The sequence below is a fragment of the Megalops cyprinoides genome, chromosome 16 (assembly GCF_013368585.1).
Source record: "Megalops cyprinoides isolate fMegCyp1 chromosome 16, fMegCyp1.pri, whole genome shotgun sequence".
Classification (NCBI taxonomy): Eukaryota; Metazoa; Chordata; class Actinopteri; order Elopiformes; family Megalopidae; genus Megalops; species Megalops cyprinoides.
In genome coordinates this window covers 20,563,472-20,691,590 of record NC_050598.1, presented here as the reverse complement: position 1 = coordinate 20,691,590, position 128,119 = coordinate 20,563,472, and the positions used below count along the sequence as shown (strand labels likewise).

At 43.3% G+C, this 128,119-nt stretch overlaps 3 protein-coding genes across 4 annotated transcripts; 2 read left to right on the top strand and 1 right to left on the bottom strand.

The window, feature by feature from the left end:
• Window positions 1-14,644: 14,644 nt before the first annotated feature.
• Window positions 14,645-60,244, top strand: ppargc1b (peroxisome proliferator-activated receptor gamma, coactivator 1 beta). The gene is made up of 12 exons (XM_036548022.1): window positions 14,645-14,731; window positions 50,390-50,575; window positions 51,675-51,863; window positions 54,192-54,314; window positions 55,184-56,135; window positions 56,378-56,423; window positions 56,746-56,810; window positions 57,589-58,150; window positions 58,458-58,509; window positions 58,736-58,854; window positions 58,964-59,094; window positions 59,747-60,244. The coding sequence occupies exons 1-12, from the start codon at window positions 14,651-14,653 to the stop codon at window positions 59,836-59,838; spliced, it is 2,598 nt and encodes an 865-aa protein (XP_036403915.1). The 5' UTR covers window positions 14,645-14,650; the 3' UTR covers window positions 59,839-60,244.
• A 6,079-nt stretch (window positions 60,245-66,323) lies between these two features.
• pde6a (phosphodiesterase 6A, cGMP-specific, rod, alpha) lies at window positions 66,324-80,139 on the bottom strand. Of its 2 annotated transcripts, none has more exons than XM_036548769.1 (22): window positions 79,666-80,139; window positions 76,937-77,089; window positions 76,149-76,238; window positions 75,849-75,989; window positions 74,534-74,608; window positions 74,347-74,411; window positions 74,103-74,169; window positions 73,798-73,845; window positions 73,133-73,282; window positions 72,577-72,720; window positions 72,316-72,381; window positions 72,085-72,231; window positions 71,203-71,310; window positions 70,590-70,699; window positions 70,288-70,375; window positions 69,929-70,029; window positions 69,542-69,649; window positions 69,223-69,286; window positions 68,288-68,362; window positions 67,812-67,895; window positions 67,142-67,310; window positions 66,324-66,373 (listed from the first exon to the last, which is right to left on the bottom strand). In XM_036548769.1, the coding sequence occupies exons 1-22, from the start codon at window positions 80,137-80,139 to the stop codon at window positions 66,324-66,326; spliced, it is 2,577 nt and encodes an 858-aa protein (XP_036404662.1). The 2 variants fall into 2 exon arrangements, with proteins under 2 accessions (XP_036404662.1, XP_036404663.1); XM_036548770.1 differs by having other exon boundaries at window positions 66,324-66,364.
• Window positions 80,140-82,370: 2,231 nt separating this feature from the next.
• Window positions 82,371-92,460, top strand: slc26a2 (solute carrier family 26 member 2). Its single transcript, XM_036548072.1, has 4 exons — window positions 82,371-82,455; window positions 90,020-90,620; window positions 90,838-91,577; window positions 91,668-92,460. Exons 2-4 carry the CDS (start codon window positions 90,042-90,044, stop codon window positions 92,458-92,460), a joined length of 2,112 nt encoding a protein of 703 aa, XP_036403965.1. The 5' UTR covers window positions 82,371-82,455; window positions 90,020-90,041.
• Window positions 92,461-128,119: the final 35,659 nt, after the last annotated feature.

Below are 128,119 nucleotides of genomic sequence, written 5' to 3'. Positions count from 1 at the left end.
TCAGTGTGTTTATACTTTCGAGAGATACCGCATCCACGGGCTAGGTACACTCTTTACATTCCATTAAGGGATCACTTAGCCCTTTCTATTTCTGCTGGGGAAAGTATACTGTGGCCTTTTCTTTTTTTACATTTTATATAACCACATTCCCTCAATTTGAGATTCAGCATCAGCGGGATGCGTGCATTGTGCACATGTGAAGACCTTCTCATGTTATCCAATGGCATGCGGAGTTATGCCCCAGCCTATTTGGAGAGTATTTTTTGGAAACACCTGCCATGAGAGAGTGGTTCACATGGGGCCGCCGGGTTTGTTGGTTCGCTCCCCAGGCGAGCGTTCAACAGATGAGGGCTCCTTGCGGAGGGATGTCAAACTAAGGGGCCTTTGCTCGAGGTGGGCGTGCTGAACTGTGCATGTGAGGTGAATATCAACAAGCCTGGGTCGCGGAGAGGGCCCAGGGCGCTGCAGCCGTCCCAAACGGTGGGAGGAAAGCCAACCTGCTGAGACGGGACACGCGGAGAGGGCCAGCGTCGTGACCCAAAACAAGCACAGCTGGCAGGCCTTCCCACGTTCGGCCAGGCGCCACACCTGTAAAGGGTTAAAGATCCAGGGGGAGTTTGTTTTTCTCCTCATCATCCTTGTGTGTACGTTAAACAAACAGCCGGACTTAACCTTTTCACACGGTTGTGAAAACAAGCGGCCGTGGCGCGGAGAGCTTGTGTGTGTGTGTGTGTGTGTGTGTGGATGGGTGTGGGATGGGGGGAGTGGCAGAGGAGGAGGGGGGTGTGGTGAATCAGACACAGAGAACGCCGCGATCTGTTTGGAATTCCCCAGATCCATCCGTCAGAACACGTGGGAATTAAGGATCTGAAATGCAGTTTACGGGAAAAACTGCAGCGGTGTTTTTGGGAAGGGACTTGCAGGGGAAAGGTCAGATGGCATTGGGATCATTTGCTGGAGACTTTATCAACTTCACCTTGAAAGGAAAGCATAACAAAGTCAATCTAACCAGGCCTGGTTCTCGAATGCCCCCTGCTCAGCCTTTTACGACAGAGATAGATTTCATCACCACAGTGAGCCTCCACTGAGTCCACCTCTCGTCAGGTGTCAGTATGGGTCTGTGGAATAACCGATTGCCATGTGCACACAGTCCTGTGGAGACAGGTGAATGGTCCTGCCCTGCAATTACAGGAACGTTTTATTACTTTTGCTATGACCCCTTCCTTGAGTCATTTATTGTGGTCTTCATTTGAGTGAAGAACTGCAGCTGGGGGCTGGGTCAGAGTGTCCATGGAGTGGAGACTCTGGGTGGTGTTGTCACTCGGGGGGGAGTACCCCATGTAGGGTGGCCGAAATCTGAACTCTAGAAGGAGTGCCCCCCGCAGGAGTGGAGGTGTGAGGCAGAGGGGGAGGTATGAGAGAGCATAGGTCCTGCCTCCTTCAGGCACTGTTGAGCTCCTTGTTAAGCATTGAAGGGAGCTGAATTTAAATGCAAAATGTAATGAAAGGTCACCCTGCAAGCAGCTGACTGTTAGATACGGAGCGACAACCCTGGAACGCTGGGTTGGTCGTGTGGAACTAACCTTGGACTGTGGGCACTTGTCCTTCAGACATGAAAGAGGTGCACGCCTGGATAACAGCAGATGCTTTTCCGCGCTGTACTGTAAAAACCTGCTGGCTGACCTTTGACCTGGAACAGCCCCCGGAGGATTACTTAATGGATAAAGCGTAAAAAACCCTCGGTCCTTTGTCAAGCCTGGATTAAATTGTTTCATGCCGAAGACTGGCTGACGGAGGTGGCACAGTTAAAGCTGCTCTAACTGTAGTTACAAAACAACAAAGCAAATCTTTGGAGGAAGTTTAGCTGAGTGCTTGTGAATGCTGCAAATAAACATTGATTTTCAATGCAAATTTCTTACAGGACCTCGCTGCAATCTCCAGTCATGCTCACTGATGCAGCATGTATGCTGTCTACTGATTGGATCTTAATGATGCTTCATTTTCTGTGCTGAAATCTTGAATTTTTTCATTAGCTACCATTTGTTCAGGCTCAGAAAGTGGTAAAGCAAATATGAATTATGATTCTGGCAGAAAAGGAAATTGGATCACTATGGCTACTATTTCAACCATAAAATACCGTGCGGGAGAACTTAAAACTCTTTGATGTACTCTGCTTATGACCGTTCTAAATGAATAATGGCGGGTTTTTATTCATATACAATCCTAAGAGGAGCAAGATGCAGCATACCGCAGCCTCTCAAGACCTTTGTTTCAAAGACTTATCGCTGAATTGATTTAGTGGTCCTCAGATAAGATAATTAATGCAAACAATCCAAGTCACCCTCGTTTGACCACTGAAAGGGCAGGAGTGTTAGGTACAGAGCTATCACATTTCATGGTATCCGGCCAAACTCTTTCTTGGCCCCACTTTCCCCAGCAACACGGGCAATTAATAACCCAGCCCCGGGGGGACAAGCTTACCCACCATGGGACCTGGTCACTCTGGTAACCTATGGGGACTGAAATGTCAGCACATCCGCATTTGAGCAAACCCTTTATTCCCATCATGGGGTTAAGAATAACAATGCATGTGACAGCACCTGTTACTTTATAGTGTCCGAGAGTGGGATTCCACCACTCTGAATGAAACAACAGAAAGAAACAGAGAGACAGATTCACATATATTATATTCTATATATATTGTAGTAGCGTTGTGTTTTAAGTATGTTTATTTCTCACGATGAGATGTATTTTGGAACTTTTCAAAAGCTGGTTTCAAGATAGCTTCACTGTCTCTTTCCTAGACAGATGTCACCAAAAACTTTCATGTCATGAAGTCAGTGTGATTTCACATCGTGTATTTTAGCCAAATCATTCTTTGGCTCCTTTGTGAAATGACCAGCGTGTATTGGACCACTCCAGCTGGATGCATTGCTGGTAATATGACTCAGAATGATGATAAAAATCCAGCCTGTGGTGTTCCAGAAGGAAGTAGAATAAAATAATGAGAGGCTCAATATTGTGCAATAAGTATTATGTGTTGTTGTCCTGCCCCCTCCCACTGGTGGCTATTTGATACAGACGGGTGGAGGTGCCTACCTGCGCTCTGCTAATGTCTGTGACCCAGACAAACATACATTCCGTACATTTAATCCCTGTGGGGGGCCTTCCCAGTTCACTGTCCCTGACTAAAGCCAACAATTCCCTTTCAAAGTGTTATGTCAGCACTGCAAAAAGGACAGGGGGATTATTTCCCAAACATTTTCTTATTCTTCCACATTCTCAGTTTTTACTAACACCTGCTGGGTAGCAGCACAGAACCATCTTGGTTTTATTGATTTTCACCAGTTTTTATCAGACTGCTATTGTTCTCAGATAATTTGTTCCGAGCTGAATATAGGCTACAAAACTGTAAAACAAGAGGTGGAAAGAGGGAAATTCAGAGTTGAATGGCAGCAATATAATGCAATACAGATGGTGACATACGCTGGGGGAGATGGAGGTCAGCTGATTCCAGTCTTTCAGTGTTAATACAGTCAGAAGAGAAGAGGAAAGAATGAGGAACTTGTTTTCACAAGTTTGATATGACATGGCACTGTGTCTGCTGGGGAATTGTGAAGTCAACTAGGCCATGATCACAGCTCCCGTCTCACCCAACTCTTTAACTATGTGTTATGGACAAATATTTTAGAGACAAGTCTACTTGAATGCTGCACAATCTGGAAGGATATAAATTGTCAATAATGAAAAGAAAGGTCCACATACTGATGGACTGTGGAGTAGAGATCGTTTTACATTTCGCGCTTTTTTGTCACGTGACCAGGATTTAGTGAAAGAGTGCTTGAACGGTTTCTTGGATTTGAATAGGATATTTGGGAGGATTTTGCTGTGGTCTTGTACTGTAATCTTAGGGTAATTATGGAAGATTTTAGTTCTACCACACCAGGCAACTGGGGAACAAACTCTGGACAGATGTTTCTCTCTCTATGGGGTGTACAGCCACAACAGCAGCAATGGTCAGTAGCCGCACACCCTGCCAACCCCAACCCTAACCTACTAACCCTAACCCTACCCCCCTCCTCCCTCCCCCCACCATCCCTTTCTCTGCCCCTGTCTTCCCCCAAGAGTGAAAAACAGGAGCTTTCTTAACCTTGGGTAACATGGATATATAAACGACCTTCTGACAGGAGGACTGGTATCTGTCATGGTGTATAAACTGGCAGTTATGCTGTTGCACTGTGAGTACATTAAGGAAGCTAGTGTCCTGATATGACTTGCAACAACAGCTGCCATAGCCTTGAGCAGACATGGTTTACAAGCACTACACAACATGTGTCAGCCCAGCTAACATGCAAGGTCCACGTTACCAGTCTATTACAATGTACGGAAGCCGTTTCAGCATCTTTCCACAACTCCACAGTAACATTGAGTCAAGGTTACACGCTGGCTGGGCGGACTTTCATTAAACCACTTATGACTCTCCCGTGGCTTGCAAATTAACTATCAGGACACAAGTAATTTGTTTTGATCACTAGCCCAGGAGCCACAGTTGGCCTATAAAGACCCCAGCCACTGAAAGTGTGCATAACATCAATACCCTGATTGAGAGAGTGGAGCTCAACAAGCACACAAGCCTGTGTGAGCAGCTACATGCTAGCACGATACCCTGCAGCCGGGCCAGTGCTGGCTGGATTGGGAAGTATTGGGTGGACAGCTTTGTTTGGTCTGACACGGATTATCTGGGCTTGGTCACGTGGGCTGACAATTTTGAAATTAATTGGCTGGTTTAAAAGAGGTCTCAGGTCGAGTGGAATCACATCAGACCATCTGCATTGCCCAGTCATTTGGAAGTCCTCTCCCCAGCAAATAAAGTGCTGACATAAAACAATATTACGCATTTAACAAACAACAAGACCTTCAGATGTTGGTGTGTACAAAAAAAATTCGCAATGGAATATTCTGTTTTTAAAGAACGCTTATATAAGGCACTTATGTAAAAAATAATTTTCCCCATGTTTTGCATTAACCTTATCCTTTCAACTAATCATGCAGCATCTCTTTCTGAAAATTCATACTGTCTGAAGTGCGAGATTAGCTGGCCCTCTCCTCCAGGATCACAGCAAAGAGATCCTGGTGCAAGGAGATATATTTAGCTCCTTTTTCCCCCCTATGTGAGCGCAAGGTGGAATACTGCAGGATACAATTGTTGTATAATCTCCATATGACTAACAACTGCAAAGCAGCACAGAGCCCAACATCTAAGCCAGAGGCAGAGGCACAGCCAGAGGACGGCCTGTTTAACTGTGTGATTCTTTTTAATGCTGCCCTAACCACCAACGAGGGCTTGAGCACATTTCAATTATCGATGGGTTTGCCGGTAAAGAGGGAATGCAGCGCGGCGATAAGAGGCCTCTGTTTTTTCGGAGCCCAGCCGCTCGTGTCAGTGTGCTCGTTTTCAAAGGAGGGGGTGGGAGAGAGGTGAGGAGAGGATGACTCAGTGTCTTTTCCTTTGCCTGGCTGAGTCTCACAAAAAACAAGCTGACAGCCTCGCACGGACCTCGTTGCGGCTCTTCGGAACGATGCGAGGAGAAACGCTCTGCCCGGTAAACTACCGCAACGTCGTTTATTCACCCTCTGAAGACAGGCTTTAGCGCATGTCCTCCCTGCCGCGTGAATGTTAAAGACATCCTGAAGGTGCTTCTGGGGTGGTATTGGAGTCTGCTCGGTTGTAGGGCCAGTGGAAGACGTTGATGTCCCCTTGATCTGATTCAGTCGAGACCCTCCTCGAGCTGCGCTCTTCTCAGTGCTCCTGCAGATATCTCCAAAATACATATGTGCTTTCTGGATGCACTCCATAGCTGCCCCTTGGTCTCCGTGGAGTATTTGAGCATATCACAAAGCCCCTATGCTTGGATCCTCCCCCACCTCTCCCCTGTGCAACAACAGCAAGACCCCCCCAGGTGCTCCTGGTTTTTACTCGGCTATATTTACCCAGGTATGCCCAACCACCATCCTCCAACGCTGACAGCAGATTGCTAGCCCTTAGATTTAGTGTGTTTGTTTTGCTTGTGGTAGCATGTAAAGAATTTGCAGTCTAAAATACAGCTAAATGGGATCAATGCTTTTTGACACCTCGTCTATTGATAAATTGTTAGTGATGGAGAAACCTTGGAAAAGGAATGTCGAGCCCGGAGTCATGTGTCCCCTCTGGCGCTCCGGCCCGCAGATTGAGTGTGACGTACGGAAAGAGAAAGAGAGAGAGACAATGTGACACTGGGCCGTGTGAGGAGAAGGAGAACGGTATAGCTCTGCTTGCAGTTCTTGTCTGGCCTAGTTTAGCAGGGCAGCATCTGGCCGTCCACTCAGCAGTTCAGCAGGTGGACTGTGATCGCTGACTCCAACACAGCCCCTCCCAACTGAGGTAGTGATGCTGGGTTTCCAGAGACAGGAGCAGACTTACAGTACCAGTCAAAAGTTTGGACACATCTGATTAAGATAACTGGAAACATGCAAAGACATTTTAATCTAAAGACTTATGCTTTAATGCTTGAAATTTGTTTCTTAGACAAATATAAAAAGTGAAATTGATGCCTATGTATGAATTTCTCTTTCTTTCCAAAAAAGTTAAATAAATAATAAAACAATGTTTTTTGGCTACTTTGAAGAATCTAAAATATAGTTTTGATTTGTGTAACACTTTTTTGGTCACTGCATATGTCAGAACTCAGGCAGGGACTCAAGCGCAGACAGAGGAGATGGATGCCAAAAACAGGTTTAATAATCCAAACGGGTAATCCACAAAACGAAGTCAGGGCAGGCAGAGTCAAAAACCGGGCAGACACGGCGACCAAAACCACAGGGCAAAAATGAGGAACGAAGTCAGGAAAAACAGGTTAAGTCCAAAACCAGAAAAACACAGCAAACATACCACAAATCAGGTCCAGAAATTGTAGTCAAGAATAAACAGGCAAAGCAAACGGAACCAACAGGCAAACCAGAACAGATGGCGAGTAGCGAAACAGCAAACTGAGACGAACTGGCAAACAAGACAGAGACAAGCAGGGTAGATATAGGGCTAGGCTGATGAGGTGATGGGAAGCAGGTATGCTGGCAGGCAGGTAGAGACAATCAGGTGGGTGGAGACCGGGCGGGGAGCGGGGCAGGGCTAGAACACAAGGAAAACAGAAGCACATGGACAGGGAAAAGAAAACAACCGGCTAAGACGCCGCAGTCATGACAGAATACTTCCATTTGTGTTATTTCATAGTTTTGATATCTTTAGTATTATTCTAAAATGTGGAAAATAGCAATAATAAAGAAAACCCTTCTATGAGTAGGCGTGTGCAAACTTTTGACTGGTATTGTATGCAGCCAAACCCTAATCAGCATGTTCCTGCGCCACCCAAGTCTCCTTTTCATGCCACGCTAAAAGCAGGTGACAGGTAAACAGTGAGGTGATGCTTAGATTAACACTTTGACATGTCTTTAGACATGCAGGGTCTTTAAAATTCTTCTGCTGTGTGTTGGAAAGTGACATTGTGTCCTGAGTTACCCACTATATTCTGCAGCCCTTATTGTGATAAATAGTTTTCCAGGGGACACCCTTGCCCGGGCAGACTTGTGTGCTGATTGGGTGTTAATTTCCAATAGCTGTGATGGCAGCCAATCACAGAGCTACTTAAATGCAGATACTAGATGAATAGACTCCCATTTGATCACAGCTCAAAAAACGGAACTGCCAGGACCCGAGACAGTGTCCGATGGCCCTGTCTGGGCTAGAGACTTCCCTGATTTGCCAGCTGCCCAACACAGAGACCACACACCCAAACGAATACCCAGCTCACCACAAGGGTCACAAACATCCAAATATATTGATCTGCCACCCACTCCCACATCAAACTCCCTCACCCTGCCGGAAATCCTGGGCATCTGTCCGCTAACAGGGCGTGAATGCTTTTATTCCCATTCTAGTACATGTTGATCCAAGGCAGGGCAAAGGAAGGGTTTAGCCAGGCAGGTTCTATTGATGAACTCAAACCACAGTAAAGGGAACCACAGCGACCAAGATCAGGTGACTGCTATGATGGAAGGAAAAGGATGAGGGCAGGGCCTGCATGAGAGGGGGTGGTAAGCTCCACATTTCACTGATCTCGCGCTCACGTTTGAGCACCCATGAACACAGCAAACTCACCGAAGCATTGTTCTTTTCACAGCAGAATTCTTTTTTTTGTTGTTGCCAAGGTGGGGGCATAGTGTGTTTAAAGTCCCTTTGCAGCCTCAGCGAGCTACGAGTCGGTATTGCTGGGAAAAAGACACGCGTCGGTTCACAAAACAATGGCAGGAATGTTGCACATCCCACAATGTACACACACGCTGAGTCGGCTAAGACTCAACCACTCACACGCCATTACACTGCTCTCGCGGGTCAGGTCGTGGATAATGGGGAAGAAAAGGTCAGCCCTGCTGTGTGTATGTCACCTTTTTGGATATATTTCACCCATTAGCAAGAATCTACCAGTTGTCTGAGACTGCCCTCTGCGCACCTGTTTCAAAATGCGAGCGAGTTCAGAGCTGTTGACCTCTGAGAGAGGAGGGAAACATCACCGTGGACTTTACTCAGTTCTTGGAAGTAAAGTGTCAAAGGTGCAATAAAGTGCACAGTTTTGCAGTTCACCGCCTGAGCCAGTTAATCTTTGTTTTTGAGGAAATGTATTGGCGTTTGCTTGAATTATACTGAGGCTAGAGTCAACACAGCCCCTTTGTACAGCTGAGAGTTAGATGAAGGCTCTACGCGGGGTACCTATTTGTTTTGGACCAATAAACCGACAGGGAAACTATGTGGTGCAACCATTATTGCCATAGAGCCCATTTCTGGCACCAAGTCCAAAGGATGGTGAGCACAAACCAGCAGTGGTCCCCTGTTTTGTTGCAGCTTTGTGTGCCGCTGAGAAAAGCGCAGGCTCTCTCCCAAAGCTCAGTGCGTGTTTATCTAACTTTGCTTTCCAGATGCCTGCTTAATATAGCAATGCAGAGGTACTGTTATTAGGCCAAAGAAAGAAGCAGCGCTTGTGGTATTTACAACAGAGACGAGTGGGACAGAAGAAGAGGAGCGCCCTGGAGCTGGTGCTCTTGGGTTGAGAGCAGCTGCTGCCTCCTGCAGGCCCCCCCAGCCCCAGGTCTCCGGGTCTCACTCTGGAGGGGGAAAGAGTGGAGAAATGTCCGGCATGCGGCCCGCGAGAGTAAACTTTGCTCTGCGCACCCTCAACGTGTTTGTGTAAGGTCTGACGACTTTAAACCCTTTATCACCTGAGCGACTGGCTATGCTGGTTTGTTTAACTAGCGCGACAATAAAAGGAGTTGTGTATAACCCGAGCGGCCCGTGCACAGCGAGCGGGTCATGTGATGGGGGAGGCACATGTTTGCTCGGGGTATTAGGGCTCCAGCGCTGCTCAGTGCGGGCCGACTGACTCATTCCCCCAGTCCCCCCCTGGCTCAGAGGCAGCGTCTGGCAGCCAATCACAGAGCTCCGGCTTTGCATGTCATTTGTGTCCCCAGCCTTCCCTCATGCTGAGCATCGTTTGGCGGAACAGCGCGCAGCAGTTCTGCGGGGGTAAACGCTTTGATTTGGACCATGTAATTTTTTTTTTTCTTTTCCACAGCAATCAGCTCACGTCCAGACTGAAATGAAAAAGCCATCTTAGGTATAACACTCTGCAACGTCAGCAAATTTCTCAATTAACTGTTGAATATTAATTGCATCTTTCATACAGAAGCGTAAGACTGAATATATGGCAGGAAATGAGTGATGATCATATCAAACAGCTAACAGTGTTAAACAGATAGCTAGAAATCACAAAGAAGGAAGCTCAAACATGGAGAGTGTGATGTGACTGAGGCCGCCTGTCTGAGGGAGTGATGCCTTTGGTGGTGTTCGTCACTCTCACTGGTGACACTCAGACACCCACACAGCTGAATTAAGCTCTCAGCCTCCTCTCCTATCACTCTGCTGGAGTTCTCTGTATTGACAGAGCAATTCCAAAACGCACAGATCAGATCTGCTCCTGTTCATTCCCTCTTTCCTGGTGAACAAGTGACAGTTTCTATTCCTTCAAAACAATCTTTCGCTAAGTTTCAGCCATGGTTATTTACTTTGTGGTTATGCATGAGTGGATAACTATTAAGTTGACCAGAGATTATCTTTCCCGCTGCTATGATTTTATGCATGTGTTATAAGTGGTTTTACTAAAATTTGGTGTACACCCAACCAAATTTAAAATGGAAATGTCATGCCCTGCATTGCGCCAGAGGCTAAAATATGTGCAATTGCCTGGCATCCAAAAGAGTGGTCTGACCACCTGAAATACTGCAATCAAATTGATTTCAGACTGCTCCACATAAATTGTCATGCAACTTTATTTCTACATTCAGCATGTGCATTTTAATCACATATTTTGCTTAAGAGTGGATCTGCTAGGCTTTTCTCTCATCATAAATATTGACTGATATCGATGCTAAACTGTTTAATTATGCACAGTATTCAGTACACAGTGTTCACTAAAGTATTTACAACAGGCCTTTCAGAAGATGTAATCCAGTCCTCTTATCTCAGTGGCAGTTATCAAGATGGTTTATAATAATTCAACACTTAGTCAATATGTAATGTGCCAATCCAGTATTATTAGTCTGAAAAGTGAATCATACGGCCAGATTCAGACCTCACACTCAAGTCCCCAAATATAAGAAGAATTATGAAGAATTATATATGGAGCACAATTAACATGTCATATTGATTTAAAAGCATAATAATTTCAACTTCCTAGCAGATGTCTCTGTTGTCTCTGAAACCAGAATGACAACATCTGTCCTCTCCACATCCATCTAATAGGGAACATCACATGTTACAATGTAGCAATATTGACCAGCGTTAACCAAGATTGATTTAATTTCAGTTCATGCTAGAATGAGGACGTCTCGTTTCCTTCTTTGGGGCAATGTGTGTATTCTGAAAGTAAAGAAATGTAGCCTGACTTAAGCGTCCTTCCCACAAGATATTTCCAAAATGATGAAACTAGTATTGTGGTTTAACTTCAACAGCAAAATTCTTCTGAATCATGTGAAAGCAGGAGATTTTACTGTTACTCAATTAGTCACTACTTGAATGCCCTCTGCTATATTTGCATGGTCTTTCAAAAAAGCAGGCTCTGCATCTGTTAAACAGGCTTTACAACCCAGAACAAGACGAGTACACAAGTGTAACACTGTGAGCGCCACTTCCACACTGATTTATTGCAACCCTTCATGTTATATTTGAATTTACACCCATTCCTCTATTAAATCATCCCTTTGGATTTACAAGCACAATGGAGGATGTGTCTCTGCTGTGTGTGCGCACAGGAAGTCTAATCTAAAGAGGTGCAGCTTGGGGAGAAGAACATATTGCGCTGATCACAGTCGCATTGATCACACTGAAGTAAAAAGCTCGCTCCCCTGATCAAAACGGCGGCGTGCCGAACCTCTCTCAAAAATGAAGCGTGAATTGCATTGATTGTTGTCCTTGAACAACGGGGGCCGAATGTGGCAGCACTAATGACCCCACCCCCGTCCCCTCCCAGACCAATCGATGTGATGTTATGACTGATAGATCAGGGCACCCCTCCGACTAATGGTAAATGACAGCCTCTGGATTCCCCTCCTCTTGAGGGCACTCACTACGGTGACCTTTATCACAGATCCAGCAGGTGGGTACACGAGCTTCAGATGTTTGATCAGCAGTGAAACACGTGACCAAAGACCTTGTTGTTCATCGATTCTCATTAGTTTTTTTTTAACAAAATGTGTAAATATTATCATTTTATTATTCATTATTGCATGGAAAATTAATGATGGAACTTAGCCTGTTGCGAGTTAAATACCTGGTTGCAGTAATTTGCCCTCATGGAATTATAAACTGCTGGAATTTACCCTTATGGAAGTGCAAGTGATCACATACTCTTATCAGAAATGGACCATTTCTACCTGAGAAGTGTGAAACATGCTTTCCTTATATTTGATGAAATATGAAATTAAGGAATGGATTATTTCGGTAATTAGACTGCATATATCATTCAATCTGTCTACCAATCAATTCCATGCTTCTTTCTTAGAAAGACATGTTCTCATGTTGTTTGCATGTCTCATTGAGGTAATTATTGACAGAATGCCAATAAGGACATTCATCTCTTTGGCAAGGAGAGTCTCTTCCAGTGAATATTGCCATGCTTCAGAACATTTATTGTGTCTTGCACAACCATCAGTTTAGTGGAGAGAGGATTTGCTTTAATAATATGCAATATGCCAATTTAGTTTTTTGTTTTTGATTCACCATTTAAAAAGCTAAAGATTGAATACAGAAAGAACTGTTGTCAATATATGCCCACATGAATGTGACAACCTGCTGCCACTTTGTCGGCCACTGGACACTGCTAACGCACTGAATTTTAACAGTCTCAGTCAACATTGTGCCTCCATCTTGGCTGCCTCTCTTACGTAACTGCACAGCATCTTGATTCTGGTCTGCTTTGATGACTTAATGAAGCACTTTATGCATTTGACGCTAATGAACCCAACATGTACAAAACGCTTGCATGAGTGATCATCACCTCATTCTCGTTACACAATATGGAGCGTGCCTTGGTCAGGCTCATCCGTCTTGCCTAGAGACTTGGCTAAGATTATAGGACACTAATGCCAGCCTATGTGGGTTATATTTGGAACATCCTACTTACTGTAGATGGAGAAGCATTTCTCTAAAGGTGACGACCAACCTTGCTTGGTGTGGAAGGAGGCAAAATACTGGTAATGTTGGTAATGATGGCCCCTTATTTATTGCTGGCAGTTTGCGTTCAAGATCCCCAACCTTCCATAAAAGGCAGTTATCACTGAACACAATTTTGACTACCAAACATGAATTAGACATGAATCTGTTAACCATCCCGATTGTGGCTACCTTCAGGCATGTGATCAGCTGCTTAAAAATGAGCATAGCAGAGGCAGGCTGTGGTTTCACATATCTTTCAGGCCCAGCTAGCGGGACCTTCTTCGTTTAACTGCATTGCATAACCTTAAGAAAGTAAACCCTTAACAGGACCAGAAATAAAGGTCAGCCTGACTGCCAAAACCTACCGGCGGGTGATCCCTTTCACCCTCTCCGGAGTAAAGTTGCAAATGGTTGCACAGTGTTTGCGTTTTACACAGCAGAGTGCTGGAACGTACAATTAAGCAAGCTCCCGCAATCAGGAGACTGCTGAATGAAAAGCTGATATGCACTCACTGCCTGCCTGAAACAATGCTGAGGGAGACCCATCACTGTCCAGTGACCAGCCGGCCACAGCAACCAGCCTCAGCTGACTGACAGAATCTGAAGATGTGTGCGTGTGTATTACATTCTCTATCAGGCATCAGTAGCATGACTCTGATTCCCATATTTTCAAGGAGGTGCCCTCACGTTTGTATTATTCGCAGTCAACTGTCAATTACAACTCAACCTGCTGCAGAAGATGACTTTAACATAAGGAACAGAACCGTTTGCCAAAACAGAACTGTCATCTGTGAACCCAGCACACTATAAAAAAAAAAAACAACAAATGCATATATTCATACGAAAAGAGATGTGCAATGCAACATCATTCATTGCTCAGCCACAATGCTATAAACCACGATACTGTTGTTACTAATAATAAAGACGGCTGCCGGCAGAAATATGCAGGGGTCAAACAGCAAGGCTAGGCATGGTTGTCAGGGTACCAGTGGCATTCATACAGAAATGGAACAGGAAGGAAAAAAAACAGTCATGAAATAAAGAATGAATTCCTGTGTACCACAATATTTACATTGTGAAATCATTTATATTCCTTTTATTTGAGAACCATCTTAACACTTACATCCCTTTGAAGCTCACGTCCAAAGTTAGTTTTCCAGACAGACCCTACAAGAAAACGAAGTAAGCATTGAAGGACATCATAGAAGCTAAATTAATTATAAGTTAACTTATGCTTATTTGAATAGAAGGCACGTTAGCACAGTTTCATCAGGGTCGACATAGAAGGCCTTTACTCAAACATATGTTTACAGCATGGAATGCTGACCTGTTTACACACTGTCACAACACCACCACCACTAATAATAATAATAATAATAATAATAATAATAATAATAATAGGGTGTCCCCATCAATTGATATGATTTACTTAAAGGATTCATCAATAGTGTACTACTAACTCCACATGAAAGGTCTGATCTACAAAAAACAGGAGCTGTGTGTACTTGCCGTATAAATGAGTCATCAAGAGTATCATAAGCTATGAATTCTGCCTTCTGATAGCAGCCAGAAGAACCTCATTTATGTTTCGTTCATTTAACGTATGCGAACATTTGCAAGCTGTTGCCATATAAAAGCTTTATTTCCAACAGCCAAATCAACGCACAGCAAGATTTACCTTCCCTGCGTGTGCAAATGATCGAGCTTAATTCATCAGTTAACAGCATAATATTTGTATGCTGCACGAGTCGAGGCACTCCAGTACGCCGCCCTCTCCCGGCGCAAAGTTGGGATTGCAAGAAAACAGACCTGTATACTCCGCTCTCTGACTTCTCAGCTCTCATTCTCTAGAAGATGGCGGACTGTGCTTCATTGCTAGATGAGGAACTCTCTTCCTTTGTCTTCAGTTATCTGACAGAAAACTCCGGGAGCCAGGTAAGTGATGCACGGGTACTGCAGGTGCAGGGTCGGTGCCGCTCGGTTCGGTCGTCGTCTTTGCATGTTATTGGCAGGTGCGTAATTTAGTGATTACATACATGACAGTCGGTGTCTCAGTCAGCGCTGTTTTGCCGGTGTCTCAGACCTTGACATCTGTTCTTCACGTGGAGATATAGGAAATGTTAGTTGTTTGAATAGCGTATACTCATAACTTGGTCATATCAAGTCAGGAATGAGTGAAAAATATGACAGGATTGGTATTTCTGCGCCTGTGTTATATTTATCATTCGGAGTCCCAAAATTTACCTAGTTAGCAACATAAAAAAAAAAACTTGAGCAAGTAAGCTAGTCTATCTAGCATGCATTCTTGTAGATTTCGGAGGATTCAGACACGTGGGTGCTATCTAGCTTTCATCTCTTAGAAACTTGTATAATATGTAACACGCTATTTAGTTAATGTGAAGTATTTTGTATATGTTACACGCAACGTGATGCTGAGATGTATATAAATAATAAAATAGTTCGATTATGAGTCAGTTATAATTAACGCATGCAATGGCCCTTGCCAAAGGAAGTTGTATGCAATCGATGTTCCGTTTGCCAAATTCATATTTTACTGTATCACTTGCACACTGTACATAGCACTGTGTCAGAGAAATTGAACGAAGAATAAAAAAATGCATTACCATAACTAGCTATACAGCTATAGTGGTCTTCATGAGCAGTATGGTTTCAGCTTCTGTTGTGAACAGTTTTGAAGTTAAATATGTGCTTTTTTCAGTGGGGTAAGTGGGTAATTCATATGCCCCTTCAGAGATTCTGTGGCGAGAGAGTGGTGATGCAATGTTTAGTACTTCTGGCTAGATTTTCGCTGTGAAGAACACTGAATTGTGTTTTCGTAACAGTTTGCGTAACCGGCCGCTGTTACAAAACCTCGAGTGAGTTTATTATGTGACTAGCTTCAGCGTATACTCTATTGGGTGGCAATTGGCAATACCCCGCCCGTCAGTTGTAAGCGAAGTCGCATTACTTTTGACTTTCCTAATGTAATACTGGGTTACACAGAAGAAGTCAGATTACCCTATGTCTAATTGATAGTATTACTCGCTATTCGAGCTATCTAGCTAATATATAAGGAACACATTCCAGTAAAGAGATGGAAAAAGTATAGCTTGCTAGCTTGCTACATCACTGTAAAGCCTATGATGCTATTAGTCTCTTATATTCAGCCGTGTAAGACCGTCACGGTTTAGCCACTTTCAGTACGAATAAATGGATGTTTGAGGGTGTTGAGGAAGTTAATTGATGTACAGGAATACCATTAAGATAAGATGTATTTGGCTACTAAATGCTATTCTCGATTCAAGTCACATGTAGCCTTCCCACGATAGACGTCGGCATGGTGTGCATCGCATGTCTAATATCGGGAATTTTTTCGCTAAAATATTAATATTTTAATAGTCACTATGAGAACTTACAAAGTCATGGCCATGAAAGAACCAATGCATACTTCATATTTTTCACGTTCATTTTCATTTTTAGTGTAAAAGTTATCTAACAGGAACTTTGTAATTTTATCATATTTTGAAATTTTAATTTTAGTTTGTTTTCCAAAAAGGGCGCCTCGCGATGACCGATGAAAGTCGGTCGTATCGATGTGTGAGCGCAACGTCGTTGATGTAGGAGCGAAGAAGTTGCATTTTGTACATACAGGGCTGTAAAGTTAAGCTCCGCCGTCTGCTCGGTGTAATAGTACTCTATCCTCGTGACCAGTGTATTACAGCAGACGGAGATACTGCAGTCATGTGCTCTCTGCTGTAGTAGTACGAAGGAGGCGTCTCTGATGACGTGCGTGGGACGACAGCAGCGCTCGCTCCTCTGGAGCGCATGTGACCGCTGCCGCTGCACGGTCCCGCCAGCTCGAATCACGATTGAACATTTCACGGTCCTCTGCTCCAGCCTAGTCCGGTCAGAAAGGGATCTAAGAATCAATCGTGACCACCTTATATTGGCCACCCCTCCCGCCAATGGGGAGTTCGCTTGACCTAGAATTCTTGGCGCAGCTGCAGCATAGGCTGCCGACGGTTTCTGAGGATGCGTGGCAGTGCTGGGAGTTTGCCCCAGTTCATCATTGTATAGCAGTATCCGACGTTTATTTGCTTAACTTTTTTTTTTTTTTTTTTTTACAATTTATTATTGTGGTTCACAACTGTATTATTCAGTTGGATGCTGCAGTGAAGATTAGCCATTTTTAGCATTTTTATTTTTAAATAAATTTAAAATTTTGCTGCGTGACCCTATTATCAGGACAAAACGTGTAGGCACTGTCATTTCTGGTAACCACAGCTGTAATGCAATATTGTTATTGTGCATTCAGCTTTTGCTGGCTTGCTTTTTTTCACCCCAGTGTTTTACATAAGCTGCAGTTAGACCTGTGATTGAATAGATGTAGATTGTGATCCCTTACTGTTGGCTGATCCTATCAGTTTGCAGACGGAAGTCTTTGGTTTCCAAATTTAGAGGTGGACCCAGAAACGATATACCTTGTTGAATAGCCAAACAGCTCCTGTAAAGTCCTGTGTTGCAGCAGACAGAAGGCTACTGTGATACAGAGCACTGCAGTGCTATGTGTTCGGCTTTCGTGATAGAGGCTGAGTCACCTGCCTTGTAAGTGTATTACACAGGCGAAAGCACCGCGTCCACGAGATGATCATCGCCTCCATGTCTGCCTGCTGATGGAATATCATTATCATTAGTGAGGGCTATCTGCTTTATTGAGACTCCGATGCACTATTTTTGGTCTGAGATCTGCTGCCATTTTCATTGTGATGTGGATGATATGACACGCTGCATAAAGGGCCAACGCAGGCGGTCAGCGTGGATGTGATAACATTTGAGGCTATTTTAGCCTCTATATCAGAATAATGCTTTACTCAAGAATGAGTAACAATTGGCAGATTTCTATAGGGCTTTGCTTTGATAGTGACATGTTTTTTGATAAGAGGGAAAAATGTAATTTCTTACATTCATAAACAGACTGGATAGGGACATCATTGCTCTGAGCATTGATGGCGATTTGTATGAGTGACCAGGAATGGATCGAAACCCGACAACGTGAGATAAAGAAATTGGCTGGTCCCACCCCCAGTCTGGGAACTCAGTGTAAAATCAAACAATAAAAAAACAGAAGATAGTAGTTAGGCCTACATATTAAACAGTTACATACTGAGGCCTGATTATCATGGTGGCATCACCAAACCCGCTGCCTCACTGCGTTTGTCCAGCTCAGGCTGGAGATTAGCGGCGTGGCTTTCCCGAGGCCTTCACTTCCTTAATGAGGGAGTGTCTTTGATTATTAAAATGTTTGCTTCCTTTTCCCAAAGCACTCGTGATCTTTCATCTGGCTCCAAGACTTCTCTCTGGGGACCTGGGGAGGCATGTGGATGCACTGTCATGGCTCAGCATACACTTCCGACTCCACAGGAACAGAAAACCAAGCAAGGAGTTAGATATCAATAATTAACGCAAAGTAATCCATCATAAGGTTTTGCAGGTTGTGTGGCTGACATCAAAGGTTAGCCATCTTTCTGTTCTGAATCCGGAGCTACAGTAAACCGCGCGAAAGGGCTGTAAATATTGAGCTAAGCGTTGCTCGTTGAGGGTGCCGAGGTCTCCTCCAGCAGTAGTAAGTAGATTGCTTCTGTCCACCGCTGGCCTCAGCAGAGAGATTTGTATCTTCAGCAGCACCTTCATTGTTTCTGAAAATATGAGCCAAGTACCTTTTGTACGCCGCTGGGAGGACGTTGTCGAGGAAGGCATTCCACCGCCATTCAAGTACACAGACCTGAATTAGCTGAGTGGATGGTGCAGATAGGAGGCTACCCAACTTCCCAGTCCATTCTTTTGCCCATGCGTTTTCTTCACTGAACTGCATGTTGTCGGTGTCCAAACATAAACACCTCATTCTCCTCGAAGGCTCTTGATGCAGAAATGAATGGACAAGCTCAGGGTCTCTGCTGCTTAGTCTTATTGTGTGGTATGTGTGATATGCTGTTGCCCATTACAGCAGCGTGATAACAAACAGGACCAAGGCTGTATGGAGGAATGTCTCACTAACAGAAATCCTGGACCCTCTTGACAGCTTCAGATCATAGAGGCATGTTATGAACATAGTATGGATAGAGCTTAGCTTGCCTCGCGCTGCAGTAGCTCACTTTGATCTGAAGAACTGCAGAAGTAACCAACTGGTTACAGTGTTGAAATTAAAATGCCTGGTTTTTGGCAGCAGCCGATATCAGCATGCTGGCTGCAGCCAGCGTCTGCTTAGGTCTCCCGTGGTTGCTGGGGATACGAGTGCTTCAACGGGTCATTATTTGCAAGACCAAGCAGTGTGGCGAAGTCTAGTATGCAAGGCAAATGAGATTGCAGGTGCAAAAGACAGATGACACTACCCCTCTCACTCAACAATCACCTGCTTTTTTAAATGCGCATGGGAGGCACACTGTCCCAAGCTTTATCTCCTCTATCAAAAGATTTTATGATGAATGTAGTGCCTATTCGTGCACATTTACAACATTAATATTAAATCAAAAGAGTTCATTTTACATTTATGTTCTAGGGGGATACCTTACTATTCTAAAATGATGGAGATTTAAATCATTTAAGTGTATTCATATGGTTTAAAAAGGTTCATGTACAGTGTCAAGAGAGGCTAGTTCCTGGAACTTAAAAACAGTAATGTGTCCTGCATGCCAAACTAACCTTTGTATTTGTTTTTATTGCAATTTTTTTACTTATGTTGATGAAGAAGTTTCCGATCAATGGGTAGTTTTAACGGTGCGATTGAAAGAGGTGAGTCCAGCAGAAAATCGCAATCTCTTCCCTAAATGAAGGCCCGGTCAGGGCGGGCAGCAGTCCAGCTCTGCATCAGCTGCTCGGATGGAAACGTTTTCAAGCAAATCACACAGCAGGGCCCAAAGACTCTTGCATAATCAAATCCGAGCTGCACTCCGAGCCAGTTGCTATCAAAGCCCGGGGAGTGTGTCTCATCAAAGCCCGGGGAGCGCGTGTGTCAGGGGGATATGAGATTAATTTTTTTCCAGTTCAAACAGCAGGCCAGAGCTGCAGTTGCTCCCAACGCCATGCAACCCCCCAACCCCCCCCCACCTCACGTGCGGGACTTAGCCGGTATCAGCACAGCTGGGTGGGGGAGATGTGTGTGTGGCTCCTATGGAAAGATGAACAGATAAAGTTGGGAATGGCACCAAATGGCCTTGGGTTTACATTGTGGCCAGTGAATGCGAAGATGGACAGGTGGCATCTGCAGGGATAGGTCACCAGCAGAAGGGCGGGCTTGCGGGATAGCAAGCTGCAGCAGCTCGTGTCGTGGGTGATCCTGACCCACATGGATGTGACAGACGAGAGCCCCAACAGTCTGCCACGCGTAAGGAGTATTGTCCATATGATTTGCTCAGTCTCCCTAAGTGTTCCTGTTAGTTGAACTGGTTCACAGACAGTGCAGCCTGGTGTCTCAGTACGGCTCATTTATCTCACTGCAGGAAACTCACATTACACGTAAGCATTTGGGGTATGCAGCAGTATAACAGTTGACCACCGTTTTTTGCGGTTGGAAAGTGATTTGATGAGTCGGTCTCTCTGGTCTTAAACTGTGAGTATTCCATCATGGAAAAGACTCCAAAATACTAAGACATGCAGTTTGAAGTATTTCTGTATATTTACACAGCGTTGTGTATCTGTACATTGTGTTGAACATTTGCTTTCTGTAAAGATACTCTTCCACAGAACAAATTTTATTGGGACCTGTCTGAGCAGTGAAATATTTTCCAAGCGAAAGTCTTACACAGTTTTACAACCTACTTCAGGTGAACAGTCCGCCAGGTTGCTGTTTGTCAGGCCTGCTTTTGCTAGGTGGGCCGCCCCAGGTGCCTGATTTTTTTTTTTTTGAGGTGAAGTGTGCCTCGCCCTCATGGCTACGGAGAAAACCCGGGAGAGGAAAATTCCAGCGGCAGAGGGTTGAGCAGAGCAAAGAGCCACCCCCTATGGAGGGGGTGCACCGGCCCATCCTTGGCAACACGTCGCCAGGGGAGGGCATGCACGGGCTGGTCGGGGCAAACGTGGGGGCGGTCGGAGCTGGGGAGGGCAGAGAGACCTCTCTATCTACACGTCCCTTCATAAGCGGTGGCGTTCTCTAGGACTGCTGGCAGGGCGGCGTGGGCTGACTCCTTTTCTCTGACTCCTCTTATCTTACTGTAACTCTCTTAAACGGCCGCATCGTTTGTGGTTTTCGTACATCGTCTCCACTCAAGTGTGGTGCTACGCCGCTGTGCGCCTCCGGCAGCAGCCGTTTATTTATTGCTGGTTAGACACTGGTTGTGAATCCAGCATTCCCCAGTCAGACCTTATACCAGCCGGCGTTAGCTGGTGGCTAATCATTGTACGTGTCTCTTGTGCGCTATACTTTTGTAGACAGTTGTGAAAATAGCTGAAGGCTGTTGCCAAAGAAGCGCTTCCCTGAAACTGATCAGTCATGACACATGGATACAAAGCTTTGGCTGTCATTGGGTGAACCCAACACAAATTCAGCACTTTATTTTTAGCGCGTTAACTTTTATTTCTATCATAAAAAAATATGTGTGTAATTTAAAAATAGACCTGAGGTGTATTTGCATAAAACGTTGTTGCAGTTAATTCTGTACAACCTCAATGCCTGATATCTGTGTTCTCTCCTGGCATTTTGTAACCTGGTGAATTGATAGTGTAATTTCAGAAGGCAAGTATAGTTTTTGATGGATATGTTATGTTATATGGATATGCTATGACATATGATATCACAGATGCAGTTGGACTGTATGCAAATCTGCTGTTATGATTCTTTTAAATGGGTCGTCCAAGAAAATTTTTGTTAAGCATATTTAGTAATGCTTCTTGTGTTTTTCGTAAACAGTCTCTTTCTCTGAAATACTGAATACCAGGTGGTGTGATTTCCATATCCAGTCTATACTATTCTGACCTACAGTTACACACAGAAAACAAACAATGAGTAAAACTGGTTGAGCACTAAGACTGAAACAGTGTTGAAGATGAATGGGTGGAAAGCTGCTGGGGATTGCACTGCTATAGACTACATTGTAAACAGTGGCTGAAGGACTTGTGAGAACTGCAAGCCACTACCTGTATTCCTGTGTGAAAGTTTTCCATTCACACCCCAGACAGATGGGTTGGCAGGGATGGGAAAAGTAAAGGGAATAGCCTCCAGGTGCTGCAGTATAACTTTAGTCCTCTCACCCTACTGTGCCATGTACTGGTCAGGGGAAATGGAGAAACCGGGGAGGGCTGTCTCTCTCCTGTGACTTCCCGGGCCTCCTGCCAGCTCCAACAAAACCTGTAAATTTCCATTATCTTTCATGGAGGCAGCCCGGGTGAGGCAACAGGCGTTCTCCAGAGCAGCACCACAACAGGTGAACAGGCTCACTCCACAGCCCCTCCTCCCCCTACCCTAAGCCACTCCCCCCCAACTGCCTGTGACCTACTTCAGCCGTGAACTTTTGGCTTGGCAGGCTTAGCCACTGATAGCGTGACTACAGCCCCAGAGCTGGTCATTGTCTCAGCCAGCCTCGACTGGCCTCACTCGGGTGTCAGTGCCACCCCCAGCGCAGAGTCCGCCTCACCTCTGCACAGCCTGCCTTTCACCCCTGCCTCGGTTTGGCCCTGTCCCAGCTCGTATATGACCCCCCTCTGTGCCAAGCAGATCTGACTGGGGGCTATCGCTGTTCATTGTTTTGCGCAACGTTGTTGCACTTAAGTGCTCTTGAACTTAGATTAGGAAATAGAGGGATGCCTGACACCGGTAGAGACTTGCCTGTTGCACACGATTTCATCCCAGACCCACACCCCCCAGCAGCCAGCTCTCTCCCCCCCTGATGAAAGTTGGTAAAGTATGTTGGAATGGGGTGTGCCGTGATGTAAAACGAGGAAACAAAAATATCCTCCGGCCTTTGCACGGAAAGCCTTTTGTAGGATGTTGAATGTTTTAATCCTAGAGAAATTAGCCCGTATTGGTGACAGTGCCCTCTCGATGTAGCTGTTGGATTCAGAAACCCAGCTTTGATCAGTGGGGATCTCCCTGCTTCACCTGGCATGCTCCTGCAAGATTGCCGTTGGAATTTTGTCTTTGTCATGGTGATGTGAGAATTTAGGACCCATGACTTCCGTAACATTGCCTGTATAAAAACACATTTCCTTGTCACAAAGAGCTTGCCTTAAATAGGGCTCCATAACCTTCACTTTATATCTTAACTTTAAACCTGCCGCACCACTGCAGGCTTCGGTGTGCCTCCTTACAGCAGTGGAACATTTTGTTCCCTCGTTCGCCTGCTTCCTAAATGCAGGGAAAGTGAGCTGAACTCTTCGGACACGGAATAAGCTACTGTTGCTACTGCGTGCCCGGTGGGCAAAATTTTTAGCAATCACAGGAGAAAGTTCCAGAGTCAGTTCAATTCCCTGTCAGAGCCTTGAATTGTGCACACTACACAGGATGTTTTATTTTCTCCTCCATTAGCCCTCTCATGTACTCCCTCAGCACTCTGTGTGCCTCTCGCTCGCTGCTGATGCAGTGCTGCCGTCTGACCTTATTCTCAGGCTCTGCGAGGAAACTCGTGATTTCGGAACAAAAAAGAAAAGAACGGTCTCACTGGCTGGCTACACCTTCATTTGCATGCTTCGTGCAGCTCCATCATTTAATAAATTAGCCGAATGTCCATCCCGACATGGGTACATCGGCACGTCGGTCTGTAACTGGCGACAGCCTGGAGCAGACAGCTCAGATTTAACGCCGGGGCCAGACTGTATTATCCCCGTAGGAGGAGCGCTGCTCCTGCTTTTTGAAATGGACTCCCTCCGTTTAGTTTTCCTTGATCAATTTATTGCCACAAACAAAGAGGGAGGAACTCTAAAGCTTGAATGCGGGATGCACAGTCTTTCACGCACATTTGAACCCATGCATACGGACACACACACACGCACACACACACACACACACACACACAGACATTCACACACATATGCACATACACATGGACACACACACATATACACATGCGCGCACACACACAAACACACACACACACACACAGACATTCACACACATATGCACATACACATGGACACACACACATTTACACATACACACACACACACACACACACAAACAACTATTAGCTTGAGTTGTCTGATGGATTATCCCAGTTTGTTCGTCATATGTCTAGTAAAAGTGTCAGGGTACAATCACCTCCGGCAGACCCTCAGATGAGGCGCACAAACATTTGTTTTGGGGAGGGGGGGGGAGTTATAAGGGAGATCTGCTCTGCTCCTGATGGCTTATTGATTTCTGTGAAGTTATTTTTCTTGTGGTGCTTTTAGGGGAGGGAAACCATCTCACCCTGAGGTGCTCTGTCCTGGCAGTTTGGGGAGAAGGAGCATGATGAAGATGCTGATGGTCGTGATGGTGGTGATGACAGGGGTTTCTGCGCGGTTGTCACAGTGCAGCTCCGGGGTTCTGAGCATGTGAACACGTGTTAAGGAGCAGGGGCGCACAGCCATGTTCCAGGCTCACATTCGTGCCACGTCTGACGTTTCCTGTGTCAGCGTGATCGCCGGGATTCGGGGGAGATAAGAGGGAAAAAGCTCGCACATCTGTAGGGTGGTCCTTCTGGGATCTCTGCTCCTTTTTCCAGCCTCGTCACAGCTGTGGGAACCGTAGGAGCTGATCCGAGTTCGTGTCCGCCCGAGGGTGCAGAGCCCCTCCCTACACGCGAAAAACCACGGCCAGTTTGTGGTGGGGAATATGAATTTGGCAACCCTCCAAACTGGTGGGATTCAAAAGGTCAGGCACAATTTGTGGCCGCTTGTTCGCCAAACCGCTGGCCTCCTTTGTAACGCCGCCTGTTTAGAAGGCAGGTCATGACGAGGCCACTTTGCGGCTCTTTCATGTGGAGAATACGGCTCGGCTGTGGGTGGTGTCACAACACGATTGTCTCCCGATGTGCCGGTGGCCCCGCAATGTGTGCTGAATGTTTTTTCGGGGGGGCTCTCTTTCTGGAGGGTCATTAGGATGGGAGAGGCGCACCGAGGCGCCGGTTCCTTGCCAGGAGCTGAAGGTTCTGCAGGGGCTAGAACAGAGCAGGGATTGTTGGGGACCTGCAGAAAAGCCTTTTGCAGAACATTCTCGCAGGTCCCGCCTCGCAGGGCGGCAGAGCTGCGCAGACAAAGGGCCTCCACAGATGGCACTCCTGTTAAAACAGACCCTTGCCCTAAAAGAGCGACCGTTTCCACATCTGCAGACCGGAAACAAAAAAAAAAAAAACTTTTGCAATGGCCATTTGCGCAAACGTTTCCATCAAAAGAGTCCGGCCGAGGCTGGAGATGTGGCGCGGTTAGAAAGTGCTTGTGCGAGAGAATCAGGATGGCGAAATGAGTAAGTCATCCTGTTCCCTGTCAGCGACTTACATAAGCTCATCCCACACCTCCGTTCTAACGCCCACAGAGGCGCGCTGTGACACAAACCCTCGAGCTGCACCCTGGCGGACACCCACGCTCTCTCTCCCCAAAATACTTTTTAAGCAGCTCTACGGTGAAGATCCAGCGGAACATCCACAGGTATTTATACGACTCCAGAGGGTTATTTTTTTATCCCCCTCATATGGAACTCTCATTAATATATAACCAGTCTCCGCAATGGACTGGTAATGGCTGGTATGAACGTGCTCCTGCGGCAGTGTCCTGAAATGCTCACAGTGCAGGCACATGGAATACGTTTTCATTGCTGCTTCCGAGCATAGGATGGCCATTACCCAGAGTGCCCAAGCCAGAGTGCCCAAGCCAGGCCCACCATGGAGTGGTGCCGTGGCCAGCATCCACAGTTCACTGTCCATCATACTCGGCAGTGACTCGGCAGTGACGCACGGGTCCTCGGGTCTCCTGACCAGCAGAGCCGGCCAGAGGGCTGCCGTTTCGCAAACCCCCCCCCTCTGGTGTGGCACAAAGTCCCCCAGGACTTTCACAATCCCAAACTCCTTCCATCCTCTCTTATCTCCTGCCGTGTGATGAAAAAGAGGACACAATGTATTAAGCGAAGTGCAGGCGTCGCTGGCTGCAGCAGATGCAGCGCTGTTTGCCCTCAGACGGAAGGGATTTGTGTTTGTTTGAGACAGTTGTGTTTGTACAGGCACATGATTGTAAGTGTTTTCCTCTGCCGAGCGGGGTATCTGCTTCTGAATGCGAGCACGCGAAAGAAAAAAGGCGTTATTTCTGCAGAAACTGTAAAGTCGGAGAGGAGTATTTTACATCACTCACTTTGTGTACGGGTCACTCATCGTTTATTGTGAGCAGGAGTTTTCTGGCCTGGTGCCTGGCAGTAAAAAGGCGCAGCGAACATGTTTGGGATTGTAAACAGTGTTTTTCCCCAAACCTCCATTTTAGGCCAGCGTTTTCTCAGAGATTCTATTGTTGTCCTGAATATTGATTTCTAGCCTCTCCCGAGCCTCGCTGTTGATATTTGTTGCGCTAATTTAGAAGGAACATTCTGTTCTATTGACATTGCAGGCTTAAAAGTTCCTTGAAGTGAAAAGGTTGTGAGGCGCTGTTGGAAATGGCATTGTGTCGTGGATCACTGTGCGTAATGACTCGCGGGTTCCATTAAACGCTGTTAACTGTTGTTTTAATTGAAATCGTTACTTTTTTTGTAACCGCTGGTTGATTGTCTGCAGGGTTTTCTTGAATGCCGGTGTACGATGTCTTCAGTGAAATAAAGTGAATTCAGCAGCGGAATCCACACTTTACCACAGTTTTATGATGCCAGATGCTCATAATGGCAGGAATGAATGAAGTAGTGAATGAATGAACGAATGAATGAATGGATGAAGGAGTCTGTGTAAACAGCAGTTAGTGCTTAACGCTCTCTCTTTCTTGTTTTCCGTTAGCATTATGTGCTCACACCTCTCATTCACGGGTGTGGGGTTTTGCCTTGCTTCAGGGCATTCAGTGATCGACCAGCCTGGTGTGGGGAGAGCTGGAGTAGGCTGAAGGATCCATTGACCAGCCCAGGGGGAGCCGGCCTATGTTACGCCCTCCCCCCACACGCATGAGAGCGGCAACATGGAATCACTCAGCAGCATGCGTGTGGAAAGACAAGGCCGCTCACGAGCCGGACCACAGCTGGCTTTTACAGCCAAGCATTATTTACTGTGCCTCAGCAAACTGGCTTTCAGAGGAACGAGGGCTCTGATTGGTGGCCCGGGGAAGGGGGGGAGAGTGATCCGGTTCTAACCTGACTGTTTGAGATGTACCGCAGAGTTGACGTAAAGGAGGAAATTTGATGCAGTTCCCTGGGTTTTGGGCAAAGGAGAGAAATGGGAAGAAATGATTGGAAACTGAGGCCATTTTGTCCGACAGCATGAGCGCTAGAATCCTCCAGGCTTTTCAGCTCGCCCCGGTGTCAGTTGATTTGAAGGGCCCAGTAATTGCTTTCTGTCTGGCGGCACTTCTGTATGGAAAGCAGGACCCGGCTTCCTCTTTTGTGACCAGTAAATTAACATTGGACGAAAGAGTGTCTCTCTTCATCTACCTCTGAGCCCTACAGTGTCAGTGGTTTTATTTTCAGGCTAATTTTGTAGATATGAAAGGTGTTTTCCATGCATATGGGCGGCTGGTGCTTGGATGTATGTGTGTTTGTTTGCCGATGGAAGGGGGGCAGCATTGATTTGAGTGGGGGGGGGCGGGTCAGGTTGTCACGGGCGAACTCAAAGGAGGGCTCCCTTTGATCGGACACCTGTGAGGTTCAAAGCGCCGTCCTCCCCCCCTCTGATGAACGTATTTGCTTTTTTAAAAACAAACCCGAACAGAACATCCTTTCTGAGTGGAAGCCCCGGGCGCACACTGCGTAGTATTTTTACTTTTGCCCTGAGAAGGTCCTGCAGTGTGCAGAAGGAACTATGCAAATAACAGCAGACTCTGTGACATCTGCTTACGTCTGGCTGACTGGAAACTTTCTGTCTATCTGTGAGAGCAGACGTGATGAAGAGACTGCCGGTCGGTCACATATAGAGGAACTGAGCCCAACAGCGCTCAGTGCGGCTCCACCACTGTCTGCCTGAGTTTAGCTTTTTAGACCAAATATGGCCATAGTGCTGTGTAAAGTGGGGAGTCACGTGCAAGTCAGCCCCGGGGCACGATCCCACTGACTGTCTTAACGGGGTAATTCCACTGTGTGAACCGTGTGCAGCCCTGAGGCGACAGCGCTGGGTACTGTTATGCGTTGGCTAGTTGACTGCTAGTTGCTCACCGACTTTTTCTTGCAAACTCTAGATGACTTTGCAACTTGCAGCAGAAGTGACAACAAGCCCCACCTCTGTGGGAGGCTGGGCTGTTGCAGCGTCTTGAACGGCTGAGCTTTTTTTAGCCATACGCCGAGACTCTCAACAGCCCCCCCCCCCCCCCCCCCCCCTCTCATTAACAATTTAAGACGGGACGGCTTGCATTAACGGAAAGGGTTAGTGCGTAGTATACCTCCGGACGCTTATATTGGCTGTGGAGCGCTATGGCTTAAAGAACACTACAAATGACATGCCATGCTTCCTGTGCATGTAAACAGCAGCAACATCTCACAGCCCTGCCTGCAGCGGGAGCTCGGCCTCTGAGCCAACTTGTCTACTCGTGGTCTATTAATGTCCACCCTCTGCACTTGCTGTTGTGACCTGCTGCCCCTGCCCTTTATTCCAGTTTACGAAGATGCCTAAAATGGTTAAGGAAGGAATTGCTGGAAAAAGCCTCAGTGTCTGAGAGGCTGACGCTGGAAGCTGAGGAAAGGGCAGCGCGCCATTCCTGCGGTGTGGTGTTGTACCGGAGCCTCAGACCTCCAGAGGTACCTGTGCCGGGTCCCTCCACTCTCATTCACGTATGGAGCAGGGCTTCCCTCCTTTCAACAGGCTGCTAACGATGAAAATAAGGCCTAATTATAGGACATGTGAGGGTGTGCAGCCTGAAGTCTCACGCAGACTCATCATTTTCTACACGTCTCTTGTTGGTTTGTCGGGTTTGGCGTACAGTACTGCACCAGGGCTGAGTACGCTGGGTAGCTGCAGGCCGCTGGCTTGCCTGTGAAACCGCTCTGATCAGAGCAGCCTCACACGGCCCTGCTTCACTCCCAGTGTCACATCAAATGAACAGCAGGAAGAGGCTCCCCTCTTCGGCCCTCGAGGGATCTGCAGCGTCTCTCTGCGGAGAAAAGCGTCCAATTGACAGTTTCTCTCGGGGGGGGGGGATAAAGAGGGACGTTGCAGAGGGGAGCCGCGTCATTTCAGGCGTGGGGAAGGAGGTTGGGCGAGGCACGCTAGCAGACGGAAGAACCGTCGCCGGGCGCCCCGTAACTCTTGCCCTGGCGGTGTAAATCTTCCACCTATTTATTTACACGTCGCCCGTGTCCCCCCCCTCCCCGCTGATGTGAGATTGAAGAAGTCTGACGCCCTGATGCATTCTGGACCGCTCGGAGGGGCGAGAGGGGTGAGTAATGGGGCGGGAGCCGGGCGATGATGTGTCACATAGGCGTCCCTCAGTCCAGATTTGGCTCTCAAGGACAGCGCCGCTGATTGGATTGGCAGAGGCCCAGGCCGGGGAGGAGTAAGCCGGGGAGGGTCGCACATCCAGATTCAGCCAGAGCCAGGTGAGTGTTGCACCAGATGTGCTCGTGTTGGGCTGGCATTTAAATCATGGCTCTATAGGAAGCGCTGGAATCGACATGGCCGCGTGTTGCTGCACAGCCGTTACAGATTCGGCACACGCGGCTGCACTAGCTTACGTCACCGTCACTGACGTGAGCTGTGAGTGTAAACATATGACACGCTTCACGGCAGCTGCGCATACAGCATGTTGGCTGCGGAGTTAGTCAGGCCGTGTACATCGTGTTCGTCTTCTGTGGAGTTACTGTGTCATGGTGAAGGTCTGTAAACACTGTGGTTGGAACCCCTGAATCGGAACCAGGATTGGAAAGTGCACAATAATAATAATAATTATTATTATTATTGTTGTGTGGTTTCCAATAATAATGATAATAGTTATTATTATGCACTTTGCAATTCTGCTTCTGATTCAGGAGTTGCAACCAAATCAGAACCAAGGTTAGAAAGTGCATAATAGTAGTAATAATAATAATATATTCAGGCAGTTAAGGGAGAAAACAGCGCCTCACCTCACAGGGGGATGGAATGGCTTAATCATTTCAAAGATCAGCATGCAGCACGTTAATTGCAATCATATTAATAACAATCACAGCAGACACCAAAACAACAATTCCATGCGGGCTTCCTTTCGGCGGTGAGGGTGTTGGGGATGGACGGGGGCGTAGCTATGGTAACAGTAATACCGAGAATGACACATTTCGGTGAGCTCAGTAACGGGGCGGAGCGAGGGCGGGGCGGACCCCGCGCTGGCTCCAGCTGTCTGTCAGTCCGGCGGAACTTCGCCGTGATAAATAGGACGCGCTGGAGAGGAGAGGGGACATGCCTCTCGGCTTTGACCTCGCTGAACTCATAAGCATGGCTACTGTGGGATTTATTACACCTAGGGCACATGTGCACACGCAGAGCTATAACCTTTCAGAGCTGAAAGGGGAGAAGACAGCAGAAGCTCTGGCAGAGCATCTGTGAGCATGTGTGTGTGTGTGTGGGTGTGTTTGTGTGTGAGGAGAGGCAGCCAATCACATACACTCCCTCCCCCTTGCAATACAGTTATTATTTGCATATTATATTAGTACCGGAGTGGACCTTGTATTTGGCTGAAGGAAATAGCTGACACGGTCGCCGCAGAAATCGATTTTTACTGTGGCGGTTTCCTTGTGTGGGTCGAAGTCCTCCTCAGATAACCCGGACAAAGGTAAGAAAGCGAAAGCGAGCCGCGGCACGGCGCAGGGGAGGCGGAGCAGGAGGGACATGTTCCCCGTACCACGCGAGTGCACATCGTGTTCCACACGCACTGCATTCCCCCCCCGACTGTACACATCGCGGTCTCCTGAACGCAAACATCATGGCCGCCCAAACCTGACAGAAGGTGGAAAAATAGGTGGAAAAATACGCCGTTTGCGCATGCCGGCACAACCCGCCGAGCAGCGGACTGTGACACTTGGCCTGATGCAGAGATGTGGCTTATCAGTGGCCTTTAGTGCCTTTCAGCGTGGTTCCTGAAAAGCATGCTGGGAAGCAGCACTGTAACAGATTGAGAGGTAGCTCTAGTTTACTTACTCAGTCAGTAACTTAGGGACAGCTGCGTCTGGGCAGGAGCACTGGACAGTAATGGGAGAGCAGTATCAAAGAGTGGAGGTAGTAAGAACTATTACTGCAGGAAATGACAGGCTAAAAACAACGATATTGCGTCACCACAGGGTTTATGAATGGATTAGTAGAATGTCACATACTATTTCTGCACTGCAAAGTTTCTAAACACATCCTTCATTGGCGTAGCCCCACATAATTTGTCTGTAATGGGCTAAATAATATATAATGTAATATTGCACAGGTTCTTTAGCTTCTCCCAGTGGCGGCTTTAATTCTGTTATACAACCGCTTATGTCACAGGCAGTCACTGTTTTCACAGTTGTGAATGTGTAAAGACTGCAGACGCATTTTAAACGGCGCAAATTATCACACCCGGATCACTCTCTCCCAAATAATAATTAAAAAAATGAGAAGTGACATTTGTGTCACAGGATCTGGACCCTGCACATTCATTAAGTGTTGCTGCTAAAGCCAATGAAAGAAGGTGTGTGTGTGTGTGTGCGCGCGGAGGCGAATCTGGGCCATGCGAGTGTAATAGGCCTTGGGGATGAGGAACACTTTCATAGCATTTCAATTATGTCCCCCAGGATGGCCAGTGTCTTTGGCAATGCTGCTCAGGCTGCCTCCTGGCAACCGCGTGTCCTTGCGCTTGGGGGGATGACCTTGGAGGATACTGTGTGTCAGCAGTTTTGGGCAGGACGAAAGGTGTGTTTTTTCCGAGCCCGTGCCGATCCTGTCTTCGTGGCCGTCACAGACCCCCCTGCCCCCCCCCCCCCCGTCCTTCACTGCTACAGTTGACTACCGTGATGCCGATGCCAAAATGGGAATGGCAACCTTGTACCAGGGCAGCCATGGAGAAAGAGGGGGAAGCGAGGGGGGGGAGACAGCGACAGACAGATAGCGAGAGAGAGACACAGAGAGAGAGATAGAGAGAAAAAGAGAGAGAGAGAGAGAGAGAGACTGTGAAGGAACAAATGTGACGCATGTTACAGTGGTGCCGAGCCGGAGGGAGAGGGACTGCTTTCTGCCGGGGGGGGGGGGTGGAAGGGTGAAAAATACGCCGAGGGAGCTCATGTCTCAGCAGCCGAAATGGAGGATTAGGATGGGTCCTCTTCCTTGCCTCCTCTCTCTCTCTCCCTCTGTCACTGCCTGTCCCTCCATCTTCCTCTCCTCCGTGCATCTCTCTCCTCCTGCTGCCGTTCGCGTTCGCTCCCTCCTCCGTCTTGCCATTTTGCCTCGCCCCCCCACCCCCCCCCATCTCTGTGTTCCTCTGTGCCTCCCCCTCCCCACACGTTTGCGCTCAGCACTCAGCCTCTATCACATGAACAGGGTCGGCTCAGGACAGCGCTGTCTGGAAGGACGTTTTTTTTTCCCCTCCCTCTCCTGTTGAAAGTGAAACAGATGAATAGACGAAACCACAGAGATGCCGGGAGGAGGGGGGGGTTTTCTCCAGAGCAGGTCCTCTCTGGCTGTACGGCCTGTGACATTGTGCATTTGTCTTATTGGAGGGAAGGTGGCGGAGGAGGTGAGGGCCAGCTTGCGGTGGGCGAAGGAAGTGGGGCTGAAGCTCAGCTATTGTCTTTTCACTAATTAAACCACCAGGCTCTTAATTAACACCACCTGACTCACAAGCCATGCATCTGAGCCAGAGTGCAGGGTAGTGTCACCAGAGGTCTGTGTATTTAATCCCTTTACATTATTGCATGTTCTAACATGTTTAACAAACAAATGATGTTTTTACTCTTCTAAAAAAAATTCAAAATGTCCAACCCAAGTCTGTCAAGGAAGAATTATTCCTGGCTTAATTTTCCTCCTTTCAGCATTGTTCCCATTGTTCGCAGAGCCATGCTGACATTGACATAATTTTCCTGCAGTTGAAATTTTTATGTTTGGTTGACAGTATTGTTGCGTTTCCTAGCAGTGCTTCTGTTGATGAGTCCTTGGAGCCGAATGCATACAATTATAAGGAAGCGCTATCTCCCGGAAAGAATGGGTTCAGGAAGGTTTCTGTTATTTTGGTTAGACATGAAAGGCAGGAATTGCAGCAGGCCTGACCGGTCTGAGAGTGCCTTGTGTAGTCAAACCCCACAATCATAACCGCTTACCACTCGTCGGTGGAGCACTCTCCCTGGCGTTCCCTCTCAGTGGCAGCTCTGGAGGCCTGAAGTGGCTCGGACGCACAACTTCCTCTTGCGTTTTCACTTTACTCGTCAAACGGGGCTTTAATAAAAGTTTTATGGAAAAAGCTGCAGGAGTCTCAGAGGCTAATGGTTCACTCTGCACCTAATTAAATCCCCCCCCCCCCCCCGATAAATTAAAGAGCTTTGTTGTGTTCTTTCCGCTATTCAGCCTGGTCTGAAATCAATCAAAGATTAGGTGGTCTGAAAGGTGCGCTCATTGTGTGGCCTGGACAAGACAGACTTATACATTACCTGAAGCACTCAGTTGCTAATGGATTGTTCACTGGTTCAATAGTTTGTGAACCTCTTTATGTTCCGTGTGGTGTCTCTGAAGGGATCAGTCAATGCAGACACGCATAGAAGGCTATTCCCCTTTCCTAAACACAGACAGGTAATTTGGAGGGGGGGGCTGTTGGTTGACTGAAGTGTGGAGTCCAGTCACTGAGGTGATACTATGCATCTAATGTCCAGGGTCTGCTTTCAAATTACGGGGCAAATACATGCAGCAGGTAAAACGCTTTGACTCGTTAAGTGCTTTACTTGCAGTGTTTATTTAACATCCGCGGTTCAATTTGGGCTTTCTGGCCGTGGTTGCAATAGAAATTCTCCACATCCCCCCCCCCCCCCCCAGAGATATCCTCTTTTAGCAGCTCTAAATCATTCATGCTCCTGGTGAGAAGAAGAGACCGTGTTAATGTGACACTGCCACGGTGGGATGGCCACTGGAGGGGACGCCCATTGGGGGGGGGGGGTGCTGTTCCGGGGGGTAAGGGAGCTCCTCTTTTTGGGACGCAGGTCCCCTGTGCAGGTTTGATATTTACTCTGTGTTTGAAAACAAAAAGGCCTGACCTTTCAGAGAGGCTGGGTGCTGAGAGACACATGACAGGGAACCTTTGCGAATGCCGGGAGAGTTCTCGCCACAGCCCCACGCTCTGGTTAATGTGTGTGTGTGTATGTGTGTCTGTGTGTGTGTGTGGATGCATGCATAATATTCAAAAATATGTTGTTTCTTGTTACAGTACCTTATGTTTCAGTGAAACCGAATGGTGGAATTGAATTAACTAGATCATACAGCATCTCTGAAATACTGTGATATATTCTTAAATTACACTATGACTATGCACTCTGGAGTGGGAACAGAGCATTCCAACCCAGATTGGCCTTGAAATGGTGTGCTTCTGTTGTGTAGAAGGTAGGCCTTGCAGTGCTTTTTCTGTATGATATGAAATATGCAGCAGTTAGTGAGTGCAGTTGAATGTCAGTTCAGCTTTGAATAAAATGTGCTGAGGCATTGTAACATTCATGATCAAATGCGCCTTGTGGGGAGTTAAAGATGAACACCCATCAACAGCAAAGAAGAATGTATTTTATATCAGAAGTGAGGAGTCAGATTTGAGTTTCTGCTCCCTGAGGAGCTCGCTACCTGTGGGAGGTAATGTCAGATGAGGTCAAACGGATTGCGTTTCTCCGTTGCCATAAGCTTCGCAATGAGGCGGTAGTCTCTAAATCCCGTCCGTAAAAACACTGCACTTCTTCGGCGCAAAGGGTTTCGCTTGGTGGCCTGCCAAGGGAGGAATAAAACACACTTAGACAGAAAACAGAATTAATTTTGTTTGAATTAGTGGGGATTTGAACTGCCGGTGGCTAGCGTTAAGCCTGGAGAGCCGTGGAGCTGCGGTGATGCTGCAGGACAGCTGCAGTGGAGCCCCCATTCCCCTCCCCAAGCGGATGCCACTTCACAGGGGGCAGGTCTGCGGGTGTTTGGGACTGGGACACAACCGCATACCACACAATGTCCACGTCTGCTGCGCTAAAAAAAAAGTTCTTTCCTCTTTACTGAATTCCAGTTCTCTGTGGTGGGTACTGCTCAGGAGTCTGGAGATTGCTAGCTGGAATTAGTCAATAAGGATGTTTGAAACAAACATCAGTGCCTCAATCGCCCAAATTTCTCACCGTTAAGTAAAGCAATTGGGAGACAAGTGCACAGCTGGAATTTGATTAGTAGACCATTTATGGTGTGCTGTTAAGCAAACAGCAATCGAGGGGATTTGCTTTGCAGCTGGTCTGCTCTAGAAGTACTCGAATGTGCAGTGGAGACATGAGCTACCTGTGAAACAGCAGTGGAGCCCAGCGGCCGCTCTGTGTGAGCGGCTCTCACTGTACCTCCCCTGTCCTGCTGCCAGGCCCAGTGAAAGGCCTGGATTTGAGGCGGCTTAAAGAGGCCGATTAACGCTCCACCGCCGAGGGGAGCCAGCGGTGGAGGCTTTGGCCTTTGACCTTGAAGGGGGAAATCAAATGTCCAGCGGGGTGCCTTTCTGACCCTCATTCCACTGGTGTACAGTCACGGCTTAGCCGTCGGCGGCCCGCAGTTGACAGGCTTGTTAAAATGGTGCGATGTCCTTGACACGACAGTTCCCTCACCTAGATGAGGAAGGGAAAGCTGAAGTGGAAAAAATGTACGCTGCTTTAATTACCCTTAATGACCTTAACCAATGGCTTATCCTAACAGATTCGTTAGGGGCTGAAAACAGGTTGGCACATGTAAATCTTACTTAGCTCAACCTTACAGCCTCGCGGCCACAGCATGGTCACCAGGTTCAGTTATCCTCTTCCCTTAAGAAACAAAACAGTAGAAAACCCTAAATGCTTAGCTCCACTGTATCTACTGAGTTCCAGCTGGACTGCAATATCGCTCGTACATCCATTAGAATAAGGCACAGGGCAACGGGCTGGTGGGAGGATTGAATTAGGGGTGAATTAGCGGGTGAAACGAGCCTGATTCTTAGGCCCGGACTTGTGCTGTTAAGCTATCCTCTGCACCTTTGCAGTAATGGCCTACGCGGGGGCCTGGCAGATGGCTCTGCCTTCTGTTTCGGCATTAGGAATTCAGTCATGAGTCATCCATAACTTCAAACGCTCACCCGGAACCCCTATGCAGAGAAGGCCTGTGGAACAGTCACGACATCCTCCAAAGGCCTCCCTGTGAAGTGCTGATTCCAGTGAAATGTATCAGTTGTGGATTAAGTATGTTGCATGCTGGGAGTATTAGGAAAGGGGGCTTACTGTATAGAGATTAGTGCAGAACTTTTTTACCCGGAGATTCAGACTGGAAATCAAAAAATGCAGTATTTCCTGATGCACTGACTTGTTCAGAGAGGCAACCAAAGACTGCAAAAAGTCTCGTCAGGGCTGGGCTGATTATAGAATTTTATCTTTGATTAAATAGCAGGTTAATGCACCTATAACTTATTTATTGCAGTGCTTGTGGCTGCTAATAATGCCATTTGCCTCGGCGGTTTTCCCGTTTGTCCGCTCCGGGGAACCAGCTGCCCTCAGAAATGACAGAACCTCACAGCTGAGTGGGAATTCATTAGGCTGGTGTCGGGATTTGCTCTCTGCGGTTCGAAAAAAACCCTCCTGGAAACGGCTTCATCCTCCGTGGCCTCCCAGGCGCTGGCACGGACCCCAGGCAGCTGTTAAAACTCGGGAAAGAGCGGTAGAGGAAGAGGGCCCTGAAGAGGGCAGAGATCAGCGCCGGGGCCTCGGTGCGTTCCAGCGCGCTTCCAGACGCCCGGGTCTGTAGCTCTCACTTTGGTCACATGTCTGGCAGCCTCTACGAGCTGTTTTTATTTCAAATGTCAGACCGCAGTAATGTGGGTCACGGGACTCTTGATCAAATGGCAGCGGCGTTAATCAAACGGTACTCACGCTGGGAGGTCGATCAATGTCTCGCCTCTATTTTTGGGTTTGAAATGTTTGGCTCATGTATATCTTTTATATGTCAGTGTGTCCTTTTTCAAGATGTAGTAGGATTGCTTTAACTTCTCTTGAAAATCACAATTTTGGGAGCAGAACAATCACTGTGTGCTGTTGAGTCATCTACTCGTGAGTCATGCTTAATATGCATGTTGTTTTGAGGCCTTAGTGGACTGACAACCTGACTGCAGCATTCACTCAGATGTGTTGAGATGTAGAATAGATAACTGAGTGGGGTGGAGTCTTGCTTAGTGAAGTGAGAAGCCAGCCACAAGCGAGCTAGTTGGGGCACTGCTGCTGTATTCCTGAGCAAAGCACTTAATTTGAATGACAGGTATCTAGCTGCATGATTTGAATGCACATAAACGAAATGCCATAATTGCAGGATTAGCCTGGAAAGGGCATCTTCACAGCTTTGAGAATAATGCAGTGTTAGGAAATGCAGTTTTGCAGGCCTGTTTCAGTTGTAGAGATGACACAAACTGTAGCAGAGGAGGAGGGCCGCTTGCTTGAGAGCGAGACTCGAATCTGAGCCACGGCACTGTCCTTTCGACCTTTGAATTCCTACACAAAGGTCAGCTCCACACTTCAGCCAGGTCTAGGGTTTCAAAACAAACCCCGTTCTTGCAGGGTACCCCAAAATAGACCTGGGGAGTGTTTTTTTTTACCTCAATTTCTTGGCTGCCACCGGGAATGGCAGTAACCCGAGATGAAGATTTATGACTGCTGCCATGACACTTGGCGTTACTGTGACTTTCGTCTACTCCTCATTGCCCCCTCTTGCCTCGACACTCAACCCATAACGTACTTTGGAAAGCAGTCTGTAACAGTTAAAATGCACCATTGGCTGGTATCCAATTGTGTTTGAAGCTTGCAGTATTAAGTGGGACTCATTTAATATCATGAACATTCATTGTATTCCTCTGTGATATTAGAAGAACTAGCCGGCTAATTCAAGCATGTCAGCCTCAACACATCTGTCTTTGCAGCGTTCTTTGAAATTGGATCAGCAGTCCAAACGCAAAAGAAGTGATGGGGAAAAATGTGGAGTTATTATAGTGCATGATCAGCCATTTTCCATTGTAGATGAGAATGAGATAGGTCCTGCTTGTTTCTTTGATGCTTCAGAATAGAAAGATGACACCTCTGTGCACATACATTCTCTCACTGCTAACATTTCAGCCGTGAGCTCTAGAAAAGGCTCAACTCAACTGAGAACTGTTGTATGTCCATGTAGAGTCAAAACACTCTGGATTGACACAGATTGTAGATAGGCATATAAAGTAAAAGTGTCTTTTGCCTTTTCATGCAGCTTGCCTGTAGATGGGGCCTTCTGCAGCATGTTAGAATCAGCTTAAAATGTGAGCTTTTTAAGGAGAAACACATGAAAGTATTGAACTGCTAAGTACTGAAGTACCGAACTGTCACAAAATTAATTAATTGGATTCTATAAAATGGAGTGAGTGAATTTAGTTAGCATTATTCATTTATTTTGTAGTCAGTATAAAAAAATGTTTATATGTGATATCTACTTGCTTGTACTGTATTAGTGGATCCCTTTTATTGAACTAGTTATGATATTAGAAGGGAGCTGAGAATATAGATTATAAAAATGTGTTCAGTTGAGACTTAATTCATTTTCATGCTCCATAATATCTTTCTTCTGTTGATTCTGTTTACTTTCCTCACTGTGACTTTATGGTGCTAAGAACATGAGGCACAGCTTAAGAATGCAGCCTTTCCACGTTCTTGTATTTCAAATAACATTGTTATGGTCATTAGGATTGGTCAAATGGACGAATGTTGGAGATGTGTATCGGCCTACAGGCCCTCTGTTGCTCCACCCCTGACTCTTTCCTATTTTTGTGTCAGTGCAGAGGAACGTTTTCCTCAGGGAGAGCTGGAGAGCAAGCACAAGATGTGTGCTGCAGAGCCTGTGACCATATTTAGACTGAGAGAAGCGCACAGCAGCACAATGGGATGGTCCACTGGACGGCTCTAGTTGAGGAGGAGCTGGAGGAGGAAGCAGGAGCTGTGTTTGTCTGTTTTGTAAACTGTGCTTAGCCAATGCTTTCTGCCCCGCCTTTGCATACAGGTGTAAGCCCTCTCTCAATGAATGCTGCACCATCAGTTGGATGAAGAGAAACTCCTTGAAAACACCTTAGTGCATTGCACACTCAAGAGAGTAAGTGCAAGATTGGGAATCCACACTGCCTCCTAGTTGCAGCGCAAGAGCAGTGACCCGGTGATCTACCAGTATGGAATCAGGCCTTGTGGCCGGGCAAGCAAACGCAAACAGCGGGGTCCTTAATAATATTGCCGCAATGTGATGCATAAGGCTGTTTCCAGTCTGAGGTTTATCTCATGTTAGCTGCGGTCAGTTGGCCCCTTTGGGCCCCTGATAATGGTACACTCTCTGGTAGCGTGTGTAAAATACCCCTTGTGCTTAGCTCCGCCTTCCCTGGCCCTTTGCAGCACTGGGTCTTTGAAGTAATGTTTTGACATTTTATGAGAGACACCTGTCAGCTTCCCTCTGCAGTCCGAGGTCTGCGGCCAGACACGGTGGCTCAAGGAGACCAGGGCAAGGATAAAGAGGGCCGGCGGGGTCTGTTCTCCCTGCCGGATGTAGAACAGGCACCCGGCAGCCTGTAATATCCCTAACTGTGTCAGCTGCCCTCATGCGCCAGGAGAGCAGGCAGGAAAAAAGCATTTTTATTTAATTACACTGCTACCGCCTTCTAAGAGTGGCCCTCAGACAGGCACTGGCTCCTGCATGCGAATGAGGGGTCTAGTGTGGTGCCGTCTCATCTCTGATCCGTGATCTGGCTTGAGTCACTGGTTCGGAGGTGGTGTAATGCTCCCCTCTCCCGCCTGTCTCAGTTGCACAGTGTCTGGCTTTGTTCAGGAAATTCTGCTAAAGCTGCGAAGGATAGGAGAGACCAGCAGACAGACAGACAGAAGAAAAAAAGAGAAAGGGCAGTAGAGCTAATATTCTAATGTACGGCCCACTGTCTGTCTATAGTGGTAAAGCCAAATGAAACTCAGCTCAGAGAGGCACATTGGAATGGTCACATTCCCCATTTTTGTCACCCCCATTTGATTCATGGCCATTGAGGGAGTTGGAATGCATGGGGCTTACCAGCCGCCACAGGTTATCCCTTTGTTCCTGCAGCTAGATACCTGCCCTGGGCCTTCTTCAGTACCCGCCCCCCCCCCCCCCTTCCCCCTCCCTGCTTCGCCACCACGCGTAATCGTGATGCCCGCTGGGAGGGAGGTGAAGGTCATGGCTCCAGCTGTTGACCGGGCTATTGTGGACACTGGTGTCAGGGGCATCGTGCCACTGCAGTGGTCATGTGAGCAGTTAAAAAAGAACATCTGACATGGGAGCTTTTGCCAGAAAGTGTACTCAGGTAGTGCAATTGGAGAAGGGCACCTTTTTGTTCCGCTGAAATGGACACGGCTGGCAGAACTCAGAACTGCTGACTACCCTGTGGGTCTCCTGCTGATTCTGTATCTCTCACCCCGTTGAATAACATATAGCTGTTACATATTTTCACACGTTTTTTGTTCTTCTGCCGCGACAATCTTGTCGCTCATCTCTGGAGAAGAGTGTCTACCAGATGGAAAGAAAAGCGCTTCTTGCTTGACTGGCAGACTCACCGAACAGACAGCAAAGTCCTCAAGGCCTGCTTTTGCCTGGTGCGGCATGTGCACGTGTGGTTTTCACAATCTGCAAATTCAGTGGAATTCTCTGCGACCTTGAGAAGCCGGGCTTCTGTATGACAGAACGTTGCTCAGTTCCGGGAATAGATAAGGTTCCACAGTATAGAACAGTTTAGGGAAGCGGAAACTTGCTGTAGGCTTTGTGGGTTTGCACTGAAGCTGAGGCCCAGTGGTCGGTGAAGGGGACAGTGAGTGGAATGCAGCGGGCCTCACAGAAGCCGGAGGAGGTGGGAGCGGCACAGCATCTCCAGATAATTGAACGTGGTTGTCGTGGATATCCAGGCTGAGCTGCAAAAGAATCAGAAGTGACCCATTCTCTGAGGACGCAGGCCGATAGAACCTCATTAATCACGAGTGTACAAGTGTAAACAAGAACTTTTTAAGGAGCCTCTCCGTAATTAGTTTTTAAAAGTAATCTTCAAAAACACGATTTGTTTCCGTGTGACGCCAGGCTTCCGTCTCTGTATTATTACCCCCACCTACCCCGGCACAGCGGAAGAGCGCTTCAGCTAACTGTAAGGACTGCCGGCACTGACCGAGCATTAAAGGGTGAGGATGGAACTCCCTGCAGCTATTCTGAGAGAGATAGAGAAAAAAGAGAGAGAGAGAGAGAGAAATCCTTGTTGCGCAGGCTGAGATGTGTACAAAATGTGAACAAGGATAGGTGCTGCTTTAAACAGAAATGAGCTTATTTAGGCAAAGTGAGGGCCTTTTTTCACATGAGGGAGCTGTAATTCATTGGACCTTGAAATGGGTATTCAGGGTATTTTTACAAGGGACAAGATGAATGTCTTGCATACATAATGGTGTCTTGGTTTGTTAGCATAGCAGCATCAAACTGTATCAGGAAACAGCATGCTGTACCGGGAGAACAGCTACTGCATTCTGCTTGTCTTTTCTTGGCAGTATAGCTGCAGTGCCGACTTTACCTGTTACTAATTAATCGTCAGAGCCTCTGTATTGCTTATGTCCAAGGCTGTGGCACCTGCTAGCACCTCCTCCCTTTTCCAAGAATCACTTCCTACCCTTGGCCTCACAGGTGGCCCCAGGCATTCATTTTCTCTGGGTTTTTCACTTCACACGTTGCATTTCATTGTTGAACCTGTTTGAACGTCTGCAACGGTAGCCCGGGACTCGCCATGCTGTGCCTTTGTTGTGTCTGTGGCAGGGCAATTAATCAGGATCAATCAAGCTCAGACAAGGGAACGGATGCATTCGGGGCCAGCGCACAGAGGTGTGCTAGAGCTGGAATGGACGTAGGCTGAGATGCTGAGGGGAAGGATCCGGGGCCAACACAGGGATTTGTGTTACGCTGAAATGGACGTAGGTGAAGACAAAGCGAGTTAAGGATTCTGGGACTGCGCAAGGATGTGCTAAGAGGCGTAACAGAAAAAGGCTTAGACGGGAAAAGGGAGGGCTTCATGGCACTCAAACAGGAGCGCTTTAGAGCCAAACATAGGAAAAAGGCTGTAGGCTAGGGTAAGAAGAGAGAGGGTTGCTACTCTTACATACGGACGGACTCTCCAAAAAATGAAAACTACAATTAAACCAGACCGTTTACATGGAAAATTATGATCTTTTGGTTCTTGCATACTTAGTACCAGTTTTACTTCAATTAGTTTTTTAAATACTCTCCCATAATACTCTCCAGAAGAGCTCTAGGAAGGACTCTTGAAGCTATCTGTATTTGCTTCAATGCAGTCAAAAACACCAATGTTAAAAAAGTATCTCATTATACTGCACATCCTTGTTTACACAGTCATAACTTTAGAGTCTATGGACAATCAAATGATGCCAGTATGAGCCAATTAAGTGCCTGAGACAGCACATGTGATCAAGAAGTCATGGCCCAGTGGTGATTCAGGGGACAAAAGTAGACTGAGACATTTGATCCACCAATTAAATTTTATTCTGCCGCTAGGCTTGAGGTAGGAGTTCCTCTTCCACCATCTGGAGTGGACATGTCAGCCCCAGACAGAGATCTGATGTAGCTAACGAATGAAAGTCTTAATGTCTGGCTATAAGTAGCAGTTCATTTGTTATGCAGTAATTGGCCGGAACTTAAAAGGTTCTCACACTCCCAGGCATGTTCAGTATTGGTTGATTCGTGACTTTTGGCGCCATGACAAAATGGCAGCTTGACAGGGAAGCCACAGATATTTTGGACTAGGAAAGAGAGGAGCGAGATGGCACGGTGCCGCCCCAATCTCTTTACATGTAACCTATTTTCTGTTGCTGCCCTAATGCAAAGATCTCCCTCGGATGAACAGGTGGACTGTCAAAGGCCCATTTTCCAAGTGTTGAATCCTCTTCCTAATCAGATCCCATTACTGTGCTGGCTTTTTGATTGTATTCCAGAGGCTAGCCAGCACTTTCTTGTATTGTCACATCCCTGGATGGTTGTCATAGTCCTTCACTTACACTTGATATGCCACTCATCCTGGGAGATTTAGTACGGCCGATAATCTGCGGGTAATAGAAAGAGATTAAAATCTGCCTCATGTCCAGTCACCACCCAGGGCATCTATAGCATGGTAGATAGTACATCACTCCATTCTGGTACCAGTACTGGAGCAATGCCTGTCACAGCTCTTAACTGTGATAGGTGGCTGAAGGAAGTCACTTTTGCAGGCCAGTGTCGCATACCCAAAGTGGTTAAGATAACTTGGTGAAGGCAGCCAACTGAGGACACCGGAGAGGCCCAGCCCAAACACAAGAACCCTCTCAATCTGGGTTTAACCTTGAAACTCAGAAATCCTTAGAATAACGGAGGATTACAGGGAATGTATGAGGTAATGTGCTGGTGGCAGATAGTTGTGCGCGTTGAAATTCACTGGCACACTCTGAGTCACAGTGGAATACTCACTATGAAGGAGTATTAAAAAGAACTGAAGACACTGTCGTTAACTATAATTTATCGTTCCTATTGTTGTGTTTGTTATTTGTTTAGTTAATTACCCATATGCAGCTTTATTCTTTTAATCGGCCAATTCATTTGTAAGGATATCTTGTGCAGTGCTGTCTTAGAGCATGGAGAAAAATTATGTTCTTTGAAAAAACAACAACAAAAACACAACCAGGCTCAGCTCTCCTCTCTCTTCTTGTTAAAGCAGTAAACAGGGTATTATCTGTGCTGTTTCTGCTTTGCTGATCTGTCTTAACACCCAGCCGTGTACTAAGAAAAAGATACTACAGCCAGGTCTCCTGAAGGCGTGTGTCTTCAGTGTGCTAGCGCCCCCCCCCCCCCCCCCCCACACACACACACACACACACACACACACTTCCCCCCACTTTGTAGTATTCACTCTTATTCTGTTCAAAGTGCTGTGCCATGTTTTAGAACCTGCTGCTTGCAAGTGCTACTGTTCCTTCATCAAGGGCTACTTATTATTAGTGTGTGTGTGTTCGTGTGTGTGTGTGTGTGTGTATGTGTATGTGTGTGTGCGCATGCGTGCAGTGTCAGTGTACCAGTGCATATCAGTGTGTAACTTTTTGTTTTTAATCTTAGATTTTCAGACCATTATAATAACCATAGGGAAGTGCGGACCCGCTATCGAGGAAGACGAGAGCACAGTAACTCTTATCGTTTGAGGTACGATTGTACTGAAAGGTCGATAGTACACACATCATGAAAATATACTGCACTGTTTAGGAAGTGTAGATAACAGCGTTGGACTTGTTAACGTGGGAAATGGTAATCAGGTACTGATAATTCTAGGTGTCACAGTCCCCCTTGAGCGCATTTCCCCAACTCCGCATTCTCAAATAGATTTAAATGAGAAAAAAAGCCGTAATTAGCGATTTCAAGAACCACTTCGTTGATGCAAGACTGCCGGCTACAAAGCCAGCGCCGGGGCTTTTTTCTCCCCTCGTTTCCTCATCTTTTCTCAAGAACTCTTAACTTATTTATTCAGAGATTCAAAGAGATGTGAGTCTAATACATGCATGCATGCATCGGGGAAGATAAGAGGTGTGCTTCTAAAGCCGGTGCCATGCGCATCGTTTCAGGACGGTGCTGTGTGTGGTGAAAGCACCGTGCCGTGCTGTAAAATGGGCAGCTGGATCTACTTCCAGCCGCCTTTATCAATCCATTTGAACGGTGTAACTGTCAATGCTTGAAATGTTCTTGCACATGCTATTTGCAAGGCTACCAGCAGCCAAATGTCCCAGTTCTTCCCTCATCTGCCCTACTTCTACCAGTCTGCGATTCATTTAGATTTCCTGTTGGGGGGGGGGGGGAGGGGGCTCTAGTCTAGATCAAATTTAATAAAACCTCCTCACAAGTGAAACAGTTAGTGACAAGTGCAGCCAATGTTGAATTTCATTCAGAAAAGAGAAATCAGATTACCACCCTGTGTGTCTGAGATGCAGCATGTTTATTCCATTAGCCAACAGAAGCGGTGCTTCACGTGACCATGGTGACCTGGGAAATTGGAAGCGCAAGGGCAGGAATTTTACAGGATGCAAACTACCATGTGGTGTGGGACTGCTTGGAAAAACCCCTCTGCGAGGGAGGACCCCATTGTACAAATCTCGTCAAATAACCATCTGCATGCAGTTAGGGTTGGAACATGGATGTTCTCCACCACAGCTAATGCACCCTGGCCCAACACACAGACAGAGGAGCTATGGGGAAACACCATGCACAGTGAGCTTATGAACAGGCCTCCTGTGCTTGTGTTGAGTATGAGTGTGTGTGTGTGTGTGTGTGTGTGTGTGTGTGTGTGTGTGTCAGTGTGTTTAGAGGGAGGACTAGAGACTGAAAAAAGGGCCCATCTGTGTCTGGCATCCCCAGCATTTAAACCCTGGCCCGTCACAAGCAGCTTGTGTAAGAGGCAGTCATAAGACCGAGGATAACGGCTATATATAACATACCTTAGATAGCAGCGAGCTCAAAGAGAACAGGGCACCCAGATAAGAGCCTATTAGCTGGCAAGTGCTGGAGATAAATGAACAGACTTCAAGCTTATTAAATCTGAGATACAGGATGCAGAACACAAAAAGTGTTTTTTGTCCCCCTACCAGAAGAGAATCCCAGTCCTGAGATCCAACAGGATTCCAAGATTCACACTCGATTTGTATCTGAGCTTGCTGGATAAACAGGATGGGCCTCCCCAGAGGTGGTTTTGTGTTATGGGATCAAATTGTTCTCAGGGATAAATCCAAGGGTCCTCCTAGTTTTACCCCCAGTATATTCCTCTTGTAAAGCTGTAGATATTTTTCCAGTGCTTTGGTGGATATTAGTTCCTTTTTTCATGAGCAGGACCACTGTAGTGGCCCGTCTGAGGCATTGCCAGGGCTGGACAGTGGGACACTCTCAGTGTCCTCCATCAGCTTAAAGGTTAACCTTGTATGGCGATGTGGTGGAAGAGAGGAGCATGACCCTCAGACTGCAGCTTTACACAGGGACTCTGCAGCACATGACTGGACCTCTGACAGCCTTTTATGTAACATACGGTATAGTGATCTCCGAACGCGGGCTGCAGTGAGATATTTTTAGCTGACATCTTGGCGCTCAGAGCTTTTGACCGGGGAGACAGAAAAAAGTGGCTTGGATGAATACCCGTGGAAGTGCACTAAGTCATACTCTTCATCCCCTTTTTGGCTGCACCTGGGGGAGGGAACCTTAGACACGGTTTGCTCCCTCCCTCCCTCACTGACTGACTGAATGGCTCCTACAGTAACAATGCTTCACCACTAGAGGGTGAAAAGGTAGCAAAGCAGGTCAGTTTTTGTTTTTTTGTCCTGCAGCTTTTGAGAAAATAGCTCTGGCATATGTTAAATTTAAACATATTTTTACATGCAGTTGGAGGATAGTTCGTGAATGAAAGGCATCATCAGTGAAATTCCTGTTTATTGGCTTCCCTTGTTCTGTTTGATGTGACGTGTGTCGTTCCAGACACTCTCTACTCACATCACTTATTTATAGTACAGTGCATATTTCTTCTGGGTCAGCTGACAAAAGGAAAGAGGCAAATTATAAGATCTTAAAAACCTTTAACACAGTGCTTTAAGTTTGACAGAAAATTGAAATTCACCATTGGCTCTGAGTGGCGGCTTAGCCTTTTTGCTGGAGCAAAATGAACCATCTGTAATATGTGCATGGATTAGCAATTATCTGCACTCAAATCTGTCTTCACCATATTAGGCAAGCCACATTTCTCACATGTTTCACCCATCTCCTGTTGTGGAGTTTGAAACGATCACTGTAAAAACGTATTAGACAACCCCCCACCACAACACATTTTACGGAAGGACTTGATTTCCCTCACCGTGTGGTATCATCAGGCAATGTTGTTTTTTTTTTTTTGTTTTAACACGGGCCAAGTCTACTCACTGAACTTGACATTGGTCTTGTGGCCTGTTGTGTTATCTCTCTCTGTTTATCACTTGTTTTTAAGCAAGGATACAAAAACTTCCATTCAAAGTCTACGCTGGCTTTTGAGATAATGCCAGATTAGCGACCGCAATAAACCCATTTTATGGTTGCTGCAGTAGTAGTCCCTGCCGGCCTGAAGGAGCATGCAGGTCTCTCCCCCCTCAGTTCAGCAGAGAGCTAGGGGGAGAACAGATCAAGATACTGCACTCCTGAGCATGTCAATCACGTGCCACTGGTTGCCAGTGTCACATGGCTTCTCAGCAGTGTGTCAGGGTCAAGGAGGTCAGATTCTCTCTAGATAAGGCCCAGTATAGTGTGTGGCTAGCAATGCACAGTTCCATTTGGAGGGTGTCTGTTTCACGAGGGGGGTTGGAGTCGGGAGCTTGATTAAGCGGGAGCTGAGAGACACGGGTTATTCTGTTTGGGTGGCCGTTGTGTCCGGGTGTGGGTAACACTCAACACTATGGAAATGTCAATGCACTTCACAGGGGATTTGAGTGCCGTTTTGGTGATGATACCAGAGAGTCCTCTGTCACAGAGCACAGAGTCACATGCTCTGCTCACGGCATAACATTTTTTTTACTAAGCCACACAGTATCGAATGCTACACTATCATCATGCATTAGGCAGTTTTTACATTTCTAAATTTCCATCGTCTACAGTATAATGTTGTCGTTAGCGTGCTCTGATGTACTATCATTCCAGTTCTGGTGCTGCACTTGATGGCTTTTCCACATTGACAACCAGGAGATAAATGTCTTTTATCAGTGTCTTTGTTCAAAGTCAAGGGCCTGAGAGGTTCAAAAGGTCATTGTGCCGATTGGTATTTTATTCCTAATGCTTGCTGCGAAGCCCTGTTTAAGTCTCAAAGACTCAAGGCTGTTTGTGCGCACACGCTGTCTATGAGAGCCTTTCCCCGGGAGGGGTCTGTGACCTCAAACCTTCAGAAGCCAAGGATGTCCTTATTGATTGTTATGGAGGAGGTCCATGACGCAAGGCAAACGAGGGTGAAAAAGAGAGAGAGAGAGAGAGAGAGAGCCGGTCCTGGAATAAAAGCTGGGCGGAACGTGCTGGAATTGATTTAGCAGGGGCTCCGTTCTCCCTAGAGAGGAGGTGGAGAAGGAGCCCGGGGGGGGGGGGGGGGGGGGGCGGGGGGGAGCTGGCTGAGCGTGAGGCATGTGAGGGAGATGTGAGGGGAAGGCTAACAGGGGGAGTCCAGCCACAAGCGCAGTGCCACCTAGGCCAGGGGAGCTGTACATTTACACTGGGTTTTATGCTACATCTTTTCTCACGGGAGCACCGTACCGCCTAAACATGGACGGGGAGAGCCGTGCACAAGAATGCATATGCGTGCATGCACGTGTGCAGAGGTGTGTGCACACTCCCTGGCTTCTGCATGTGTGCGTAGGCGGCATTCTGACTTTCACTTTCACATGATCGTTACTGGCATGGAAACTGCTCAGTGAATGGGGGATCAAAAGCCCTAAAACACATTGTGATTTGCCTTGTATGATAAGTGTTCTGATTCTATCAGCAGTTTAAAATTTAGGTCATAATGCACTGTACCGCCTCTCAAATGACATCTGTGATTACCGTCTTAGATTATTTTTATTTTTCCAGTATTCTTAGAACTGCATTATGGGTTAGTGGATGAAAAAAGCATGTCTGGACGTAGAGTCCTCTGGAGACTTGCTGCTCTACTGAGAAAGGAAGTTCTAACATACTTTTAAATGCATGGTTAATCTAATGCTTAAGCCTAATTCATCAATTTGTGAAGTATTCATCTTTCTCATCATTCATTTCTCACCTTCGACTGACAAGCGTGTTTGCAACACAATGAATACATTTCCTCTTTAGATGAAATGCATGGGGCAGTTTTGAGCCTATGTTAATTGCAGATGACCAGTGGAAACAAGTGCTTCAGTTTCAATGCGAATGTTTGTGTCTGTAACCAGCTGACCTGTGGTAATGTGGTAATGAAATGAATGGAACTGGATCGGTTAGAAGGTGGGTAGTGTGTAACAGAGATGGAAATTGTCTGTTGAGTGTGAGTCCTCATTAAAGATGCATAGAGGAGGCCCCTGTGAAACATTTGTGTGGCCTCTTCCTGGGAGCTGCAGTCTCACTATGTCCTGTGCTCCGCTCAGCGTATCTCCAACAGGGTGCTTTGGCATCTTTCTGCCCCTCTGGGGCTCTTAGGGTAGCAGTATGGAATGGTAGTAAGTTTGGAAGCTGGCCAGACAACCAGACAAGTGCGGGACTGACTCCTGAGTGAGGCACCTTTAGGCAGATACTTTACCTGAATTTACCTCCGTAAATATGCAGTGATTGGTAGAATGTAAGCTTTGTAAGTTGGCCCTGGGTAGTAACAATCTCTCCAAAGTTCTTCCCAGTTGAGGAGCAGAGACAGATTTCCATTGAAGATTTTTTTTTTCCTTTAATATGAGGTTTCCTCTTCGCCTGGAAGTCAGACACACTTCCCCCCTCACTCGGCTTGCAGACTGTCTTCCACGAACTAAAATAAACTCAAACCCAAAAAGAGATGTCTTACTCACTAAAAGTCCCCCAGCTTGTGGTCTTTGAATCGGTTTGTCATCCTGGGTTATTCAGAATGACATGTGGAATGTCTGAGCAAGCAGCCCAGAAGACCTTAGTGTACTGAAATGGTGGCGAAAGGCCAGGGTTGCTCGGATGCCGTGTCGAGGGTCAAGGGTCCCGTGTGGCATCGATGATGACACTTATTGCCTCAACCTGGGCGGCCGGCACAGCCACTTGCCTGCCAACTGGCTTGCCAGGCGATATCCCTGACACAGCACCGAGATGCTTTTGTTGCGACGGATTAACCTTAACGTCCGCCAGACGCTGGCAAAGTGTTCTTCAGCTCGCTGCACGTACAGTACTCCACAGTGCACATCATTCAACTGACTGCCATGATCATCCTCAGTGAGATAAATAAAATGGCCTCACATGGCCTTTTGTTCAGTTGGCTCGCCTCCTATAGAGTACCGAAGACATACTGTATGATGCAATATCCATGTATGATGCAATATGTAGTTACTTAAGTATTTCTTTGAAGTGCTGTCAGAGGAATGTGTTGCTGTATTTTTTCAGGATGGCTGCTCACGTAAACCACAGTGCACATTGTTAGCAGAGTCAAACTCTGTAATGATGGGCAGCTTTGCTGATCGACTTTGTCCTCATCCCCCTGCCCCTGGGCTTTGATCTCACCTTTCTGTTGTTCTCTCTCTCTCTCCCTCTCCCTCTTTCTCTCTTGCAGTATGGGGAGGAGGAGGTCAGTTCTGACCGCCTGGACGCAGACTTCCCCGACATTGACCTCTCTCAGCTGGACGCCAGCGATTTTGATTCCGTCAATTGTCTCAGCGAGCTCCACTGGTGCAACGACCAATCAGACACCTCCTCTGCCTCCATCCAATACAGCACAGGAGACCCAGAGCTCTTTGAGGTGAGACTGTGGTTTCAGCAAAAACGCTCACCCTTCAGGTCACTTTCCAACACAAACCTATTTTCATCAACAGAAATCCAGTGTCTGCTGATTGTCATAGTTTTGCCATAGTCTGACCCCAGTGAGTGGCAGTTTTTTTGATCCCTCTTAAATTGAGGCACAGAAAGGAGTCATCTTGTCCTTGTGTTCAGTCAAGTCTGTTTGTGTTTAACAAGTGTCAGTATTTGTTCATGGTCATCCATTGAGAGAAAGTGCTTAACAGATCCGCTGATCATCCTCTCATCCTCATCTGTTTGGACTAATAATGGACACAGATGATTTAATTAACATGCTCATATACTTTAAAAATGAGTAGATCTGTACAGCATTCTTTGTAACCCAGTACTTGAGAATAAGTAGTTCAGTCTCCTCTAATGTAAGGTAGAGACTAAACAAAAGTAATTTAGCTTATTGCATGTCAGCGAACATGATCCACAAACCCTGAAAGTTTAGCCTGACATTGCCTGGCTACAGGGCTTGCCAGAGACCGTACAAGTTACAGTCATAGACTCAAGTGAGGAAAAACACTTGGATCCATTTGAGGTAGACCTCAAGGTAGAGTGGGGTTTGGTATTACAGGGGTATTACTGTGAGTATCGATCAGCTGCTTGTGAAAGCCTCAGTTATATTTTATTGCACCTTCTAAGGGTTTCTGCCTTTAGATGTCCCTTTACTTCCTGGTGTTATATCTCTGCCTCTTCAACATAATCTGCTGTTTTGATTGATTCCATGGAAGGAACTGAATAAGAAATATACCCAAAGGGCCTCATTTTGGGATGACCAGGGAAGCCATTGATCTCAGAGCCAAGTTCAATTAACCTTCAGAGGGAATGAAAGTGTGTAAGATAAGCCACACCTTTCCCTCTGACACACCAAATCATATTAAATGTGCCCTCGATCGGCCAAAGAGGGAAAGCACCCTTCCCTGGTCCGCCATCAAATTTTAATTCCATTACGGCCTCCAGGATCGTTGCATCATCTACACAATTGCCTTTTTACGACAGCAGGAGACACAGAATTCCTCAGAGCTGACACTGTTGCTCTCTCCTGCCCCCTGCAGATAGAAGAGGAAAATGCGGCGCTGCTGGCTGCTCTCACAGACAGCCTGGACGGGATGGTGGAGGACGAAGTGGGGGGGCTGTCTGTGTTCCCCTCACTGGGGGAGGGTCCTGAGGAGGAGGAGGACCTCCCCCTGGAAAATGAGCCCTTCCCAGGCTCCCTCAGTGCAGAGACAGAAGACCCGTCTCTAGTAAGAACCCTTCCTTCCTGTTTAAGGTGGATTTGGATGGGCCTCTGACTACCCCACAGCATGGGTATGATAGGCAACAAAGGTCTGAATTTTTCTCATTTTGGGCTTTTTGATTCTTTTAGCAAACGCTCTAATAAGACCCCTTTTTTCAGGCAGGTAACCGGACTGTCCCAGTGACCCACCCAACTGCCTTTTGCCCCTTCTTTCACTCCTTCTGCTTGCCCCTTGTAATCAAGGGACCCGTCTCTCTTTTTCCCATGAGTCTCTCTCTCCCTCTCTCTCTCTTTGAGGGTGTACTACTCTTCCCATCTGCCCTTCTGCCTCCTAGGTCCCTGTTTCCTCAGGCTCCATCGGTGACGATGCAGTCCCCTGCCAGTACAGCGTGGCCTCTTCCCCATTTCTCGCCCCCTGCCTCCCGCCGGCCCCCTCCCACGTTCCCCCACCCCTTCGGCGGTTTTCACACTGTTCCCCCATCCCTCTCTCCTGAATCCCCTCTCAGAACCTCACTTCCAGGAAATCTTTTTTTTTCTCCAATCTGCTGTCCCTCCTTCTACATGCCTGCTACATTGCTCTGTTAACAGCTGACAAGCATACTTAAAATCTGTAATATTTATGCACCCTGTACATGCATATTATGTTTACACAGTGTACCGTACGTAAAGTGTATTAGCACCAAAATGCATTACTGAACAATGTTTTTGGTTGTGTTAGTCTGATGTCATGTCATCCATAATCCTCTGTGCAACTACTCATTGTCTCATGCTTCCTGTGGGAGTGTGGCCAACAGCAGTGCACATTTTCTTAACGATACTTTATTTTAAAAAGTGGGCTTCTGCTGGGGCTGGGGTTTAATGGGTAGGCCTACAGAAAACCCACATTGTTCAAAGGTGACAATGCTCCCTTTGTGTCCCTGACATGAATTCAGTGGCTGCATACCTACATGTCCAGGGCTTCCATTTACCCTCTTACCAAGAAAAAAAAATGACCAAAGAACATTAAGCGATGAAACAGTGGATGTTACAGTGGACATGCTCGGGGAAACGTGAAATAAGTGAATTTGTGAAAATGACCCATTGATATGCTAAAACAGGAGCTGGATCTTCTAATACGTGAGAGAGACAGAATAAGTCAGGCGAATAAACTTGCTTCCAGTAGTGAGAATTGGTCAAGGAAAGTATTGTAGGAAGATAACAGTGGTAAAACAGTAAGACAGTATCCAGTGTGGCCTGATACAGTACAAAAATGAACTAAGATCTCACATTTGAGGTGTAGGTTCAGCTTAGTCATTGCCTTAAGGGCACGTTTTCGAAGGTAATAAACTGACACGTAGAGAGTGGTGAGAACCCCCCCCCCCACCTCCCTCCCACTTGAGCCTCCTCCTCCTCACGGCTGGACCAGGGGTCTCAGTACTTTTACTAATGCCGCATAGCGCCGCCTGCTGCTGTTAGCTGTAATTACACAGCAGTCCACAGTTGAGGTCAGTGGTCGTGCAGAACAAGGAGGGCATTGAGAGGGGGGAGGAGCAGGAGACGGCGGCGAAACACAGGCTTTTCGTTGGACAGATGCCCTGGACTGCCAAACCATTTTGTACACGGGGCTAGAAGCCCTCAGCGCCCCTTCAGATTTCTCAATGGACACTGAGAGACCCCATTGACCGGCTTGCCAAGTTGGCACATGCGCGGCAATTCAATGTGCGTTATTCTCTTTTCTCTGTCCCCCATCCCCCCCCCGCCCCCCTCCATTTGTACAGAACATCTTAGAGCTGGTCATTAAGTTATTAGGCAGCCTACCTGCTTGTAGTGGCCGGATGAAATCCCACACACAATCGTCTTTTTTATTTAGCGCCAGATATCGAAAGAGACAGGCCCTTGAAAACTGACAAGTAGACTTTATTCAGTGACGGCCTGGCAAACAGGTCATATGTGCTCTGCTGAGCGTGTGGAAAACAGTGCACCTCCACTCAACGCTTTTTTGATACATGTATTGTAAGCACTGCTCACTGATCCACATGCAATTGGGCTTTTCCCAGTCATTAAACAGGCACTGCATTCAAAGGGAATCATGGGAGCTGTGTCATTCGAAAAAAAGGTGTTTTGCAATTACATGAACTGCACAGTAAATTGCCTGGAGGGGTCTAGATAGCATCTTGTTGCAATCTCTTAATTTGCAGCTGCAGCATGCGCCTTGTGGCTGTGGCGCTCTATGAGTGCGGGTCGGGGGTTGTTCAGTACACGGGAGTTGCCTTGTGAGGATTTGTTGTTGATGTAGTGCAGTGGCGGGCCTGCGAATTACAGTTGTCCCCAACCTTCTCTCCACCCCACAACGCAGCTGAAGAAGCTCTTGTTGTCCCCTCCAAACGTGCCTGTGGGCATTGAAACGCATAAAGAGGGCGGCGTGCAGCGCCATAGCAACAGGAGCCAGCACCTTAAGCCTCTGAGACCTCTGGTTAAGGTGAGTGGAAACTCGCACCTCTACCTCCTCTACAGTCAGGGTTGGGCTCCCAATCAGAACAGGCAGTAATGTAGGAAGTCGTGATTGGTTGATGGGTCTTATCGGAAGCATTGTTTCCTGTAGCCATGGAAACCCGTGAGAGGCCCAGGTTGGCCAGCAGGTCCCTGAGCGGAAGAGCTGTGAAAGACACAGACAGACCCAGCAGGGGACAGCTACTCCCTTCCCAGCCTCAGCCATTTTGCTGCTCATTCACAGAGGCTGCAGGACTGGCTGCATTCACCGTGGCAAGGCTGCAGCGGCGTTTTAAATGGAGAGATTACACACAGCTGAGACAAACTGTCCGGGGAGGGCCGGTTTGAAGGTGTCTGTGTGTTCTGTCTCGTACATCAGTGCTCTTCAGGCCATTCCCCTGGCCAGAGTCATGGGACATCTGTGATATTAAAGCTGTCAGTGGTTTCCCTACAGCAGATGTCTCCTGCCTCTGTCACGGCTCCAGTTCAAAGGGGACCAACAACCACAGCCTGCAGTTCGAGTATGATCCCATTCAGGAATGTATTATGCCCTCCTCACTGTTAGTGCTGGCCATATTGAGGTGAAACGGAGATCTCTCACTCACTGTACCCTCTGAATCACCAAACGATGCACGAAAAATATGTTGAAATATTTTTGTGTGTGACTTTTGGATTTCATGGCACTGATTTCTGAGTGTAGTTAGTACTCAGTACAGCCATACCACAAAGTCAGAGCTGTAAGGAAAATGGAGTAACAACAGTAAAGTCATATGACCGATTAATTTCTATTCCAGTACACCTGTAACCAAAGTAATCAGGTGATCACAGTGTGCTGATGTTTTGGCTATCTGTCCCCAGAGTGACAGCACACAAGAACGGAAGCCCCGGGCGGTGCGGCCGGCAGGACGCCTGTGCACAGAGCTCCACCGTCACCTGACCACCACACAGGAAGCGGAGGACACGCCCTCCGCCGACACCGAGGACGAGAGCGAGTCGGAGGAGGAGGACGAGGAGGAGGAGGACGAGTCCGGCAGCGAGGATGAGAGCTCCGTGGCCACCGAGCTGTCGGAGCCCATCGAGCCCCAGTTCTCGTCCGAGAAGGAGCTGCGCTCGGTCGTGGAGCTCATCAAGTACATGCACACCTACTGCCTGCCCACCCGCAAGCAGTCCAGCTTGGACCGCAAGGAGCGCGAGTGCCCAGGCTTTGCTCGCCGGGCTAGGCCCGACGTCCAGGCTCCCCGGCCAGCCCCCATCTGCCACAAGGCGAGCCCCCTGGTGAACAGTGCGGCTCGCCTGCGCCCGGCCTTCGTGCGCAGGCGTGAGGTCAAAGGGCACTCTCTCCTTCGGGAGTTGCTGGAAACAGTCAGCTCCTTCGATGTGAGCAAGCCTTACAGGCTCCACAGCCCCCCTTATTCCCACAGTCGGGGAGCGCCGGCCAAGCCGGTGCAGGACAGGAAAGCGGAGTTTCTGGGCAAAACGGAGCTGAAAGACTCCGTCTGCAAAAGCCCACGGGAGGAAAGAGCCCCCGGCTCCGCCTCCGAAACCGATGGACCCAAACTGGCCAAGGAACCCGAGCTGGGGGAAACCTCCTTCTCTGTCAGGCGCTCCCGCAGGCTGGCGTCCTTCCCGGGCCGCTTCGCTAAGAAGGCCCGTCTGGGAAGGTTGAGGTCGGAGCCCGTCTCCAGGCGGGACAGTGAGGAGGCGGAGGCTGTAAAACAGTGCCCCGCAGAGGAGGCAAGCCACAGCAGCACTTCCTGTAAGACGGACGCCCAGAAGACCCCGGTGACCGACTCACCCTGCATTCAGAACGGTAAAGAAGCAGTCCTTCTGTCCATACAGCAGGCCAGTCAGTCTAAACCAGACTTCCAATACATAGCTCCATTTATTATTTAGCCTCAACCTGAGACATCAGTAAGCCACTGTTTTGTACGCTGTACAGAGCAGTGGCGAAAGGGTGTTTTTTTTGCACCTGCTGATTCTGCTGTGGTGATCTCTGACCATGCATTTAATTAGACAGTGGTACCAATGACTCTTCTGTTGTTCTGATTGCAGAGAAACGCGCCTGCCTCTGTCTGCCGCTGACTCCCAAATCCACAGGGTTTGTGTCCATACTCCCAAAATATTTTACAGACCATTCTCTGTGGCTTTCTTAGACATACCCAGCATTCCTCAACCCTTTTCATGTTGACACAGTTCCAAAAAACTGTAAGAGCTGAATAAAAGTAGATTTCACTGCTAGTCACAGTGCGATTTACTGGAGGGTTCACCTCTGGAAGCACTGTGATGTAGTGCAAAAGCCAGTAGCCTTAATGCCTGAAATTGACACACCGTACACAGTAGTTGCCATATGCCTTCTTTTGCCCTTCCTCGAAGCCCTTGATGATGACTCTGCAATCTCTCTCTCTTTCCCCCATGATCAGAGACACACAGTTTGCCAACAAGGCCTTTGAGCAGACGCTCAGCGTGGAGCTGTGTGGCACAGCAGGTAATGTTGTGCTCTGAGTCGGTGTTGATTACTGTGCCCGCCATCCCTCCCTCTGTGAAATGAGCTGTGCCACGAGCTGGGTTTAAACCTGTGTCTTCCGTACCGTGTCAGCAGTGACTTTACTGCTGTGTGCTGCATGTAGACATGCTTAGTTGCAGGGCTGTTTGTAGATGAACAAAACCCTGATGAAACCCTGTGATACTATGTGATGAATTTTTGATGCACGTGAAACGGAGATGATTTAGAGCTCTGGTCAAGAGACAGTTTTATCAGTCCCATTGCCATAAGAAAGAGAATGAAGCAAGGAATACTAGATCGTTTTGGAATATAACAACTGGAAAAAGGGACATTACAGGAGCTATAGTACAGGATGTGAGGAAGTAGTCTTTATTTGCATGTTTCCAAAGTTCATCAAAGTTTGGTATACTTAGCTATATAGCTGCATTTATGTTTGTCTAAATTTCTTCCCATTAATTTCTAAAAAAGCTGTATAATTAATACAAGAATTTGATTGATATCACCCTTTCCAGTGTGATAACTCCTTATCATGTCCTAGTGTGGTGTTGTAAGAATTTTCCTTTTAAATAATTTGAACGGCAACAAGTGTGCATTTTTTATTTAAGTGTTTTTCTTGGGCCGGGTTTGGATAGACAGTTTTCAATACCTACCACAAAAAATCATAGAGCAGATGAGTACGTGTGGTACTTTTGACTGTAAAGGAAGTTGATGTGGCTTGCTGAAGGCACTGGAGCCTAATGTGTTGGGATTGTGTTTTCAGGGCTCACTCCCCCGACCACCCCCCCACACAAGCCTGCCGAGGACGAGCTCTTCAAGCCGGAGGGGAAGGGGGAGTCCCCCCCCAAGGGCTCCTGGTTGTCCCGGGCGCATGTCCGGAAACTGCCAGAGCAGACTGAACTGTATGCCCAGCTGCGCAGAATGGGCCAGGTGGGCGAGGGTGAGCCCGAGCCCAAGGGGGCCGTCCACCGGGCGTTTGGGGACCACGATTACTGCCTGCAGGGCCTGGGCGAGAGCCGCAAGAGGCCTGCCCCCGGCGGCGGGGACGGGGATGACAGGGAAAAGGCGGAGGGCGAGGGGGAGGAGAGTGGGGTGCAAAGCCAGCCAGGGGAAGAGAAGCTCTTCTCAAAAGTTCCGGAGTACCTGTGCAAGCCAGAGAGCAAGGTGGAGGAGCACCGAACGGCATCGCCCCGGTCGGGGTCGCCGCAAGCCTTATCGCCCCGCAACACAGAAGAGGGCACAGACCGGTCCCCCACCCCGAACCATCACACCCCCTGCACCTCCTGCTGCCAGCCACGGTCCCCCAGCAACAAGCTGAATTTTAGGTAAGAGGCCCCTGTCGCTATTCACTCGTGTGTGCACCTCTGTGAAGCAGCACAGGGCCTGTGGGGCTCTCTCTGCCTAAGCTCTTAATGTATCTGCTGAATTGGACTCACCTGGTGCTCAGGCTGGAAGCCAGTCGCTAATTGAAAAGTAACACTAAACCCTTGCGGGAGTCTGACCCTGGAGGACTGGAGTTGCCCATTCGTGCTTTAGGGCTACGGTCAGTTAATCGGGACAATTATTTATCTTCTCACAGTTGCGACTGGCAGTAACCCTTTCTCTCTGTCCCCCCCCCCCCCCTCCCCCCAGCTGTGAGAACTCGGGGAATTGCCACGGAGACAAGCAAAGAAACAAAGCTAACGTAAGTCTGGCCGACACAAAAGTGCACCTGAGGCTTGGGCTGATGATCGCGCATCTGGCAATTTTCCACATATTCCAGCAGTGCTCACCCAAGGCAGTGAGGCAGAATGCATAAAGACAAGTCGCAGTCTTAGGGTTGTGTCTCAGGAGGTGTAGAGAAGCTGACTAACACGGCATGCACCACAGCTCGTGTCCTGAATTGCCGTTTCCATGATGTCGTTGCCTAGGAGGACTGCCGAGTGTTCTACATCCACAACCTGCCGTGCGGCGTCACGCAGGCCATGCTGCGCAGACGCTTCGAGTCCTACGGCGAGCCGGAGGACTGCAAAATCATCACGAAAGACAAGTACGTCCCCCTCCGCTGTCCGCGTCAACACCTCGCACCGTCTGCACCTCCGCGGTGGAGTGGGGAGTAACTGCAGGCTGCATTAAAGCCTCTCTCTGTACCCTTGTAGTGAGCGCTGTGGCGTCATTACCTTTCTGCGGCCCCCCGGTGGCCAGGGTCAGCGGCGCAGGCGGGACGCCCCCGTGCAGAACGGAGGGAGCAATCTGCGGAGATTCTGCAGGAAGCGCTACATAGATCTGGGTAAGGGCTTCAAGGTCTCAGGGCCTGGAGGGCTGTCAGATAGCTCTTTTCAGAGGGGGTGGCAGTGTAGCATAGCGGTTAAGGAGCAGGGCTTGTAACCGAAAGGTTGCCGGTTCAATCCCTGCTGGGACACTGTTGCTGTACCCTTGGGTACTACCTAAGGTACTTAACCCACAGTTGCCTCAGTAAATATCCAGCTGTATAAATGGATAACATTGCAAAACAACTGTAACCTATGTAAGTCTCTTTGGGTAAAAGTGTCTGCCAAATGAATAAATGTAAATGTCTTCAGGACCATGTTACTGCTTTACATGTCAGTGCCGCTAATCAATATAACCCCTTAGTTCTGGGTTAGTTATCATAAAAATCACAAGTTCTGTGGTAAAGCAGAGCTGCCATATTAAACTTTGCTTACAGCAGAATTCATTCTATGGATACACTTATGCTCTATTGTGCTGGAAGTCGCCCTGGAAAGCAGTGTCTGCTAAATGAATGTAATGCAATGTAATGTCTATGCTAGTTTCCATGTACTGCCCCCTCACAGTGGGGACCACTTAGAATGAGGGTTTTTGACAGGAGTGATGTGACAGGAGTGATCAGTTAATGAGTGACAGGGGTGACGACGGTGACGATATGTGTGCGTTTTTCCCAGATGAGGCGGGGCCAGGGCCAGTGAAAAGCAAGTATGACGCCATGGACTTCGACACCCTGCTGAAAGAGGCCCAGAAGAGCCTGCATCGCTGACGCGCCTTACAATCCCACCCCTGGGACTCGCCTCAGTACCTCAACCAAGGCACCTCTCTTAATGTTTACATTTTTAACATTGGAATAAGAAACAGACCTTGTCTCTGTCAACTGAGGATTTGAGGAGGGGGGGGGGGGGGGTGTGTTCCAGAAAAAAAAGAGAAACAAAAAATGAAAACGCACTCAGAACACAGAAGCTGCTTCCCTGTGTGTGTTCATGACATCATCGCCCTGCTAAGGGAGGGGAGGGCTCCGTAGCAAACCTTGCTCCTCCTGCTGGTCGTTGTGATGTGTGTGTGTGTGCGTGTGCGTGTCTTTTTTTGTACCCCTTGGTAACTACTGGTGGAGCTGCAAGCCGCATTCGCCATTTAGTCGTATAGTACGTGACAAAAAAAATTAAAAACAAAACGGCTTTATCATAGCAAATTGTGGATGTAAATCTGTGTGTGCTGAAAATGAGAAAAGATAAAATCTAAAAAAAAATCTAATGACAACTTAGTTTACAAGTTCAAAAGGAAAAAAAAACTCTTCTTGTAATTTTAGTGCTTCCTTGATTTCATCTATGCACTTGTAACGAGGTAATGGATTTTCTCTCTCGTTTCCACCTGTGGCTGGCCTGGAGTCGGCTCTGCTGCTGGCCGCTGAGGGTTGTTTGTGAGGCCATGTGAGACCCAAGACCAAAGTTCTCCCATGTATTTTTGATAAGCAATACTGGATTCTGGGGAGAACTTGTTCTGCATCTGGATTGAGCTTGTACACACTGCTGCTCAAGCAGTATAATCCTTGAAAATACTCACAATTACAGCAACATTTGTTTAAATAGGGCTGCATAAAACTTCAGTCCAGTTGTTACAGTAAAATTCCCAACATGCGTGACATAGGTTGGTTGATGGGAATGTTATGTCTATCTGAATGTAGTGTCCCCACTCTTTGCAATTACCCAGAATTCTTTCACCTGGTATGTTTGCCCTGCAGTGGAGCCTCTCTGTGACCCATACTTTTCCTCTGATGCATCCAGCAGCACAGCCCGTTGAGGGCCTCACAGCCCTTTCAGAGTGTTACTGTACTGCTCTCTCTTCTGATTGGCTGACGTAGAAGACACACTGTACCGTAGAGATGATGACTAGGTGATGGGAAACCTGGAATGTTAGAGTGTTTCTAGAACTTTTGAGTCTAGATTGCCCTCTCCTAGAGGAGTCAGAGTGGTATCTCTACCTCGTTTTCAGCCTCGCTCTATCTCTGTCTCTCTCTCTCTTTGTGTTTCTATGCTCCCTCTATTCTTCTGGGTAAAACTCAGCTGTCTTTTTTCGCTGTGCCCGGAAGCACTTGCCTCGTGGCTAAACTCTTAACTGTGTCCGTGTCCGTTTTTGAGTGTTGACCTTATAACCAGGTGTATCCGAGTGTGTTGTCCGTGTCTTGTGGTGTGTCTGGGCACTGCCGTTGCTGGGGATCCAGGGGGCATTGGGGCCCTTTAGCGTGCTGGGATAGGAAGCCTTTTCCCTCCCTCTTGTTTTTTCCACAGGCCCCTCCCTGTGGCCTCTGGCCCCTCAGCAGTGCGCAGTCCAGCCCTGTGTTTGGGGCCACTTTAAACGCCCTCCTTCTTAATCCTTTTTCTGACTGACTCTGGCTCTGTCTCTCCCCCGTTTCCAGTCTCCTCTTCAGAAACACACATGAATTTGAATGTTTACATCAATGAATTCTCCTTCTACTTTACTAGAACGCACACTAAGTACAAAGGCGCCTTATTCAGTGTTAGGAGTACCCTATCAGGACGTGCCTTCCTGGCTTACCCTAGTAGGTTACTAAACTAAACTCAAAACAAAACACAAATATTTAGTGTTATACATACTGTAAACAGAGAGCTGTGTCATCTAAATCAATATGGATCACATACAGTGCTGAATGAGTATTTGTGCTTAGTATGTATACTACTAAATAGTGAGAGAATGTGCTGGTTTACATGACTTAATCTTGTTGAAATGGCATATATATATATATATATATATGGTGTGTATATAGAACTATGCCAAGTGTAAACATGACGTGTATCGTGCGCTGCAGCGATTTGTAGATGTCAGTTTTGGAAAGGTGGTGGATCATGTTGTAATAATCATAGTCAGATTAATCATGTTGGAAATGCAAGGGGTTATGTTCTATACAGAGTAACTGAAGGGAAATAGTTTGAATGGACTTCACAAGTCAAACACTGGTGTAAAAAAATATCCCTTTAGAAATATTAGGAAATTTTTCTCTTTTTATGAGTTTGTTTATATTTTTAGAAAGAGATTTGTTTTTTAAAAAGCAATCGAGATGCAATACATAATATATCTAAAGAGGGCCTTTCTCGCAGGCGGAAAGTTTTATTTGAGAATTTAAAAACCTGTACTGTAAATTGTAGACTGCTTTAGATACAGACAAAAATGGAAATAAAAAGTGGTCATGCCATAATAATTCACACCTCAAAAACTAAAAAACATCTACAGAACAAATAGTCTTCAAAGCCTCTCTGAAGAGTGGATTTTTTAATGTAAATTATTGCGACACTTGACGGTATACAGATTTAAGTTGATTCATTTGTATTTAATTTCAGTAGACACTGGCATATAGAGTCATCTCTTTTGAACTTGAACAATTTGTTTTAGATAAAGCTGAAGACAACAGTCACGCTTTAACCTTGTTGAGGTTTGGAATGGTTTGATGCTACAGGCGTTGTGAAGTTCCACCAACAGAATTCAGAATAAAAGACGAGAATCTCACAAGGAGAGCCTTAAAATAATAGGGAAAAAAACAAAGCTATCACTGGCTTTTATTAATAAAGTTTAATCTTTAAATCTGTATGTTTTATTAATTACTGAAGTAATTACTTTTTCAATACAGCCATATTATAAACAGTATATACATATATATATATAAATATATATATTTGTGTGTGTGTAGATAGATATAGATGAATATATAATTTCTTATAGAAAATGTTGATGTTGACCATTTTCTCCAGTGTTTTAGAGCACTTCAATTCATTCTAACAACTATCATCGATCTACAGTGTGTAGGTCAAAAAAAGAATCCAAATCTAAATACTTCCAAAGGGAACCCTCCTCAAATGCGAAACATCTCTCCACATTTCACTTCAGAAATTGCAAGAAACAAGCTTGAGACAAGTCGACCAAAAACATCCTTTGATGTTGGCACCAAAACCACGTGCCACATCCAATGTCTGTGATCATTGTAATTCTACTGATTGGCCCTCATATTTCATTGTTGTTGTAATTATAAAAAATGGAAGAATCATGCCTCCTGAAACACACAATGTCGGAACAGATTCCCTGTGGATGTGCGAAAGTTGTTAAGATATTGGAATGGTAGTTTTCTCCTGTTCACTGCTAATTACTGTTTTACAAATGTGAATTTCTTCAGAATATCTACGCTACACTGAACAGTGTAGTAGAACTTGTCTCATCCAAGGGGGTGCATTTTCTGGTAATGCAATACAAGCATTTTGTCTGTTCGTGTGATATCATTGAACCCCCATATTGCTAGAGACTGCCATGGTCTTCAAGACCATGTCTGTTTGAACAAAATCTACAATGAAGGGCATGTATTGTTTGTTTGTTTTTCCACTTTTATGGTTTTTTGTCTATTTGCATCTAATGACTATCAAATTCACGACCTGATTTTCCTTTTTTAACTTTGTTTTGGTATACTGTATTTAGTTAGTAAAAATTTTATATTTTTTACATAAGTTGGTTTTATTTTGGTTTTATTTTTTTTATTTATATGCCACTTAGCTTGGGTGTCTTTTAATGGTGTTTCTTCTCTGTATCGTGTGATTTCATATGTCTTGAGATTGTGGAGACAAAATGCATTTCAGTATTTTTGAATTGTTAAAATCTAGTTTCATAGATAATTTTACCAAAATAGCTGAAATTATCTGATGTTATAAATTATATTTTAATTCATGTAAATAGTTTTAAAAAAGAAAACTATGGCTTCCTTTTAAACTGAATACATTTCTCTTGAGAGATTGTTTACATTATTAAACTGTAGAAATGTTCCTCATATACTGTAAAAAGTACATATATTCATTGATTTGCCTCCAAAAAATAAAAATCCTAATGAACAATACTTTCTTGGGCTGATTTGTGATCATAGTCCATCACAGATGGTGGAATTTATGCTTGTGCTCAAGAAAAGTCATTGTTTTCACTGTCATTGTTCTGTTGTGCTGTCACTGATGTTTGAAAACTGCAGTATAATAGGCTTTATCTGAAAATCGTTGCAACTTGCAAGTGCACACATGAACTTCTTTCTTAGAAATACCTTGTAGACGCAATGTACAAGTGTTCAACATCTCCTGAGAAAAGAGGGGAATAGGTTGACTTGGTAGCTCAAGACAACACGGTCACTGGAACCACAGAAATAAGTTATCTTTGTTGAACCAGCTAGTATCCATACATTTCTCTTTATTTCCCAAGACACATAAACATACTTCTTAAACAAATGATGCATGCAAGCTGCTTTATGCCCCTGAGATACAGTACCAGTCAAAAGTTTGGACACACCTGATTAAGATAAGAAACATGCATTCAAGACATTCTGATCTAAAGACTTATGCATAAATGCTTGAAATTTGTCTTAGACAATTATAAATAGTGAAGTTGATGCATATGTATGAATTTCTTTCCAAAATTGTTTAATTTAAAAGAATATGTTTTGGCTACCTTGAAGAATCTAAATCATAAGATAGTTTTGATTTGATTATTTTTAACTGCACAGTTCCTTTTCCGCTATTTCATAGTTTAATATTATTCTAAAATGTGGAAAATAGTAAAATAATAATAATAATAATAATAATAATAAAGAAAAGCTCCTTCTATGTGTAAGTCTGTCCAAACTTTTGACCGGCACCGTAGGTAGTCAGTATTTAATTACATGGACATCTATATTTCATTACATGGAAGATACGCACATTTAATATGTAGTTCTCCAAGTTACTGTGATACAATGTGAGGTGGATTACACCGGACTAAAATTCAGTAATCCTACCATGACATAAACACACAGCAAATGCTGTTGGCTAGTTAAACGGAAAAAAAATCCTTGCGGATATGTATAGACTTCCTTCGTAACGCGTTGGGCTACATCGTGTCGCTCTTACAAACGCGCTAACATTGATTTACTACAATAGCATAGTAAAAGACAGTATGCAAGCAGACACAATGTACATGTGGTCGTATTAACGGATGTCAGCTGATGTAGGACTCGAGCTCTTAAATCAAACCAGAGTAAGCTGCTCGCTTTATCGAACTCAGCGTTTTCCCCAGCTAGGTGGCTAGCAGACACGCTGATTACGGTTCACTCTGGTTAATGGTGTCTCTTTAGAGAGCCACCGGCAATTTTATGCTCCAGTGGTTTGTGATTCAGCTGTCAGAGGGAGCGCTCGGAACCGGAAAGCTCCCGAAGTCTCTGCAGACGCGCCGGGCTTTTAATCTTAAAATTCACTTGTATAACCCCCCGGCATGAGAACACGCTGTCCTATACGAAACACTCACTGCAGCTCTCGCCGCCGGGAAGTGAAGCGCTACTCGTGACGCCATGATGCTGACGCCTCAAAATGCGTATGTATTGCGACACAGCCCCGCCGTTCAGTCCCAGTTCTCTACGCTTAGTTAGCTACCGCCCGAAGGCCAGCCGTTTCTATTCTGTCAGACTGTTACGTATTGCCCCTGTGGGACAGTTTACATACATGAAGTCATGCACAGTACATCTTTGAAGCTTATGACATCTGTTCTACTGTGGCAATGGATGTAAAGCATTTTATATCATATGATACACCAACTAAGAGTGAAACGATGTGTAATTTGGATAGTAGATATATGGTGTATCTACTATTTTAGGAAGTTAATGTGGGTAGTAAGTACTTCTGTATAACAAGTGAAAAGGGTCATACGTTTTTTTGTTGTCACTCAATTGTCACTCAATATTTTTGAGAATTATTATGAATATTATGCTAAATGATAACCAAAAGGTGAAAAACCCCATTGATATTACTTCCCTGTCATGTAAAATTTGACATTATTTGTTTTATGGAATAGAACTGGGCATATAAGCAGAAGGATGATTTGGGAATTTACAGGCTACAACAAAACATGAAATAGTTTCAATTACAAGTTTACAGGATTTGTGTATAGTCATAACACCTGCCCTTGAACATATTGGACATCAAGGAACCCTGCAAATCTTACAATCATTCTGCTGGTACTTCAAATTATGCCCATTGTATATGTCATTTTTCCTTGTGCACCATCTGCTTTGTAGCAAATCAAAGCAAATTCATTGCTGATGTAACCTTGGCTTGAGAGATTGGGAGGGCAGGGCGAGTGAGAGGGCTAATAAAATGTCTGGGGATCAGCAGGTAGTGACATAAGTGTGCTTTTCTTTCTTAGGCAGACGAATGAAGCTCTCTGTACAGTTCCTCCTTCCATCTAATTGATTACACAGGTCTTGGACTGAGCCTGGCTCGGGGCTGCAGCAGCTGTACGACACAGAAAATGAGAAATATGAGTTGGAATACATGACCAAAGTGATGTGTCACATTTCTGATTCCTGACAATCAATGGAACACTCTCAGGTTACTTGCTCCACATATTGCTGTATATAAAGCAACAATAATGTACAGCAATATTGTTGTTCTGTGTATTGCATATATATATATATATATATATATATATATATATATATATGCTGAATTTGGAAATATTAGAAAAATGTGATGTGGAGGGTAGGCCTTACTACATCATATTGGTATTGTTCGAGCAACTCACAGGCACCTGATAACTCACAGGGTACCTGCAAGCAGTGAGATGACATACCCTCCCCTAGCCATAGCTTAAAAAAACCAGTATGTTGCACACTGGTCATTGTTGGCTGATGACATAGCTGGGAGTAGCCTGTACAAGAAGAGAGGTTTGCCAATTCAGCCACCCAGGAGCTCCTCACAGTCCATTTTAATACTGATTTTATCTATTCAAACTGTGCCATTATTCTGATTCAGCTTCACCTTCTACGCCCTATGTTCCATATTTCCCCTAGGTTTTTAAAAGAAATTCTCATCGCTGGCAATTATAGTCAGAGCGTTCTGTACCAGCACCTTCTATTACGAACAGGACGCGGTTGAGCTGAATTGCTTTAATTCAGAGCTCATAAAGACACCTCAGAGGGACAGCCTTTTCCTGTCTGTGGTCCACTGTGAGGTTTCATTGACCATGATTTGCAGCTGTTTCGAGCTGTCTATATTTCATACCCGGTTTGGCCGCGGCGGTTGTCGCAGCTTTCTCCTCCTGCTGCTTCTTGGCTTCCTCCATTTGTGCCAGCTTGGCCTCGTACTCCTCCTTCAGGGCGTTCCACTCTTTCCTGTTGTTCAACAGGCGATCCAGCATGGGTGTGATCTCCACATGGAACCGCGAGAACTCCTGGAAGGGGAAGGAATTGAGGAGGGTGGAGTGAGAGGTGCACCCTCCTACGCGCCACTGACTGCTCAAATTTACATACATCCTACTGTGACCACTACAGTGCTTGTTTGTTTGTAGGGTCTTATCTGTCGTTTATAATGAGGGGAAATATTTAGGCGGGCAAAGCAGGCAGACAGATTCCTGTCTATGCACAGACATAAAATGTATCCAGGGTGACAGTGTAGCATAGTAGTAAGGAACAGGACTTGTAACTGAAAGGTTGCCAGTTTGATTCCCTGCTGGGGCACCGTTGGTGTACCCTTGGGTAATGTACTTAACCTAGAATTGCCTCAGTAAATATCCGGCAGTGTAAAAAGGTAACATGAAAAAATTGTAACCTGCGTAAGTCGCTTTGGATAAGAGCATCTGCCAAATGTCAATAATGTAATTTAATGCATCTATGACAAGCACTTTTCATTTAAAATCACACTTGATCTCTTACTGAATGACACAGGAGCTTACCTTGTACACAAATGCGCAGACAAAATCAATAAAACCACACTGCAGCTTGGGCAGTTCAGCTGCCTTGTTCCGGTCCATCATGGGCTGGGGGACAAATCGGATGCTGCCATTAGTGACGTGTCCTAGAAATGGACAAAGCTGCAACACTGATGCCAGCGGCCAGAGCAGCGTGGCGGGACTAAAGCATTATTCTAACGGGAACATGTAATACACACTGGTTTGAAAGTCAGTAGTCTGACATTAATGCGTCTGAAATCACAGATGCAGTAGCTTGCAGTGGGTATGTCATAAAGTGCTTTGCAGACACACAATAGCTTTGGAGCTGGGGGTATGTTTGGGCTCATTGGGCCAGCCTGACCGCTCTTTCTGACTCAGTGCACTACATAATAGGTAATAGGTTCTATCAAAATGCCTCACAGGAACCCCCCCCCCCCCCCCCGAATCTCTCCCTCCCCCCCCTCTGCTGTCTTTCTTACAATAGGTTGCTGCTCCAGCACAGTCCTCTCCAGGTCACCCTGCTCCCAGAACTCTGCTGCTACTGACAGCGCCACCTACAGGAGCACAGTGGTACATTCATTGATGGTGCTTACACATGAATATACACACATTCATAATATTCACAGCGTTATTATGTACAGTTGTCCTGTTAGCTGTTTGCATAGATGCCTAATTATCTCACAACATTAACAGATATAATTTATTCACAAATAAAGATCTCTCAGCAGACAAAGTAAAAATCAGCACTCAATTTAACTGCATCGAGCCTACTAACTAGCTTCACTTCCTAATAAGTATCTCATTTGTGTCTTACTAAATAAACAGTATACATAGGAGACAGGCTTTGCTATGAATGGCAGGCTTTGAATGTTTTTGTGTCAGTGTTCACCAGTCTTAATGTTAAGAGCTGCAAAACCAGATGCCATATGTATAGATTTAGGGAAAAGGTGAACCTGATAAGATTAGCTTTTATGTTTTTTTCTTTTTTTTGTATGGAATTTCCAAAAACATCACACATACAAAACAGTCTATTGATATAATATTCATCAATATGTTTTTAAATTCTTTATTTATTTTAATGTTAATCACCAGTCAGATTTTGTTGAGAAATCTTCCTTGTTCTTTTATGCATCTCAGTATCCTCAGCATAAAGGATACCAAATCTCTTGTGTTTTGACTCTGTTTGCATGTGGGTTCTTGTCAAAATGCTATTCTATTGCTCTAATCTGCCAAATGGCTTGTGCTGTAATTATTCACCATTGTGCAACCAAACTGTTAGCTCATTCCCCCTACTGTTTATGCTGTTCTCTATTAGGACCATTAAATCTGTGGCCTCATGGATCCACGTTTGCTTAGTACTGTATAGAGACACCAAAGAACACACAGAACTTTGTATTTCCAGCATCGTAGTTACCTTGCTCTGGATCTCCCAGGGTTTGGCAATGGCAGACAAGTCACAAGCAGTCATCATCATAGCCCTGTAAGAAGGACACCATACAAAAAATATTTACAGGCTTTGAAGTGATCATAATACCATACCTTAAGGACATTTCTACTGCTGTTTGTGCCAAGTCCCTTGCCCAGCTCAGAGTGGAACTTATCTGGAATTAGAAATTACTGCCTTCTAAACAAAGCTGTTTGGACATGGCATACTTTTGCAGAGTTGCATAAGTGTTGTGAAATGAGATGTGTCACAAGAGAGCCATGATGCTCCAGTGGAGGTGTGTACCCACATGACGATCTCCTTCCGGGTGGTCTCCAGCATCATGTACTTGGTCCATTCGTTCCAGTCACTATAGGTCTTGGACATGTCCACAATCTTCTGGAACATGGCTCTTTTCCTGTAGGTTAACAAGTAGGAAATACTGATCACCTGTCATTTGCATATCCTGCACTACCCATGCTGAGACAAAGGGAGAGGTCTGGCTCCATGTCCCATGAGTGCGTTTTTTTTAGATATGGTCAGAACCTCATATCACAGTCCTGCAAATGTATTATGTCAATGGCAAAGAAAACTATACATGACAACTTTATTCTACTCCCAGTGGCTGCTTAATGACTAGTCGATTCATTTTGTTTTGGTTTGTATCTGTCTATCCGGTGGTATATTTAAGGCTTACTTGAAATACAAAGCCAGATCAGTTGCAATGATGGCGATGTCCATTAAATGGATGACAAGTTCATGTTGTCGTCTGTTCAGATTCTGGTAAATATTTAAGTCCTGAAATGAACATACAGATACCCAGATTAAAATTTCATCGTGTATGCACAAATAGCAGATACTGTGTTTCCACAACATTATATCAGCAGAGAAGCAGAGCATATCCTCAGGAATGTAGGAATTACTACACAAGGCTATTATAGTTTCATATGTCTTTAAGTTGAAAGATGGTGAGTTAGTGACTAGACCAGGGTTTTCTGTATATTGTCAATTATTTTGCTCTGTGTCTCCCTGGAACACTCATGGAATGGAACTTACATCATCTCTGAGCAATGTTTTCCCGAATTCCAGGTGGTGTCTCTCTAAGATGGAGGAGCCGTGGAGTTTTGCCAGAGGGTTTCCAGACCTGAAGTAATATTAAGCAGGAGACAGAGACTAGATTGAATCTGTGAAATACTGAAAAGGTGGAATTGGATGCTCACTGAAACACAAAACCCCCACAATGCTTCAGATTCTGAAATACTGTATTGTGTAAGATCTACTTAAAAATTATATTTATATAGCTAGTACCAAGACATGGTAATATGTCACTGAGTAACTGATAAGATATATCTTCTTACTTCATCTGGTAGAGGTTGTTAGTCCCTCTGTGATCAATGTCGTGGCAGAGGCCGGCTGTAACCATGGCCATGGCCTCCAGGTCAGTGTAGTAACGCTTCAGGTCACCTGTCTAATGAGAAGAGGCAGGACTGGAGGAGGTCCACACAGAGCTACGCTGAGGCACACATGAGGCTCCACAGCAACATGAACTCCACCCCTCTGTCTCCTCTGGAGAGCTTGTTATGCTAAATGAGGCATGGGATCACTGAAGAAGGATGCTCATAATGAGCATAGCCTGTTACATCCTCTGTGAATTATTAGCAGATGAGGAAATAACACTGGAATAGAAAGAAAGGCAGTGTTCCTGTCATGACAGCTGATAAGGTGGGGGTGCTTTTGCTTTCTGTGCTGCAGGTCAAGCAAATGTATGGCTCATATTCTGGACAGAACCACAGTCCCTCACAGATTCCTTATGATTATTTGTTGTGAGGGGGCAACCAGTATTGCTTTTAAAGTCTTTCTAAAATCTGTCTAAACTAAATGGCAAAGGTGGGTGTCACAAACTTCTGTGTTCTGTCAACATTACAGAAGCATCTGGAGAATATGAGAAGTGAGACAAAAGCTGTCACTCACCATGAGCAGCGTGAACATTGTCTGCCCCACGTTGAAACCATGCCTCCAGTTGTGGTAGGTGATCTTCCTGTAGCCCTTGCTGACCGAGTATACGAATCTCACCAGGGTCTGGAGGAAATACACAGAAATCAAGAACCACACAGAAATTAGCCTCATGCGATTCAGATATCTCATCTGCTAAGGTATGATTGGCAAATATTATTGTAGCCAAATATGTTATCCTAGAGGAAAGGTAAACAGAACTTTCACAGGGCTCTACAGTATAATAGAGTAGAAAACATATTTTTCTCTTAGAAGACATTAAGGGTTTAAATTTCACTCTTTTGAAAATTTATGTAGGCCTATTGGAGAAGCACAAGGCTTTCTAGACTCTTCACATGTGTCAACCGGGTGTTCTGTAGCTGCTAGGCTGGGTCTGTGCTGGCTGATTAATGCTAAGGATGTCAGTGCACAATGACAAACTTGTGAATTTGTGACTTTATTCCAACAGGTAATATTTAAATAGCTGTGTAGGGACCAAACATGAATATTGTTTAGCTACTTCTCTTCTCAGTAGTATGTTGTCCCTGTTTTGTTTCCACACAGTAGGGGGGAACCTATAGTATGTAGGCACAATATACTGTCAGCCTCCTACACTGTCAGGTAGTAGACTAGTATAATTTCAAAATCTGTGATAGTAATTATTTTTTTACACTATAGGAACTTGTACAGGCACTGAAGTTGATGTTTTTTTTTTTTTGGCTCTCGAAGGGAACGCTAATAATGGTCGTCAGGATTCATAAGGCTGAACACTGTAGATTGTGTACTTTGCACAATGGATACATGGTTAATCTTTCAGACCTACAAGAGGTAATGGAACCCTTCCTGACATGTTAGCCTCACCTCTCGGGGGATGTGGAACTTGTCCACCACACCCAGCTCATAGTACATCTTGATTCCACACTTGACCAGCTCCAGCTCCGTGTGGTAATAGTCATAGAAGTGGAACTCGTAGATCTCACTCTTTTCTTTACTTGGGAGTTCAGCTGACTGGGGGAGAATGGAAACAAATTTAAACTAGTCTGTGAGAAAGGCAAACAGTTTGGACTAATTGGAAGTGTAGATAATCCCTACCAGGATTTTCTCGAGCTCATCCTCTTCGCACTCATTTGGTTCCTTCCCATACTTTTCTCGGGTATTCTAAAGGGACACATAATCAGTTTGCTTTTATTTGTTTTGTCATAATTCCACAGACCTTAACACCATTGGGAGGATGAATGTATTTTAATTCTTTTTTTTTTTTTCTGAAAAATCACACAATCCAGTCAGACTTAAATTTAGGGTACACAAGGCATTATGATGCCCTGTATATCCACTAACTTAGACTTGACCTACCAAGACGTTCTGAATCTCATCCTTCCTGCATTTGACATGGTAGAGGACCATGTCCTGGAAGATGTCCTTGCGATTCTCCAGCTTGTTCATTTTGTCATAGGTGTCTGTGTTTAGAACTGACCAGCCAAGAAACTGCGTAAGAGACTACAACAAAAAGAATATGAATATTCAAAGCGTCATCTTGGGAGGTTTGGGTCCACAGACAGGGGAGGAGCTCACAGAAATATGCTTTAATAATCTGAGTGAGAGGTTGGGAAACACTGTACCCAGGACAGCTAAGGAGTGTTTACACACCTAGGCAAGAGAATTTGAGTTTAGAGTCTTTGGTTTATGCTTTCTAGGCAAAGTGCTGTGCTTTTCCTGACCTGATTCTGTACAGTTTCTGCCTTATACATGAATGATGTATAAAATGAAAACTACTCCTTCTCCTTCTGGGCATCATATCATAACCTATAAATCATATAAATAAAAAATATTATGTTTATGTTTTATATTTTTGGAGATGTGATTTCATTCTTTTGATATCAATGATGTGAAGCACCAGTCCGTGAGGTACCTCCATGAGTGTCTCATCCATCTCATCAAACGGCTTCCCGTCTTTCCTGTTATAGAAGGTTGCCACGCCAACAATCTCTTCTTTCTTGTTGACAATGGGCATAGAGAGCACGTTCTTTATTGTCCAGCCAGAATCATCCAGCGGTCCTTTCTGAGAGGGAGAACACTCATTCAGTGACGTGATCATATGAACTTCCTCAGTAATAGACCACTATCCCCTTCACACCCACTTTCATTCTTCAAGGAGCTTTCCATCTCACTTTTGTGTGTGGGTTTTTTTTTTTACAGTCAAATTGTCTATTGTATATTGTTATGGCTCAGCACTACAACACACAATATTAACCTGGATAGGTCTAAAAATGTACATTTCTATTACTATTTTCAATAATAACCAGGATAGGTCTAAAAATGTACATTTCTATTACTATTTTTTCATTAAGTTTACTAAAGCTTGTTTGGGTTATTGAACTTTATAACAGTTTAAATAATTCAGAATGGATTTCTTGGTGAGAGAATTGTTAAATTTTTGGTCTTTATAGTCATATTCCTTAAATTCTTATCATTTCTCACTGGGTGAACAATAGCAATGGCAATCATTGACCAGGCCACAGAGCTTAAGCAGTGGTGTGAAATATAATGGAATGTTCTTGAGTGGGATGTTCTTACTTGGAAGTTAAAGAAATCATCATCTCCTGCATTCATTATGTTACAGATCTGTGGTTCAGAAAAAAGGAAGAAAAGAAGCAGTTAGTGATCGTGCACACTCTGAGAACAAGAGAAAATCTACAGTGCAGCAAAATTAATTGCATTGGCCACAATATTTGCCATTATCCATCATTTCAGTCTGGGAGCATGTGTAATTTCCTTGCTCTGTGCTCATGAAAGCTGCATAATAGGCACTTGTGGCTGTCAGTTCATCAGGATGTTAGTGTCAAGCTGTCTTTGGCACCCTCTCATCAGGAAAATCTCACCAGTCCAGTCTCGGCCACGTATGTGGGCAGGCCACTGCACAGAGCCCAGTGGTCAGCTGGGGGGCTCCTGAAAAAGGCAACACATGGACATGTACGTGCAAATCCTGATGAACAAAACAACTCAAGATCATCCCAGGGAAGAGAACAATTACTGAGGCTTACAAAAGCATAACACTGCACTGTAATTAAATGCCAGAAGAAAATGAATAATAACAGTGATGATGAAGAACATATCATGACTCACGGAATGACTTTGATGTCCTCTTTTCCATGTAATATGTAATCAATCCCTTTGTAGAATATAACTTCCTGAAAGGAAATTCATTTCACTCGAGTCAAAATTGGTTTTGACTTCAAAGAGCTGTGTGCTGCAGAGAAAGGCTTCAGACAATGCTATTCTTGTGGAGGACAACTGTCTTAAGTCCACTTACCCTTCCATCTGGAGTTTTTGGTCCATCGTATGGAGGGACCTCACCCATCAACACCGGCCACAGGTCAAAGAATTCCTGCCAACATACAGGGGCATTAGAAAAAGACAAACACAATCACACAAACACACACACACACACACACACACACACACACACACATATGCACACACACACCTACTTGGCAAAGTATTTTACCAAAACTGCTAAGGAAGCTATAATAGGGATAAATTTGAAAACTCTTTTGCTTTTTCAATTGATGTGGTTAACATGATTTTGAAGCTGAAACATTCATATTTGTACCCAGCATGCTGGCCATGTTTTCTGCTTACATGTGGAGTGCTGACTGAAGTGAAAGACCTGAACAGTGTGAGATACTGGTGCACATAATGTGTTTGCCAAAATTGTCTATAATAACTCAGAGGTGTTTATCAGTGGTGTGAACAGTGGCATCTCTTTTTTACCCCTATAACACTAATAACTTGGTGAAGTTAAACAGTTCAGAACAGAGAAAACCTGTAACTATAAATAATTACAGTATCCAGTATTGATGTAAGAAAATGAATTGTATCAGTGGTTGCAAAGTTAAAATGTCTGTGTTTATTGGTGATACCTGCATCATGTCTGTGATTTTTTTTTCTTTTTTACAAAAACCGGCCATGCAAAAATTAATTCATTAATAACATGAGAAGTGAAAGAAAACAGAAATTTTGTGCATTGCTTTTCTGATCTGATGCTGCTGTGTTATTACAATGGGGACATACTCCTTTTCCATTCTCTTTTTAATTTTATGTGGAGTCAGTTAAGATATTTTTTGGACTTACAAAGTAATAGGCTTGTCTACTTGGTTTTCTTCAAAATCAGTGAGATCTGTGCATTTCTTGTGTAGCACATAGAAAATACCAGCTTGAGACATTATCCCTAATGCACCCATATGTATGGACAGTTGAGATGTATATGAAGCCATTGTGTGTAAGAAAACTCTGTGCAGGGATTTTCTGCTATGGAGGTAAATTATTTTGAAAGCAAGTCTGGATTTTCTGGTTCTCAGGTATCACCAGAGCATAATATATCACATAATCTCACAGGAAACATGCTCGTCAGGACAAACAACCCAGCCTGCTGTTAACTGAATTTATTGAATATGTTTGTACTATTTCCTCATCAGTGCATGTATTAACTGGGAGATCTTAGGCGGGACAAGGAAATTGCATTTGGACACAACACTGTGCTCCCAGGTTGCTCACCACTAGCCTTGGGAATCCAGAATGGGGATATTGAGCTTTGGCACGTGGATGGACCATAAAAGTGGCCTAACCTTTGTTTTGGTCATGTCCAGCAGGCCCACAGAATAGCGGTCACAGTTCAGGAAAGCTCGCACTGTGTAGAGGGCCTTGTGGAACTGTCGCTCAATGTCAGTCAGCTCCTCGAACACCTTGCTGGCGGACCACAGCAGCACCTTTGGAGATAGCCATTCAATTAATTAACTGCTTTGTGAATACTTACACGAACAGCTCCTCCCTGAATGATTAATATCTGTTTTGCAATACAGTTTGTGAATATGTTTTCTGGTAAAAGTCACAGTTGGTGGTTTTAGCTCCGCTGACGTTTGTCTCACCTGGCCCCTTCTGGTCTCACAGTTGTGAAGGTAATTCAGATGGAACACTCTCAGAACCAGATTGGCAAAATTGATATACTTCATCAGGGTCTGCAAGAAACGGCAGATATTTCATACAGTCTGGCTCAGCATACAACACTTTGTTGTGGACAAGCCTGCTTTCAGCATATTATAATGGAACATTATTATCTGTACTGTAGTGGTTATAGTGATCCAAACAGACAGATGCAAAGACATGTGGTAGTAAAATGGTGTTTATTTCAGAAATGTTTAAAGCAAATGCAATCGCTAATACTAAGCCAATTTTGTTTGTTTCTTTTAGCTTTCTATCTTTTTTTCCATCAGAAGCAAATTTTACTCCATTTCTTGGTCTGGACATTAAGGAAAAAAGCCCCCCAGTATATTTTTAGCTGAATACATTTCGTAATTAACATTAACAAATAAGTAACAACTTTTTTTGTTGTTTGTTTTTTTAAGCAACCTTTTTTTTGTTTTTAGTACAGCATTTTTTCTTTTCAGATTTATTCATAGTATCATGTAAGACACACACACATACACGCATAAAAAACATTATGCATTTAAAGTTGTACCTGAAATTAAGTGTAAAGTGAACTGCCATTAGATGAAATAAGGATCTTAGTGGTAATTTTGCAATGTTCATCCTTTGTAAGCAATCTTTATACAATATGGAATTGTTTATTTTATGACACACCTTTTTCTGAGGAGGTCTGAGGTTATGTTGGGGGAGGGTGGTTAATTATGTTACAGATCTGTGAGTTATGGAGTACCTCCTCATCTGCCTTGGAGAAGTGTGGCTCCCCAATTTTGTTCACAGCCATGAGAACAGCGACCATATCTTTGCCGTTCATGATGGGCGTAGCCAGGACATTCTTGGTCTGATACTCAGTGAGGTTGTCCACAAAATCGCTGAAGTGGCTGTCCTGTGGTGGAATCAAGAACAAAAAGGTGTCAACTAAACCAATACGTTCCAGGCTGATAGATTAAGGTTTGGAGTTATGAAAATGTTAGGAGCTGGTTTCACATTGGTAGATGTTCATGGAGACCCCTGTCCATTATCATCTTTGTGTGCATCTTCTTCTATCATTACCTCTTGTAACTACATGATGAGGACTTGTTGCACTCACATTCATAAAGCAATAAATGAAATAATAAAAATAAATGAATTTTATAGCATTATTTGGCATATTTGTATCCATGTGGTACCGTGAATTTATGCTGTTTCCTTTGGAGGCCGATATCACCTTTTCGGTCTGGAACTAACTGAACAATATTAATGATTTTCCAATGTAGTCAAGCTAATACATTGTTTTTAGATAGGGTCAGACTTTATGGATTCATCTCCTCTTCTGTGGGTTTTTATTACTGAGTGATAATTAAAAAATGTAAGAAGTAAAGAGGAGTCACAATATTCTGCTGACTTGTGGAACATGGCTCTGGGGAGTGACCTTTAGAAATAATCCAGGATCACTGTAATTCAACTGAGATTATGGGATGGTAATCCCCTGACAGCCCAGTAACACCCAGTGTCCCAGCAGGCCACGGGGGGGTGGGGGGGTGGGGTTGGCTCGGTTTAATCCTACAGGGCATGCAGATTGGACACACCATGCTTCTCACTATGTAGGATTGAAAAAGATGGAGATTCAGAGTCTATTACCCAGAGTCTCCCATTACCCAGGAACATCCTGATTCAGTGTTCACTGAGAATCTTAGCAGCCAATATAACAAGCTGCCAGAATCATGTACCCCTATTATCTCGGAAACATTAACACTGATGTAGCCAACGCTGGGATGGCAGAGGTCCAATGTACAACCCTGCTGTTTCTAAAAGCCTCATAATGGAATTTTTACTGTCTCATGAGTGCCTCGTTTGTGGCTCTAGTCAAGGATGGTAGAGTGAAAGAAATCATAAGTCAATGGTAATTGGTTTAAGTTAAACGTTTGATTATAATATTTTCTATAGTCTGTCAACTTTTGTGTCTTAAACCCATTTAAACCAACAAGATCTTTTATTGGCAGACTTCTTAGGTATAGTCATTTGTCCTCTGCATTGGCTCTGTATGGACGCACTGTTCCTTGACAGAGTGACAGGACAGTTGCTACCATGCTGCTGGCTGACATTTAGGCAATTGAAGAAACAATCAACATTTGGAAACGCTGCCAAGAAATCACAAGCCTCGCCAAATACATCACAACTAACTTCTCTGAGATAACACTATGAATTGCTGAATGAGTAATGATTTCAAACTCTTCAGTAATATTTTCTTCGACTGCTTTGACTTCAAATGCTGTGATGTTCCAAGAACCAGTAGCACCATAAAAATAATCTGTTTGTAATTCCAGTAACTATAAAGATGACAATGATTTCCATGTCAGAAATGATCTTTCCCCAGTGCTTAGGAAGAGTAGATAGAACGGACAAACTCTGTGCTTCCTGGAGTTTATGGGAATGCTGATTTCATCCTCTCCATGCTTTTTTGTGCAATGCAAAATCACAATGATTCAGCTTTTATGTAGGAAACTGACATGGAACACCAATCTATTCAATCCATCTCCTGTGTTATAAAGATGGAGAAGTTGAGCAGTTTTGGCAGGTAAACAGCTTTGGGGTGTGTTCACATTACTATTTTTCAGAACATAAAAGGCAAATGTGAATGGCACTGGAGCAGTTAGTTGATGGTAGTACAAGGTATATTGAAAACATGTTGTTTGATAAGTCTACATTTCCAAGCAGATCCTGTTCCTTTTTAGACTATGTTAGTTTTCAAGGAATCCACATAGTGTAGTGTGGGAGTAATTATCTTTTAAACTTCATTTTGTTATTAAAAGACTTCACCTCAGTTTCCTGAGACCCCCCCCCCCCCCCTCCCCCCAACCCAGCCCTGCCCCCCATCCCCCTACCGGGAGGACACCTTCATGGTGTATATCCAGAGGATGAAGACGGTGATATCACTAATCCTAAATGACCTGTGGGAAATGTCTTCCCCTTTATCAAAACACCAGAGACAACAATGTGGATGAATCCCTGTTGTACACGCTTATCAAATTACCTCTGTACATGTTTTATATTACACATGTACACAATGGCAAAGCAACACATTTTTTAGGGTATGCCCTCTGTGGTTTGAGAATAATGACCTGATATAGTCCTAAGCATGCTCACACGCATCTCCTCTCACGTAACACATCTGCTGAATCCGATAAAATTCTCTGGCTTCAACACAAACCCAGTGGCACTATGCTGTCTCCTGGAGGCAGAAAGCTGAATTGCTGAATAAATCTGTAATTGACTGAAAAATATTCTAATCTTTTGTTACATATTCACTATTCAGTTCAATAACAGTAAGATTAATTATGTTCCTTGTCGTCATCATCTTAAACCTCAGTCATATGCATGTATTTGTTTTTAACAGTGAGCCTTACTAATCAGATGTGTCCCTTCTGTAATGGAAGCCCTTTCAAGCGCTGAACCGTGGCAGTTTACAGGGTAGAGCGTTACCTGCGTGACATCGGGCACATTGACCGTCTTTTTGGTGGTGGCCACGTGGCCCACGATGCCCATGTCCAGCGGGTAGACGATCTCGCTGTCGGGCGCCACCAGGCAATCCTCCAGTATGGCATCCTTGTGCACGTTGAAGAGGCGGGTGGCGAGCTCGGCGGTGCCGTTGCGCATGCGGTACATGAAGAGGCTCATGCAGTCGGCCCGCATCATGAAGCAGAGGTGTCGCATGAGGTTGAAGATGGCCTTCTCCATCTGCAGGTTCTCCTGCAGGTCCCGCACCAGGTCGAACATGATCTCACTCTCCTCCACCGACGACAGGTTGTGGAAGTTGGTGATGTCCACCTCTGACTTCTTGTTCCCCAGGAGGTCCGAGATGAGCTTCGGCCGGAATTTTGAGTCAAAGTATTCCTTGGCAAAGGCAGGGTTGCTGTCCAAAAACTTCTCTGCCACATCTTTGTCCACTGCTGCCATTTTGGGGCACTAGTTACTCAGACAATTCCTCAGATATGAGATTTAGATACAGAGGTAATGAATGACAGTGTTTAACACTGTAACGGTATTTCAAAAGAAGCCCTGTTACAGCCCTGTAACTGTATTGAATTGCTCACCACAGTCACCCCTCTGCATTATCCTCAGCACCTAGACTGCAGGTAGTTGAGAGAGAATAGGGATTAACAGGATTGTTTTAAATGGTCATGTGGGTTCCTAATCTGGTATCCAATTACATACTGTATTGGGCTTATTGAATCTGAACACTGCTGGTCAACTTGTTTCATTAAAAATCCTAAGCAGGAGCTAGTTGCGGTTGTGCAGTGGGAAATTTAACTATGCTCTGGCAAGGGATACAATGTTGTCAGTGCTGAGTGTAGATATTCATGCCAATGCAAAATAAGAGAAGTTTTGTGTTAATAGCAATATATAGTACCAGTTTCTAAGAATATGGATAACGGAATGCAATATTTCTCAGCAAGGAAAATAATAGAGTAAGATTATTTTCACTGAGTTATGCAAATAATTACCCTGCACCTCTGTGCATTAGAACTGGATTTTCTGGCTCTCATGTATCACCAGAGCATAAAATATCACATAATCTTAGAGGAAACATGATCATCGGGACAAACAACAAATTCTGCTGTAAATTGAATTTATTAAATATGTTTTGAACTATTCTCTCATCAATTTATGTATTAACTAGGAGATCTTAGGGAGGGTGCCAAAACGGCCAGCCCAGTTTCACTGTTAAAAGCATGCGTCCTTATTTTTAGTGTGAGAAATTTGTGCCCCTGCAACATTTAGACTTCTTGTGTCTTATTTATTTTTCTCAGGGAAGCTGGTTAGGTTATTACTGTACTGTATCTTACGTACAAATAAAAAAAAGATAAGATTGTTTACCCTCTGACAGAACACACTTGCTGATTTTTTTCTTTGTGTTATACAAATCCCTTGCCCCAGGTTAACTGTAAAATAATATTGATGTATCAGTTAGTAATATGGATACAGTGACAGTAAATGGCAATTCATACTGGACACTGTCTGCCATTCTTGAAAACCTATTTTATGTATGTAGAACTCATCAAACAGATTCTGACTTTTATTCAATGTAAACATTTCACAGTACTCATCTGTAAATGTTATATAAGGCAATGGAGCCTCTAGTACAATGTGTTCCTAAAAAAGATTTGTATACTCTGCCACACACATTTTTACAACACAGAGTATGGAAGTTAAAAAAGTGACCATAAAATGTCATTAGACTATTTTTTAATAAAGTTAATTTCTGCCCCTCACTACACCCTCACACACTCAAAGAAAAAGGTCATAATGTCTACAAAGCATAGTGTTTGCTGTGACTGACTTCAAGAAGTATTAATGGTGGCATCACCTGTGACATTTGGCCAGACAGCACATATTCACTTTGGATTGATACTTAAAAAATCTGGTTTTAATCGAAATAAACATGGAAGACACTGATATCTGGGATTTGTACACACCCTGCATGAATGAAAATATTTTATAGTGCATGTTAATGTTGTCCATTTTTAACTCCATCTGGCTGTTCCAGGGGGATTAATTTATGAGGTCTACGCTATAGTCACCTGCATCCCTACATTCTTGGTGGGACAGGAGGTTCAGGCTAGAGCAGAGTGGTGATTGGCTCACACGAACATTTGACACCACATATCTGAAATACTGGCAAGGAGTATAGGTCATGTAGTCCTATGTGCTGGTATGGGTGCAGTGGTGCTAACAAGCTGGCTGAACACGCCATTGTCAGAATCAAGTAATAATTTAAATTGAGAATATAATAATTGTATTATTTAATATTAATATTTATTTAGATTTAGTTATATAATATGTAAAGACATGTATGCTGAAGAATTGTGAATCATTTCCTCAAAAAACTTACTACTGCCTCGTATCGAGTATGACTGCAGAGCAGAAATGTACTTATCTTTTAAGATAACTTTTTCTTCTTTTTATTAAATGTGTATCTTACCAAAAAAACATTAAAGCCATTCATATTTCATAATGACCGCTAACTGCACCAAGATATAGGCCGGGGAAATTCTACACGATTGGAAAAAAAGGGACAAAGTATATCACATTTCCTACAGTGCTGCCGTCACATCACGTGATAGTGGTGTTTCCGTGTTGGCTTCAGCTGTCACTAATTGCATGTGACCTGAGAGGAATCGGCAACGATGAAACTGAAGTGAAAGAAACTGTCCAATGACGGTACATCTAACAAGAAGTTAAACATTAAAGCGGAGTGACACAAAGGTGGCGGTAAGTTACTATCCACTATCCAGCTGACATGTTGGTATGAATTTTTAAATGTAGTTTAAGGTTTAAGAGTACCCGCAATACTTGGTGGTAAGGGCAAGCAGGAACCAAGTTGTACACGTTGCAAGTCGTGAAACGGTGACTCGCTAGCAAATCACCAGTAGCTTTTGGGGCATTTATTAGTAGAGTTGTTCATGTGTTGCCGATTTATCAACCATCACTACAACTAATTAGCTAGCGTATTTTACATACAGTGTCAAACAGCTCGTCCGGCATGATTTTTAGATTGTGATTACCTAGAAAATGAGGTTAAATGAATCACATGTAAGGTGGTTTCGGTTAGTTTGCCAGGTCTTGTCATTCTAAAGTTTAGTTTGGCTGAATTACAAGCTGGTTACGACAGAAAACTACTGACGAGAGCATCTGCTGCAACTGATGTTGGCAGCACCACGTTTTAAAGTCTTTAAAGATAAACTCTATACTTGTTAGGATCAATATAAAACAACTTCTAAGTTATTCCAAGTTATGATTCTGCGTGTGGAAAATTAGCATGAACAGCCAAAAGACCGACTGAAAAACCCCTCTGTCCTAGAATACAAATGCCAGGTTGTTTCGAGTGGTTTTGGGCTGAACAACTTGCTGTCCTCCTAGACCTACGACGTTTATTCAGAAATAAGCAACTCCGTGCTTAAAGTGGGGCTTTATGTGCCGTTCGCTCATTACAATTCTGAGATGTTGGTCTGTTGGTCGGATAACGGCAGATTACATTTCAGAGAAATTACACGACACACAGCCTACGTTGTAGGCTACATATACACGCAATTTAGGCTTGCAGTAGTCGAACATGTACGATTCGTTTCGGACATTCGCAGGCAGTATTGTATCCACATATACCTTTTCTAATACGATCTAAAATATTCACAAAAAACTACAAGTCGGCCAAATGATAACTTCATGTTTTATCCCCGAAAGCATGGTGATAAAGTGTACTCAAACCGTGTTGTCAATAATATAGTGTAGCCTAATTAGGTTTATATGGAAGTATATAAGTTGACGCTCAATGATAATATAAATTTGCCAGGCGGATTTTACGGCATCAGCTGGTTGAAGTTGGCGCAGCCCCCTGACCTAATTAGTCAATGTAAATAGCTAGCTATGTAGCCAGTGTATTAGAACATGTCCATTCTTTCATGAAGGGACAAAGATTGGTCATAAACACTTCAAACCAAGAAACCTATGTGGGCAGACATTGTGATTCATATCATTAAAAAGCCTAGGTGTTTGCATGACTTTGTTTCTGATTGTATTGTTATGTCCACTAGTTCATTTTTATTAAATACATGTTTTGTTCTGCCAACAGGACACAAATCACATGGACACTTTAATAAATGCACAACATTCTTTGTTATGTGTGTAATCCTTTCTCAGACCCTCATTGTTTCATATGGATGTGAAAAGTGGTCCCCTTTATCATGGGGTGAAAACAAGGGAATTCCCACGAAGAACAGAGGAAAGGACATTGTGTGGTTGAATGTAGCAGTCAGCCCTATTTCTTAATACATATTTCTTAAGATACTTATGAATTTGGTAAACAAATATTGGGGCATTATTTACACTGAGGTCACTACTTAAGTATGTGTCAGTGTTATCTGACTGAGGATTTCACCATTTTAGCAATTGTGGAATATGTGAAGACTAACATGATAAGCTGATCAAGTTTGGCCTTTGGTTTAGGATGATGTCTTCTTATTGATCCCTTTGACTTTGGTGAAAAAAGAATTATGGAAATCATTGCTATAATCTCAGGCTAAGACATAAATCTCTAGAGTGTGGGCCAAAGCCCAAATCTGAAATGTAATTACTGTTGAATGCATAAAAGTTAAACATAAAGTAAGCTTATTTGTAAGATTAGTTTTAACCAGACAAGTGAAGGAGTGAAGGAGTATTTCTGTCCATTTCTTTTACAAACACAGTTGTCTGTAAAGAACACCTTCCTTTTCCACCAAAACATCAAGAGATGAAATGGCATTTTGGTCAAAAGTAAAAATGAACACAATCAAAGGATCTATGTGTAGTCTTTAAATTGAACCAATTGGGCTGTGCTACCTGAAAATATCAAGAAAAACAGCCATTTTGATCCATTTGCATTGACAACATAGATGCTGCCAATTACATAGAGACCACCTGAAAGGCTATTGGCAGATCCCTTTATCAGAGTGATCTGATGTCAGGGAAATTTCAGTCTGTGACACAATGTGGAGCTGTCCTGGGTACTGATTAAATTAGTTTTGAATAGTGTAAATCTTGATTTGCTGATCAAAGAACAACAGTGATGCATCAAATTATATAATAGCATATTTTATTGAAAATGAACAGCCTACTCGCTAAAATACCCATAAATAATTGAAATATTTACATCTGAATAATTCAGTTACTTATGGTAGTGCCAGTTTTTGTAAATTGTATTTACACATGCACACACATACTCATATAGAATTATTGGCTTTACTAATAAGTACTCTATGTGTTAAACATTGATTGTAGATTTCTGTCATCTTCATCCAAGGATTTTGGCTCCTAATAGACCAAGTACTTATACAAAACATAGATATTCATGTCAGGTATCTAACAATACTACATGTTATATCATCAAATATCATGCTGTGTAGCCACATCATTAAAAACACCCTTCAATTTACATCAAATGAATTGTTCTCAGTACAGAGATGTCTTTGACTTTGCTCTGTAAAAATAAATCATACCTTTGGACTATAACACTAGTAAGGCGGACAAAACTGAGTGATGATTCTTCTAACATGCCTACAGCTCAGGGAGCTTTGAAGGAGATCTGTTTTAAGATCCACTAATCCACTTTACATAACTAGGGAGATCACTGCATACAAGCAACAAAAATACTAGCCCCCTCAATATCCATAAATTAACTGTGCACTCACTTCTTTCTTTGGTGGTTTATTTAACATAAACTGTTGTTTCTCTTTCATATCAGGGGAATTTGGATTGAATGCAAAATAAGCATGTTTACAGTAAGAGCCTCAGTAATTTGGTATGCAGTACTTACAGGCTTAGCCTGATTAATTTACACAGGTTTTTAGAATGGATGCAGACATTGTGAAAACTGGAAATTACTCACTGGAAATTAATAACACTGGAATACTGGAAATAATACTGGATTATAATACAGGAAATTGTAAAAAGGCTTAATAATAGCACGTGAATTTCAATTAAAATAGAATATTCTGTATTTATAATCAGAATCAGAATAGAATCAGAATAGACTTTATTGTCATTGCACAATGGGGGTGCAATGAAAATGTGGGTGGTCTGCAACAGCAGCGCACTGAGGAACATTTATGTAAACACAGTACAAATAAGGCACGCGACAGGAGAAAAAATATACAATAAAATACAATAAATACAGTAAAATACAAATTAACAAATTTAAAAAGAAGACACATTGTAAATGAAAAGAAATATAAAGAAAAACTTGTGCGTTAATGTGGCCTTTTTAAAAACTACTTAAAGTGCACAGTGGAATTGCACAGTTGTATTGAGGTAGAGGTTTGGGGGGGGTGTAAGTGTTTGTTTGCAGTCCGTATGGCCCAGGGGAAGAAGCTATTTGTTAGTCTGGTGGTGTGGGACTTGATTGACCTGAAGCGCTGTCCGGAGGGCAACCGGTCAAACAGGTGATAGGCGGGATGTGAGGAGTCTCCTGTGATGGCCTTAATTTTACTGAGGCAGCGGGATCTGGATATGTCGTCCAGGGAGGGCAGAGGGCAGCCGATAATTTTTTGGGTGGTGTTAATAACCCTCCGCACAGCCTTCCTGTCCTCAGCTGTGGAGCCTGCGTACCACACCCCCAGAGAGTATGTTAATATGCTCTCCACAGAGGAGTGATAGAAGGCCAGCAGCAGCTTCTTGTCCAGGTTGTTCTTCCTGAGGACACGCAGGAAGTGCAGCCGCTGCTGAGCCTTCTTCACTAAGGCCTTGGTGTTGGGTGTCCAGGAGAGATCTGCAGAGATGTGGGTGCCCAGAAACCTGAAGGTGGTGACAGTTTCCACACGTTCTCCATTTATGAGGAGAGGGGCGTGGACTTGTCTGTGTTTCCTGAAGTCCATGATAAGTTCTTTTGTTTTAAGGACGTTCAGTGACAGGTTATTTTCTGAGCACCACACAGACATTTCTCTATCTCAGCCCTGTATGCCATCTCATCCCCATCGGAGATGCCCAACCATGGTGGTGTCGTCCGCAAACTTAACGATGGTGTTGGTTGGGTGGGACGGAGCGCAGTCGTGAGTGTACAGGGCGTACAGTAGGGGGCTCAGCACGCAGCCCTGAGGAGAACCAGTGCTGAGTGTGAGCGTGGAGAAGAGGTGGGGGCCAAGTCTGACAGATTGTGGGCGGTTTGTGAGAAAATGTTTGATCCAGGTGCAGGTGGGGAGGGGGATCTGCAGTTTGAACAGTTTGGTAACTAATATGTCCGGGATGATTGTGTTAAACGCTGAGCTGTAATCCACAAAGAGCATCCTCACATAGCTCTTCCGGTTCTCCAGATGACTCAGCGCTCTGTGAAGTGTTATGGCGATGGCGTCCTCTGTAGATCAGTTCGCTCTATAAGCGAACTGGTGGGGGTCGAAGGAGGGAGGGAGGCAGTCTCTGATGTGCTGAGAGACTAGCCTCTCAAAACACTTCATGACTACAGACGTGAGGGCTATGGGTCTGTAGTCACTGAGACTGTCTATGGCAGGTCTTTTGGGAATGGGGATGATGGTGGTGGCCTTCAGACATGAAGGGACGGTGGCATGCGTCAGGGAGAGGTTGAACAGCTTGGTGAGGATCCCTGCCGGCTGGTCTGCGCATGCCTTGACCACAGTCCCCGGGATGCCGTCAGGTCCAGCAGCTTTCCCGGGGTTCACTGCTCTCAGTGTACTTCTCACCTCATGCTCCTGGAGAGAGAGGGGGGTGGGTGCTGGAGTTGTGGGGTGGCAGTGAGTGCAGGTGTCTAAGGTGTTTACTTCAGAAAATAAAAATAAAATAAACAGTATCCCAGCTCATGTTACATTGAGGCCACCTAAGTTGTTGCTTATGTTGCCAAGAGGATCAAATTAAAGATGAAAGTATTGAATAGGCCAGGTACAAAGTCAAATATGAAGAAAAAATGGGACAGCACATTACCCAGGAAACACCGGTGACAACATCCAGACCATATTTTGGCTGAGTCATAAATCTTTCAGACACAGCTAATAATCAGACTGCTATATTAATCTCCTCCATCGAAGCCTGTGCTGTGAATCAATGGCAGTCAGTCAGCTGTGAAGGATATCCTGGTACTTTGCCCCAGAAAGTAAAGAGGAAGAGCCTCCCAACATTCCTTCGGTTAGGTACTGAGCCTTCTGTTTTTATAGACTGTATGTATATGGCTGGTGCTACGACTAGGAAAAGAGACGGTAGGAAAGATATATAATGGAGTGAAAGACAAGAGTGCAAATAAGGCAGAATGTGTGGGTTTGCAGGAGGGGAAGTGGGCTCAGTGTGTCTGAGAGGTGGCAGCTGCACTATTTCACTGATCACCTACTGGGGAAATGCCCTTTAGCCTTATTCAGAGAGAATGCTAACCATCTGGTTCCTCAGCCTGAAATATTCAGCAAGTACTTTGTCTATGTAATGGGTGTGTGTGAATCATATTATCACTTAATTGGCAAAAGTAGTCACGTTGGGGGTAAGGCTAATATTTGGGTGTATTCCCAAATGTTACACACCAGTTTTCCTCAAAATATCCATTTATTCTGCACTCATTTATTATATTTGAACATTGGGTGCTTTGTCATTTTAGATACTTTAGAGAAAAGTCTGCTGAGTCATTCTTTAGTATCCCATTAATGATTTGACACATTATTTATGATTACTAAGCAAAGATTGACTTAGTTGGTGTTAAAGCAAATTTAGGCCTATATATTTTCTTTTACATTCATATACGATGAAAGGTCTAGCAGTTTCAACATGCTCTAGGATTTAAATATGAATATTTTAAATATCACATTTTTTGTGTGGGTGTTTGTACTGAGAGCCTATGCTTTGTGTTTTGATAAGATTCTGTGACATCTCTATGCTAGTATTCTAGGGCCAGACAGTGGCTGGGATGGGGTAGCATGGGGTATTACTAATAATATCCAATTTTTTTTCTTATTAATAAAAACTAAAAAAGGAATGATGATAAGAAACCTAATCATTTGCAAACCTTAATTCACTAATAAAATTGACTGCAATGTTAATTATTAGTTATCAATAATACTTTTCAATTATTCCATCCTCTAATTCATAAAACATAAAAATATATAGATGCCACCTGTAGACTTATTATTGGCAAACCTTAAGGTACTAATCAAACTGATAATTCTCTGTATGTTTGCAGCTAGCACTGCTCTTCAAAGCCTACACATCAGCTACACTCACGCTTTATGTATGGTGCCTGCAAATGACACACCAGTGTGCCAGCTTTGAAGTTTTTTACTTAAATGAAACAAAAAGGGAACTCAAAGATCCTAGTGATGTTACCTGTCATCTTTGTAAGTGGAATATATCTGCAAAGGTTAAAACGGTCCATGTAGAGTTTTCAGGAATGGGACTGAGACCAGAAATTCTTAATTGACAGTACAAGCTTCTAGGCAGGAAGCACTTTCCCAAGACCATTTCAGAGCTGTATAATGAAGTGTGAAGTTCAGACTTTACTCAGGGGAGTGAATTTTTTGGTTTTGACTATAGACATGACTACAGACTACAGATAGATGACTCAGGCAGTGTGACTGCAGACAATGTGAAGTACTACAGTGACACCATATATGTCATTAACAGGCACTTTATTGACACCAAATGGCCACTGGAGCATAACGGGCATGGCCAAACATTTTGTGTTTGTTGGCTTATTGGTGCAGGCTTACAGCTGGCAGAAAATGTGGGACCTGCAGAAAGCAAAAGTCCAAACTGGTCTCATGCAGCATCCTCTGATTGCTGTGGACTGTTGTTTCTTTTTATTATAATTATAAATATTCATTTGTATAGTGCTTTACTTTTGGCTGCAGTCCTCAATTTTCTCAAAGAGTGCTGATGAAAAGTGAAAATTATTGTATAATGTAGGTGATAAACCAACATTGTTAACAAACGAGAAGTTACGTTTTTTTTTTTCTGAGAATTGTAGATGTGAGTGTAACATTGGTGATGGACATTATCATTGTCCGTCGGCACAACCGTATTCCGTTCTGCAAAAATCCATAATCTGCTACTCCCAGCATAAAAATGTTTCCATCATTTTACCGTAATACTCTAGGAGATTACATTTTTCTGTAAGTGTGTGGCAGGATGAGGGAGCAACAATTTTTGGGAGTTAAGGTCAGTTAAATTCACATTTAATCATTTTCTACATCTTGACCTGACTGCATCAGACAGACCGATGCTGCCAACATGAGACAGGTACATTTTAACCTATAAATATCAAGGACATTGTGTGACTAGAGCAAGGTGTTCTTGAGGTCAACTATGCCTCTTTTTTCAGGGAGTTGTCGGGAGTCAGTAAGATGGCTGAAGCGGACCACCAAGCTTCAGCTGAAGCTGAGCCCGGTCCATACGTGCCTTTTGTTTTGGAGGAATGGGAAAAGGAGGAGGAAGACTGGAAAGAGGTGGTGAAGCGGAAGCTCAGGAGGCAGTGCACGTGCAGCCCTGGCCGAGTGAAGGCCTTACTGCTAGGCTTCTTTCCCATCATCAACTGGCTCCCCCGCTACCGTCCGAAAGAATGGCTGCTGGGTGATACTATGTCCGGGCTGATTGTGGGCATCTTGCTTGTGCCCCAGTCCATTGCCTACTCGCTTCTCGCGGGCCAGGACCCCATCTACGGCCTCTACACCTCCTTCTTCTCCAGCATCATCTACACGCTGCTGGGAACCTCCCGACACATCTCCGTGGGTATCTTCGGGGTCCTGTGTCTGCTGGTGGGCCAGGTGGTGGACAGGGAGCTCAGCCTGGCCGGCTACCTCACTGACGCCAACCAGACCGCCCTGGCCGATGCAGGGAACGCGACCGCAGGGCCGGTCTGTGACCGTAGCTGCTATGCCATCGTGGTGGGAGCCACGGTCACCTTCACGGCAGGGGTCTACCAGGTAAGTCTGGTAGGAGCTGGCATAGGCTGTGTTAGTTATTTTTATTATTAGTTTTGATGTCTTTACTATTATTCTAAAATGTGGAAAGTAATACAAATAAAGGATAAAAGTTGTGTCCCAACTTTTCATTGGTACTGTAAATACTGCAGAGATAGGAAATGTGTGGCTTGTGTGATAATACAGATGTGGTTTTACCCGTCTTTCCCTGTGGCTTTAGGTACTGATGGGGCTCTTCCAGGTGGGCTTTGTTGCTGTGTACCTGTCAGATTCTCTCCTGAGTGGCTTTGCTACAGGGGCCTCCCTCACCATTCTCACCTCCCAGGTCAAGTACCTGCTGGGTATCAAAATACCCCGGGCCCAGGGGCTGGGTTCCCTAATCAAGACATGGGTCAGTCTCTTCAGGAACATTAGCCAGACCAATGTGTGTGACCTGCTTACCAGTCTGCTCTGCCTGCTGGTTCTGGTGCCTTCCAAGGAACTCAACAACCGCTTCAAGGCCAAGCTGAAGGCTCCCATCCCATTTGAGCTCTTTGTAGTTATTGTCGCCACGCTGGCCTCCCACTATGGCCAATTTCATGAGCGCTTCGGCTCAGATGTGTCTGGCACCATTCCCACTGGATTCCTGCCCCCCCAGCTCCCTGACTGGTCCCTTATCCCAAATGTTGCTTTGGACGCCCTATCAATTGCCATCGTGGGCTTCGCCATCACCATCTCCCTGTCTGAGATGTTTGCCAAGAAGCACGGTTATATGGTGGACCCCAACCAGGAGATGTATGCCATTGGCTTCTGCAATATCCTGCCGTCTTTCTTCCGCTGTTTTTCCACCAGTGCTGCACTCACCAAGACGCTGGTCAAAGAGTCAACTGGCTGCCACACACAGGTGTCCGGATTGGTGACTGCGCTGGTTCTACTCCTGGTCATGCTTGTCATTGCCCCCCTCTTCTACTCCTTGCAAAAGTAAGTCAACAAAACTTTGACTTGGTTGCCATTTTATTTTTTTTGTGCTTCTGAATGCTAAAAGCTTAACATAAATGTACATGCTTCTAGGTGTGTGCTGGCTGTCATCATTGTGGTCAACCTTCGGGGGGCGTTGCAGAAGTTTTCAGATGTGCCTCGCATGTGGCGGGTGAACCGTGTGGATGCTGTCATCTGGCTGGTGACCATGGCAACCTCTGCTTTGGTGAACACAGAGCTGGGCCTTCTGATGGGGGTCCTGGTGTCGGCACTCTGTGTCCTGGGTCGTACTCAGCGGGCCCCTGCTCTACAGCTGGGCCAGGCAGGACACCTGGACTTATATTTGGACATAGCCACCTACAGAGGTCTCAGTACTCAGCCTGGGATCGTTGTCTTCCGCTATGAAGCGCCCATCTACTATGCCAACCAGGGGCTCTTTAAAAAGGCCCTCTACCGCCGTGTGGGCCTGGATCCAATCAAGGAGAAGGCCTGCCGCAGGAAACAGGAGAAGCAGAAGAGGAAACCGCAAGCAGATCTGGTGGCTGATGAAGCAGCCACCCGAAGCAAGGGCACAGAGGTGTCCACCAATGTCTTCCTGCCCCAGGGGAGCAGCTTTCACACCCTGGTGATAGACTGTGGCCCTGTCCTGTTCCTGGACACTGCTGGGGTTGGGGCAATGAAGGAAGTGTATAAGGATTACAAGGCATTGGGGGTGCGGGTGCTGCTGGCTCGGTGCAATACCTCAGTGCTGGACTCACTTCAGAGAGGTGGCTATTTGGAACACAAGGGTGGCGACAGCGAGATGGTGTTTTTCACCATCAGTGATGCCATCAGTTATGCCCGGAGTCTACCCTCTCACAATGGGGACTGTGACACGATTTGCTGAAGAAAAAAAATACACAAATGTATGAAAATATATATTTGTAGAGTTTTTGATCGATCAGTTACAAGTGCCCATATTTATAGGTCTATGCACACTTTCTTCCAAAAGTGGTCTGCTACTCTAGTGTCTCAGTTAACAGGGATTTTTGAACTGAATGTTAAAATGTAGTGTGAGAGTTTGAGCTGACACGTCCAGGAGACATCCTGGCTTCAGTAACACTGGAGAAGCTGTTTCACAGCAGCATCCTCAGCAATACCTTCACAGACCAAAGAACTGTTGTATCATGGCATTAATGACAGTTTGGAGTCAGGCAGCTTTATTTAATAACAGTTGAGTCAGACTCTTTTATATTATCATTTTTCTCTTTAATGCTCATCTCATAGTCTCTATAAAGACAATCTTTGTGAATTATCCTGATGTGCAACCAATGTACATTGTTTTGCTCACCAGAGGAACGTTACTGAAAGTGAGATGTTGACCTCATTGCTGTTGTGAATGTAAGCAGAAAAGTTATCACAAAAAATCAGGAAACTTATATTTATGTAGATTTAGATTGTAATTTTATAAGCCAAAAGGGATTTTGTAGCCTTTGTGGCTGTTATATCTACTTTATTTATACACTCCTTGCCATTGAAACACTCTGCTTTGTTATCTCATCCAAAGAATGAATTATGTGCCTTTTATACTCAGCTTCAATATGAAGGCAGATGAGTTGACATATCAAACTTGACCCTGAATGTAGAGAAATATGTTACTTATTTTTCTTGTTTGTTTTTTTTTTTCTTAAAAATATTTCTTTAAATGTTGTTGACATTTGAAATTGGGTACATTGTTATCCACTCATCCGTAATATTCAATTGGACATGTGTCGTAGTGTCACATAAAATCTGAAGTGCCTTATTGATTTAGGTTGTTTTTTTGCATTGGTTTTATCTTAGGGGTCCTAATTTTGTGGCAAGTTTCTTTAATGTCCACAAAAATTTCAAAAAACAGAACTTGGACCTGAATATGACATATTGGAAGTCTGAACTGGGTCCTAGCCAGGTTAAAAAGCCATGTGGAAAGGAGAATGGGAAAACAAAGGTGGGAGGTAAGCTTTCTCCAAGAATCTTTATAGATGCAAAACTGTGCAAAAACAGGTATTTGTTTAAAAGACAAGTCTGGTTATAATTCAAAATGACTAATGTCAATTTGAATTTTGAAATGTTTTATTGTGGTTCAACTGCTCACATGCACAGTTTATGAGTGGGAGAGGAGGGTTGGAATTTAGGCATACAGAACATGGTTTGGAATGCTTAGAAGTTTTTGGGCCTCCACTTTAAGACCTTTTGTGTTGATGCTTGTACATGAGATAAGCCATTGTGATATTGAATAGTTACACACAGCACTGTTGCTGTTGACCTGTGCTTTCCACAGATTTCGAGTTATCTGAATTGTTCTGCAGTTCTGTATTGCAAACTGAATTAAAGCAGGTCAAAAGAGATTATATTCAGCACTCATTCACGTGGGTCAGCTAGTTTACAGCACACAGAAAGGCATTGGTGATGGAAATAGATTAAGTCGTGGACACATTGCTGTAGTGTTGTCACAGAGGAAAGCAGGGAGAACAGCATGTACTAACTCTGCCCTGTAAATACAGCACAAACTGCAGAGCAGTCTTTCAGTGGTACAAAGCTCTTTTAAAGCTATCCTCAAGTGTTCCATGCATCAAAGTTCTGTCCAATCACAGCTCGCCACACACACCGGAATTGGCTTTTTGACCTCTGCCATAATTCCAGATTGTGTCCAGTAAAAAAACATTGTGGGTATGCGAGTGTGAAAGCAGGGCTTCTGACGCATACATGGGGTCCATTTTCTTTACAGTGACTTTTAAACATGAATCAGATGAGCTGGACATATATGTATGGCCATGGTTCATCACAAGTTCCTTATACACCTTTGCATAAGAGTTTACAGTTAGTCAGTACATTGGGAGTATTGTTTGTTGAGTGCTTTAAATGGTTCTCTTCAATGCTGTGCTTTTGAAACCTTTAATAAAGTAATTATAGTAAAGTATAGAAGCTGTGAAATTTACAGTAGGCTTGATGTATTTTGTATTCCACTTAAGGTGGTTTCCAATGATTATTGTTATGATAGTCTACTATATAGTCTCTGCTGGTATCTCAGCTGGTAGCATTATCCCTATCTAGCTGCCCATGTCAAAGGCTTTGCTCTTTGCTTACCAGACTGAAGCACAATTTTATGCCTTGAGTAAGTAGTGGGTGAAATTACTTATTTTCCCAGGGAACCAATCAATGAAATGTGCACAAAGGTTTACAGACACTTTGAGGTCATTTCTTGTGATTACTTTGTTACTTTCTTGTCTATGTTAGCCAGTGCATTTCATTATGACACTATGAAATTCTGTCATTTAAATAAGTTGTGAAGTGTCTCTTAGAATATTGTATTCTACTCCTATGCATAATAAAGCACATTTGTTTACTGAAGATATCAGATCAGATTTTTTTTAGAATTATTAATGCAATATATGCGCTTGATATATCAGCTGTAGGAAAAATTCAGGGAACTGTTCCACTTCATTTCACATTTATGTGAGCAAGGTGAACGAGGCAAAGCAAAACAGATATCACCGTGGATAGAACTAATTGAAAGTTTCGATTCTGAATTTAATCATGGCCCATTCTATGCCTCATGCCAATCTCATTCTTTATCTACATGTTGACTGGCTCAGAGAGTGTAGTGAATGTAATTGGAATGTATTGACCACGTTCAGCCGGTTACAGTCCCTATTTATAGAGCCCAGTGGTTCACAGTTTAAACGACTCTTTAACATCCAGCACAGGTTTTCTTTTTTCCTACAAACGGTTTTTGTGTAGAGTGCTGAATCCTGCTGTCCATCATGGTGATGAAAGAATTTAAAAAGCTGACTGTAGTCCTGTGGATTTAAAAAAAATATTTTTCCAGATGTGTTGTTATTGAACACAGAGGAATGGGTAAGCCAAGGTTTTCTATAATGGAATTATTAATGCATGCATGCACCAGTGCAAGTTAGCACATGTAGGTTACACAAGGTGACAGAATAACCTTAGATGCAGAGAAATGCGAGAAGTATTTGTATCAGTGACTGGCTGCCATATGGTGCTGAAAAGAGACCGTGGACTGGAGACGAGGGTGAGGATATCCTGCAGTCTCACCCGCGTCCTCCTCCCTCACAGCTGCTCCCTGTGCTATCTCTGTGTAGGATGGTTGTGCTGTCTCAGGGCAGGGAGGACTGAATACCAAACAGCTCTCCGCTGCCATTTCAGGGCTGTCGTTTCCTTGGCAGTAATTAAAGAAGACTATCTTAGAGACTCATAATTGTCTGACTTTAATTGCTGCCTTTTCTATTCCAAACACACAGAGAGAGGCAATGTTGTCATCCGGATGTGGAATGTATATTTATCCTCTTAATATCCTCAAGCGTTGGTTTCTTTTAACAAGCTAGAATCGCTCATCTTGGTCCTGGTAGCCAGCAAAACCTGAGCATATTACCACATTCTCCTTAATTAGTCTGTATGTGAACGTGTCATGTCAAAAATTTAAACCAGTTCTCCTCATAAAGCTTCGAAGGTACATTGTCTCCCGTATACACCATGTCTCCTCTTGGGTTTCACCACTATCTGGCTGACAACGATCAACTACCTTAGCAAGCCAGCTCAAGTTTTAACAAGCGAGGGAGCTATCTGTTTGTGTAAACAATTGTGAAACAGCTACTTTGCATGTTACATAGCTATCTTATCATACCAGTTGTGGCTGTTTGCTAGCACGCTACTTCAGCTGTGTGCATTATTATTGTTCCTGAGTAGTCAAAGAAATTATGTTTCTGTACATGACTGCCTAAGCAGTTTTCAGTCAAGACACTGCACTGTAGATGTTTTAGAATGTCAAAGGGAAAACAAGACCCTTCCAATACACAGAAGAGGCTCTTAACAGGCCCGGAGTAATTATGTTCAGTTAGCTAACCGTATGGGCTATGCCCTGCCCTTTAACTCAGCATGTCCCCACACTCCCAAGCTCATGTTAGCACATCACTCTCTGACACCTGTGTGGTGTTTACATGTGTATGGTGTATGTGTGTGCAGGAGGAAGAGTTAGGAGACTTAGTGGCATTTAATGCTCGGATTGGACAGGCTAAAACCAGACTGGATAATGGGACTAACAAAAAACAAAATTTTTATCAATAATGCTTTGTTTACACTACACTCATATTGAGCTGACATGTACATGTCACTGTTTAACAACCAACCCCCACTGACACCAAGCCCCCCTGGGAGACAAACACATATACACATACACACACACACACACACACACACACACAAAGAATGCTGCTTTATATCTGTTAATATGGATCTCTCCACCACCACTACCCTACCCTCGCTAATCATTGATTCTTTAAGAACCCAACAAAAACACTAATTCAGTGACTGAAATATTACAGAATGTCTTTACAATTAGTTGCATTTATGTTAATTGTCACATAATCAACCCTTTTAAAATACTACTAACAAGTCAAGAATTATAATGACTGATGCCTCTCTTCAATGAATTTCTAGTGGAACATCATTTAACAGGATTTTTCAAGTTACAGAATTCACAACAATCATACTTAGAATACTCTCATCGGTTAAACTTTGTTGGAAATTTATGAACCTGAACATCACCCTATAATTCTGACCTTACATTATTTGTTGTCTTACACTGATTTGGACACAACTGGGCTACTGAACTACTGGGAATTCATTTGCAAACCAACTAAATTAGGTTTACATGACTATTCAGAAATGTACATATTTATGAAAAATATCCCAATAGCAACTAGACAATAACAAACAATACAACATACTTTTTACCTCATTGACATTTTGCTCTTCATAAAGTTTAGAAACAAATTATTGCTTCAAAGACTAATATAATTGTGAGTATAACATGTGCCATGGTTGCAATAATCAAATATTACCACCAGAGTACACCATTGTTCTGAAGATGGAAAAATAAGCATCATCATCAGCCAGTCAGAAATCTATAACTTAATAACAATTAATTTCCCTATAGAATTTAAGATGACATGTACCCAGCACATCCAGCTTGTAATTTGTGACTGAACTCATTAAAGAGCCATTTTGAGAGTGAGAAATAGTCATCAATGGCATATTTTTAGCACAGAGCAAACACGTCAAGAAAGATTCAACCCTGATCTACCAATGCAATCAAGTCTCATTATTTTCTGTTGGGAGTGTGTTTTTTTTAAACAGAGAGGATTATCTTTAACTGACTGATATTTTTCCCCTGTAATTTCAACTTGCATTGCTTTGGTTTAATTGCATACAACAGTGTTTCCCAAACCTCTTTTGGAGGACCACTTGTCCTGCATGTTTTAGATCTCTCCCTGCTCCAACACAACTGATTCAAATGATCAACTCGTTATGAACTCTTGAAGCTGCTTAATAAGAAACTGATCATTTAAATCAGCTGTGTTGGAGCAGAGAGAGATCTAAAACATGCAGGACAAGTGGTCCTCCAGGAGAGGTTTGGGAAATGCTGGCATACAACATGCCATGGATTAACTATGTACAGCTTACAGCCTCTGCTGTGCTCCGGAGCTTAGGAACTGAACATGCAGATGAAGGAATCTTGTGGAAAGTGGAATCAGTAACAGAATTCTATGGGCCAGGATCATACAGTAAGGATGCCTCCTGGATGTCTTAATTTTTCCCTTTGTGTTCATGAGTCATTTCTGTGACACCACTAATCTTCTAAATTTGTGTGAGGCTGTGCTGTGGGTAGCGTGCTGTGCCTTTGTGTTTGTGAAATAAGTTATACGGCTGAACTCCTGACAGTAGGTAAGCGTCACATGGAGACCACTTGCATGAGGACAGAACAGGCGTGACACCAGATGATGGTCTGTCTCATGGATGTCTCCAAACTGAAATGCCAGAATCTGCATGCAAATCTACAGGATCCTCTGAACATTTATTATCTTGGGTCCTCTCAGTTTTTCTACTCCAACACATTCATATTCTTCACACCTTTACTGCCCATCCACATTTCATAACTGCCCACAAATGTATGGACCTGTTTTCTGGCTGTCAGAGGGCACTTGATTTCTCCCATCTCAGACACTGCCTCTCGTCGTCATTCTGTATGACTCTTAGGCCCTCAGTGACATCAGCAGGTGTGCAGGGAGATAGCTGTATCACAGCCTTGGTAACAGGGCGGCATATTCCTTCCTGTCTGTTTGAAGTCAGCTTCATCTGAATGCTGACATGGATATCAGTGCCCTCCACCACCTTGTGCTTATTTGTCAGAAAGCTATCTTTCAAGGATGGCTTCAACTACCTTGTCACCTCCGCTCTGCTTCATTATTGTGGAGACATTTTGAAAGGCGGAACATAATGCTCTGAGATGAAAGGGACATATTTGTCTCCAGAGCTGAAGGAGTGCGCTGCCTTGCTTTGTAGAAGCTGGCCCTCCAAGCTGTGTTGAATAATGTTTGATTATTCAACCAGTGGTCATTGTCTCAGTGTCTTTAAGCAGCTCTTCCATACCACCAAAGCATTTCTTTGTTAAAGAACCATGAAGGTGGTCTCTTCAGCTGGATTTTGTCTTCAGCTCTAATGCCAATACAGCATATACTGCTCTTTTTTGGTATGGTAGTATCAGGACAGTGGGTCTACACTTAGTTTTATGCAGGTACAAACAGAGCATCAGTGTTATTCTGATATCTTGAAATTGTCACATTTCCATGCATTAGAGAGAGGGTGTAACCCATAATTTAACATGATTCTTATGCAAAGCTGCAGTGAGACCCTTGCATGGTATAATCACAGTTCTCACACCCTCTGCTGCATGTACTAAAATAAGTATGAGTAATGCTTGTAATTATCACTGTTGTTTGTTAAATATTAACAGCAAATAGGGTACATGTAAAATATATAATATACATTGAGAAAGACCTGTGGGCCTCATTTGATAAAAGCATTTAACCAGGCTCATTCAAAACATCATTTACACATTATCATAACTGCACAGCTGTTTTCTTTGTTCGAGAATCTTGTAAGAGGAGCTAATCTGTTTTATGAAAAATGTACTGGTGTGTTGATCACCTGGCATTTTGTGCTTTGTGAAGAGACACTGAAGCTATGGAGATATCAAGTTTTAGAAATCCCTCATTTCTAATGGCAGATGCCTCTTCTTTTTAAAATAGGCAGTCTGAATATAGCGCTGCTTCTCCCCAGGATGGGAATTACAATGGTAAGGCACTGAGATAAAGGGAAGGTCATTGCCTGGCCCATACATCTTCAGTCACAAAGATAAGCTGTGGCTAACACATGATGGGAGGGTTCTACTTGTCAAGCAGTGAGCTCTCCCCTAATTACACAACGTCTCTCCCAGAGATTGTTTATCATTTGACGACACACACACTGTGCTCCTTCGTGGTCCAGTTATTTAACCTGAACCAGGGAATTGCTGTGATAGAACCTCCAGACACCCGTTGCTTCAGCTGTTTTTTGCTGTACAAGAATACTTATCATTCCCAAAACTGAATGACTCTGGGAATCTCACCAACAGTGCTGAGAAACAACAAAAGCTGAGGGCAACTGTTATGGTTTATTGTCCTTTTAAAAAAGAACAGAAAACATGACAATCATCGGGAAAGCTTTACAGGGCAGTAAACGAAGTGGATATTTCATATCTCCAGTCACCAAAAAAATGATGAGACACATACTCTCGAAGTAACCTAAAAGAAATCAGGTCAATCAAAATCAAGAAAAGTAGTCAGTTTTCCCTCATCAAAAAATGCTCAGGAAATCTCACCAATAATCAGAAGGAAATAAGATCAGAGGAGAGCAAATAAGATAAGAGCATTTCAGAACCACTACACTAACACATAATAAAACTATTTTCAGGTGATATTTAAGTGAAACCTCTTACACGTTCTGCCCACCTGTCTTCATTTAAGTGGTCATAATGTGCTCTGCCTTTGACAAGGTCAGGGTGACATACTGTTGCCCAGGCATACGAATATCTCTAAAACAATCCCTTCCATTTTAATTTTATCCTCCAAAAATAAAAAACCCAGAGAAGATGATCTTGAAAGTCTTTCATGATCCAGTATGGCTCTGATTACTGCATCTGAAATTAACATATTACCTAGAATTATCAACTCTCTCTGGTCCTAGTACTGGTTTTCAAACCTTTGACAATGTTCACATACTCACCACTCAAAACACAGGGAATCAAGAATCGAAGTAGGACCACCTCCAAAGAACACAGTACCTCTAAGCTTCAGCACTGTTTTTATCTGTATATTGTGCTATACAACCGCACAAAAACAGCACAGGGACAACACCACCCATGGTAAGAAATGGAACAATCTGAATGGAGCATACATTTATCTGCTGAATATATCAGGGCCTCTTGAATAACAGCCTTGAATTAATAACATAACTACCTCCACAATACTGAAAGTCACTGAGATTTGGCCATTCATTTATTCATTCTGAGAATCAGCACCCCTGTTTTTATGTTTTATTTTGGAAAGCAATACCAAAATGGATACCTCAAGACATCAGTGTCTGTTGTGTCAGGTGCAAAATAATAGAATACTCTGAACAGAATGGTCTCAATAAATGAAATAATATACCCACTTCTACCCTGAATGTTACATTTATCAGGACTACTATTTGTGCACTAGTGCACTAGTTTAAACCAACTGAGGTAATTGCAATAAAACCATCTGCAATGCGACTTATGTTATGTTATCACAGCATCAAAGTGGGGAACTATGTCTGATATGTAATTTGAATTCAGCCAGCTGATGAGCTGGCTCTCTGTCTGCCAGTACTGGTGTCCCTCTCTTGTGTGTCCTCTCCTGCTGTCTGAGGCATTCTCCATCTCAGTAACTGCAGCCCATATGTATATATGTGTGTGTGTGTGTATGTATGTGTATGTGCATGTGTGTGCGCTTGCTGGCCCTCTCTCGGGCATATCTGAGGCCTGATCTAACTGCCCTACTCTTTCTCCGGGATGGGGAATGTAGGCTACAGCAGTGTTCTCTGTCAGCCCCCATGGCTTCTGTGTGTGTGTGTGTGTGTGTGTGTGTGGGGGGGGTTCTTTCCAGCTGGCCAGCTTTGGGCAAGGGGAAGGGGGTAACAGCTGCCAGTGTCCATAGAACAAGAGGAGAAAAAGCAACAGAGAGATAGGGAGTGAAAAAGAGAAACTGAACTGAAAACATGTTCAGGGTTTGAGACCTACCAATCCAGCTCCCTGTCAGTTTTAGTGTTGTTGGTGTCTATTCCCACTCCCTTTCCCCTCTCTTTTTCTCTCTGCTCTTCACTGCCTCTTACCACTTTCTGTTTTATCTGCCATCTCCCTCCTGTCTTGCTACTCTTCTCTATTCACTCCTCTCTCTCATCTCTTCCCTCCAAAATCCACCCCTTTCTTTCTTCTCTCTCTCTCCCCTCACTGTCATCTTCTCTTCCTTCTCATGTTTCATCTCTCCACTATCTCTTTCTTTTTCAGGAGACAGATGCCTAGTCAAGCCTAAACTAAAGAGTCCTCACTCAGACAATAATGCAAAATATATTTTTGTATTATTGTTCAACAGCTACAAACAGCATATAAATTCTGAGAAAAGTTAAAAACTGCTAAAATTCAGGGTTGAGATGTTGAGAGTGGAAATGGACTGTCACAAGATGTGTTTTTTCATCAGAAATAGCATTTAATGATATTTTATTTGACATAAAAGCTTGTTGCAGAACTTCACTGCACACATTATTTAATTATACTATGAAGAATGTTAAACTCCATTAAACAGTAGACAAATATTTTCAAACTACCGGTAGCTGAAATTTTGAGTGCAATCAAGGTGATAGTGTGTGCACCCACCCCGACAAAAGACAATTTAATTAGTGTTCTGTTTTTGCAAGCACATGTCTACAAGAACAACATTTGTTTTAATATAGAACGTTTGGGCTGCAAACTGTTCCAAGCTCTTTGACAGGAACTCTTGCCAATGGATCCTCAGGACTGAAAAAAACAGCATTAAAAACAGTTTCTTTGGCTCATCAAAATGCTTAAGATACATTTTGCAGTATGTATGCTAGAGGGAATTGAGAATTCTTAGGTTTTTTCCCATGGCATGGTCAGTTGAAAATTAGATATAAATTGAACTATTAGGGATTTACATCCTGTCTGAATGCTGGTCTAGGCACTCCAGGTAGACAGTTGAAGGCAAACTATAACAGGCTTAGAATACTGTATTTATGTAAGGTCTTTGATCTGATTTTTAACATTATACATCAATAAACAAGATTTTCATACAATTCCAACAAACAGAAAATTTGAGTTATAAATAGAGTTATCATATTCAAAAGATGCTTGTGAAGGAATAGCTGATCCATAGAAAATCTAAGCTGCTATGAGCCAAACGATGTGCACTCCATTTTGTTCAGTGTGGAGTAAGTCTTTTTCCGACTTGGACTGCTAATACCCATGTTCGAATAATTTACCAAATTTGAACACAAAGTAATAACTGTAAAAAAAATTAAAAAGTTCAGCAATTAAAAGTTCAAAATTCTAGTCAGGTTTAAAAAAAAATACTCAAAACAACATCTTCTAATGAAGCATAGTTCACACTGACATGACACTTGGTATGGAGGACATTTTTTGGCATGCTGTAGCTAAATTGCAAAGGAAAGTTCCACAGGCCACATGCCAGTTAATTTGCAAAGGTGTTGAAATAACTGTTCTTTTCTCACTTCAGAGCAGACATGCTATTTAGATGATTAGAAATTCCAGACATTTGTTTAAAAACTCAAAAATCTTTGCAATATTGTAGAGCCCCTCCTCTTGAAATCATGCACATTGGTCACACAGTTTGGCCGCTATATTGAATTTCATATTATTACAAAACAAAAGATTACGAACAGGTCCCTTTCTCTCTTTGACCAAAATAGGTCCATTAAAGTTTAATGGTACAGTTCATAGCTGTGAAATGCTTGAATGTCAACTCCTCATGAACCATTGGGCTGATTTGTGATAAAATTTGGTATGCATAATCCATGTACTAAGATCTATCTAATATGCAATGGAGTAGCTACATGGCTGCTACAAATCAATGAATCATTCTCCCTTATGCTCAGATTTCTCATGCATAATGTTAAAGCAACATTGAAATGATCCTCCAAATTTGAAATCACATGCCACGTGATTCGACTATCATCTTGAATCGGCTGTCAAATATTTAAATATTAAATCCTCTTGAACTGGTAGGTTGATGGGGACATAATTTGATATTTGTAATTTTGGTATGAAGGTCTGTCTAAACTGAGAATGAAATTAATTGCTACATGAATGAACATGGTCACTACGAACCAATGAAATATGAAAAAAATATGCCATCTGGTTCATTGTTGGGTCTATTGTTCTTTAATTTTGTGTGCATAAGGTTTGAGCCATACATGAATGGTGCTGCATGTTTGAGTGCAATCTGGACCACAGGCAAGTAGCCTAATTGTGCTTGGACCCTGGAAATCGCTACTTGCGGCTATACTTCCATTTATTTTTTATGCTTTGGAGATACTGTAAAAGAGGTTGCTTATTATTCACCTGTCCTGCTGTGCTGGACTGTGGTAATTTTGGGTCTAAGAACTCATATGATCCAGGGTCCACTCTGAAAAAGCTATTACATTCCATCCTGCGGTGTAACGTGGAGTAATGTAATCAGATTGTGCGGCTGAAGGGACCTCAGTCAAAGTCACACCTCATTTGCTTTCTGACTCACATTTGTACCTTTGTATTATGTTTGACAGTCTGCTGATGTGACACGCCATTATTTTGAATATGCAGCAGCTCATTTGCCAATCAAAGTCAAGGCGTGTGAGGCACATCATCCAGCCCAACATGTGGCCTTCACAGGATAGAAATCTGTGACTCAGACATTATCAAGCTTGGCAAGGACCCCAGGCTTTGATGCTTAAATCACCCCATAATACTTAAAGCCAGAGGGTCTCTGAGACACGAAGACAGAGGAGAAATAACAGGGTGCACCGTTTCTGCAGTCCAGCTCCTGACACGGCTGATTTGATCCGAAGGAGCTGAGTCTGTTCTGTAAAAACACTCCGAGTGTGACAGAGTAATTACAAGAAAGTGGCTGCTTTGAATTAAGACACCACTTTGCAAAAAAACAAAAAAATCTAACTGAAAGAACTATTTAACAAGGATGTGCTGGAAAATTTCTACATTAGTAACGTTTCTCGCAGTGACTCATGCCGGTCAAACCATGTGCCAGGTGTAATGAAACCATTAATGAAATTTGCTATGGTATGGGTCCAAAAAGCTAATTAGCCATTGCTCTCAAACCTTTAACAAAATGCTGAAAGGATGGTCCTATGGTGTGAGTGTAAGTAATTAGCAAATTCTGCTAACATGAGATATGGCCATTAGCAGTTACCCAGTTTCCACCATTTTTACACCTGCAGCCGTTTTTCAATGAATGACCTAGACCAATGTGAATCCTGGCATTTCTGAATGTTACAGATCATACTCTAAAAGCTATTTTGATTGTTATTCTGCCTCATGTTATTTGATGAAGGTCAGTTAAAGTATTGGTTAAAAACACTGCTGAGTGATTCTTGGTCCTGGAGGGCCACAGGGTTCGTTGCTTTTTTCATTATTAGGATAGGTTTTAAGCACTGGTTTCATTCCAAGTTACCTCAGAGGAGAAACTTATGCCAAAATATTCTGATAATGACATTAAATTCGGGACTAAATGGTGGTAGAATCTGGGTAGAAAGCTAGAATCATGATCTCCGCAAGCGGACTCCGACAGCTTTTATATATAAGCAGGTGAGGCTAAAGAGTGATTTAGTCTGAGTGAGGTTAATAGAAGCAATGGTTGAACAATTACCATTGACTCTATATTACAGAGACAGCATTACATAATTGTTTATTCAGAAATATGTATGCCTTATGAAAATGAATGTTGAAATGCAGTATAATGTTCCTGTGTGAGACTGTTGGGGAGGATAGTCATTTAAAAATAGGTGCAACTGTAAAAAATGTTGTTATTCAGTCCTTCTGCAAATGTGAGACATCTTTAAACAGAAACTTATCTATAGTTTAAACTTTGAAATGACTTGACCAAAAAATGTCAATATGGGTATCTTCCAGGGCCTTTTAACAAGTGGACATTTTGGTCGACCATGATGAAACCTGTGTAAGCTAAAATGGCCTGACAGCTGTGTTCATCTGCTCGTCTTAAAAAGCATTGTCATTTCTCAGGAGAGAAAGGAGGTTTTGCACAGTCTGTGGTAACACACATCAGCGCTCTTTCATATTAACATCACAACACCCTCATCAGTCTCTCTGCCTGCTTCCTGCTTAGGCAATGAACTGATGTAAGTCTACATCATGCTTAGTTTTCTTGGCACGTCAGTGAGACAGCAGCCCCAATGAGAGCCCATTTGCTTTGTGAAGATATGTTGACTAATGATCTTCAGGGAGTTGTAAGCTAGCCCTCCCTTACTCCCAGTGGAATCAGCAGTGTGAGGTCCTGTGCAACAAGACTGACCTGTTGTTACTGTCAACACAGACAGGGAAATTCATACCACAGGAAAATCCATGGGTAAAAAATCATCAATTTATCTCAGTGTGTCACAGAAATGCAAAAAGTAAGAATATAGTTTTCAATACAGTTTGGAAAGAAGAGATCTAGCCACACAACAATGTTGCAACGACTAGCCAACTGTTTGACTTGGGGACACTAGATGTGACTGGATCTGGATCTGAAATGTGTTCTGAATGAAATGCAATACAGTGCCACTTCTTGTAAAATGTATTCTGATGTAGCAGGAGAAGACATATCTTACAGTGGAGGTGAGGTTCCTCTAGAAATGTTCTTTTCCTCATTTTTGTAATATTTTCCTGTATTTTGTATGATTACAATGAAAATAGCTCTTTACCCAAGACAGTCATTCTGTTTCCGAGGTGAGAGAAAATTAGCTACCAGCTCCACAAAGACAATGTTTTCTCCTGGTGGAATGAAGAGAAAGATAACGCTGGCATGGAGATGGAAGGTTCTGCGTCATGCCACTTTTGGGTAGCGAGGAGATCAGCCTGTATCCATGGTTACTGAGGCTTGCATGTCAGAGAAGGAGTCGACAGAGAGAAAACTCCTCTGTAAGTAGAGAGATAAGATCGAGTCAGGTATTCGGAAGGAATGCAGAGTAGTTATGGGCTATCATGGATCAGAGAAAGGTGCTAGGTCTTTCCTTCCTTTGAGAATTTGGCACTGCATCATTCCTACACACCGTTCTACAGGCGGGAAATAATCTCAACACACTCCTGAGTGGCACATCCATGAGCTCTAGCCTTGCCCATTGGCTTTGCCATTTGGCAGGTTGGAGTTGATGTGCATGATTCATGGCCATGCCTCAGGAGCTGTTAACATCAGGGTCCTCCAGAAGCACAGGCTCATTTGTCAGCAGCTGTCATGGGCCAGTGCCCTTCGCCTGGATGTCTGAGTTACCGGCCAACCACCACAGCCCTCATTTACACCACTGTTGTCCCAAGCGGGAAGAGTAAATGGAAGACTTCGGGATACACAGCATTGACCCCAGATTCTTAAGCTAGGAGCACCATTCTGCTCTAGCAACTACTGCCATTAGCCAACATCATCCCAAAATTATTAACTTTCTATAGTCAACCCAGTTTTGTGTTCCTCTAAAAGAAACACGCTGTTCACACGCACCACTCGTAAGGCCTGCATTTGCTTATGGAACTCAAGCATTAGGAATAATTAGGTCAAGGTACATTTGAAGGAGTAATCTTTGCATTGGACATTTTTCCTCCCTGCTTATAGTTGCAGGCCATTCTTAATGCCTGCATTTGCTTATGGAGCTCGAGCATAAAGAATAATTAGGTCAAGGTACATGTGAAGGAGTAATCTTTACCTTGGAGGTTTTTCCTTATTGTTTCTAGTTGGTTTGAATATGTATGCATGTTAATGTATTTAAGGGCCCTGTGTGGATCCGTTTTCATTTATAAAACGTTGCAGTGAAAGGCTTTTGTCAACAAGTTCACGGTAGAAAGCATGAGAATGTATGTATGTTTATGTAGCTGGTAGGCCATTGGCTAATTGGATACCTGAGAAGTCACACCTACCACCTAATAAGAGGTGAATAGAGATGGAAAAAAGGGGAAGCAAGGGTGGAATTGGGTGGGGTTGCTTTATGCCTTGAGTACTTTTCATGCCATCATGCCTTTTTGTACTTTTTCATCCGTGTTTTATCCATTTTACCCCGCAAAATCCATTTTACCCTTCAAATTTTATGTTTTTTCCTGTCTTTGTTTATAATAAATGAGGCATCTGTTTGCATATCTCCCTTCCTGTTTTATGCAAAAACCTTTTTTATGGGAGAAGTACCATTTAGTAGCCAGTGGCACCTTAAACGCAAAAGGCAGGTAAAATTGCATATGGAAAAAGTCTGAAAGACAACCAATTTAGCGGGAAAATTCTTTTTCCTTTTATCATGTGTCTAGGTTGTTACAAGCTACCAAACAGCAAATGCTGGGAGAAGAATAATCTTAAGCAATTCAGTTTGAGAGGTGATGAATATGTAGTCATTCTGGGCTATTGCGTGATTATGGACCACCTCTACTTCAGATGGCACTTTCCCCTATGTCCTCTCCTCTTCCCGGGAGGCAGTTATTTCAGTCCCAATTATCTTGTGGCCTGGCTCACTGGGCGCAGGTCGTTTAGATGTAAATGAGAGCGGCAGCTTGGTGACTCACATTGACAGTGAGCATATGGAAGAAGGCACCTTCAGCTCCTCCTACTCTGACAGACTAAGAGTTCTCCTCAGGACCCACAGACCAAGCTCTGCTCAAGTGCCACAGTTTGGGTGCTGAGCTTTATTTTCCATTGCTGATGATAATGTCTGTGTCCAGCCACCAGGATAGCTGTCTCAGGGGTGTGTCCCCTGACCTATGGCATCCAATGGCTTTGAGGTGAAGAATGTGAATCATTGGTACAGACTGCTATCATTCTCCACAGAAGCCCCTCCAAATGGATACTTTAATACCTGTTTTAATATTCATCAGTGTCCCCATCTCCATACCAATGGGCATCAACATAAAAATGTTCAAAAATTATCATTTTACCAGTATGGTAAATGTGTAGATGTTTTAACTTGTCTTTCTACCAGTGATGGCTCATTCTTTATGCGCACTTTTTCCCTGTATTGGTAAATTGAGGATATAAATTACAAAACTGAGTTAATGGATTGATAAATCAAGGGTAGAAATTAGAAAGGGAAAGTTTATATTTGGAACATGTCCTCCAAGGGACTCTGTAATAAATGACGCAATTACAGTTCAACATCAGTACAAGCACAATTTCATTAGGAGACAGACAACAACTATGAACAATTTGCAAATCTCATTTAGTCTCTTACGATTTTCAAATCTTATTCTGCCTCTTTAGGAGCTACAGAGATGCAAACCTTGTGCCCATGTGCACACACAAGGAGGTCCATACATCCCTGTCAAGCAACAGCAAGTTTGATGGTCAGCAGTTGGTCTGCTGACTTGTTAAATTCATTAGCATAGCTAGCAAGCTACAACTGGTGTGGAAAAGGTGCGTGTGTGTGTGTGTTCGACAGTTTACACTTGTTATTTTCATTCTGAATGCGTTTAAACTATTCCAATTTGACATTTGAACTGTTTCTGAGGAACCTTAAGAAGAATGGTTTGTACCTTTAATTAACGTATTATCATTTCATGCAGCTCATTACTGAAAAAACCTGTCATGGTAACAAAGGCTACGCTTGAAATGGAAACTATGAACATTATGGATTACATACCCATTGAGTAAAACGGAAGCATAGGTCTAATTAATATAGTGCCAAATGTTAAATGTTTCACATAAATGAGTGTGAAATATGAATGAATAGACTAACGATGCACTTCCAACTATAGAAATACTACACTATATATTACACTAGTAATTTTTAAAATTGATTTATAGATTTACCTTTGTGGCCCCATATTTTCAAATGAGGATTTTTAAGGGGGTGCCAACAGGAACTGCTGCTCTCTGTGTGCTCTGTGTGCATTTCAATTTCATCTTTTAGTGCTATAACAAAACGAAAGTTATAATACAGAAAATGTATTGCTTGGCTGTGAGGGTCTGAGAAATGCTCTATAAAGCACTGAGTGCACTTTCTCTAAATGTGCAATCAATTCCCTTCTTGTTTTGCATTATTCATATGTTCTTCTGATATGATAAGTCTCGCTATGAGAAACATAACCACAAGCGGAATGTGCTGACCGTTTAGATCTAACAGTGCTGTGTGGTGCAGCTGTCAACCCCTGGAGCTGATCAGAAACGCAACCCCCCGTCACGGGGTGTTCGATCGAGCAAGCTCCATCCCCGCCGCTTGTGAGACGCCCCTCTATGTGCCACCTGCTGAGTTTTGTACGAGGCCTAGCCTGCTCTTACATCATGTGGCATGACTAAGGGAACTGAAAGGGAATATTCATCATGTGACACAGTGTTGCATTTGAGTGGGAGCAGGGGAGCTGGTGAGCCTCAGAGCCAGAGAACTTACCTTTATTTCCATAACTGCTCGAATGTGTTTTAATTCTCCTTCTAATTAAGCATTTTATTTTCAATTAAGTATTTCATTTTGTTTCGATTCGGTATTTAATGTGAAATGGTAATGGTACAAGGATAATGGTACACACTAGACGCCTTTAAGTAAAAAGGAATCAGCTACTGATGGGACAGGTTTAGTAAAATTGGCAAGCTTGTTAATTATGACAAACAGGCTCAGAACCCATTATCAATTTATATTTAAATTCCCTGCCTGCTGTATTTGAAGCTTCATGGTCATCACTGAGTGTGGGACCCAATCAACATACACAACCTTTAAATGGCATAAATAGGATAAATGACTATAATAGCACAGCAGACAGTATTAACAAGCTCTGCCACTGGGTTTAGCAATGAGAGTACTTATAGTACCTGAACTTACTGTTGGCTATAAAGAAAAAATGCCTGTTTTTGTTTTACAGCACATTATTTTTTAAATTAAAGATTACATTATATTCACCTCATGCCCCCTGGCTTTTCATTATGCATATGTGCTTTGAGTGCATGTGGGGTTGGGCTTGTGACTGTGCCTTCAACAGCAGTGACAAGACTTCTCTGGCAGCATCATATTCACCTCTTCCCACCCCAGCCCTCCCTGATGCCCAAAGGTTTTTTACACAAGAAAGATGTTACAGTTCTGGATTTAAACGGTGAATATATTATCCGTTCAAAGTTGATTCCCAATGCTGTGAGATGCTCAGTATTTTTATGTCCTGTTGAAATTGCCCCCCTGCTGGGAACTTTAATGGGTCCCAGAGTGACATCATTTTATGACAAATTCAGTTGCTTCTATTTCTAAATGACACTGGAGTCTGAGCCAAGCTTCCAGAGCTTTATGGCCAGCAGCTGTCCCTCTCTATACCTGAGGATCGCTGGATAGGGGCCATATCCTGGCTATTGTATGCTTCTACAGAGCTCCTATCATGTCATTTCTGGTGCTTTATTCATGTTAATATTCTTCAAAGAACCTGGGATTGAAAATAACAATCAGGAAAAGTATTTGATTGGACATACTATTACATCGGACATCTACTCTGTGTATGCTTGGCACATCTTAACGATCCAGTCTGGTGTCTGAACAGTCAATGAATAATACTTGCGCTGTAACGTTAGTTGAAGAAAAACAGAACTAGATTTGCTTCCTTTACTTAACTATTACTGTATGATTCTTTGGCACTATTAAGCTGAAACCATCTCCTCATGATTGTTAAGAAAATTCTTGATGGAGAGATCAAAACATTTTCTTGAGTATTATGAGAATGTATTACTTTTTCCAGCTATTTAACTTCATTGGAGCCAACTACAAATGAAGTGAAATATGAATGTTGAAACAAGCAACGGCCTACTGCTCACATCAAAACAAAAGTTTTACCCTCCTTCTCACAGTGTAGAAGGCATATTCCCTCTGTGGTTCAAGTAAAGAACTTTACTTTTTAGTGAGTAAATCTAATCTTTGTTGGAATATTCAGTTGATTTTTGCATGCTGAGTTTTTTTTCCCCTGGAAGTGAACATGACATGGGATTGTGGGTAAAAAAAGGTCAGCTATGATTGACTGCAAAGAGATCTGTGTAACAGCTGTCCTAAAGGTAAATTTGTCCCAGACTAACCCACCCAGCCCATGTGATTATGGCAATAGGTCAAAGTATTGATTTTCCAGCAGCCGAATTTCAGCCTAAAGTCATCTTTGAGAGCAGCTGAAACACAGAGAGCCACAAATAGAAAAATATTTAATCCATCAAGTTATAGCCTCACTTGAACTGAATACATCAATATTTTTTTCAAACATGCATTTCAATACAACAACAAAGTCTGGTTCTATTTTATCATGTTTAAAGTAAAAACAGCAGAAATCACTGCAAGTATGGGTCTGGTGATCTTGAGACTAAAATGTTTATTAACAGTTTGAACATTTCAGACCATAAAACATGAACCTGTAATAAACAAGTGAGTTTAGAATATCATTTAAAAGAAGCTATCTTACTCATTCTATTTATAGATCTCCATGAATCTGCCATTGTTTCAAACATGCTGTAAGCATACTACATCTGCACACACCTGTAGCGCTACAGACGATGTGAACTAACACACGTCACATGTATACCGTTATCTACGAGGGGTTATTTCATGAGGGTATCGAAGTAACTTGCAATGCAAACATTAATAAATGCAATGATTGTTTCATTCCTCCCTCTAGCAAATAGTGTCATTTGTTATTTCTTTTGCTGCTGTATTCCCGCCTCTGAGTTCATTGTAGTCCTTACTGTCCATTGCTGAGGGTTATTGTGCCGTGGTGCTAGGGCAAGCACATTCTTAACAGTATCATGGCACAGAACGTCATTGGTCAGTACGTGATGACAACTTCTTCGCTTCTTCAACCCATTCAAAAATCCCCAGTACACTTGTTGCTTGTGCCGCTGTCTGCATCATGTATTATGCATTGTCAAAAGATCACAGTTGCGCTGGCCCCATGTTTTGTGACTTGTGCCTCAGGTCATCATTTTTACTGACAAAATCTTCTGTCCTGACAATGGATCATAATCTATTTTATAATCTTGGTTTACACCACTAGCCTAGCCTGTGTTCAAGCTCATGGTTTACAAATTCAGTTGGTATGTGTCTGTTGTTGAAGCACCATCCAGCATTGCAGGCTGCATGTAAAATGCTGGTGCAAAGAAAAATAGAGGAGAAACGTTTACAGGCAGCTATTTTTAACATGCTTCACTTTTAACCTTCTGGCTCTACTTTTGTGTCCTTATATGTTCATGCAAAAAACAAAAATCTGTTTAAAATGCAACTACAGTCCCATGTAGATATCCCCTGTGATATTATTCATAGTTCTGGAATGTAACCTCAACCCTTAAACGCCAGATACTGTCAGTTGCGAAATCCATGGGTCCAGCCCGAGCTTCACCCCTAAATGGAATATCAAGGCTGCATATCCATAGCATTTTGGCATGAATTTACCTCTCAAAGGTAGTATTTAATAGGTAAATAATATTTTATTTAAATTTCTCAGCATCAATTAGCTCAATTATTTATTGAAACAGCAATAGTATTGGTACCACTGTTTCTTGTATTTGATGCAACCCTAGGAGTGTAGGATAGGGAAGGTGGAATGACACAGGATGGAGGTGCATCTCTAGGATGCATGGCCTGGTGTAGAGATGGTCTGAGATGGTTTACAAGCTGAACTGAAGCAGGATTAATTGACTGGTTTGCCTTATTGATTGCTGATCTATGCTTTTTTTACCATTATACAAGTACTTTGAAAGTCACATGCTAGATACTTCAGCTGCTACAACTGCTTTTAATATCACAAACATGAAGGTGGAATCAGGTGACACCAGATGCTGAAAAGTGTGAACAATAGTGATGATTTCTAATGCTAATTTCTGAAAAATCTGAAAATCACCCGGATAAAGCCACATATGAAATAAATAAATTATTATTACATGAATGCTGATGATGTCCTACATCTGACAGCTTAGTGGAGCTCAGAAGCCCAGGTGACGATTCACACAGATGTATGACACATAGCTGAGCGCTGAGAGCTTCTGGTGTTTTGGATGGGGACTCACCTAGACCTTGATCTTTCACAGGTGAATCACCTGTCATCATTCTTCCAGTTTCCTGGTCACACACATGATTGCACACTGCTGCTAATTTATGCCAATGGAGATTCTACTGCTGTGGGCCACAGAAAATAAATTAAGTCAAGATACAGGTTTTATACTAATAAAGTCATCTGAAAAGGTGTCTGCTAAAACTACAATTGTTCAACTGTTTAAGTGACTGATTCTTGTGTGATATGTTGAATCACTTTTATTGGCTACCAATACTTTAACACTTAACACCAGATATAACATAAGTATGAAAAAGTAACATCTGCTTGTAATTGTAGCTTAAAGTTAAAGTTATTGTGGTGAGAGATAACCTTAACATTCAATCTGGCTGCCTATTAATCCCCTAATGTAATTGGCTCAACACCTCCATCTCTCTCCACCTCAGCTAATGTGTGCTGAGCATTCTGGGCTAAAACGGCTGCCCTGCATCACTTAGGCGGGTGTAACACATTAGTGGTGGTTGATGTGAATCCCTCCCTCAACGTAAAGCAATTTGAAAACATTGACAGACTAAATGTAATCCATTATTACTAAATAATGCATGTTAGAAAGATGTGTAGAGAACCCATTATGGATTGTAATAAATCCGTACACACAACCTGTGTATCCTGATGTTCGATTTGAGGATATCAGCAGTTGCAAGTTAAAAACGGAACAAAGGGGAACTTGCACATGGATATGTTGGATATTTAACCATAAATGCTACTTCCCACAAAGGCGTAGTTAATGTTACTGACTGAACGTCTTAATAGCGTCAAACGATGTCATGAGATGATGTCTCACGCGTGATTGATATAAAATTGGACTCCAGGACCTCTGAAACAAATTGTATGTTTGGCATGGGTAATAAAGGCTTAAGCAGTTCATGAAATTTATCCCAAGTGGCTCCCAGCAATACCTTGTCTCAACAGTTTCTGTTTTCTGTGTTCCTAATGGCAGAAGGCAGAAAGCACAAACTCAAAATGATTGATGGTACCCAGTGGCGATGTAAGGCAGGATATTGCCACACACAGCATTCCCCTTCTGTTCCATTCAATGATTGTGGTTCTGGGAAAATGTTAGTTTCTGTGAGAAAGAAAAAAACCAAACTAAATTTGGATGAATGAACGGAAATTGGCCTGTGCGGCTCAGTGTGTTCTTCAACCAGGACATCTGTCGTCAGCCGGGAGAACAAAGGCAGGTCCGATTCACAGTCAGAGAGGTTGAAATCATCAGAACCAAAACACATAGAGAGGAGCATGAAATAGTCGCCTGAACCCCTTATTATACTGGACCGCCTACGCCACACATGCTAATGAGCTAACCAGAGGGTGGGGTAAAGCGTGTGTCAATCATGTATTATTTGTATAATCATAGAATTGTTCTTGGTGCTGGCTGCTTTTCCAGACAAAGCAATGTGATTGAAATGAAACAGTGAGACAATAGTACTTCAGAAGAAAGAACATTAACACTTGCGTTTAGCCATATGTGTTCTAAATGAATGAATTAAACAAGGCTGTACAGAATGTTAATGTGTTATTATCTTTTTCTGATCACTACAATGATGTGAAAATTAAGAATTTCACTTCATAACAAGACTAATTTTTACAGACTAAAAAGTATTGTAAATAAGGTGATTTATTGTGCTGTACTCTGAACCATCATCTTTACTCTTCAATCTGGATAATGTTCATACTTTCATGAAAATAGTTATCAATTTACATAAATTAAAGTGCTTAATACTTTAAAAATAGAGATCTTCATCAGATTGATCTGTTGATCTGTTTTCGTGAAGGAGGGCCATGCCTCTTCTGTTATGAAAGGTTGCTATGAAACAGGTAGGACTCTAGGCCCTTGGACTTGGAACTGTACCTCCTAGATCCTTATCTATTTCCTACATCATTTCTGTATCTAAATTAATCTTTTCTGAGGAACATTTTGCTCTACCAGTGATCTGAAAATTTTCAGGTTTGTAAGAATTTGTAGAATCGAAGAGCGGAAGATCCAGATTTAATACATTCGACGTAAGAAGTTCAAAGTTATGGCCAGATGCTAACCTTTTCTCCCCCTGAACATCAAACGCTCTAAGTTACAGTAGAAACCAGCCGTACAACAATCTGAATCATACCAGATGCGGCATTCAGCCGTTAGCCCCCGTGACCTTGCCTGAAATGGCTCCGAGGGGCTTTGGCCAGAGATCGCCACCACTGGAGACTGAGAAAAAAACGAGACGCTTGTGCGTAATAGAGAGCAGTTCCCTAACCATGTTTGCTTTTGCATTTCATTTCATCATGTGGGAAAGGATAGGAACTGAGTATGCAAGGAGGGGAAGTTGTTAGAGTTGTAGAGGTACATACAGTGCATACTAAACCAGACAGCAGAGTACATAATGACCTTTTCCCCATCCCCATTAAGAATGGATGTGCTGCAGACAGAGACAAGCCCCTACTGGGAGTGCTGTTGATGCAACAAGAGGCAGGGGCCTCAACAACAGCAGGAGGGCACATAGCCAGCCTCCGAAACCAGGCGGCTGGGTGACCTCCCCCATGGCCCCTGCTTGCTGTTCTGAGGGACGTTTGACACTGCCAGTGTCCTTAATGAGGGACCGGCAACATCTTCCACGCCCAAGAACCTCGCAGCACAATGGGTCTCACTGCACTTGTAAGCTCTTTGTTTTCAAAGGTCAGGAGTGTATGAGAGTGGGGGTTTGGGCGATTTTTTGTGGTATGTACAGTATGTACTGTTGAGAAAAAACAAAACAAAACAAAAACTGTTTTGTTAGTTTGTGATTGCAAACAAAATACATGAATGCCACTCAGAGCAAATCATCTCAGACCAAACAAATCAAGCTTCTTGTCAGAGTCTCAGAGGCCTTTTCCTAATTTCATTTAAGTTCACCATGCCCCTAATAACATGACTGAGACACAGTACATATAGATATACTTCAAAAGCCTGTAGTTTTACAATAAAACAGTGAATACAAGATGGCCCTCTGTGCAAAGATTTATAGGCTTATTCTGAAATATTGCAGCTTTTCCCCTTACTCTGATGTGTATTGCATGGTACACGCAGTTATCTGTTGTGCAAACACTAAGTTGGCTGTGAGCTAGATCATACACATATTGACTTAACTATTAAATGCTATATTGTTCTAGATCTAACAGGCTTAGAACTGTAGTTCTGACCCAAATCCTATTGAGCCCAGTCACGCATTTTGAGCCCCCCTGATTGGCTATCTTAGTTGGGTTCATACCTTTGGCTGGTGATAGTGGGGACTTTGTGGTAGTTTTCTTCCTGCCTGAGAATGAAGAATGATCTTAGGATCTTTGCTTAAACCCTAAATTTTCAAGAGTGGTTGAAATGTTTGAGAAGTATTAAAACTTTGGAACATTCTTCTTTCCATTTTCAATTTTTTTTTAAATGTTCCCGTTTCAAGCTCAGATGAAATATGCAATAAAATATCAGGTACAGTAGAGATGCCACAGACAGAAGGAATGTGGTATCTCCCAGCTTTGTGTACCATATCTGTGCTGTGTTGCAGTTTAATGAGTTAGAGAACTACTTTCTGTTTCCTTCCCATAATCGTTCAGTTTAATTATACCTTGGCACTTTAAATTTCAATCACACATTATTTGATAACATGAATGTAGACTTTTATATTTTTGTTCATCTCTTCAATATCATGCTTATATAATTATGCAATGTAATTCTTCACTGTGGGCTCTTTGTAGACTATCCAGCATTGTGAAAAGGCTGTTTTTCTCAAACGAGAAAAAGGTAGTTATACACAATTATGCACAATTATTCTGGGTCTTTATGATGAAGGGTATTATCTACAGCGTAACCTGTAAGTATGTGACTCTGATTTTTGTTGTTAAGTGAAACCATATGAATTGTTATAGATTATTATTATAATTTAAGTGTTAAAGAAGTCAGGATCTGCACCTCACATTCTTATCTGTGCACCTCTCTGCACTTCACAGTTACAGACATCCATCTTGAAATGTTAAATCTGATGTGCACCATGGAAGGATATTTTTGTCTACAGTTCCTAAGTGACAACATTTTAGCAGGCCCATCACCATCTTGTCACATTTATAATGTGGGATTTTGTTCCCTTTTCAGTTTGCCTCTTTCCTTCGTGAATAGACATGTCATTATTGTTCATTAATAAAAGACATTATCCAATTTGTCTTGGAGGATGTCTTGATGTTTTCAATTTCTTTTCTGTCTTCCCCTCAAGATAATCCTTATTCTGAGATAAAAGAATAATAGAAAGTGCCACATGTTTTTCCCATTCATGTTAGTTTCTCCTCCATGTTTGAAATTCATTTGGTTTTACAATGACAGAACCAGCGAGATTCAGTGTCTACCTTCAAAAGTGAATGAGAAGAGTATACTCATAACTGACCTTTGACTGATATCGAGTCTTGAATTTTGATTGGTAACTTTTTCTTCTTCAATAAATAAAAATTAATGAATCATAGGTCTGAACTCTGGTTTACTTATTTTTAGATCATTATTTTCACTCATAAGGGCTGACTAATCCAAATTTTCCAAACAAAACTTCAGGGGCTGAACTGGCAGACATCTTTTCCGAAGTTTCCTGAAACAGTGTATGATCACTGATAAAAATTGCACATGCAGTACCTATTTTCTTCCATGTTTTCAGTTATCCCTCCTTCCCAAATCCACACCTTCATTCAGACTTCAAGCCAATTTCAACGTGGTACTGCTCTTAAACGCAGTTACATTTGAATTTATTACCCACAGTTTTCCCCTGCTGAATTAACAGTAAAGCAGTGCTGGAGAGCTAGGATTTTTCTAGCTCGTCTTAGCCCTAGCATTGTACATTGTAGAACTTCAGTGCTGTCTGGATGAGTGCCTCTGACAGAGAGAATACCTTTTGATTTTAAATTAATTTTGAGAACAGCAATCAGAAAGCTTTGATTTTAAAGGCCGTTTAGTAATTGACTGTAATTTTTTTTTTTTAAATCCACCTTAACTGCAAGAAACAACCATCCTTCTGATCTTTCTCTGAAGACACATTTCTTCTGTCAAACTGTCATGTGTTAGGCTGTTAAGTCATGAGACTAGGGACAATCCCTCCTTTTCATATAAATGTTTTGACACTCTTTAAGTAATGTTGCCTGCATCAGTAGAGTGGTTTAAGTGGATGACAGCACTAGTCACAGCAGTGATGCATTATGGGTATGCATTTATCCCAGGACAATGGACAGGAAGGAACCACAAAACAGAGCTTTTGTTAACATAGCAAGAGGTATTCATCATCTTGCTTGACACCTTATAATGTTGGAAATAATGAGGCCAAGCTACTCATTTAAAAATGAATATAGGCCTATGCTATTTTAAGCCTAAATAAGCACAGAAAATGATGAACTGATGAGTTTTTGTAAAAGCTGTCTTATATTACTGTGTAAGCTGATACTATTTTTCACACTGTCAACGTTTTTTTTTTTATTAAATAATTTAAGTTCACCAATGTATGTATATTTCTATATGTGTATTTATAGATTGACCCATCAATCAATGCTCCCCTTCCAAAGACACAAGCTCTGATTGACAATGCAAACATTTTCCTGATCTGTTCTCTATTTTTAGTAAAGATATAAATTCTGATACATTTAAGACTAAGCCAACAGGTAACCTGATATGAAAAATTTGTTGTGTGTGATTGCAATATAATCATGTGTCAATAAATCATTTGTTGATGGCTTTTTGAGGGTAACAATATCATAACAGATCTCAGTTATCTGTAGGTTAAGTTAAGGTTTAGAGAATAGAATTTCTGTAGTAAATGCTTGTGTTTAAATTTATGAACAGTTTAATCTGGTCACTATTAATGGTAATATCCATCTTTAACCACAAACCTATTGGAAAACATGCATATTTTTCACCTGGTGTTAGATGGATGTGTAGATGATGATTGGAAAACTGAACAAAGAAAACCTCAGTCCTCTTTTTACGTATGTAATGACTGGTGTAGCAACTCCAAAGTCTTCCTCAGAAAAACTTTTTTTTTTTGTAAATTACTTTTCTATGTGCAATTGTTGCAATATTTCTCCTTCTTCTCCTAATTGTCTACTGAGCTATAAGCATACAAGGAACAATACCACTAAGACAAATCATAAGGCATGAGATGCACAATGATGCCTACCTCTAACTCACACGGAGCTACAAAATGAAAAGTTCTGTTTGGTAATCATCTGCAATCATATTACCCCCCCCCCCCCCCCCCCCCCCCCAAAATGAAAAGCGTCCTTTATATCTCCAGAGGCAACCACCTCAAAAACATCTCTATTCTCCGTTCTCGAATCTAGCTGAATACATGGATACATGAAATCAGACTGAATAGATTTTCTAAATGGGTGTTGTTGAGGACCACTGACATAATGTGAGTGATGTTAGAATGTTCCGGATAGGTAAACATAAGAACATGAGCCAGTGAGAAAAGAGCATACACCTTTTTGTAGCAAGGTGCCAACCATGGGGAAGGTTAAATACAGACGTAATGAAACATATCACATGCTAAAAAAATGTAGTATCGTTATTTATCTATTTACTTATTTATTTACTTATTTAATCACTTTGCTGAAGTCTTTTGTAGACATGAGGTTTGGGCTGATATACTTCAGGAGCAATTACCAATTATCAATCAGCTGTGAGCTGCCAGCACAGACCTTTATACAATGATGAATGCAATGTCATTAAAAGTGATCAAGCTAAAATAAATATATAATTTTAGTATGGTTATTTTCATCTGGGAACATAATAATTGCCACTCAATATTGTCTCTCAAGTTAAAAAGTTTAGCAAGTTGTACAATTCATACAAAAGGTAATCACCTATTCAGAAGTATCAAAGTATATCATGGGCAGGCAATCTTTCTGTAATTGAAAACCATTCATAAAAAGAAGAAGTCAAAATCAATACTCATCTTTATATCCATTAAAGACTTCAGGGAACTCAATGTACGTACTAACTGACAAATGTACACAGAGTATGGAAAAGTTTTTTTTTTTTTATGCTGCTATGTCTAAATATAGTAACTAACAATGAATGGACAATGGAGCACCGTGAGCATGTGATCCTTTCATCATTTTTCAAAAACCTGAGAATAAACATGAACCGTAATGAGGGTTACTGCAGAACATCTGCCCCTAGCAAAAATAAAAAACAAAAAATAAAAGCATACAGCCTTCTTTACCAAAAGACCCTGGCCTCCTCAGAGGGGGACTGACAGAAGAACAGGTACCAGCTGATCCCAGGGGGGTTGTAAACATCCTTAGAACCCAAAGAGTTGGCAGTTTTCATGTGTGCGTACTGCATGTGCTGCGAGTTTCACTGGTGTAATCCAGGCAATGACAAGCAGTATGGCACTCTGTGAAACATGTCCACTGGTCTCATTCTCAGACCCGTACTTGCCGTACAGTACTGTCAGACATGACAGTACATGACAGAAGGACAAATCAGTACTGTACAGTACTGATTTGTTAGACATCACGGACAGCGCTCGGAAAGGAATGCCTAGCTCTACAGCTCTTCCATTCAGCCAGGCCTCATGGGACCAAACATAGCAGTTATTGTTGCAGCCTGGTGGCTGTCTTCATCAGAACAAACAAAGCCATCCGGGATATTCCAGAAGTGCTGTGAGTGGCGAGGGATAACTCTCCCCCCTCAAGCGAGCTGCCAAGGACGGAAGTCAGACTGGGGTGTCCTGATGGAGCAAAGAGCAAGCTGATTAGAGAAGACATTGCCAGGAGAGGCAGGGAATCACAGCATCTCAAGGGACCCCTTCTAGGGGATGATGCTAACCTGTCCTGATGGTGAAAGGTGAGAGGGTTCACTTAGTCTGTCTATTGACTGATTGACAGTACTGTACAGACTTCACTCCTCATCCTGATAGCAGGATGCTTTACTTTGCCTAAAAAAACACTGTTGATATAATATCTTCAAAGAAACGGTTAATCTAATACACATTAAAATACAATTGCCAAAGTGAAAATGTTGGCTCAGTGATCTTTCTCAAAATTGTCAAACATATTTCCTTCACTTAGTTGCTGAGTACATAAATCAATAAATGAGACAGAATATTATTGTGAGACAGAATGTTATTAATGAACAAGAAATATCCTCCTAAACAGCATGCCACAGATCTGCACGGTCAATGATGTTCAGACTTGTTTCCCAGAGGTACCCTACAGTACCACTATATTACTTGCTTGTTAATTTTAGCTCTCAGGTTGAAATGAATTGTGGCTCAGTGCACCACAGGCTTTAAGAAGCACCAGACATATAAACAGAGTTATTGAATTAAACCTGAGATTTCCTTTATATGATCATTCCCTGTACTAATAAAGTAAATGAGGTGTCCTTAAACAACAGGTGATGAAATGATGGCTAAGGAAGGAGATTAAGCCACTGTAAGGGACATGTGGTACTTGCAGTGCTTTGATTCCCCACGTTTTGACTTCACTGTCCTTTTCTACATTTAAGATACAATTTTAAGTTTACATTTCGAAATTAATACTGCTCTGGTTGCTGTGTGCATTCCTTCCAATAAAATGGAACAATATAACTCAGTGTGCCTAAAGCACAACAAAATGAAAGGCTCTCAGGGTTGCAGGACCCCTGAGGGTACATGGTGAGGATACCGTCCATCTCAAGGGAATGTATGAATATCTTTAGTGAATGAGATCTTTATCTTCAAGGAACAACTTAATATCTTAAGGAGAAGATATATCTCAAGGGAATTAGTTAATATTGCCAGGGAACTCGGATCCTTTTCAGAAGCGTTTCACTCCTTTTGTATCCGTTCACTTCTAGAAATCCAGTTATCTTCCAAATAAAGGGCAATCTCTATGATAAAGGTGTGATAATTCAGCTTGTTAGGATTTTTGTGCTATTAACTCTATTCAATATCACTATTAAACACAGCACAAAGCTGTAAGAGAATGTTTTCAAAAGACCCCATAAAGGTGGAGTTAATTCACATTCCAAAGGAGAGCTCATTGTGGACCCTGTACCTGATGCAATTTTCCCTTTAAATGCCTAATAATACCTATACAAAATCAATCGCAAGCAAATAAGTATTATAGAGACCAACTCTCTAAGCATAACATGTCATAACTCTGCAAGCATAATAAATATTCATACTTAAATATTCATGTGGACTAAAAAACTACACTCGATGATCACAGAAATATCATCAAGATGAAAGATGACAGGAACGTTGTTGCTGTATATTTTATCCATATGCAACATCATGTTTTCTGTCAACTATATTTGTGCTGAATGAGTTAAATTCCCTTGGAGTGGGGAGATCTGGATCTGCTTCAAAGACACCCTTTCTGGGTTTTCAGCACCCTATTACCTAGAGGCCTTAGTGAGGGTTTCTACATTAAACCTTTTCTAATTTAGTCCTTATAGAATGTTGTTTCAACAAATTTCACAAGACTGGAACAATATTGTATGCACAGAAAACAAAATTACTTTCCTGTCTGTGCTAGATTGCTATTTTATAGGCAATTTTGTCAATCTAACCTTTGACCTATAGCACATACGAAAAATACTGAATGTACGAGTGGGAGGACAATTAATTTCAAAATAAATGCTGTCATCCTTTGATAGAATTGAAATAAGCCTCATGAATGCACCTGATTTGGATCCAAGCAAATTAATGTCATCAGATTAATTTCTAATCTTTCCTTCCTGTCAAGGATATTACCATGACAATTCTGCTCTCTATTCTAAATTTACACAATGTCTACAATGATTAGCATCAGAGTTTATGCTTGTTCCCAACACAGTGACTGTAGATAAAATATCTCACTGCTTAACATACTCAGGCATTTATTAAACCAGTGACCAAAGTGGAAATCCATTATCCTCTACCATGCATGTGGTAACCAGTGGATTACCACTATCTGGTATCATTCATATTGTATGTGAAATCTGAAGCACTTGCTAAATAAATGACAATTTTGCCCAGCCTTTAAAAGCACTAATGAAGGAAAAATGGTATTGGAGAAGTGTGGCCAAAAAATAGGTTTTTGATTCATGAATTAAATGTCCATTCTTTCACAGCTGTCATTCTTTACATTTTCTGCAATAACATCTCCTTATGCTGCTCTGTGTACTGACATCTTATTTAAATGCTCTTATTAATAAAATTCATCATATATACTATACCAGAATAACATTTTATGTCTCCTATAAATATACTTTCAGCCTTAACATACTTCAGCTTTACAATGAGGCTGCATCTAAGAGAAGTAAGATTTCATTATGTGTTTATTAGCACATTAATTTGATAGCTGTATGAACTGTACATGTATTCAGCTTGTCCCAGACCTTCACTAAAAGACTTTTAATGTATGCAAGTTTCACACAGCACTCTAAATCTCCCTCACGCTTGGCTAAATTTACAAATTTGCATTATACAGACGCGTAATTGTGTAATGGTAAATTTAGACACTGTGCACAGATATAAATAGGAAAAGCAGAGAAGCTTTTACCGTTAGACCCAGTTACGCTTCCTTTGATCACAGCTGTCACAAAGCTCACCAAGTACTTAGTTTTGTACAGTAAATGGAAATGTTGGAAAATTAGAGATCATCAAATTCATAATCTGGAGCCTTTGACAAGGGAGGTGAAATCGGGAGCAGGTGCAAGTTGAAGAGAGATGAGCCGAGTTTAATTACCGAGTGAAAATTACGCTTGTATCTGTCATTCACAGAAGCATCCATTTAATTCCTCCGGTCTGGCATTTTGTACCTTTTCCTGGCAATTCTAAAATTCACCTCAATTAAAAATACAGATTTATCTCAAATGAACAATGCAACACCATACATTCTATTCTAATATACAACGGAAGAAGTATTTTGAAAATATTTACTGTATTGTTACACATATCCCTCCTGTTTTGAGGGCAATGTCTCTGGTACTTCCCCCACTGAGAAACCCTCATTACAGTAAACATGTCGGAAAGCTGAATGAGCTTTTCACTGTTATTATTGGGCCGAGCACTACAGTGCTGTTATTGTTCACGTTTGTAGTTTTCTCTTCTGTCATTCCTGAAAAATTGTGATTGGCCCTAGTCGTTGAATCACGCAAATTCAGCACTTTTGTAGAAGGCAGTGGGCTGCATCTGACCAGGGAATGTACTTCCGAAATGGTCACATCATTTAGCTGCAAATTCCAACATGGTAGTATAATTGCTCACATATTTTCCTTGCCATAACACACATTAATCTAATTTAGGTTCACTTTATGCCAGTCTTATCAAAAGAGGTACAGTCCCTCTGAGGAGATAAAAACACTGACCAAAGGAAATAGAGACCTGTCTCTTCTAATTGTAAGAAATCTTGTAATGTGTCTTGTAAAGACGCAACGGCTGAGATAGTGTAGTCATCATTGAAAAAAAAGAGTTTATCAGGATGACTGGGAATACATATTGTGTGCATCATTAGTTAAACATGGGAAAATATTACTCAGAGTTAATGTTCTGCAAAGAATGACCATAACGTGTCCCTGACTGCCAATATAGCAGCGGCATCATTGCGTCGCACAAGCCTGTACCAATTCCCCGATGATATCTGCACAGTCTTTCCCAATGAGAAAAAAAAAAAATTTATAAAGGGGCCATCCTCATTAATGTTGCTTTGTTACAAAGAAACAGCTCTATGTGTTAGAACACTCCAGAAAATAAGGGAAATTACATGTGTAATGACAGTGATGTAGGCATGGACCAAAGTCCAGTGGAGTGCACGGTCCAGTAACCCTATTGGCAACAAGTAAATAAAAGCACAGTTTGCAGCAGTTTACGTAGGCCTGGCTTTACTGGAATACTATGACATGATGCATGAATTTGTTTGCTTCCCGGCTCCGCCAGATTTGAGTCATTAACCTCCACATGTACTGTGCTGTTACCGGACTTACACAACTGACATCTGTGTGCGGGTATTCACAACAAGTAACCTTTCACCTCTGCATGTACATAAAACAAACTACATCTAACCTTTGGGTTAGATGCTCATTTGCCTTCACTCGAAAATACCTCTATTTTAATTTATTTTGCCATAATTGCCAATGCTTGGGTTGAGTGGCTGCCAAATAAATAAATAAATAAATAAATAAGAAATAAATAATAAAAAATAATTTTGAAGGTCAGGGCTCATAACCAAAAGGTTGCTGGTTCAGTTCCCTCTTGAGGCACTGCTGCTGTACCCTTGCACAAGGCACTTAACTGTAAAATGCCTCAGTAAATTTCCAGCTATATAAATGGACATTATGTACAAATTGTAACCTGTTTAAGTACCTCTGGATTAGGACATTTGCTAAGCAACTAAAGGTAATGTTATGTACATGTAATATGCATGTATACAGTGTTATGGATATGCAAGCAAGTACTGTATACCTGGTCATCTGTGCCATAAGGCCAGTTCATAAATACTTGCTTTGCTCATGGAAACACTTTCCTTGATTTTATGTTCTCCTAGAACCAGTCTAGGTGCCCTTTGTGGATGGTTGGCATTCATAGAAAAGTTCAGATATGCTCTTTGGCTCCAGGGCACATGTTGCCCTATTCAAATAAACAGTCTTCCTGATGTATTTTGAAATGCCAAAAGGTAACAAATTATTATAGAGCTTTCAGGAGCATTTCTGGGAACCCTTGTTTGTTTTTATGAAAGTCTTACAGAATTACTGTCAGACTAAACCCAGTTAGAAGCCTCATGCATCTCTTGTCCAGCGTTTTCTGGTTCAGTCTGTGTTTCCTCGCGAGCTTTGTGAAATATTATCTCACACCGTAATGGAATGTGCCAAAAGAAATGCAGAGATTGCAGCAGCTGCTAGTGAGAGATATGCATCAGGCCAAACTGTCTCTGGCACTGGCGGGGCAATGTCTGCTCGTGCCCACCATTTATTTTTAGCCGTGTGCACTTGCACACATAGGCCATGCACAAGACAAATATACATTCCCCTGCACACACATGTACATGTAAACACGAGTACAGGAAGGAAGTATAATTCAAGCCTTCATAAACTGGTGGTTGACCGTTAGCGGTAGCGGTAACCTACAAGCAAGGCCTGCTGCTCAAACCTCCCCTCATATGTGCAGAAACAGGCAGGCTGAATGTGTATCTGAACATTGGGGGTATAAATGGCAGAGGGGGAAGCAGAGTACGTCTGATTAAACTTATCTATACAGAAGCAGTGGGAACTTGTTCCTTGCGATTTCTCTTGACTATTTGCTGGTAAGGTCAAATAAGATTTATAGAACCGAAGAAGTATGAGAGTTATCTGGACAAGCAACGTCAAGCACAGCCATTAACAGCAGACACCTTGTCTAGAGTTGTTCCAAACTCCCCAAGTTTCCCTTTTGTCAACCAAAGTTGCCCCACTATTACATTGGCTGTTCAACCTGTTGTTACACCAGTGCATAATTACCGTGCCATCCCCAGCTGTCAGACCACATTGCTACAATGTCAGTGAGCTGGGTATTGTCATGCCAGCCAAATGATTAATGTGCCTATCAATCACTACTCTGGATTCCACCTCTATCCCTACTCTGCCTGGAAGACATGGTGCACCACAGGCATCATCAAATTACCATGTGTTTGTTTTTAAAACACTGTCTTGTGTTTATAATCGTATACTCATTACCAATCCTGTTCTACTGCTGTTGGATCATTCTCTAGGGAAGAATTTATGGTGTTACCATGGAAAATAACTGCATTACCATGGAAGAAAATTAAATTTAATGAATTATGAAAGATATTCATTTGATAACGCTAAGACCAAGATTCACAGGACGTTGATATGATATAGCGGTGGTGAGGCTTCACGTACAGTAAATACATTCAAGTGCTGGTTGATACTAAATTCATCGTTGAAATGGGACTGAAATATAGTTATTTAAAACCTGATATTCCAAAGATTTTTTCAAGCCCTCAAATAGTGCTGCTGTTGCAGCAAGGCCATTTCCCTGCAATGCTCATGCAGAGGCTAAAATGTGTATAAATGAGACAGATGGGGAGTAAGAGCACTGAAAGTCATCCTAAAATAGCGTAAACAAAGGACAAATAGTCCCCAAATGTTAGTGCATTTATAGAGGCTATGCTTGACAAAATACTGTCCAAAAATGTAGCGTACAAAAATGTATTACTTTGTTGGGGGGGGGGGGGGCACTCAGTAACTAAAGCATAAAGTGTAAATGTTGATGAAAATGAACTTGATCACTGCAGGAGGCATAAAAAGAAGTCTGTGGAGGCGAGATTGCGTGGATGTGTCATGTGTGATAAGCTGTACCTACATGAGCGTGACAAGAACGAGTCATCT

Coding starts and splice junctions, on each gene's coding strand:
- ppargc1b (XM_036548022.1), top strand. CDS start 14,651: ATGGCGGACTGTGCTTCATTGCTAGATGAGGAACTCTCTTCCTTTGTC. Junction 56,424..56,745: donor CTGACTCCCAAATCCACAGG/GTTTGTGTCCAT, acceptor CCCCATGATCAG/AGACACACAGTTTGCCAACA. Junction 59,095..59,746: donor GAAGCGCTACATAGATCTGG/GTAAGGGCTTCA, acceptor CGTTTTTCCCAG/ATGAGGCGGGGCCAGGGCCA.
- pde6a (XM_036548769.1), bottom strand. CDS start 80,139: ATGGCAGCAGTGGACAAAGATGTGGCAGAGAAGTTTTTGGACAGCAAC. Junction 72,232..72,315: donor ATGAGCTCGAGAAAATCCTG/GTAGGGATTATC, acceptor ATTCTCCCCCAG/TCAGCTGAACTCCCAAGTAA. Junction 69,650..69,928: donor GATCTGGCTTTGTATTTCAA/GTAAGCCTTAAA, acceptor GTTAACCTACAG/GAAAAGAGCCATGTTCCAGA.
- slc26a2 (XM_036548072.1), top strand. CDS start 90,042: ATGGCTGAAGCGGACCACCAAGCTTCAGCTGAAGCTGAGCCCGGTCCA. Junction 90,621..90,837: donor TCACGGCAGGGGTCTACCAG/GTAAGTCTGGTA, acceptor CTGTGGCTTTAG/GTACTGATGGGGCTCTTCCA. Junction 91,578..91,667: donor CTCTTCTACTCCTTGCAAAA/GTAAGTCAACAA, acceptor ACATGCTTCTAG/GTGTGTGCTGGCTGTCATCA.